Below are 144179 nucleotides of genomic sequence, written 5' to 3' on the forward strand. Positions count from 1 at the left end.
CTCAGATCTGGTGATGGCAGGACTCTGTCCTTTGGCACAGTTAGATGAAATTACTTCAAACCCAATATGATGGTTTATTGCAACTAAAAGGAGTGGTTTTGCTCTGTTCAGGTCTCCATTTCCTCACACTCACTCCCCACTACACGTTACCACTGACACCTTTAGAAGTGACACATCTTGTCCTCTGACTGCGGAGGGTGCTCATTCAGTTCGATGAGCCAGCAGCAAAGCAACCCCACAAAACAGTCAACAGTTTTTGTTGGCTTAACAAACTCCACTGACTCACTTAGGGGTCAAATGTGTGCCAGAACCGTGCAATGGAGAGAATGAGACCACACAACTTGAAGGGTTGGAGAAAAAGTGGGAAAACGGGGCTATAGAGAATGGGACTGCCCCTTTTGGCAGCAGCAAGTAGTTAGAGCAGTTGAAGTGTCTGTGTGACCTGCACCCTTGCCGAGCACAAAGGATGCCCATATGAGAAAGTGCAGCAGTGTGCTGTAAAGTCACACCCCTGCATACTTTGCAGTAACTTCACTTGATCCATAGGTCTTTTGTTCTGCATTTGTTCTCCAAATTCCCTCCCTGCAGGCAGGTAAGGGAAGTAGCTTCAGCTAATCTCCTTAGCATACCTATTGTCTGTCTAAAGTACAGTCATTATGTTCAACAAGCCTCCATTGTAACGAGTCTGGTAGAGAGGAGACACAATCAACGTGAGTTGTATACCCGTTTGCCAGGGCATTCTGAAATACAGTAAACCTGCAAGCTCACCACACCAAGCTGAAATCCTGAATCTCATCCATTCACCCCATCGTTGCATTATGTCAGAGTTCAAATTACTAGACATTGATTAGGTGGGAGAAAAGTTTGCCAGAAACTTTTCTGGCTGAATGCACATACACTGCGCAGCAGAACATGTCGGGGCCCTTATCTAATTAATTCTGTAATTAACAGACATTGCCCTGTTTTGGAGAGATCAGCCTTTTTGTGAGCACAAGTAATGCCAGTGACTGGAACAGAAAATGTGGGTTCGAATTAAATTTTCAGTGACCAGTTTTGACCTTATTCCCTCTAGTAATTAGCAAGAATATTCTACTAGAATCAATGGCTTAACAACAATAGAGGCAGCTCCAGGATATGACTACTGGGCTGTAAACAACCATTGCAGATGAAATAGAATTATTTTCTAAGTCTACTGCGACTTGTTTATCAGTGTACTCCCATGTCTCTTCCCAGCAGTCACTAAATATCACCTCTTTCAGTTAGAGCCTCCTCTAAATCACTCCTCCCTAACTGGGGTCAACTACTTAAACAGTGGGGAAAATAGTTTTGCTAATTTGTGTCATTTCGATTGGAATGATCTAGGGAGTGTTCAGGTTAAGCGGGAATATGACATACCAATCCTAGGCAGATGATGGACTGTATCTCTTCCACTGGGACAGCGATTGGCAGAGTAAATGTCTGTCTCCACTGTTCCAGTCTCCCAGGGAGACAATCAGTGATATTTTCAGAGTAAGAAACTTTTAAGGGGCAATTATATATATATTGGTTAAGCCATTAAAACATTATTTCATTTTAATGATTTGTATCTGCAAAAGGATGTAAATTAGGAATGGCTTATCAAACTTTACAGTTAAAGTTATTTAAAAACACCTCTGAATAGCAGGTGATAAAAAAATTATATATATGTATGCATATACATATAGTCGCACAAGCACACACATTACTGCAGGAAGAGTTCAAATCAGCTTGGGATTTTTTTGTCTCTCATAAAAGAAATGGTTCACACGTGCTGTCCAGCTTGAAAGTTTCCAAGAGAGCTGATTACCAGAAATTATTTTATAATTTATGGTGCACTCTTTCACTCTATATTTGGTTTTGTTCATATGGAGTGCTCACTGCAATACAAAGGTTTCTAGAGGTTTTTTTTTTAGGAATTCCTAAGTTCTTCATGAAAGCTTGCTATTAACAGAGACTGCTTAAAAAAACTTTTCCATAGCTGCTGGATGTTCCTGAAATGCATAACAACAAGATTTCAAGGAAAAAACCCAAAACCTGAACAACAACAAAAATAAACAAAAAAATCCCAAACCAAAACAAACTTAAAAAGGAAAGGACACTAATTTTCCTCATTCTGAGTAGGAGGTATAATGTCTTTATAAAGTAATAATTAAAAAAAAAAATACAAAACAAAGACTGGTGGCTTATCTGGGCCTTGCAGCTGTACTTCCCCCTTTTGCATTAGCAGTGTGTGTTCTAAGGTTATGAAAAACCATGAAAATTGCAGCTTAAGAGGAGTTTTATTCTTTTTCCTGGGATTTGATTGAAACAGACAGCTACATTTTGTGTATATATAATTAGGCAGTAAAATAGGCTTTGAAGGCAGATTTCTGTTTAGTATGCGAGTCACACGCACAACAGTCATTCAGCAATGAAAGACTGATCTTTTTAATGCCTCAACTCGCTCAACATGTTTTCTGAATGCTACATCTTGCAGGAGGGAAAATAAAAAAAAAGAAGAGAAGGGTAAAAAAATATGTACCAATAACCCAAGCAGCTTTAAAGCCGTATTTCTCCACTTCTTTCTGTTTTTTCCTTGTTTCCCCAAATGAAAAACAATCTGAAAAGCCAATCTAGCTAGTCTGTAGTGATTTAACCTTAAGACAAACTGATTTTTATCGTCTTTCTTTCCAGATTGTTGTCCAGGGTAGCACTGAATGCTGCACCAGCTCTAGGCGTATCTAATCCCTCTCATAAAAGGCCATTGTGGTAGTTAAAACTGAGACCAATGGCTTTTTCACTCTCCACATCTCAGCTCTCCAAAGTAATGGCAATGGGGTCTCCTCTTCATGTTTTTCTTTTCAGATGCATAATTTCTCTTTTTAATAAGGCTAAAACAGAAAGAAATAAAAGGAACACAATCACTTTTTCCTCAAAGCTCTTTCTATAAATACCTTCTGGAGAACTGAACTTAGGAACAATTATCTGTATTCTGAGTTGCTGTGACACTGTGTGAATATATAGCAAAGTACTCCTGGAAGTTTCTGATCATTATGAAGTATGTGAACATATTAAAATGTTGGGCAGATATTACTTAGGGCTACATATTTTTCTGCTTAAGGTCACACTGGCATTCTTCTTCATCCTAAACCCTATGGAACTATTAATATGAGGGGGGAGTGCTCAACACCCATACTTATTTCTTGTAAAATAATCACATAGAAGCCATTGTCCACTTATTTTGTGCACTTGCAATACATTCTTGTTAACAATATTTTCCCCCCAAAATGACATGTATTTTTAACAAATAACAACTAAGAAGCTTAGATAGCAAATATTCTCCAGAAAAAAAGTGCATTTTCCTGTTTTGGTTTGTTTTGTGGTTTTTTTTCCTTGACCTCAGTGCTAAATGTTTTCATTAATAATATGTTAACAGATTATATTTCAGAACTAGTTCACCATTTTGAACAGCAGTACAAGAGAGAGTTGGCCTGCATTTGATTACAAATTTTTATTTGACCTCAGGGGAATGCTTTTAACCAGCAAAATACAGAGTGCTAGATGAAAAGATTTACAACTAGAAACACTTCGCATGAACTTGTTTCTCCAAATAAAAACAACTTCATTTTAATACACCTGATTAAAATTGATGTACTTACAGATATCTTTTAATAACACCATTAAAATTAAACCCTAGCAACACTTTTTAAATGCTATAAAACTTTGCTTTGAGCAAAATATTAACACAAATGTTTTAATTCTGAGGGCATTACATTTATGCATCTATAGAAGTGCAAAATGAAAAAGCAAACGTTTATAATAAAAAATAATTTTTATCATAAGAATAATTTAATCATAATTTAATCCTAAATTTCAAATCTGGAGAGAAAGAGAAGGAGGACTATGTACTCTGCAAAATAATATTCCATGATCCAAAGCATGGAAAGATTCGTAAGCATCCTTGTCTTTTAAGTACAATATGGAAATCCTCTGGACATTCTTTATAAATATGAGCTACAATACACTCTGCAGATGCAGTGATCCTCACAGAATTTCTTCCAGATTCTTTTATAGTGTTTCAGTGGGAAGATGGTTGAAACATCATTTCTGGCTCCAGGACACCACAGAAAACCTTGGCTCCTGAAAAATTCCTAAACATCTCCTAGGGACTTAAGATTTCTTCCAGTAGAATCACAAAAAGTGCACCAAGTCTTTCTTATTTCCGCATCCCCAGGCAGTTCAGTGATCAAGACAAAAAGTCTGCTGCCATCTCTGCTTAAAGGGTTTGAAAGCAGAGAGCATCTTTACATAAGCCAGATAAAGCTGAGAGCCCTGTGTGACTCTTGGGACCTGTCATTCTTTTCTCTAGTCCCAAAGAAGAGAGCAGTTTCAGTCACTAGAAGGTCTGCTTTAGTAGTAGCTATTTGCAATACATGTCTAAATCTAATGCAGATGTTCTTAATCACATTACACTTGATCTCAATATGCTTAACAAACATAGTCCTCAGGGCACCCTGTAAGGTAAGTAATCACTGTTACACAAAATTACAAGTGAGGAAGCAGAAGCTTTGTAATGAGAAGGCCCCCAGGTTTCAAAGTCCAGATTGTCAGCAGCCAAACAGATCACCTCTGCCTTGTTGTCTGACACAAACAGTGAGAGCTTGAGCACATGTCACTGCTTTAAAACAGACGTAGGTGATGCATTCAGTTTAGCTACAATCAAAACTTTTTTCCCTAGTAAGAAGAATGATCAAGCAGGTATGATGATCTTTGTTACTTTCTTGTACCACAGATGTTGTGTGTAATACCGGCTAAGTTTCATGGCCCCTGCTGTTGTACAACTACTTCTTACTCTGTGTATTCTTTGGAGATTTTAAAAATTTTTTTCTTTATTTATCGGACTTATTTTCTCTTTAAATTAAACTTTTGCAACCGTGCCTCTGCAGAAAATATCTAAAGGCTGGATGAGTCATCTCAAACTTCAAGAATGCAGTTCTCCAAAGTTTCAGGTAGGTCCATAGAGAATGTAAACCTTGAAAGCAAGTAATGTATCATCTGATTGTGTCTCATCATCCACTAAAAAACATAGCTGCATATTTTTTGCTAAGGAATTCAGAACGTTTTGACATTTAGTTACCATTGCGAGGCAAGATGGCCAAGTCACGGAAGTACCATGGTCACATGCATGACACAGCTGAGAACAGACTGCCCCAATTCCCCATCCTCCACAGTAATGAGATCATTCTTCCCCTTTTGTATTTACACTGTCGTCTTTACTGTCTCCCTCTATTGGTCTCAACCCCCTCCCCCTTCCTCTTTTCCTACTGTCTTGGTCCCTATCTTCTCATGTTTCTTTTCCAGCAGGTCCTTTCTTGTACAGTTGACAGAAGGAAGCTCTCTTTGTGTTTCTCTCCTGCCCCAGTACAGCAAAGAAAACAACAAAAGACCATCAAGGATAGTCAGGAAAGTAAGAGGGCACAGTTGCCTGCTCTGGTAGACTATAGAAGTTCTTAGGGGTACTCTCTTCACTTGCAGCCCCAGTAGCCCACATACTTACTTTGTTAAAATGCTTCTCATCCTGATTTTCAAGATTTCTCTCAGGCATTTGTCGTATCCCAGAGCACATATATTTCTTCCTCCACACCGCTGCAGTTTTTAATTCTACCAGATGTCAACTCTCAAACATATTCTGATAACTTCTTTGGTGAGTTTTCAAGGCTCATTCCTCTTCAAGCTCCTTTATGTCAAAAATGTTGCAGGATGTTTTCTCATTCCTCCCCCGAGGATGATATACCTAACCTTGGCTTTGAAAACTTTCAGGGAGTCATTCCTCACTTTGCCAGACATTCCACACTCTGCCTCTTAGTCAACTTTATCTTATTCCTTGTATATGCTATCTGATCTTATCTCTGGTCTTTTCCTTCTGCTTATCCAACATCATGCTTCTTGTTCTCTTTTCACACTGGACAAATCCCTCTCAAACCCACTTCTCCTGCAGACTCCTTACACCTAACTGGCTATTTCTCTGCAAATTTCATTTCAAGATTCACCTTCCCTCTCCCTGGCCCAAGACTCCTAACCTTTTCTTTAATAAAACAATCCGATCCTATTCAGTAAGCCTCAGTTTCATTTCCCCACGCTCAGTAGTTCTCTCAGAAAACCTGGAGTATGGCACCCAGCCACTGGCCTTTTGTATATTATTCACCTTAGCACAACTATTATGTGGATGCTGCCCTACTAAAATAGTGAATATCTGCATCCATCATTTCTGTTACAAATTATAATTAGCTGTGAAACACCAAGCTACAGAGTACTAAGGCTATGACAAAAGACTTTAATAGATTTTAACATGTATTGCCCATTTCTCATAGCACACCCTCTGTCATGCAAGAAATACATGGTTTTATTATTACCTGAATGTTTACACACTGGACTACATAAATAAATATGCTGCCTAAATTATTTGAGGAGAAATTGACTACCTATACAGTGAACCAAAGGCTATACTCATGTCTGGGTCAAAGGTTTGTAGTTCAAATTTTACAACAGAACTTCACAGAACTGTTAAGTTACAAAATGAAAAAGACTTACTAGGTCATTCAGTCAATTCTAATGCCAAAATGGAGTAATTCCCCATAGTATTTATTTCTAGGTTTTTTCCAGCCTAATTTTCTAATCCTAAACCATGGGACTTAAGAACTTTGGGACATTATTTATTTCACTGATTAGCACAATTCACTGTTAGGACTTTTTATTCTTTTATCTTCTTTTCCTTTTTTCTTTTCTTTTCTTTTCTTTTCTTTTCTTTTCTTTTCTTTTCTTTTCTTTTCTTTTCTTTTCTTTTCTTTTCTTTTTTTTCTTTCCTTTTTTCTTTTCTTTTCCTTTTTCTTTTCCTTGTGCTCTCAAAAGGATAGTTTTTATACTGTTTACCTTTTACACTTTTCTCTCCCCCCAAATAAATACACATATACACACAGAGAGTCTTTCATAAATCATTCGCTCTAGTTGCCAGTTGCCAGGTCATTTTTGTTGCTCTTCAATAAACAACATAGCAGCACTTTGTTTCCATGTATAACCTATATCTGTGTGCTAAACATGAGAGACACTGACCTCTAGATTAAATATTAAACTGAGACTCCTTGTGAATATGCAGATAAATGTAAAAGAGTCTATGAACTGTTCTAAAGAAGAAGGAAACATTGTTACCATTACCAAAAAAAGAAAGTGGTATCTAACAGAAGTGTCTGCCAAGCGTATAATGACTCCTCTGTATGTTTGTATCACCAGTTCCCACACTCTGGTCTATGGATCACTGGCAGTCGGCAATGCTGTAATAAATTACCCACAATTAATCCACAGATCCACTAATTTGTGCACATCAATTAAAATTTTGTCCATAAAACCGTGGGTTAGGTGTGATACATTCTGAGGGTTCTAAGGATGTGCTTGTAATCCAAAATTTTCGGATCAGTACAATTTCTAGTGTTCTATTTTCAAATCTGCTGTGGAAAACCCTTTATTTGCAAAACGTCGTTTGAGAGAGAAATGCCATTCATTGTTTACCTAATCAGTCTAACAAGTAAGTCCTGGTGAGAAATGGATTTTTGTCCTCTATTTTATTGCAAAAATTGAAGAGAAAGAGAATGATGGTTTAATCTCTGCAGACACGGTGTTTGTAATGCTGAGATTGGAAGCACATACATGTAACCGTGCTCCTGCAGGAACAAAGGGGTGCAGTTCAAAGAGGTCGAATGCGGGAAAGTAATTAAGGCTGTGCTGCAAATGACAGTGGAACCGGGTGGCATTTCCAGACATCAGTAAATTTAGCAGCACTGATCTTAAAGTTCTTTCTCTTAGCAGTACAAGGGCCCCGGTGAGGACTGAAAACAGCCCTTCCCGAAATTGCCCGTGGAGCAGCACTCGCTGCATCCCGCGCTTTCCCCGGGAATCCCGCCTGTGGACACAGGTGCCCCGCGCCGCCGGGAGCGCGCACAGCGGGAGCGCGCGGCCACCGCCCGCGCCACGCCCCCGCCCCCGCCCAGCCAATGGCAGCCCGGGAAAGCGATTTCTGGCGCGGTGATTGGGCGCTGCCCGCCGCGCGCCCGGCGGTGCGAGCAGCGCGAGGGCCCCCGCGGCCGCCCCGGGAGAGCGGCGATCCCTCAGGGCGAACGCGGGCCCGAACGGCCCGGGACGGGGGGGGGGAGAGCTCCGCACCCCTTCAGCCAAAAAAAAAAAGGAACATTTGCCGGCGATTTTGCACGTGTCTGGCAAGATTAAAAACAAAGCAAAACGAAAACAAAAACGAAAGGGGGCAGGGGAGGGTGGGCATCTTTTCGGGATTATTAGCAGTGTGCAGCTGCACCAATTAGCGCCGGATTTCCTATTCTAGACAAACATCACTAATTTATTGGCCTTCTGTCTGTCTCGTAAAACGTACAGGAATACAAAGTTGTAATTTAATTTGGCGAGCAGGTAGAAACTAAGGCGGGAAAACTACTAAATAACGCAGCAGGCATTGGCCGCTTTTTGAAATACTGACGTTTCCAACCTGACAAGACAATGTGAGTTAAGAGGTCTTTTTGCAGCTGCTCCTGGGAATCGGCTGCTGTAGATGCACCCACGGGCCTGCAAGCAGTCTTCCTGTAATTTCTGCCACAGAAAAGGACAAATAAAACCCCGCTTCTGTAATCATACGGTATGCTGGGCAGGCTGCTTCCCCGTAGAGTTCAGACACAAAAGCCAGGAGAGAGAAGGGCAAGAGAGGAGGCTGCCCTCCGAATTTCGTGATCTAAGGAGGTTTGTAAGGATATTTTACCCATCAGTTGTCATCTGTGGTTGGAGAAGCAGCTCTTTCACTGACCATTGCTTTTGAAAATTAAAATGATGGTGTAAGGCAGATAAAGCAGAGGCATTTTTGCAGTCTCTCCCAGTGACTGTTCCTTGGCTAGTTAACAGACCATCTATTCAGAAACAATTTTCTTTGGGCTGAAATTATGTGCTGACCGTAGCAGATCACTTCCCATAATACCCCTTCCCCCACCCGACTCTAAATACAAACTGTCTCCTACTCACTGTATAATAATGTGAAAATGACTGTAATTTCGCAGACCAGAAGCAGCCCAAAGTGAAACATGTCTAAACAGAGGTCGATACTGAAAAATCAGGGCCATTACTTACATCTGAAAAATACATATGGTAAAGAAACAGCAATAGTGATGCACGGCTAAGTAGACATAAAAGAAGTAGGCTTGGTGTTGCTGATCTTAAAATTTTGCTAACCACTGAGTGACATCACCCAAGCGTTACCCCGGGGAAACAGTGATTTTCGATATCTTGTAATATTATGCATGCTCATTCCCCCACGAATTGTAAATACTGTGGCCCCTCCCTGGCCCTCCAGTATCTCCAACCATCTCTGCTGCCTCACCGGGTGGGAAGTGGCCCCTCGCAGGCCTTCCTTGCGAGTATCCCTAGGTTGTCTGAACGCCCGGGTGGGAGGGCAAGGATGTGTTCACTGCTCACACCTCCGCATTTTTTGTTTGCGCTACATACATGCTATGTCCTCGTTGTTTTTTTGTGGGTTTTTTTGTCCTTCTACCACCCCCCCCCCGCTGTTTGTAATGGCTTAAAAATTTAATGCGATCGAGGGCCTCCTTGACAATGAACTTATCCCTGCTAATAAACCCTTCATTATCAGACCCTGAAGGGGAAGTGTTTTTTACACCAGGAGAACTGGAGCGGTTTTAGTTCGAGCAGCTCCAAGGCCTCCCAAGGGAGCATGTGCTGGTGACCCCAGTGCCGGCAGTGTGAGGCTGGAGGGGCAATCGGGAGCCGGGGCTCTCAGGACCGGGAGGGCAGGTTTTCCTCCCGAGGCCCCTGGTCGTGGTGACCTAGTATGTAAGGCATGGTCAGGTGCCACAGCACGGGCGGATTTTACCCCCACACGTCTTGTTTCACCTTCCGCAAAGCTCCCTCTGCAAAGCAGATTCAGGGAGTTTTGCTCCTCCGATACCTCTCCGCTAATCGCCCCTTAGATGGGAAGCGTGTAACGCGGGGACACGAACGCGCGTGGATTGCTCAGCTGGATGAGGTCCAAAGGAGGTATTTTGTCACCCTGTCATGGGTGTGCAGGACATCGTAAATGCCACGCTTTGACTTTTCGCCGGAAACCTTGACTTGGGCAACGCGTGCGTTTGGCAAGAAAAACATCCCGTATCGATTTTCACAGGGAGATCAGTCCCAGCGAGATCAAGGGAAAAGGCAAGGGCGGGGGGGGAGGGGGGCGAAGAAAGAAAAAAATGGACCGTGCTTAAGTGTATGAAAAGGGACAGGGTGCCTGCGGGGCCAGGGGCAGCGTCCCGTCCCGCCCCACCCCCAACCCCCCTCGGCGCCCGCGGGCGGCCACCGCCTCCCCCACCCCAACCCCACCGTCCGCGAAGGGTTAAACGCAATTTAACGCAGTGGCGTAGCATAATGGCTCCCAACGTAAACAAAAGGAATGATTAAGGGGGATATTTTCGAGCTACACAAAGCCCGATAGGGAAGATTTGTGTTACTAATTCCTGTGAAAGGATGTTCACGTGGTAGTTATAGGGTCGCTGGCATTCACACTTCAGTGCGTGCGGCAGTAAATCAGCAGTCTGGAAACAAAAGGGTTATTTTCTGCTCCCCCTCCTTCCGAAAAAGAGGGGGGGGGAAGGAAGAAAGAAAGAAAGAATAAAACCCGACCTGCCTAACTTAAGCCATATTGTAAAAACTAACATGTAATAAAATACGTGAGGAGCTGTAGAAAGTTAATGCAAGAAAAAGGGCTGATTTGAGAGCGGAGCAGCGGCTCGGTGCCCCCCCCCCCCAGCAGAGGTGGGGGTGCTGCCCTGAACCTCCCTTCAGCCCCTTCCTCCAGACACTGTTTGCTTTTCTCCTCCACTAAGCATGAAAATAATCGCACATGTGTATCAGCAGCCCTCTCTCGCTGGCTTCAAGCTGTTTTAATCTTGAATGAGGGGGCATTTAAAAATTATGACCGAGATTCTAAATTGCCTCTTTGAAACCGGCACAGAAAAATCATTCATCATCGCTTCGAAAACTGCCCTGAAATTAAATTAAAATGAAATGAGGGAGTCTTCCTCCCGACATGTGAGTCTTGGCAGAGCTACTCTCCACCTTGGTTTTCTATTTTTTTCCTCCTTCCTCCCGCTCTCTTTCCTCTTTTTTTTTTTTTTTTTTTTTTTCCCCCTTTTTTTTTTTTTTTTTTTTCCCTCCTCTCCCTAAGCCCTAAATGTTTTATATAGGATAATTGAAATGGGTAACACGATTTGCAGCTGGCTTGCAGCGAGGAGGAGGCTGCCGCCTCGGTGTAGGGCGAGGGCTGCGGAGCTGAGGGCTGCGTGTGTGTGTGTGTGTTTGTAGGATATGTGTGTGTGTGTACCGTGTGTCCGTGAGCGAGCGAGTGAGTGAGTGCCCGACGTGCGAGCGAGCGAGCGAGTGCGTGTCTCTGTCTCTCGCCCTCGCCGGCAGGCAGGAGGAGCGGCGGGCCAATCAGAGGGCCCGGTTTCATAAAAGCTGGGTTCTGATTGGGCGGCAGGGAAAGGGCATCGCGAACAAAGAAAAGTCCCTCTCAGGTACCGCGCGGAGCGGAGCTCCCACTCCCCCTTCCCGGCCGCTGCCGTGGGGGCAGCGCCCCTGTCCCCTGTGAGCGTGTCAGCCTGTGAGGGGACAGACACACATGCCGTTTTTGCCTTCTCTGCCCCGTTTTTTTTTATTTCGTTTTGTTGTATTTTATTTTTGTTGTTTTAATTTTGTTTCTAGAAAGAAAGGAAGGTTCATGGTTATTTGGTGCTCTTCTTCCAAACACAATAAATCTGTTGAAGACATTAGATTTTTTTTCCTAAAATAAAAAGCGGCTGCAACAAAAACACACTCAATGCAGTTAGAAGGAAAAGGTCAACTCGATCCAATACAGACCGTAAGTACGGTTGCGTGGTGTGTCTATAGCACTTAGAGGGGATTTTTTTTTTCTCTGCAAAGGGGAGTGTTAAAGAGTTTTGGGAGTTGAGATAACTAGGGTTCTTTGGGATTTTTAAAAGAGAAAGAAATCCCACAAACAGGGTGAGTTATTTGAGGGAACTAAGAGGGCGAAAGCACTGTAGCCACACAAATCATACTTGACGGTGCACTTGGGGGGGCGTTAAAGGGTAGTGCCTTTTTGGGGTTTTAACTAAACAAGGTGGTGGTGGTTGGGAAATATAAAAGTGACACCATTACAGACAAACCCTGTATAGCTCCCCCGCCCCCCTCGGTCCCGAGAGCACGGCGCTCGCTCGCAGGAGCGATGGGGCACCGACAGACCGGGGGGCACCTCGCCAATGACACGGAGACACCAGGAACGCGAGGCTGGAGCTGGGGGGTGCGTGCGTGGGGTCGCCCGTCGGTGGCTGATGCCTTGGCCGTTTCCAGCGCCGTCTCGGTCTCCCCAGCCCCGAGGCGCGGGGAGGGGAAAGCCCCGAGGTGGCGGCGCCCTCCGGGGAGACGGCGGGGGGCTCCGCGGGGTGTTCCTGGGGAGCAACCCTGGGGCTCCAGGAGCTGCCGCGGGGGCGGCAGTGAGCGCCGGGGAGGGCTGGGTGTGCTGCTCGGCGGTCCCAGCGCGGCCGGGCCCGGCTGGGTGTGCTGCTCGGGGGCCACAGCCCGGCCAGGCCCGCCGGCCGCGCTCGGCTCCCATCTTGGCGGCGGCCAATGGAGCCCGCCGGCGTCACGTGACGCGGGCGGCGCGAGCGGGCGGCGGGACCCGCCGCGCCTCCCCCCTCCCCCCGCTCCCGCCCTCCAGCCACCGGCAATTCATTACGGCTTTTAGCTTCCCATCGCCGGCTAATTAAAAATACTAAGCTAAAGCTCCGAGACCGTCTGACTTGGGGAAGGGAGGGTGGGGAGGGGGCGGGGGAGAGAGAGGATAGCGGCAGACTGCGAGGTTTGCCGAGACAATAAGGTGGGAGCGATCTGTCCTGACAGAAAGGTCGTCTGCTTTATCTCCTCGGACTCTAATTACTGAATTACTTACCGCATGACTGATTAGCCCAAGCTCACGGGTTTTTCGTTGTTATTATTTTTTTTTTTCCCCGAGACAGCAACTCGAAATTCTGATGCGTGCCTGTGCTCTTTTTTTGTGTTCCTATTTTTAAAAAGCGCTGATCTAAGGCTGGAAGGGGGAGGGAGGGACGGACGGGGACAGACACCCCCCTCCCCGAAATCTTTCCCCTGGGAAAATTTACTTCGTTCGAGAGCACGCAGTCCTTCCTCCCCTCCCACAAAATGTTTTGATAACCGGTTTATCAGATCAGTGATTCCCCCCTCCCGCTCCTCCTCCTCTTCCTCGCCCCCCTCCCTCCCCACCTCCCCCGCCCGTTTCCCCTCAAGTTACTTCAAGAAATCAGATCTGTCAGGACGGGCGAAAAAAATGCCACTTCCCAACTAACAGGCGGAATCCAGCCCAGATTTTCAGTCCTTTCTTCTTCTTTTTTTCCTTCCTCCCTTTCACTAATTTATCCCGATGTTAGCACATTCTGTCTTGTAACACCCGGGCGCCTGTAGGTTTGTTTCATGGGATCATTACTTACTGATCAGGATGGCTCCCGGGTCCGGGGCTGAAGACGGAGTGTGAAGTTGGGGAAACATTTTTTTTTTTTTTTTTTTTAATTACTGTGATGATTATTACCTCTCGGTGCTTATTCAGGAAAACCAAACAAACAAAAATCTGGTCTTTGATGCTTCACTTCTGACTGTGAAATACTACCTACCAGCTGGTAAAGTTGTGAGGCACAGCATTTTTTTCTTCTTTTTTCTTTTTTTTTTTTTTTTAAACAAGGAGGAAAAAACCCTAAACAAACAAACAAAATCAAAAAAAGGACTTCTGATCCGTGTGCCAAACTAGGGGGAGATATGTTATTGACCGATTTATACTGGCTGAGATGATACTTGCTTTTTACTTCTTGATCACTTGCTCTTTAAGTAAAATGAGGCACAGAGTTGTTGCTGAGACGAGTGGGAACAGCATTTTGATTTGCTGGTTTAATTAAAAAATTATGAAGGATTAAAGGTAAGCATTATGCATATATATATATGTATAAATATTTCGGCAGTCGACTGTAAAAGGGAGAGATCCCTTTAAAAATCGTTTTAACTAAGCTTTGTCAAACACACACTCATTTGCGGTCACTGAGGCCACCTTGGTGCAGATCACTTAAAGTGTATGTCTTAATCAGTTTCCTGTACAGTCAGTAATACTATAGTTAACAGACCTAACAATTTTGTGACCTAGGAGTACCTTAGAAATGCTTTTAGAACTGTTATCTTAAGAATATTTTTTAAACAGAATTTTTATTTCTTCTCTTTTTTTTTAACCTTTGGAGTTTAATATTTTGAAGTAAACATTTGTGTTTATAGGTTGTTGTTTTTAACAGAAGCTGTATTGTGGCAAGGAAAATGAGGTTTCCCACTTCCCTTAGCACTCTCTCCTCCCCCTCCCAAGAGATTAAGTGGAAGGGGGGTAAAAGATAATATAGGAGAGTCACAAAACTTCAAGGGTCTGGTTTAAAGCCACAAAATCCATGGAATGCAGTGAAGAGTGAATCCATGTCCTTCCTTTTTTCTCTTTCGTGCTTAGGTGGTGGTCCAAGGGGTTAGATTACAACATGTGCTCCAACAGCTAGGCACCACTTCTAAGTCTGTATTTCCTGAGCTTTGTGGATTTGCATCATGTAGATAATTTTTTCTTTCCTTTTTTTTTCCTTTTTTTTTTTTTTTTCTTTTGTGGACATAGGTTTTTAAGAGAGACTGTGAATGTTGGTATACAACTAGATTAAAGAAGCTCGGTATTAAAAGCATCACAGCCACTGTCTCAGGTTTAGCAAACTTAAGGAAAGAGTGTGGCAGTGGTGAAAGATTTCACTTCCTCCTACCTTGCCCTCTTTTTATTAAGTCATGTTATATTCTGGTAACACCTAGACAAGAACTATTTGACTTTTTCCCTCCTCACAGGACAAGGTGGACGTGGACTGCACATTGTGAGCCTAGACACACGTGGGGGAGGAAGACAAGAGTTGAACTTAAGAGAGAGCCCAACGGAGATAAACGAATGTCCCCACATCTCCAAAGGAAAGTTCATCAGATTTTTACTCTAGAGATCTCATATTCAGGATGTCATTGAACACTTCCACTGCAGGAAAAGGTGTGGATCCAAACGCAGTTGACACTTACGACAGTGGCGATGATTGGGAAATCGGTGTTGGGAATTTAATAATTGATTTGGACGCCGATTTGGAGAAGGACAGACAGAAATTTGAGATGAATAATTCTACTAATACCACCAGCAGCAGCAACACCAGCTCCAAGGATTGCGGGGGTCTGGCTTCCAGTGGGGCTAATGCTACCTCAGCCTTAGCTGATGGCCTAAAATTTGCTTCTGTTCAGCCCTCTACTCCCCAGGGGAATTCCTCTCACAAAGAGACTAGCAAATCAAAAGTGAAAAGGAGTAAAACTTCTAAGGATGCTAATAAATCTCTGCCTTCTGCTGCCTTGTATGGGATTCCTGAGATCAGCAGTGCTGGCAAGAGGCAGGAAGTCCAAGGGCGCCCTGGAGAGGCAATTGGCATGAATTCAGCACTGGGTCAAAGCGTGAGCAGTAACCCAAACGGCAATAATAACAACACCAGCAACACCACCACCATTGCCTCTAGTGGGAAAAACAAAGAGGAGAAACCAGGTAAAGCCCTGGGCAGCAGAGGCTCCAAGCGGGATAAGGATGCAGGAAAATCCAGGAAGGACAAGCAGCATGACCTGCAGCAGGGCCACCCCAATGGCAGTGGGGGTGGCAGCAGCCAAGTTTCCTCTGGGCACCTCTATGGCTTTGGGGCCAAGGGAGGCAGTGGTGGAAGCAGCAGCCCCTTCCATTGTAGTTCCTCTTCTGTGGGGGAGGTGAGCAAAAGTACCCCGGATTCAGGGTTAATGGGGAACTCTATTTTGGTAAAGAAGGAAGAGGAGGAGGAGGAGAGCCACAGGCGAATCAAGAAATTGAAAACAGAAAAGGTAGGACAAAGCTCCTCTCCACCTCCTCTGTGTTTCCTTGTGTCTATAATAAGTGTCCCATGACCGTGCATCTGGCACCTGTGTCCTTCTCTCTGTTGTGTGTTTGTGACATCCATCTGTTCTTCCTCTTTTCTTTAAAAAATCCAAACCAAAACCAACCCAGACAGAAGCCATCATGTTTTTGGTGTGCTGCTCTTCCTTATGATTTCCTCTCCCTGTCCTCAGACCTGGTGAATATTTGTGTTTTGTCTGTTCCTTTTGATTGCACTCACCCAGAAGGAGAAACCCTGAGATGACCCCAACTGAGCCGTCCCCAGTTTTAGCAGAGAGCAGCGGTATCAGTGGGATGGCATGTGTTCTCAGGCTGGGAGTGCCATAGCTCAGGCTCCAGGAGCAGCAGGTCTTTTATGTGCTGACTCTTCCACAACAGCGGCTGGCATTTGTGGCCGTTCCTCTCCCAAAGTCTAAAGGAACCCTTCTCCCTTCTCTGACCCACTGTCTGGAGCTAAGATTGTGCTTGGGGGAGGAAACAGGAGGTATCAGCAGGTTTCAGCAGAGACTCGGGCTCCACCGTTGCCCTTTGTGGAAATGCAGGATGCTTATCATGTTGGGGGCTCCTGTGTTGCAGGAGCCCCAGAGGCCCCAGAAGCTGGTGTAGCGGACCGGGAGGAAGGAGCCAGCAGACAGGCGGTGCCTCTCGTCTTCCTGGAAGGAGGATGCTGGGAGGAGGGAAATGCACTTTGTGCTGAGATGTGTGTGTGCAAAACGGCTTTTGGAACAGAGGGTAGCAGTTTGTCTCGTTTGGGGGAGTTTTCCTCTCTGAGCTACGCTGGCTCTTGGATTTGAACTACTCGTTGAGTGGTCGAAATGTATGAAAGAAATAAGACAGGGGTGTGTGTTTTTATTCCTTTCTATTACATTAAGAAGGATGCTTTCTGTAAGAATAGATGGCCACGACTCTATTCTCCGGGAAGGGTGGAGAGAGAGCTTGTTGTCTTTTGTTAAGTGCTGGTTCGAGGAGGTTCTGGTGTTGGTGGGAATTATTCTGTCCCTGAGGCAGAAGGCATCTTTTGGGGGACCTGAGGGTGACTGGTTGCCCAGGATTACAAGTACAATGAATTCTAAAGGTTGTTAAACAAAGATAACCTGGTCTGTCTGAAACGTAAAGCAAACTAACACCTTCCAAATGAACAATCTCAGGGTGTTAGAGTGTAACTGTATTGTCAGCTGTTGGTCTTAAATTACCTGCTTTTACAACTTCCCTGCCTGAATGTTCAGTGATGGGAAAACTTTCGGGTCGGTGTTAACTGTATGGCCTGCAAGTGTCTGGGAGGGCTGAAGGTCTCGGGGGAAAAGTTATGTCTTTTTACGACTGGGTTACTGGCTTTTTGTATTTCAGTCATGTTGGAGTTTTTGTAATACTAAGTAGACTAGAAGATTAGATTTGGGTGTACGTGACATGAGATATTTGTTAGTACTGGAAGATAATTTCAAGGGCTTTTGTTCAAGGCAAGGAACAAATTAAATTTTATATTGTATGCATATTATTGCTTTTAAGATAGCATATCTGTGGTTGAATTTGAATGAGCCTTGTGACCTTTTCTAAATGCAGATGAGAAAACCAGATTGCTGTGTAATTCATGTGTACATGTTTGTGCTTTGATTTATGAAAAGTGCTGTTTGCAGTGGAAAGGTGTCCTAAAATCTCATGGTCTCTTTATTAACTTAGTACAGTAGGCATTTACTTCTGTTGCCAATAGTCTTCAAATTGCAGTTCTCTAATCTGTTTTAACTATCTAGATAAATTGCCCTAATCCGGTCTTCACAATGGCTGTGGTTAAAGAGTCAGAGCCATTTGATTGGATTCAGTGGCTGCCTGGAATGTGGGAGGTACTGCCCTTTTGCAACCTCCTTAGCCTTTTAATCTCTCAGCCAAATGTTCACATTCAACAATTTTGTTTAGCTGGCAATCTGAACATTTCAGTATCTCAAAGGCTGCTGCCATGGCAACAGAGATTAGAGGGTGGTGTGGTTTCTCCCGTTTTTGTGTTCTTTCAACTCTAGAGTCACACAGGAAATTGTATGAAGAATCCATAAACGTACGAGTAATCTTATGTGCAATGTAAATGGGATGGCATGCAAATTCAGAGCAAACATGTATGGAGGGGTTCAGCTCAGCATACACTCTGTGTGTTGAAGATGTCGCTCCAGGAGGAGCTTGCATTTCCAGCGACAGCCACTGCTGTTGGCACACAGCGGCTTTAACATAGGCTTTGCACATCAGAGTCGTGCAGCCTTGGCCATTGTCTGGCACAATGGTGTGCTTGCTTTCTGTCTTGAGTAACATCCCTTAGCGTTTTTCTTACCCAGGAATGTTCCCTTTTAAGCGAACAGTAATGTTAATAATATAGCTTGTTGCTGACAATGACTGATACCTGAAGTCCAGCCAGTGGCAATCTGAGCGACACTCGAGTGTTTTAATGTTTGTTGTTATGGCTTTTTTTCCCCCGAATGATTAGTAATCATTAGGAAGATATTTTTCAGGGTTTTATATTCCCGAAATGTTATTGCTTTGACTGTTTATGAACTAAACATATATGATGTACTTGCACAAAGCACCTTGTGTCTTTAGGTAAATATATGATTTTCAAGCCTGCATGTTAAAATCAATTGGCAGATATCTTACTGTTGTGCAAGACATGCGTCGTGAATTTGGAAGTTTCCTCTTAGAATCAAATGAGTTCATGCCTGCTGATTCAAAATCTACAGGTCTTTATATGTGGTGTGGAATATAATATTGCATTTGTTTACTATTTGTGAAAAGCTTGGAGCAGATTCCCAGGAGTTGTAGTCACTGTTTAGCTTTCACAGCATGCTTCAGTGTCTATTTTTAGTCTATTTATTCTCTTTCCTTGCTGCGGAAAGTCATGTAAAACATGATAAATTGGATCTTATGAAGCCTAATTAAATCAATGACTGTGTTCTGCTGGCTCTTTTATGCAGAAACCGCAAGTATGTTGTAAAAGTCGCCACTCCCCTAATATGTGGATAAAGTCAAAGTATGCTAAGATGTCTGAGCTAAATTCGTGCAGTCCATTTTGTGGTTAAGCCACCAGTGACATGTCTGAATAAGTAGCTTTGACAGGTAGGCTAACCACTCCTAAGATTTTTGGTGTTAAAACCTGTCTCCATTTTCCATTTCTCATCCACACCATTTTTAGCACAGTTAGTGACTGTTTGTCAGCATGAACTCTTCATCTGTTTCAGCTAAGTTTTTCTGTATTTTTAACAGCTGTTACATTGAAAAGTGTTCAGGATAGCAAAAACTGCTTTGTGTGTGTTGTGAGGAGATTTTAGGATTCAGTCACAGTTTACTCTGAGATATGGGAAAACTGTATTTGGTATGGGAAAATCAGAATGTTTACATTAAAATAGTACAGAAGACACAAAGCTGTAATTGGAGGGGTCTAGTTACAATTCTAAATGTATCAGTGTAGTCATACTCCAGGATTGAATTTTTCTCTTTCATAAACTCAGTGCTTCTCATTAAGATTGCATTTCACATTTGAAAGTTGTCTTCAACAAATTAACGTGTTGGCTAGTATTCTTTTATCTTTATTTTATTTTCACTTTTTTTTTTTTTTCCCCTAGTTGCAGGATTTGAGGGTGTTTTCCACTTCATCAGTGAATCTCTGGATGCATTTTCCTGTTGATGTAAATCATTTAAGTACATGCTTTGATTAATGATGTTATGGAGATATGCTTTTCATGTACTTTTCTTGCCGGCCTTGTGTGTAGTTTATTCACTGTGAAATAAAAGGGCAGGGAGGTCACTTGCTGTAATTAAAGAACAAAGTCTATTGTTGTTTGACCGCAAACTGTTTTGAAAGCTACATAAGGGATTTAGCTGTTAAAAACATTGATAACTATGGGTGTCTAACAATAAGCAAAGCTCAAGGTTCTTAAAGTTCTGTAGTGCTGTCTAGTAGTGTGACGGTGCTTTTTGAGCTGGGTGAAGAGGTGTTGCCCTTTGGCTGAGGAAAGCTTTCCGTGTGAACCTGCTGACCTCTGCCAATATGTATGACCAGATCTGCCATTGAATTCCTGTGCAAAGCAAGAGTTAGCGTAGCACAATGGAGGCTGGTCTAGAACATCTATCAAATCAAGTACGGAAGCCATCTGATAACCATACTCGGAACTACTGGAAAAATATTTCATTTTGGGCATTGGTAATTTTACAATTTTAATAACTCCATAAATACCCAGTAAAAAGGAAAAGATTGATTGTCCAGATGTCATGAGGTTAACCATGTTCTCCATGTTAAAGGGCTTTCCTGCAAGACTGTTTTAATTATGGCTGTATAAAGACTTGTTTTTCCAAAGTAGCATTTTATAGTCCAATAAATGAAATGTATGTTAAAAGTGCTAAGCAAAATCTCCCGTAACCATAGAGGTGTTCAATAACCAGATTCAAGTAACATGGAAAGTACCATCTGTTCCTAGTTTTCAGCATAAGCCCAGGAACTGAATAGCTGAGATTTGCTAGTATTTTTTTCAACTTTCTTTTTTTAATTGTTATTATCATTATTTTAAAAAGTTCACCTGGCACTTTATAGAGGCTTTCTGAAATGCAGTAATACCGGAGAGACTGTGAAAACATATGTTCATACATACAGTTAGGCAGTACCACTTTCATTTAAAGAGATTTCCAGAAACTCAGTCATTGAAAAATTTATGATAGTGAATCAACTCCTGCAGGCAAACACAATAAGGGTCAGTTCTTCAAAGGTCTTACTGTTCAGGTAGAATCTGATTTACTGTGTCTTTCCTTACGAAGTAAAAGGAGGGGGGAAGGGAGGAACATCACCCCTCTCCCCCCCCACCAAAACCCCCCAAAAAACAAACTCTCAAAGGATAACTTTAGCAAGCTCTTATCAGTCACCTAATTGCATATGATAAAACCATTGACTAAAATTTTCCATGTAGATTTTTCTGCTCTTCAGAGAAGTGTTCTAGAATTGCTGATAGAGAGAAAACTACTCTTTTAAAGATAACTTATTCTAAACTGTTAGGCAATGAGATTCTTGACTGCAGCCTATGAGCCCTGGATAAAATGCCATCCGGCCTTTGTTTGAGGTCTCTTACTGAAGCTAATGACTGGTCTTGTGCCGCCCTGAGATAAATGACATTATCTCTGAGTGGTCTGACAGGAAACAGACATGTTAATGGTGAAGCTGCAGGGAGGATCTGCTGTAGCTCTGACAAAAGAGTAAAGCTTGGACCCCCGGTTGTGATCATTAACACAGAATGCATTCCAGCTTCTTCTACCAGGGCCTTCATAATTGGAAAGCTGTTTTATCGACAACAATGTAAATCATAAATGTGAAATGTGCAGATTTTTTGCGTGCTAAAACTCGTGCCATATTTGTTTCTCCCCCCCCCCCCATAAGAAATGAATGATCTGCGTAGTACTGACATTTCTGGAAGACCCTGGAGTCTGCTTTCTGTTAACTGGACACATCCTTTGCACGTTGAATGCAGGTTACCCTTTATGTGCTCTGTGTTAGCCATGTGATTTGCATTTCTGAAAGTAGGTTAAAAGAATAAAAAACACCAATAAAATCTGTGTTTCTCCACATCTCACATGGTTATTGGTGCATGTGGTATTGAGCAAGTATTTTACAATCATCATCAGAAATATCATCTTGGAGGTACACACATTTTAGCTATCCATCACCTGTGGTTCCATTTTGGATAAGGACATATACATTTGGATTTCTGTTACCCACTCTTGAAAAAGGTTAGCTTGCTTCTGGAGGAATTTAGGCAGCTTTGTGTCATTGCCACATGGTCTGTGTTTCTCAAATGTGGTACTCGCTTTTTGAATGGCATGTCAGCTACATGTCACAGATTAGTTTCATGGTTTACAATTGGAATTGCTGATTATAACCAAGTTTTAGAGTCTACGCTGCTCCGAGATAAGATGGTTTGTACAGATGATCCAACAGCCAGGTTACTATTTACATAATAATGTTTAGCACTGTACTGGCTTTGTATTGTACTTTTATGATGTTCTAATGTACCTGGTGACATATTGCTGCGTTCCCTGAAAGGGTGGAAAGATTTTCTGACTTCTTACCTGTGCTTTATTTCTTACAACAGCAATACATCCTCCCATGACTCCTCAGATAGCATCACACCTGTGGATCTCTGTATTCAGTGACTTCAGTTGTAGGGTTGGCCATATTTTTTGCTAAAAAGTAGTGTTTGGTTTAGTGTGTTTACATGACAAAGATATTTTTATTTCCTAACAATCACAGAAAATGTATGGATTTTTTTTAAAAAATGAGATCTGTACATAACACTCCCTGTTTGGTGAAAGATAGCAAAATGGTCTTGCGTGGAAATGTCTGATCATGCATAATTGCAAAAAGTAAATACCTTTTTTACAATCAACAATGGTCATTTAAACCTTTTTCTCCTTTTGCACCAGAATGTTTCTGCGTAGTGCAGGTGTTTTTCAGTACAGCTTTTCAGCAAAATGAACAATAATGCAAGCTATCCTTTAATTTACTTAAAAATATGTTTGAAACATGGTAATTTTAATAAAGATAATTACCAGTTTTCATAGCAAGACTTGAGAGGCTTTCTTAAATGAGATTTTAAATCACAAGATTTTAAAAATTATTATATTCTTGAATTAAAGCCACAATTTACTGAAGGCCTTTTGGGCAAATAGGAAGGTCAGACAATGACTTTTGGTTGTGCTGTAGGATTTCACTAAGCACTCTCTACTGCACTTTCAATTCTTACAAAGTGGTCTTGGCGATTGGAACAAAGCCTTTACATTTGAATGAAAGGTTGTAAAAACTATTCAGAGCCACTTGACTGACAAGCAAATTCTTTGTAATTTTTGTTTTCTTTTTTAAAAAAGCTAAAAGAAATATCAAGGGGGTAGGAGTAGGTAGTTTCCTCTGATGCCCCTGTTTGCGTGTACATGTACACATCCATAATATGTATGCGTACATATATTAAGACTACTTGATTAAACAACTTACGTGAGCACACAGGACAAGTTGCATAGATCAAATTAGGATTGAAAACTGTATAGATAGGTTTTCCAGGTCCAGGGACAGTCTGGCGTTGATTAATTTTTTAAAATCTAATCAAAATAAAAGAATAGAAAAGTTGTCTTTCGTGACAGAGATTTGTAATATGTCTGCTTTTACTCTAATTGGGCAAATACTGCTAAATCTCAAGATAAAAGGATCAACTTCTCTAGCATCCACCTGTATGTAATATCTTCTGGGAATTAAATGTGAAGCTCTTCGTTTCACTAATTTTGATGTGAAAATGTGCTATGTTGAATTGTATGTCTTTCATGATAAATCTTCCTCAGCTGATATTCAGAAAAAGAATACTAACTATTTGGTTCCCTTATCTCCTCCTGGTTTCTGAGTCTTCCTAACATAAATCTTATCTGTGCACAAACCCAGCTTGGATGAGGTGTTTGTCTCCTGAGAAACTCCACCAAATAATAATGTAAGGAAAATGAGCTAATGATGATGTTTGAAGCATATGCCAATAGTGGCATGTGAATGCAGTTTTTGCAGTCAAAAGAGCAAACTGAAATCTATTGATTGTGGTTACTTGGTGTTTTCAAAACACTAGTATTCTAGTTGTTGAATTATCATGTTAACCAAGAAGCAGATGGCATAACACCACAGAAGTGTATTTTTACTTAAAGAAACTTTAGAGGTTTTGATGTATTTTCTTTTCCTCATATTTCCCTGATGGCTTCTTTTTATTGAAGAGTAACATGAGGAGACCTGGTAGCAATTTTATTGCTTTCCCATAACAGTTTGAAATAATAGCTTGGTCTTTGGTTGCCAGTCAAATTTCTACCAGTCAGCTTGATTCTGTTTTTTATCATGTGGCAGTGGAATATAAAAAGTATATGTTTGTAGTTTGCCCTCAGAAACTGGCCCTTCTTTTCATGCTTCAATTAGCAACAGAAGACTAAGCTCCAATTGGTCACACTTTTGTAAACTCCAAGGGCTTGCTTTCTTCATTCTGATAAAAGAAGGCGCCAAGTTTAGGCTCTGTTTCCCAGGAAATTTCGAGGCACATCTGGCCTCTTTAACTGTGTTCACTAGACAGTTTGATTTTGCACACATTTAGTCATTTGCATTATCCATTGAATTAATTCAGGGGTTTTGTTAAGCCCATCCCCCCTCAAATACAAGTTCATGCTATTCAAATGCCACCTTTATTGATGAATTTCAGTGATGCTGAATTGTGGTAGAAATAGGACTGTAGATACCACAGTTGCTTGTTACGTAAGCACAGCTTTTACAGTTTTCACCACTTCCCTCAAGCAGAGTAAGAAGAGTGAAAAGCAACTTGTAATCTCCTTTCTCATAGTGTGTAGGGCCAGACCAAATTATTTTTGGATTTCCTGTCACCTCCTTGGCTGATTTCTGTGGACGGCTTATGTTAAAAGCAACAATAATGTTTGAATTGGAGGGGTTTGGCCTTTGGGTTTTCATTCTTCATGGAGAACTGTTTATTTGAGTGTGGTTTGCCACACTACACGGATAGTACTATCAAATCTGTGCTTTATTATAGGCTTTTAGCAGCAAACTAATGGCAGTAGTTGCATGTTTCGGGGGTTTAATGTTCTTGCCAACTTTTCCTTTTTGAAGGAAAGAAATGAAACTAGATCTGTATCTCTTCAACAAAAGGTAATAGTTAGAAGAAAATACAATTAGAAATGGATCTCATTACTCCATTGAACTTTGTTTTGCTGGCAGGATTTTTAAATCCGATTTAGTAAATGTTGAGGGATTTGTTCAGTTAGTTTGCGCTGACGACAAGGATCTAATAATCCAGGAGTATTTATGGATATAATGGACATATTTGACATAAAGTTTTACTAGTTAATTTTTGCCCTGGGTTTAATGCTAGGCATTATATGTTGAACTGCACGAGTTCTGGAATTTGAAGGAAAAATACTACTGCATTTTGAGAACAGTGAAGGTGATTGCTCCATACCCTGTGTTACTGGGTATATATATATATATATATATGTACATACATACACATGAAAAAAAAGCTGCTACTGTTTTGTAAATACAGCAACTGAGTATTGGCTGATAGTTTTATTTACATTTCATGTCCAGATCTTTTAACAGTCTTTCCTGTGACGCTGCAACGGATGCCAAACACTGAAGGAGAAAGCTAGCAGCTGTTTCCATTACAGCATTGGTACATTAGCCTCTGCACTTTTCATTTTATAATCTCCTCCAACCTTTTCTAATGACCCTCTTAAAAGGCTTTTGCCCTCCTGCCTTCGATTTATCTGTCTGCAGGGTTCTGTGTTATTCTTAGCTTTAAAAATGTAAAAATCTGTTTGATTTTTTTTTTCTCTTACGAGCTTAATGCTTTGACTCTTACTTACACTGAGCAAGGGCTCCTTTCTCAGCTCAAGGAATTTATGCTATGCCACTGTAAGTCCTAACTTGAGATGAATCTGGGTTAAAAACAGGGCCCAGTATGACCAATTTGATTATTCTTCTAACAACGTGAGCCCTGTATGAATGATATTTCTTTTGCACACCACCTGAGTAGTGTTTTGTTCATTCTTGCTCTTTCCTTCACCATCTCTCTGAAAATAATTGTTTCATGGCTGTATGCTCTTATTGCTGAGATATGACTGAAAACTGCATGCAGTACAGTGAGGCACATTCATTTTCATCTAGTACCCGTTTATTGCCTTGAGCACTGTAAATCTGTCAGCTCTTCACGATGCTTTCACCTCTTTCTTCATTTGCTCCAGCTTCTAGTTTGACAATGTTCCCCTGAGGCAGAGTTCTAATCTGCTTTCAATTAGTTGCAAAATGTGACTCAAATTTCCACATTATGGCTGCTGTTTTACTTGCACGCACACATCTAGAAACAAATTAATGCTCTTGAATATGTATTTTTGAGCCTCCAGATTTACTCTGTGTGGAAAAGTTGCCAACTATTTTCAAACTACTTCCAAGATTTCTATTTTTCCTCAAACTGAAATTTATTTGAGATTTAAAATGCCTCTTACTGCTTAATTTTTACAAAACCTTTCCAACTGGGCAGTAATTAGTGAAGATACATTGTATCATGATAAGTTAAAGTTAATAATACATATAGTTAATGCTTTAATTTGGATGTGATTGCTGTGCCAGTTTAGGATAAGAGACACTTCTTCTCTGTAGTGTTAGGCATTGTGTATGCATATATGTATGTATGTATGTATGTGTGTATTTATTTACTTACTTACTTACTTATACCTTTAACTAGTTTTTCAGGACGAACATACTTACGTGACACCTGTTTCCAACTCCAGAAATTGCATTTGGTTGGGAGGGCTGTGAGGGGGAACAGACTGAGTAGGTATAGCTAATTTAAAAGTTTTTGTATGTTCTTTTGTATATGTCTGTGCTTGTTTGTGCATCTGTATACATGGGTGTACTTTTAAAATCTTATATAAAAATTGAGTTCTGAGGAGTGGCATTTATATTCCTCTGAGTAGCTGCAGTAGGAATATGGCCTCTGATGTTGTGTTCATTGGGGAAAGACTGAAATTTTGAGTGGAAAGTGTGGAAATCAGGACTAAAACATTGAGGAGAAGATTGGAAACTAAGTGGGAGTCCGAACTTCTTTATATTCAGGCAAAACTAGCATTACAGGCTCCGTGACAATTCTGCTCCGTTGTCTATCCACCTCTAATTTCTTACATCTGTAGTTGTCTATGTAGACAAACACACAGTATTTAATTAAAATATAACAGTAGCTAAACTTGTAGGTGAAAATCTTAGTGGAGATTAGCACACTGAAGCTTGGCAGATTGATGTCAGCATCCATAATAGACTTTGAATAGATTTGCAGAATTTCATTGGAAGTATATTTCTTAAGTTGAAATTGCTAAGTATCTGTCATTTCTAAATGAGATTTACACTTGTAAATTTGGCTTTTCAATAGTTCACTTATTTATAGACATGCTTAAAAAAATATTTAATTGTCTTTATCGTCCCCCATTGAGGTGGTAGCTGATAGCCCCATGTTGTATGTATAAGCATCTGCATGAAGTCAAACACACACATGCTGTGTTTTGGTTTGTATTCCCTGAGAATTTGTTTTCTACCAAGAACAAAAACATAAAAATAGAGATAAAGGAGAATTATCTTGATGTTATTTTATTTTCTCTTCAGTCATGAAGTCTTTCACTGCAGAGATGAAAAAGCTAACATGTTATTTATTTCTCTAAAGGTTTTACTTACTCTAATAGACTCCTGTGATTCACAACATCATTCTGTAAAGAAACAGTATTTGCAAACATTGTGAAACACTGCAGCAGCGTGACATTTTTTTCTCATACAACATCAAAGTGTTTAAGGTTCAGCTTTGTAGCCACGGTGAATTGCAGTTCCTGTGATTGTCAATTTTTGAGAAAAAAGTACACACACAATTAAGATTCAAGTGAAATGCATGTATTTGTAGCTTACAATAGCTGACTTAAAGACATCCAGAGTGAGTAACCAGGCCAACACATAAAAAACCATCCCCCCACATCCACACATATATGTACACACATATACACATATACAATAATGCAGCCACACATTATTAATTTTTCAGGCAAAAGCCACAGTGCTTCAGAGAAGCATTAAATGCTTTTGTTGATAGCTTATAGTTTTATAAACTCTAAATGAGCTTATTGCCTTTTAACCAGCACTAAATAATAGGAGAACCTATGAGCCTCCACGTTGGCCAGCAGCCAAGAAGCCAAAGAAAGAGAGGGGAAAAAAAAAGACAGAAGTGAATGGTTTAATTGTAGAGCAAATCATTTGTTTACAGATTAAGACCTATTTGGTAGCTAAATCCTATGGACAAGGAGGTGAAAGAATGAGGCACTAAGGTACAGGAAATGAGCTTTATATTTTGTGACTAAGTCCTGCTATTTTTGCTTCCTCCTAAAGCAGAGGAGGCAAGGAAAAAATGAATTGTTTAACAGCAAAGACTGCTGAACAAACTGCACATATTAAGTAGGAACAAAAGGGTGGGAGAAGGGAAGTGTTGCTGCACTTTCGTGCTGACAGGAACCTGACAAGTGGAGCTGCTTCCAGCTAAGGGGCACTGGTTGTGGCAAGAAGAGCTGCCCTATTTTGTTTTCCGTCTGAATGGGGTGGGGGAGAAATGCTTCTGTTAATCTGAGCAAACATAATACATTTGCTTGAACCTCTTTCCCCAGTATGCAGTTTGGCTTGCTCACTAGAACTGCCCCACCCTTTTTTTCCCCCTTCTCTCTTCTTCTCCTCTGTCCTTTTTAACAGTAAGTTTTTTGAATAGGCCTTTGTTTAAGTATCATAATTAATTAGTTGACAGTTCAAATGGTTAGGAAGTGCTTGTGGTTTCTGCTTTATTGTTGTGCAACATTTTTTTAAAGAGTCTCTTACTGGTGGCCTGTAAATTTGAAGATACCGTTTTCATGAGTCGTTGGTTTAAAGATCAAAGCCAAGAAAGCATTATAGCAGAAGTGGAGTAACCTCTGCAATAAACATTGTTTAAGCTTTTTCAGTCGAAACTCCTTTTTTCAGTAATTTATAACCTTTTAAAAATTTTACCTTTTCAGTTGGATTTTCTGTGACTTATTCACTGTAATTTTTTTCATGATCACTGATGTGGAAATGATACAAAATCTGAATAAGAAAATAAGTCCATAAGTCATGGAAAATAAAGCCTTTTATTTATATAGAACATCTCTGAAGCCAATAGCTTGGTAGACAAAAGCCTTCTGAAAAAATGCATCATGATTATTTGTTTGAAAATTAGCTCTGATTTGATCAGATTATAAAACTTCTCTAGAATATGTTTGACCTATGTAAAACAACTATTCCATCCTCTGTCTTCAATAGCCATAGTCAATCAGTAGCATGAGAAAAAGAGTAAGCACAGCTGAGTTTGGCAAATTGTGTCTGGTCATCTGTAGTAATAATACACATTTTTAGTTTGATCCCTTTTAGCATTTAATAAAATGGACATTAAGTTTTTTGCCCCTTTGGCTAGTGGCAAGTTTGTGTAAAGAAAAATTAAAAGATGCATGAAAAAAAGAACTTGTCAGTTGTTTGTATCTGGAATCCAGTATAGGAACAGGGAAGTTTTTAGTGTACATTATAATGTGTAGTTTTCATAAGGGTACAAGAAAAAAAGTTAATGAGCTTCAGGTGTGACCTTTTAAGTGCTTGGCAATGTTATGCATTGTTTCTTTTTGTATTGCTTGATTGAAATTCACTGACAGTATATAAAACATTGCTCTCTGTGTAAGTGTAAATGAATACAGAGAGGGTTGCCAGTAGATTATGCTATTAAAAATATTTTTCCTTCAAATTGTAGTCTACTAAGTAGTAACCCAAGAACAGTACTCTTCTTAATACCATGTTTCTTTCTCAAATTTAGTTTCTGCTGCATTTCTAGATCAAAAGAATGAGAGACGAGTGCATGGTGAAGTGCATGTAGCTGTATTCCCAAACAACAGGCCACCTCCCCATTACATTTAGGCACAAAATCTGGTTGCTTCAAAATGAGTAGCAACATGAGCACTAACATCTCTGCGAGGAGAATGCTGCCTTGAAAGTTATGTAAGAATTGTGTGTTTTATATGCAGTCTAATTACAAACATATTTGTGTATATTTACGTCCCTTTGTATTCTCCCTAGGCTGTGAAATGATTATTTCTGTTGGAACATTAAACCAGGCTATTATATGATATCTATTTGGTAAAATGAGCATTGACATATTTGAAGTGATTGAAAGCAGTGTTCTCAGTGATGACCATTAAAGAACTTTACGTTATGTGCTGGTATTGAGATTTTGTTCACATCATACTTTAAAACCTGTATAATGTGACTAGCAAAATTATAAAACCAGTCTTTAATAAGCAATTTGCAATAGGAAATTTTAAGGCATAATGATTATATTTTTTGCATCTACTTACAAGTATATAATTTTGTTGCTACTGTTCTAACAGATACATTGGTGGTCTTCATTCTGCAAGTTAAAAATTGTAACATTGAAATAACAGGTGAAGTTTCATAAATTCTCAACACAAAATTGTTGTTTCTTTTTGTGTGTGTGTGTGGGGGGGAGGTTTATGCAAGCTTTAACTACCAATAGGCAAAGTCACTCCGAGCTAAGTCTTCCATTTTTGATCAGTGTAGTGAAGTATGTAATAGAAAGTTAAGGGATTACTTCAGCAGTAGCACCATAACCAAAGGTTTTATAGACTTAATGAGCTTGTCTGTATCCTTGGTAGAATATAACCAATGATTAAGCGAAGTTGTCATGAATGTCTGTCTCAGTAAATTCCAAAGGAAATTTGCAGTCCAAATTAACAATTTAGGACAAAGAAATTATTTAATCTCAGAATTTGAGGCAATTTGATACAGGTTTAGTTTAATTTTTGTTATTGTTGTTCTTGTACTGGAAGCCAAGAAGCTGATAAAAGGCTGAGAAAAAGGAAGTTGCTGACAATTTAACTCAGTAAGATAACAATAGTTCTGGATAATACGGTGACATAAGAGCTCTTTTTTCTTATAATTTTGTTTAGCATCTTTTAATCCTTTCAGGAGGACCCATACAAATACAATATTACAGTCAGAATTGAATGTGGAGCGAGTGGTGCAACTTACACTAACAAATTTCAATATTTTACAGGGGACAAACCTTTCTTAAGTTTAAATATAGAAGTGAGAGTACAGTTTCCTCTGTCCTATTTGGCCTGCGTTTTTATTGTCCATAGGTGATTTTGATTTGATCTTGACACTGTCGCACAAAAGAGTCACTGCTTTTGCTTTCTGTGAAGCAAAATAAGCCCAGTGGATGAGAAGTGCAATGCCTTTGTGGTTCATTCTTGTACTTCTAGTATTTTCGGTGTTTTGCCTTAGAGACAGTCATCTGATCTTGCAGTTGAAAGTCTACCAGTTGAAAGTCTACCAGGTTTTTTCCAGGTAATTAAGCTAATTTGTTTTCATCATTACTAAATTTGTGAAGCATTCACTAACAGACCAGGCTATGAACAGAGAGGAAATACTAGTTACTTTCGGATTAAGTGAATCTTTGTTTAAATTGCAGCTTTATTTAAAGTTAAACTTGTAGCCCAGTTTAGAGTTGAATTTCTGCATTCATTGGTTTGGGGTGCAGTAGAAAAGCATCATTACAAGTCTATAAAGTAGGGAAACATAATTTCTTAGGACAGTTTAAGTCAGGCTGCGCTTAGAGGAACTAGTACCTCAAGACTAACTCCTCTTACAGCACTACGGAAATTCTTTGATATAGCTTCCCCAGTATGGAAGTGGGCTGTGGAACATCTTGTTTTCTTCAGTTCTGGACACAAAAAGTAATGTATTTGCTCAATTCTGCCACAAAAGGTTTTGCATAGTGGTCTTGGAAAAGGGTGCCTGCAAATGTCTTGGCTGTACCTTACTCGTTGCATCTGGATAAGTAGTGAAGCTGTATCTGTGAAATGTGTAGGAGTGGAGCAGTGCCAGGACAAACTGGAAGCTGATTACCAAAGCATGCCTCAGCCTGCAGGTATTGGTGGAACAGTTTTGTTAGGTTTCTGAAAATGAAACTTGAGCTGTAATCTCACTCAGGGTGCCAGTAGCATCTACCCAGAATACTATCAATACTCATCACTGATGAGTGTTTCTACAGGGTGGGCCTTTCCTTAGCCTGCCTCAAAAAAAAGGTCCTGGTGATGACAATAGTGTGCGTTTTCTAACCCAGTGTCCAAGCTGATTGGGGTGAAAGGTGAGGCTACATAGGCGATGCAAAGGGAAAGGCAGTGATCACCAGAATAGGTGTGATGGGGCTGGTGATGGGTAGCTAGGTTTGATATCTTCATTTCAGCTTACCTCAGCTGCAGTTATAAAAGGCTGTGTGACTACAACCTAAATGTACTGAGTTTATTTAAACATTTAGACTGACATTTGCAATCTCCTGGAAAAACAGAGCAATTTAGTAAAAAAGAATAAACATCACATTTGCCTGCTTTCTTCATGAAGGCCATCACATCACATTACACATTACGTGTAATTCTTTCTCCTCCTTTCAACAAGATGAGTGATAATTCTTGCTTCTCCTTGCATTTGTGAGGTATCAATTCCTTGCATTTTAATCTCCCATTGTAGTACCTTTTTAATATATTTCCCATCTTTTTTTCTGTATTCAGTGTTAGTAGAATAGGGGGGATATAAGGAGAAAAGTTTCCTTAAGACCTTCCTGTTCATTTGATAAATTGTATAAGTAGTCAAGTCTCTCGTACTTTGTCAGTTTCCCCTGTCGTTTCTGTGGAGTTATTAACTGGTTACCAAGGAGAAAAAAGTATTTCCAAATTAATAGGAAAATGTGTTGTGAAACCACAAAAATGTACAGAAGTCTCCAGAGTAAGCTGTGTATCTGGAATGCTCTCTCAGGGCTTTCTTTTTGAAAAAGCTTTCATTAACCTGAAGGGACAGTGCTTATAGAAACCTCATTGCTGAAATCCTTGTCTCGTTTGCTGTCCTGCTTTGGATGTCTCCATCTCTTTGGCAACATTTCTTTAGCAACATTTGAAATTTCTTATCTGGCTGTCTGGTGGCTCTGGACATAAATAAGAATATCACACCACGAAGGACAGAGTTTTCAGGCATAATGGTACAAGTTGGAACTGAGTCACTTTGTATAAGTGAAGCTTACTTACATGAAAATTCACCCTTCAGTTCTTTAGGGGAAGCTTAATTTTTTCTTTTGGAGTAAGGTTGGGGTAGGAGGAGCTGTCATCTGGTCATAAGGAGGAGGTTTTTGTTTGTTTTGGTTCAGTGTGGTTTGGTTTTGGTTTTTTTTGGCCACTGTTTCCACTTGCCACTAGACTTTGGAAAATCTTTTTTGTAGTTGGCACAAGGCAGGAACAACCTTGTCTTTACAGCATTCTTGAGTGCTAAAGAGTTTTTTGGTCCTTCATTGGTCTGTTGATTGCCCTGTATACCCAATGAAATAGTTAATGAAACTGGAATTAGGTTAGCATTGGATTCCTCGTGCAAGTATTGCAATTTGACAAATTCTGTGCTTATGTGCAAATCTATGCTATTTAGGGATCCAGGTGTGACTGTGGAAATGGCATTTTGTTCTTCTGCATTTAATGCAGATTAGCTAGCTTTCTATAAGCTATTCCATGATGAGAAATAAAAAAGCACCTCTTTGTAAAGGAAGAGGAAGCAACTGTAAGCCTTTGGCAAGGGATGGACAGTTTCTCCACGGACTGTGTTACCCCTTAAAGTTGTGGCACAGAGTGACTCTTGGCTTCCTTGTCCTTCTGTGGCCCCAGCCAGATATTGATGGTGCTGTGTTTAATGCTGAAATGCAGCTTCCCAGTAACCATTATAAATCAACAAACATTTTGTGTGTTCGTTCCTCTTAGGTGTGTTTTCACAGTGCAGAACAGGCTATGGCACTAATTACTGAAGTTATTTTTTTCTTCAGTATGGCACCATTTTTGTATAGATGCTTATGTTTGTAGTAACGTGGATTTCAAGCTACTTTCATCTCAGCAAGAGAAGGAAAACAAGAGATAGATATATATTGACTGTATATGTACTGAGGGCTGAAAGTAAAACACTATCCTGGTTACAATTAACCTCTGGTTGAACTCTTGACAGCCTAAACTGGCATCATCCACATTTCTTCCAGAGCTTCCTCTTCCAAATTTGTACATACAGATATGGTGGGAGTTATTATGCTGATGACAGATGCCATTTACAGTGCAGTGGAGGGCTAGCTTGTTTGCCCTGTCCTGAGAAATGTGCTTTATGTAGTTGTAGAGACAAAGATATTTAATATGTGAGGCAAACAAGGACAGTAATGGCAGCAGTTTCCAGACTGTTGTACTTTGTCTAGCCTAATTAATGATTCCAGAGAGTGGTTTCAGTACTAAGCCACAGATATGTATTGTGTAGAAAGCCATAGTTGCTTCCATAGAACTAAGCTTGAAATAGTGTGCATAATTGTAGTCCATATTGTGGTGTGATGGATATGGCTATAAATCTTGTGCTTATAGAAAGGGGAGGCTATCTTTGCTTTACCTACAAAATCTGTGATTAATCTACTGCAGAATAACGTTACCTTTGATTACCAAACAGTTTCAAAGTATGGTGACATAATGTTTGTTCACGAGCTGTTAACTTTCTGAAAAGTCACTGTATCTCAGTTAATTAATTATGTTTATAGGATCAGTATGTTGTTCAATAAGCAAATTCTTCACGTTAATTAAAACGTGTTATAATCTTAAAATAAAATTATCTGACCTTTTAAAAGAACTGTTCGTGTGCTGCTCTGTGCCACTGTTATAATGAATTAGAAATCAAAATCTAATGATGAGTACGTTTTTTCTCTGATGGAACTAAATGTGGAGATCTTTTCACCGTGTGTCACTGCTGTTACAGTCAAGGGTGTTGTCAGTTTTAAATTTTGAATACCTCCTCCTCAGTGTGACGACTCACCCTTAAGGGGAAGGTGGGTCGTCACACTTAGTCATCACCGCTGAATAAAGTTATTTTTGATTGTAACTTTACAGATTAACAGTTCCTTACTTCCCATATTGCTCTCCAAAGCATGGGGTAGCCTAAAATGGCTGCAGATTATGATGTATGGCTGCTCTTGTGAAGCTGCAGCTGTGAATCTCAAAGAGGATGTAACCATGCAGAATCGCTCTTTTAGATGGTCATTAGCGCTGCATAAGTACAAGCCTCTTTTTCAGATAGCATTTATTCTTCACGGTTCTTCTGCTAGTATGTGATGGCAATGTCATTTGCCAAGCATTGAATAACAATGAATGTTTTATTGAAGTACAGTATTCTGAACCAGTGCTTTTTTTAAGCTGTTTAAGTGCTTAATTTTCGTTCGACTGCTCCTTTTCATGCAAATGCGAGTGTAGCAGAAAAAGCCAATACATCCTCCTCCCTTGTGCTTGCATGATGTATTGGACTGAGCTGAAGGCTTGTGTGTGGCAGAAGGAAACACAGCATAATTTTTCAGAGTTATCCAGTGGCATTTTATCCTATTCCAGTTTTAGTTGTCTTTTCTTCATTTTTCTTAGAACAAACACATCACCCTCCCCCCCAAAAAAACCAAAAAACAAAACACCAACCAAAGCAGAAATCTTTCTGTATCATGCTAAGGAAAAAAAGTGAGTCAAGAAACAGTCTCTTCCTTGCTCCTAAAAACCCCCAAACAGTGGGAAGACTAAATACACTACTCCTTTTTTGGGAATGAAAAGACTGGGTCTAAATATTTCACTGCATGGTTATTTCACTCTTCTTCCAAGAATCAAAAAGCACTTGGTGGCATTACAAATTCATTTATGAAGGATAGGTTTTTAATCTGGTTAACACCTACAACCATGGTAAGATTTTTTTGAACAGGCTATCACCTACTTTTGCCATTGTGAGAATCTGAGGGGAAACTCATATATGCTCAGTGTGCTTTGTCCTTTTGAACACCTGGCCCCTTGTTTTGATTTGTGAGCTGTATTGAAAATCTGGCATCAGTTCTGGGGTTTAAGTTCTAATTAAATAAAGTACACAATCTGGCCATAAGCTTCATAATACACTGAAGGAAGGAGAGGGGGAAAAAAAGCTTCCTAATTTTATAGTCAGTGAAATTAAGATGGCAAGAGTTATCGAAAATGAACAATGTATTTCCGTGCTGAATAGTTCCTTCAAAAGTGGCTTCTAGAGCCTAAATACAGACCAAACCAAATGAGTTTGTGATCTCAGAATTCCTAGCTTTTAGAACCACAAAGCAGCAATGACATTATGGTATGAAAATTAGCAATGCCATGCCATAGCAATTGACTGTATCCATTCCTGTTTTATAATGAGACTCTTTAACGTGGTTTGGGAACATGAAATGACATTCACTTCTTTGTGAGCAAAACTACTGATATTGTGTTCTTTCTATGGAACAGTAAACAAATACAATTTAAGAGCCACAACACTAATTTAAAAAAAGTGCATCATGATTCCCTTCCAATTATAAACAATATTGAAAGCAAGTGGTCAGTCTTCAGAAGATATTCAAGTTAATCCAGTGTAGGGTAGCTTAAATACATATTTCTTGGCTATGTAAGAGTGAAGAGTTTTCTATTTCATGCCTATTGAGATCGAAGAAGCTTTTGTTTATCTGATTCATTTTGCCCTTTTTTCTCTACAGAAAAGCTAAGTTGAAACATAAAAATAGATATGAGGTTCTTTGCTTACATTCAAAGATCCACTAATTCTGTCTCTGTATCTTGGATGTCTGTGTATGCTTTTTCCAATGTATCTCTGTGTGTGTGTGTGTGTGTGTGTGTGTGTGTGCCTTCTTTCTCTGTCCTCACACAAGCAATGCATCATCAGGTATCTTTGATCCAGTCTCTTCTGGTTGGCCATTAGTCGTATTGATTTCTCAGTAATAAAGAAAGCTTTGTTCTCAATGCAGTTTTAACAGTACAGTATCAAGGTCTGTCGCATACACATTGTTGATATCAAAGAGACCTTGTGAAAATGTGTAATTTTGCAAAAATACAAACTGAGTTGTGTTTCACCTTTTGTATTTGAGATAGAGAAAGGAAGACCGACTAGGTTCGTTTTCATGTCCAAGAGGAGTGAAATTCCAGGAGCAAATTAAAACAATGGCAAGAAAATTTAACTTTTTGATTTTCAGTTGCCAAAAATATTAGTAATAATACAAGCAAGGTCACTTAATTTTTAACTTGTTAGTATTCCTTTAATATAATTTATTATTGATACAATTTGCTACATTTTCGGATGGAGTAGTTCCCTCAAATTGAAAAATAAGCATGCCATTAATTTCACTGTCTGAAAGTAGTGTTTTGAACTACTTTGTTTGCAGGTAGGCTTTGAACTAAAATATTGCTTACATACATACTGAGAACTGTTGTCAACTTAGTGCACTTTTTATGTTTTATTGTAGTACAGTACTTGCTTTAATCCATATATTCCATCCAAGAGTCAGTCCAATAAGAAGGCAAGGAAAAGTAGCAGAGGTGTAATAAACACTGATTTAATTTTTACAGCACAGTATATTATAGAACTATAAAATTGTGTGATTAGCCAACTCATTAACACTGTCTTAAAGTAAGTAAGTGTTTAGAGCTTGACACACTTAGTGCTGAAAACCTTTCTAATAGTAAATTTAAAAAGTAACAGTGTTGCTTGGGATAAAGATCGTGCTGCTATGCATCATCACGAGCTCTGTATTAGGGCTGTCATCCAAATAATCCATTCTAAGGGATTCCCCATTTTACAGCACTCCTGTCTATACTGTTTTGACACTTCCTTGAGAGTGGTGCCACGTAGAACCTGCAGAGCACTTGTACAGGATTGCCACAAAAAATAACTTAAGTTCTGCCCTCCACTTTATGAAAGGGTTTCTTTTCACTTGTTGTTTTATCCTGCGTTTGTTGGTAGTGACTTAGGAGGCATAGTAAGAGCCAATCTAAGAGTCATTGCGGTTGCCTAAAATCTCTGCTTTTCTAGTGGGATCCCATTGATTCAGGGACTATGTTGTTTATGTTCTTAAATTTTTCAGTGATGATTTATGAGAGATCTAATTGCCTAGAATAAGACATCTGAAAATTCCTGAATTTTTATGCATAGATTGTTCAGCACTTTCTGAAAACGTTGTCTTTAAGTTGGAAACTTAAAAAATTGATCCTGTTTTGAGTAGTCTAAAAATAGCTAAACAAATTTGCTAGGTACTGCGAGGTCACTCCTGTCAAACTTATCTCATGTCACTTGGTGCATTAAGTCCAGCTGGTATTAGTTTGTAATAGTTCATTCAAATTTGAAAACAAGGTTAGGGAATGCTGGAAAGGCAAATTTCATGTCTCAGCCAACTTAACAAAAGCATGGCCCCCAAATTTTTCCGTCCCCCCCCATTAGCAGCTGTTCAATGGTTGAATCACTTTCTTGTTTCATGATGAGCTTAGGAAGTTACTGCTTTGGAAGAGATCTGTCTGATAAATGTTTTCCCAGGTTAGCTTTTAAACAATTAAATTGCAAAATCACGAGTTCACAGAGAGTGGCAGAAAGAAAGAACACACTGAAATTAAAAACTTGAGATGTTTTTTGGGTGAGGCTCATAGCATGGTGTTCCTTTTTTGAAAGAGTCTTTTAGAACAGTAGATATACTCCCAAAACATGTCTTAGGGTAAGAAAAAATATATTTCTAAAATTCTGTCAACTCTTGAGCTGCAAGTGATAGATCGTTAAGAACCTGGTGTGTTCCAGGCATTGCTTTTGCTATGGAAAAATAAGTGCAAACCTGAGTTAGCAAAGGACTCTCATACACAGTATTAAGCTATGAAACATCAGTTGTGCTTAATCAAGTGATTTTAAGATGTTGCATTTCTGTAGCAGTTGCCATCTCCGTGGCTGTGCTGTCAGAATGATTGTGTGAGTCTTCTGTCCCCTTCTGTGCAAAGCACCCACATAGCTTGTGATTCTACCCCCGTAGAAACCAATTTCAGACTGAGCTATCTCTGTCACACTTTCCCATGGACCTTTTCTAACTAACTGGCACGTCAAAATGAATACCACCAAAAGTGTGAGACAAGTTGTGGGATTTCATTCTGTCCAGATACAAGTTGTCCACAGATGCAGTAACACAAGGACTGATACAAGACTGTTCCCTTAGTTAAAATTGTCATTAAAAGTGTCCCTGAAGCAGTAAAGCTGTGGAAGCTAACATAGCCGTGGTTGCTTGAGCAAACAGTCTGGGACTGATCTCTCTTTACTCCCGCTGTTTATTAAAGGGGAAATTCCACAATGTGAATCTGGTGCTTCAAACACTTCCTGCCTGTGTGTGCTTCCTTGAGTAGTTAAGACTCTCTTAGCTGTGTCAATTTGCGAACAGTGTGCCATCCTGCAGTAGGATATTTATGTGTTATACTCCACGGAAGAACAAGTGTGTCTGGAAGACGAAGTGGGAACTTCTAAAACTGGTTCATCTGGAAACAGAATAGGTATTTTGGAGCTGTGCCTAAAGCTACTGGCTCTGGAACAGCAAAGACAGTTGAAAAGGTTCATGCGTCTTGCTTCCTCTTTGGTTAGAGGTTAATTACTGGTAATAACTGAGGCAACTCGTATAAAGGTAGCTCTGGAAAATCCCCAAAACCGAAATTCTCTCTTCCCTTAAATACACAGTATTGGTAGAATTGAATGTAGGTAGTTTGCAACCATATTCTAAGACCTCTATTTTTAGATCCTGGAGTAGAGAACAGAGAAAGTGGACTCTCACCGGACAGTGATGGGATTAAACTCCCCAGTTACAATTGCTGCATTTAAAGTGCCAGCAACAAGTTGTTTGAGGTCCAGCGTTATAGGCATGTTTACTTTTGTGCAGAGGAATAATTGTTCCCATTGGAGTTATATTCTTGTCTCATTTCCTTCATTTATGTGTAAGAAGAGTAAACCTCTAGTCAACCATCCTGCATAGAAGTCAGTAAGAAAGGCATAACTACGGGATTTTTTTTCAAACATTTGAAGACCAAAATGAACCTGAAGATGAGTTGGTAGTATTTATACTTTAGTTTGTCAAAGTCATTAGCAAAACAGTAAATAGAGTAAATGGATGCCTCGAAGGCTGTCTAATTTGTAAATAGTAAATAGCTCTGCTTTTGAGAGAGAGAAAAGTCATCAAGCACTTCTGTGCATGCACGTTAATTTCCAAATATCTGAGTAATAGTTGCGGGATTGATACATTCAGGAAAGGAGCAGATAGAAGTTGTCGCCTTTGTCCACCAAATAGAGCTTTTCCAGCCTTTCACAACTTCCCATATGTTAATAAAAAACATTTTCTGAGAAATTGGCAGCTTCATGCTTTGTAGCTGATGCCAGCTTTTTTCATGGACCAGAGCAGAGCAAAGGGAAAAATGCCTTGTTTTAGTGCATGAATTACTCTGACAAGCTTTCACATTGCCCCTCCTCTTATTAATATTCTTTTTGATGTGAGCTTGTAAAACAGAGGATTGGCTGTTAATCTCTGGGATCTCAAGGGCTTTTGGCAGTGGCCCATAATTGATGTGTTCACATGGCTGTTGTCTGACTACTAATGATTAGACAGCAGTGTTATCTCCCAGCTAAATCAGTGTTGCTTATAAATCACATTTGATAAACTGCAGTTTCATTTCTTCAAAGGATCTGTACATGTCTGTATAGTTTGATACAAATGCCAGAGCCATTTCATGATTTCATGACAGCTTAGATTAGGTTTATTTTTTTGAGCAAGACATTTGAATTTCTATCCAGCATAAAAAGTGGTGGTTTTTTTTTTTGTGGTTTTTTTTTTTTTTTTGTTCTTCTTTGTTATGAGCTCATTATGCAGTGGATAGAATAGAAAGGATATGCACAGTTAGGGCAGAACACAGACTAGAAGGTACAAGTAACTGGAGAATATAACACATGAAAAGTGGAATACTTAAGCTGCTGATTTCTTTTGCTTTATTTGAACAAAAAGGGAGCTTCTTTTGCAGCAAGTGTTGATCATGCTGTTACACTATAAAAATAAGCTATGAGAGTGTAAGAAAGGACATATGGAAACACAAGGTGTTTTCAAAAATGGTGTGGGGGATTTTCTGGGTGAAGTCAGGTCCTTTGTTTGCCTCCATTGTTTTCTCAGCAAGACAGGAATGATAAGCCCCTACTCTTCAAATATAAACTTTTGTCTGTATTTGAGTTCCTAGAGAGCATGCTAGTGAGGATCTCAAGGTACTAAATCTAAATCGCTAGTGAAAAATGTTGTTGAGATAGGGACGTGAAAGCAGAGATCTCAAGGTGACCTGATGCTAAGCCACTGAAAGAACAAGATTTGTCTGGCTGTGAGGTAACCTGTAATCAGATAGTTTCGTGTTGATAGTGTAGACACTCTCATGAAAAAGAACTAAGAGAACACTAAGTCTGGGTTTCCTCTCTCTACGAAATGGCAAGTGGGTAAGCAAATTTCAGAAGGTCTTCCCTGCTGACTCTGGTTCTTGTATTTGCCTTCATACTATAAGATTAATCCTTCAGTCTCATTGTTAAGGGTTATTGAGCACTTTACATCAGTACTGTGTTCAGTTTAGGAAAAGAAAAAAGCTAACACCAACCTAGCAATTTGGAGGAAATAGCAGTTTTCTCCTTATAAAGATTCTTTTCCTTTTAAAAATCTTCACTGTATATGTATTATTTTCAAAAAAATTTTTAGAGCTCTTATTTGAAATGCTAAGTGGTAAAACAACCACTACAGTCCAAATGCTGCTTATAGTTAGGCTTGAGTGGAACTATTCTAGATTTACACCAGTGAAGGTGTACACCAGCTGAGAGGGAGAGAAAAAGACTTATAAATTGGCTTTCCTAGAGACAATGTTAATACATCAAACTGCACTTGAGAATTAAGATTTTATTTTTAACTATAGATATCCAGCAGTAGGCCATTTCAGAGAGAGCTAAACACTAATGCTTCAGCTCTTTTTTCAGTTGAACTATCACAGTGAAAAGGAAAGCTGAAAGGTCATTTTAGAGGTGTTTCCTTTAGTGACTTGCTAAATAGTAGCGTGAATGTCCCACTCTTAAGAGTAATAATACTGTCTTGTCTCTTAAATAAAATTAGGATGCAATATCCTACAGTTTGTACTCTTTGTAGCTAATATTGTAAAGTTGAACTAAGAAATATAAACAAAAACTAACTGATATGGGATTTGTACCCTATCAAAAGGCACAAACTGGAGACTTAGGGCAATAATACAGGAATATATTAGCCAAAGACCCACCTGTCTTGCCTAAAAAGCCTAAGGGCTAGATAAATTAAAAATTTTAGTGTTTGCAGACACCGATAAAAATGGGGCCATCAAGTCAAATGCTCAATTTTCAGAAAATGCTAAAAATGTCATCCATAAGAGTCTAGTCAGGCAAGTAAAAGCTTATGATATACATAGAACATAACGAAAGTTCAGTTCTGTTTCTGGGGATAATAGAGATTCTTTGACAAACATTTGGAAGAAAAATTAATAGTTCAGTTGATTTTTCCCAATAAAATATTATTGAATTGTGGAAAAACAGCCTGAGTCATAATGTGTGCAACTTTGCACTGACAAAGTGAATGGTAGGCAAATGGCTAAAAGGCCACTGACATGGAGAAATTCAAAAAGGTGCAAGGAAACCATTTCTCTTCTGAGTTTTGTTTGCCAGTCTATTATACATTGTGCATTCCTGGAAAAACAAAGTTATATTGATGAAAATTTGTAATGAAACTGTTAAATAGTGCAATCAAATTAACCATTATCTTCCTATATACAATTAAGAGTGAGAAATTTTTCCCTGCTCATGTGGTGTCTTGATATGTCATAGAGCAACCATGCCTTCTTTCTTAGGTCGACACACTTGTTAGCAATAAACATTGGAAAATGCAGGATAACATTTATTTATAATGCTGTTAAATTTCCATAAGCAAATACCTTATCTGTTTTCAGGCTCAGAACCCTGAAAGGTTGAGTGTAGCAGAAACTTTGGAAGAAAAAGAGGTGGTTGGCATCTTTAAGATGAGGGGATTTTTTTCTTTAAAATAAAAAACTCCTAAAGGGTCACATAACTCAAAAAAGCAGTACCCAACCCTTACCAGAAAATGAACATGCCTTGATTTTTGCCATATTCAGTTGCAAGACACTGACAGATACTGGACAACATCTTATGCGCATTCTGTCTAATCCCAGACAATTCCGAGAAGTTCCTTTTTTGACTGTCCAGAAAAATTCCTTTCTTGACTGTGGAATACAGTTTACCTCTCTACACAGGATAGATATCTCAGGAGAATTTTAGTACTTGTTTATTTTATATTAAAGCTTAAAAAAGCATGCCAGCTGACTGCAGAAAAGTTTGGAAGTGCAGATTGACCAGGAGAAATCAAGTTTCAGTGCAGAAAGGTGTTATAGAGACAATTTCTCAATGAACATGATTTTCTTGGGCTGAATGAGAAGAAATGTCTTTACTAGAAATGTGCAGGTGGTGATCTGGGCATCCTCCCAGGACTCTGCCAAACATTAGAGTTGACATACAGTTTTTCACAGGCACAGTCTTGGCAGAAGGATATCACTGGCAGCTGTCAAATGCTAATCTTTCTCACAGTAAAATGGGTGAATGGCTTTGGGAAATCCCAAGCATCTGAGCTAGAAGAGGAGATATAAGAGAGGACAAAGAAGTTTCCATGTCTTTTGTTTAGCACCATTGTGCTGCATTAAATCCTACTCAAAGCTTTGACTTTTCATCATGGTCTTCACTGTATATTAATGCTGACTTAAAAGTAAAATATTAACATTGTCATGTCTGTGAAGGTGCTGCAGATACAGTCACTTAATATCTGAGGAGGTCTGAAGGTCAGTATGTAGGAAGAACATGTAACTGTGGAAAGATTAGGCATTTGTAGAACTCTGTGTATTGGTTAATGCAGCTGATGCAGGTGGTATAGAATATCTTGAGTACAAGGGGGATTTTTTTTCCTTGTTCCACATACTAAAAATTTATTAGCAAATAAGAGTTTTAAGTGGAATTTTTTTTTCTTAGTAACAAATGTTCAGAATATTGAAATCATTCCAGATGTGATGATGTGATGATTTGCTGCTTTTCTAGGAAGAAAAGTGTCAGTTTCTGTTAGTGTGTCTTCTTGCTCTCTCCTACTACTCAGTTGATTGAAGTGAAGGAGTTATTTTTAAGAGTAGAACATCCTTGGAAACTCCAATTAGATGCTACTTGTGTTGATCACTTTAACACAATTATGCATCAGGTGTCTTGTCCATAATATAATATTTGTAAAGCATAAGCTATTATTATTATTAAACATATTTTTTTAAGTCTGAAATGTGTATGAAGTTTAGGCAGTGTAAATCTTCTTTGTCTTTCTTTTGTATTTAAGTTCTTGTGATTCTCAACTAAGTTGACCAAATTAAATAACATTCTTAGTACCTCTGACCTGCCTGTATTTTGAATGCAAGGCTTGTAATGGATATGTCTGTCCTATGACAGATATTCTTTTCTACATCTATGCACTGTAGTATTTCTTTCTTATTTTCCATGCATAACCTTCATGTCACTGACCTTTTTTTCCCCCCAACAATTTGATGTAGAACGTTTGAAGAAAACAAAGTATAATTTCCATTAGGCATGGTGTCAAAATGCTTCTGAAGTGGCGTCTTACATGAATTTATATGCAAGAAATACTGAATTGAGATTAAATTGAGATAATTCAGATGAAATGGAGATTCTTCATAGGATTAATTTCTGTTAAATGGTAGAGTGTGAAAGAATAGCTTTAGTTTTTATAGGTGCAAAGTCTTTGTGTGGCAAGGTTTGTAGCAAGAAGAGATTTAAAGATCAATGAGATGTCTAGAAATGCAGACACGCTGCTGAGCACACAGGCATTTTTTTCATGTCACATTCTCCCACATTTGTTTTCTCCTGAAGTAGTTTCATTGATTTCATTAGAATTACTTCTGATTTATGATGCTGTGCATGAGATTACAATGAGGTCTTCTGGGGTCACTGTTGCTTTAGAAAATTGAAGTAGAGGCAAGCATACTTTATGTAAAAACAAGCTAGTCTTCCGTTCACCTTAAAATCTAGAGAAAGCAATTTGTAGGAGATAAACCATATATGGCTGAATTCCTTTATTTCCTGTTTTCCTTTTCAGACATAGTGATTCTTTGAAGTATTAATTCATAATTCTAAAGAACTTGTCAATGTAAATTTCAAGGTTGGAAGTTTCTTACTCCTTTCATTCTTTATGTTGGTGCCTTTTTTAAATGAAGGATTTAGTTTTGCGAAGGGTCTGGCTTTGTTTTTTGGGTAGATCCTATAATAGGATTCTTTTCACATCCTGTCTGCTAATGCAGATGTTCCCACTGGGAATGCTTACAGCAGATTTTTTTTTTTCTCAATTTAAAATACAGTACTTTCTGGGAAGGGCTTATGCTTAGCCTTAAACCTGCTCCTCTGCCTTTCTCCAGGCTTTGTATTGGTAGATGGATTAAATGGTTCATAGCATGTACAAAAGCACCTGGTGGGTGACACTGGAGTAGTGTATGACCCCATTTGGTCTTAGATTGGTAGACTATGTCATGGCTGAGATACATCTTCAAAGACATATCTTGATTAAATCAGGAAGGTGAATTTTGATAACCAGAAATTGATTTCAGCGCATAGAGTGCATGAGCAGCTGAAGGAGAACCTTGTTTATTAGAAAGTCTTGCCTATTTTTAGTTAGGATGATATTTCCTTTCCCTTCCATGTGCTGTTCCTCATACTGGCTGATGTTATGCAGCCACCAAGACAGCTCTCTGATACAGTCAAACATTTGGCAGTGGAAAACTGCCATGAATAACGCTCCAGCCTTGTAGCCTTTGTCAGCAATCAGTTCTCAAAAGCTCTTGGAATTAGGTGAAGTAAATATTGCTTGAATACTTCTGTCTTTTTGTACTCCTTTGATTGTGTGTGTATAAGGAGAGCATCTGTGTAAATAACCTTCCTCAGATTCAGATTTTAAATCTCATATTGGAATACCTTGTGTGATAAACAGCAAGGCTACTGCTCAGTATGCATCAACACCTGGGAATAATAATGAAAAAATAACAGTGAGAAACTGCAGCGCATCTGTTCTTGACATTAACTTTCCTCAGTGTGACAGACCGCCACCACCAGATGTTAGTCTTATGTGCCTTTTTTCCACTGGATGTTGGGGGCCTTCCTGCTTCTCTTTGCCTCTGATGCCCTACATCAGTGCCCTTTAGAGAGTTTGTGAAAATAATTGTGTCACCACAATGATCGCTAGGAACCACCACTTTTCTGTGCTGATGTTGTGATTATCAAACAAGATGGGATAATATTAAAACATGGTAAAAATTGGAGCAATATTTAAGCTTAATATTTTTTCTCTTGTGACTAAGGTCATATTTGTGTAATGAACATGCACCTCCGGGACAGTAAATGTCCACTTAATTCTTGACCAAAGGTTTAGTGTTCTAATTCACAGAGAGACAGACCTTTTTAGTTCAAGAGCCACTACTGGGCCTTGTCCTGGGTGAATGTTTCTAGTGGAAAACATGAACATTTATTAGTAGGTCTAAATAACCCAGAACTGAGCACAAATATTTATAACAAAGAACTTAATAGGATACAGTGTCAGATCCATGCTTTCTTTAGCTCCCTCTCACAGTTTATAATACTCAGAAAATGGAAAACACATCTGCCAATTTAGTCTACATTCATTTAAAACATTGGCTAGTTTAGAATGACAATAGCAAACATTTTGGGGTTATTTTCTACCGTTTGGGATAAGTAAGTCTTGTGGAAGAAAAATGTTGCATGTATAGTAGGAGGTTTTGCCCAACTTAACAAAACACCACGTGAACTATCAAACAGGCCATTCATCAGCAGTTCTTGGGTTTATAAATGGCTATGGCTTAGCTTTTCTTAAGTGCTATGGTCCGTTTACCTGCCAGTTACTGATCCTGGTTCTCTTCTGGTTTCAAGTAGGGTATATTAAGAACTCCTCTAAATTCTGCCGGGGGTACACATTGACCCCATTTCGTTGACAGAGCACCATTACACAATCTGTGCCAGGGAGTAGGGCTCTGTGCCATCCAACCATGTGCTTCCACTTGGCATCAGACAGCTAGAATTTGTGTAGCATAGAATCAGTGTCTCCCTATGCTAGGCATACACAGTTATGGTTTTGTGTGATGCGCACCATTAGATATTGCAAGTAACAGCTGCTCCTGGGGCCAGTTCATATTTGACTTGCCTGAGTGCATTCAAGACTGCTTTGCAGAGCATTCTGCCTGTGCTTTAACTCCTCAACTCTGTTGGCATAAAGAGAAGAATAAAGATACCATTGCTTGACTGCATTGTTCTTATGCTGTAGGAACTCTGCTTTAATCAGTAGAGTTTTGATGGTGTACTTTTAGTATTCATATTTTGCTTTGGTTTCGATGTAGTCTTTTTTTTAATTTTTTTTTATTTTTCTTTTTTTTCTTTGCTGTACCTGAAGATTTAGTTCTCAATAAAAACAAAACCCTCTAAATGAGGACTATTTTAGAGATTATTGTGATTATAGGTCTCTCCTCTCTCCTCTCTAGTTCTAGTGTGATTGGTATCAAAATCCAGGGTGGTCATACAAAGATAATGCAAAACATTTTTGCTATGTTCTTGGTAAGTATTTAGCATGCTTAAGGCTTGTGTGCACAATTAAAAGCCTTGGCTCTCAGTTTGTATGTATGAATAATGCTCAAAGCAAAGAACTGTCACAAAGGGCAATGGTAAAAATTGTTACACTTTTTAAAAAAAGTTCTTCTAATTTGATTTCCATTTTATTTTCTCATTATGATGAAGTGAGCTGATCTGTGATACGAAAACTGTATAATACAAGGATGATATGCTTTAGTCCATCCTTCTCTTTGTATCCAAATTTTGCTTTACAAGAAAGCAAAATTACAAAGCAAATTTTGCTTTACAAGAAAGCAAAATTACCTTTGATCTACATTAAGATATATTAGAATGAAATCTAGATGATGTATAGTGATGTCTTTCTGTTGAGTCTTCTTGTGATGTCCAGTCTTAAAAATTGCAAACTTGAAGATGTGATCATCTGTTTGAATGCAGGTAGAAAGCAGACATTTAAAAAAATCATTAGATTGAAGGGTGATTTCTTTGTGTGATGTCTATGATCCAGTGGGCCAAATAAACATGAGTATTACGTGGTTTAAGTGTTTGAATGGGCACACTCATATCCTCATCTAGCTATCTCTTATGTGGCAAAGGACCTTATGCCATAGTAAAAGATTGAAAACCCTTGGGCCAAATCTTTATGCAGAAAATCTACTGCTAAGTATATTGTAAGTCATACAGGAAAAATAACTTCTTTAGTTCGTATATAGATATTGTCTCTATGCATTGTCTGTGTACAGACTGGTTGTCTGGCAAGTCGCATTCTAAATATACATTTTGGAAACTCTGAGAAATTAGATGATTTGGGTAGATTCATATAAAAGTCCTCATCTGTTATTTCAAGCAGAAGGATGTAAATGTTGTCTGTAAGCTGTTAGGTGGGTGATCCTAATGTATTTTAAATGATTGGAAGATAAGAGATTTGCTGCCATATGGATATTAGAACTGTTCCAACTGCTAATTTCCCTATGATGCACACAAAAGAATGGCATTTATGTCTTTGTACTGTCTTTATAAATGTTTTTTCTTTAAATAGAAAATGAAGTTTCCAGTTTGCAAAATTAATTTCCATCCACAAATCAGTCTGTCAGCACCAAGAGAAAAGTGACCTTAATCTTTGTTTTAAAAATTTATTATTATTATGTACTAGCAGTCTATGACAACAGGGAGTAGTCTAGGAAAAACTTAGCAAGTTGTCTTGTTTAGCATGATAGATATTTTTGTATTAAATTTTTCATGTGCAGCATTTGGTCTGATGTCAAAAAAATTGAACTCATAAGACTGAAATTACTTGCGATAGACTAAATCCCTGCATACAGATATGCAGTCTCAGCAAACTGGGCTTTCTATTACTTTTTTTTTTTTTAAACTCTCACAGCACCATTATAGTAAGTTTGTCTGTTGTTTTCAGGTTGATCCCCTGTTTACAGTGCCTGCACCTCCACCTCCGATTTCCAGCAGTATCACACCTCAGATTCTGCCTTCCTACTTTTCCCCATCTTCATCCAATATTGCAGCACCAGTCGAGCAGCTTTTGGTACGGACTCGTTCAGTGGGTGTAAATACTTGCGAGGTTGGAGTAGTAACAGAACCCGAATGCCTTGGACCCTGTGAGCCTGGGACCAGCGTGAACTTGGAAGGAATTGTGTGGCATGAAACTGAAGAAGGTAAATTGTTTTTTCCACTAGGTTTGTCTGTGAGATGTGTTAAGAAGGAGGAGACTCTGCTGTATGTGCCTTGGTGCTAACTAAAGGCTTGCTAGTCTGTTGGGATGCCATTATGTACAATGGCAGTCACAGCTTTATGGCTCACCTCGTGAGTTTTTCTTTTAAAAACAAGTGGCAGGTTTTTTATTATTTAAAGCAACTGTGTTTTCCAAATGACCTACCATGTAACCCAAGCTAACAATAGAATTGTTTCCTCTTGATGTAGTAAGAAAAGCGTATGAAGAAATTGCTAATAGAGTAGCATAAATGTGCTCTTTCAATATACATCATGAGGGTGTGTATATGTGATGTATATGTCATAAATATATTAATATTTTAGATGAAAACTTAGAAAGTTGAATATTTTGAAATTCAGACACTATGATAGGAAATGCCAGCATTGCATAAAAATAGAAGCCTCAGAGACCCCACGGAAGTTCAACTTGGTGTGGTTATTTTTTGCATTTTGGTTATTGGAAATATAACAATTTAAGATGAAAGCATTCTTACTTGAAGAAAAGTGTTCCATCTGGTGAAGAAGTGCTGTTTAAACCAGAGTGATTTCTTTAATATCCTTTGAAGGCATTTGTCCAAGTAGGAGTGCTGGAGAGCTTTGGGGAACACTAAGCATTGATTTGCTATGATTTAGAACAAAGTAGGAAGAGGATTATGCTGTGATATGCAGATTTTTCCATTTTGGTTTTGAAAAACTCATCATTAAAATACCAACTTTCTCCTGCTAAAAATACTGCATGTGTACACTAAATTTCTGCAGTTTTTGGTTTAATAATAGCGTATGTCTCCATTTATACCTGTCTGAAAGTCTTCCTGTGAATTTTCTTATGTTTCTTTTGAGGATTCTTTAATTTTTAGTGATCTGCCTTCCTCAACAGTGAAAACAAGATTATTTACAAAATTATATAATGACAGAATACAGAAGTGTAATGCTTCATGATAAATCCTGACATGCTTCAGACCATATGCAAAATGGTATTTGGTCCTTTACAGTGATATATAAGACCTCACCAAAGTGCTCTACACTGTCCTTTCAAAAATCAATAGAGTCAGATTTACTTGCTTTTATATGCTTTCATCCATCCATCTTTCTCTCTGTGTATGTCCACAGCAGATTCATAAGGCAGATTGATCCTTTTAGATTGTTTTTAAAGCACAGTATAAATTCTGTTTTAAAATATCCCTGCAGAGATGACTGCCGTTAGCAACTGCAATCTTCCTTGACTGGCCTGCATTAACCAGAGTTGGAATGTGTGGGCGTTAACTGTGTTGACATGAAAGAGCAGTAGCTGTTAATAGTGTTATTCTTGCTGAATAAACTAAACTTCTGACCCCCACTGAATTTAAGAAGCCTTCCTTGCGAGAGGTTTGGCACCAGAAATGAAGTATTGAAAAAAGAGTGCATTCTGGTCAGGATGACATTCCATTTACCAGTATCTCAGCAATCTACTGGTTTAAAAACTCTTGTTAGTTAATGGAAATTAACCCCCTTAGCCTTTTCCTAGTTTGTCTAAAACAATTTTCTGAAACAACTCAGTTCAATGATGGCATGTTTGAGCGAAACAGTTTTGAATGTGCCTGTTTTCACAGCTTTACAAATACTGTTTGGCAACACTGCAGCTATGAGTGACTACAAATATAGATAAAATGGGATTTTAAAATACTCTTGAAGTATAGCTAGAATAAAAGACTGAAGATAATTGATGTGATTTCATATTGTGTAGTTGGTACTGTGCTCTTTGTGTTTGACTGTTTCAGACCCTGCTGACTGAAGAAAATAACACAAATTTGACTGTTTATTCCCAGTGTTCACAATCAAAACTGTATTATGAAAAATGAATTCTTAATGATAATTTTTGCATTTTAATTAAGTTTTGATGTTTAGGGCACACATATATGTATATATTTAGCTGTTTTCAAATTTTCTGACATGTTCACGAAAGCACTATATAGCAGCTTGCATGAAGCCATTTCTGCCAAATTCTAGGAAACAGGGTGCAGATGGGTCTTCTATTTATCTTTAAGAGAAAAAAGATTATCTAATACACATTTTTCTTTAGTTGTGATACTGATTTTAGGGCAGAATATGACCTTTTCTAAACTGGTGTAAATCCAGATTACTTTAACTGAAGTCTTTGTAACTTTGTAACACATCTGAAACTATCTTCATGTTCATAATGACCAAGTAACATACAAATTTCTTTTGTGATGTTAATGTTTCTATAGTATTCACTCCCTTTACTGCTTTCCAAAACTTAATAAAAACATGTATAATCTGACATTTCTCTAGCTGTCTATTCAGCCAATAGCTTTTTAATATAAAACAATTCTAAGAAGCTAGGGTATGAAAATTTCTACTTTAGCTACTCAGTGTAAAATGAGTTGTGAGGTGGTAGGAATAGGCTTGTAGGATGTCTGCATGTGTGGCATATAAAAACTGAGAACCTAATGCACTGCTGAGCAGCCTTCGTGTGCTGCAGCAACTAGTCGTGGAAATGCAAATACAGAAAGGATATGGTGAATCACAGTTATTACAACAAGAATAGTAGAGTGAATGGGAAAAAAATCATAGAGTCATAGAATCAACTTGGTTGGAATAGACCTCTGAGATCATCAAGTCCAATCCTTGATCCAACACTGCCCTGGTTACCAGACCATGGCACTAAGTGTCACAGCCAGTCTCATCTTAAAATCCTTCAGGGACAGTGAATCCACCACCTTCCTGGGCAGCCCATTCCAATGCCTGATTACTCTCTCTGTAGAAATTTTTTTCCTAATATTCGACCTAAACCTCCCCTGACACAACTTAAGACTGTGCCCTCTTATCCTAAAATCAAATAGTTTATGTAGAACTCATATTAGCGTAAATGTAATATATACTTTATAAAAGTCAAGGCACATACTGAGAATTTATGTTATGAAGGTATGTGAAATAACCAGTTTTCTTTTAGGTATGTTAGACAAGTAGTCACATTCTGTTGCATTTGTTCTTTGAGGTCAGAAAAAGGAATATGTTTGGGTTTACTAGCATATTTTTAAGATAATCACTCCAGGGCAGGGGCAGGGGAAGAAAGTAACATTGGATTTCAGACAAAACTGTGGAAGATTAGAAAGAGCATTGTTACTACAGCTCTTTACATTTATTCCACACCAATCAGTTGACTTGATTTAATAAATCAGACCTTTTTTCCAGAATGTTTTAATCCTAAGATGCATAGAGGAAAGCTGGCATCTGAAGTCTATGGCATTTAATTACAAGGGTTGGTAACCATAGCTGATTACTCACATAATTGACTGAGACTGCTGGTTATCATGTGGATATTTCTCAGTTACTCTACTAAAGTTGTGTAGTGTTTAATTTCTACATATGTATGCTGTAGGCATTGTCATCTGCATAGCAATCTATCTGGTTTGGATATGACTTGATATTGTGTCCAAAGTAGAGTTAATGGCGTTAGAAAAGAGTATTGAAGGAACTTAGCTGAGGTCTCCCTATAGCAGAGGAATAAAAAATTATTATGGGCAAGTCAACTTGAAACTGGCAGCTGATGCAGATATTTGACACCAGAAACCGTGATGCCGTAAAAGTCCTTCACAAGAAGCAGCTTGGTAGTGTTAACTGGAGTGTATATTTTTGTTTGGCTGGTTATGCTGATTCTCTGGGAAACAGCTGCTAAAAGTCTGTAGGAGAAAAATGGTTTATCTAGAATCAGGTACTTACTAATTATCTCCTGGGAAAACAGATTGAAGAGAACATGAATTGTTTCTTACTGCCTGGGGGGAAAAAAAATGACCCAGAAAAAAAGGGAAACCGCCAACCAACTTTTTAAATTGCTTAGAGCCCACTTTTTTGTTTAGCTTCTCACACACACTTGCCCTAGGTCATGTCCTGGTTTTGGTTCTACATCTAGTAGTAAAGTCTGCCTTTAGAAATGAGAAGCACTAGTTCTGATGATGTCTTATGTTCTTGAAATCTGTGTAGGAGGCAGCCATCCATCACCTTGCTGCCTTTGTGTACAGAACAAGCTGCCTACATGCAGCGTCAGAGTTCTCTCGTTGCTGCACTGGCATTCTTCCTCTTTTTGCAGTTTTGGGCACAACTTGCTGTTGTTCAGTAATAAATAATGTGGAAATTAGTTGTATATTTTAAAGGGTCGTCTTATCAGGGTTAGCTTGTTGCCAAAATACAAAAAACCAGGAATCCTCTGGATCTCAGAAATCTCAGATGAGATCATCTCCAGGGTATCCAAATTTATCATAGTGTCAGTTCTGACACCATTTTGCAGAAATTTTCAGTAGAAAAGAGAAGGCTTAGATGACAAAGAGTTATGCTGATACTTGTGTCTGTGGTTTCCCAGCCTGCCACTTTTGCAACTAATATGTATAGATGTTTTGAAAACATATCTGTTGCACAGAGCTGATGTGGATTCCTCCCTGTCTTACTATGTGGCCTTAGTTTTGCAAAAACTACTTTAAAGGTACAGTCTATTTTAAATGTCTTTGGTTAGATATGCATTTGTGCATGTGTGTATAAGTAAGGCTGTGTGCATGTCAATAGAAACAGAATTAGAAGAATGAGAAGTAGTCTGACTGCCTGTTACTCCCGTTAACCATTTTTGTGGTTTAACAACCATGTTTTCTTACTTTCATAAATACAAAGGCATGATGATAAAATGAAACTTGTAATGTTGAAAGCCGTGTCAAATATGTAAGGAAACAAATGTAGATTTTAAAAAATCTGTCTTGTCAAAGAACATTAAAACAATTCATAGACATTCAGAGAAACATGACTAAATCACACTGTTGTCTTGAGCTCAGGCAAGGTTTATTGAAAGATACCAAGTAATACAGCTGTAAAAAACAGATACTCTTTTAGACTGGGTGCATTTGTATTCTGTCCTTTCTGTGTGATCTAGACCATTGCTTTGTACAGGAAATGGTGGTTTGGTCTTGTTAACCACCATATTTAGTTCAGAATTGAAAGACAGTGGGTATATTTATATGACAGAAGAATAAAGTTAGACATTGCTCAAAAATGAGGCTTTGTTATGTCCATGTTACAGAGAAGAGGTCTGTGGAGAAAGCAGAGTTTTTTACATTAACAGAACACCTAAAGCCCATCTATTTTCTACTGTTGTGTGAGTCATCTGCTGACTCTGTATGTAGGTTGCCCAGTATCAAAATGTCATCTATTCAGAGAAAGCCTTTACCAGTATTTATATTTTGAGATATTGTGTTTAATTTTTCCTCTTTCTACTGTCTGTGATACCAGACCCAGTAAATCAATGGATTTAAGGAGCCTTAGATACAAGATTCTTTATAGACTTAAAGGCATTAGTCTGACACCTAGTATGTGTTACATAGAAACTAGTAACAGAAGAGAATTGGACTGAATCTCACAATGGGAAGGCACAGTCTGGCATAAAAATGTTTGTGGTTTATGGAAGCTCTATGTGGTTTACAAAAGGAGTCTGGAAATTGCACTTGGGGACGTACACAGACTATCTGAGAAAAGTTTCAAGAGTTTAATATTACAGGATTCAGGCTGTGAGACTGATTTAGCTGTAGTTAAAAATCTCAGCAGTGTGCTTGACCTTATCAGAGTATGCGCATGTTTAGGGACATGAATTCTAACATTGTCCTGTAATTGGCTTCTGCGCTGGTTCTCATGAACTTCCTTGAAACTTAACAGTGCTGGTCGGTGTTTGAGGTAAGGAGTGCCTACTAGTTATAGTCTGTTTTATACTGTTCCCATCTAAAATAAATGAAGCAAATGGTAATTTCAGAGTATCCAGAGAAGCCCCTCAAATGGTTTTAAACCACTGGGACTGACTATGAACCAGGTGCACATGGTTGTGATGTGGCTCTAATGAGTTACCATGAATCAGCTGGGCTGCGATAACCAAAGCTTTTGCAGGCTCTTTGTTCATAGCAAACAGTAGATAAATCATGTCAGTATAAACCTTCTCAGTGAAGCAGAAATGCAGAATAGGTTATGGATGGTCTCTGCTGGGAGAGATAGGAAATATTTTTACTTCCTTGAGTTTAATTTGATTCTTTTACAAAGCACTCCTTTTTCCAAAAATGTTCAATTAGTTATTCATTTAAACATAAATTTAAGTTTAAAGCTGTTTGTCTAGGTGATGGAAAGCATCACAGATTAGTGAATATCTGTAAAATAAAAATAAAATAAAATAAAATAAAAAAGGAGTTGAAAGCAGAACCACTGCTATTTTCCAGACTTTCTAAATGCAGGAGAGAAATTGTACTAGCTCATCACTCCTTCCATTTCTTCCCAGCACCATTGCTTCAACTTTCTGAAGACTGCAGACCAACACTGGAAGAAAAGCACTTAGGAAATTTGTGATGTTAAATCTTAAATTTGGTATTTAATGTTAGTGTTCCTTCTTGAACATAAACGCACCACAGGGTCTAACTATGCTAGTCCTACAGCTTTGTTTAGGGAGGCTGGATGTCTCTATTGCATGGAGGGATGTGAAATTTGTTTACTCCCTAGTGCTTCTCTTGTTGCTTCACTCTTATGAGCACTGATTTAATGCTAAGCAGAGCGTAACCACAGTACAGTCATGACAACTGACCAAAAATACCAGAAGTGTCGTATTTACCCTGTGTAGTAATGGCTAGCTTATCTAAAGGGACCTTGCAAATGCTATATTTTACAACTCAGTGAGAAACTGGGTGCAATTCTCTTGGTACAACCCAAGCAGAGAATGAAAAAACTTCACAAATTCCAGACAGTGCTTACATAAAACTGTGGATATTACCAGACTGCTACAGAGGAAGACTCCCCGTGCTGCTTGTACATACATAGAAAATTGTTCCTTTAACAAACAAGCATATGGGGGCAGGGAGGGTGCCTAGAAAAACGAAGGAGGATAATTAAGATTGGAAACATTTGCTTGGGGCTATTTGAATGTGAAACTGAGCCTGCTCAAGCACCGAGTTATGAACACTGAAGGAGTTGCTTTAAGAAAAGCAACAGTTTTGAGCATTTACTGCTCAAAAGGGGAACCTCAACAGCAGTAGATTGCTTCAAAGTGAGTCTGTTCCTGTACATACTTGGAACATGTTTGGATTTGCAGATACAGGGGGAGAGATGACTGCTGATGAAGTACGTGTGCAAGTGTTTTCTTACTAAATAAATACTGCTAGAGTAAGGGATGAAAGCACAACTGAAATGGCATCTTTAGTTGCTGTGGTTCAGGGATTAAGTCATTTATTTAAAGTTGTTCTCACAGTCATTCTTAATTTTGTGCATAGTTTAACTAGTTAGGACAAGCTTTTGTCTTCCAGTTTTGTTATATTCCTCATCAGTGCCAATCTTGTGCAGTGGTGACTGAGAGGTTCTCTCAGATGCTGGACTGCATGTTTTTACTAATACAGAATAATATAAATTTGAAAAATAATACTTTATTTGTTTCAGGCTACAAAGTGAAAAGTTCCCTTTGGCATCGTGACTAGCTTTCCTGTGTAAGATCAGTGGCTGATCTAACATTCAGCTCTTCATTTTTTTACAAACAGGGGAAACTTATATTTTGTCATCCTGAGGCATATTTGTAATTTTTTCCAGTTATTACTACTACTGATGTAGTAGTAACTTTTGGTAATTTTTGGTGGCAAATGGCAATCCAAAAAGCAGAAGGAAAAACTCAGTTTCAAATTTTTGAACGGTGAAGAGCTCTTTGACCTTCAGGGTTAATAAAAGATTACAGCTTATGTTTTTTTTCTAAAGGAAGGAGACAGGAAATGTAGTGGTTGAAAATGTAGAGGTTGAGGGTGAAGAAAATGAATATATATATATATATATATATAAAAAGAAAAGCTCAAGGGAAATACTTTCTTGATTTAGTCTGAAAAACTAGATCTAGATTTACTAAAGCTAGTGTTGCAATGAAAAACACAATTGAAGTTCATTAATATTATACCCTCAAGGGCCATGAAATTTAGGATTAAAAGAACCCCAGAAGTATGTGGAATAGAAAACAAAAGGCCAGTATTACAGCACTTTGCTTTAATTTGGGTTTTATTTACTTTTTCTAAGGAGAATCAAGTAAAGCAAAAACACTTACATGTCCATCAAAATTAACACTGGTTTGTATTTACTGGCTTCACATTTAAATCTCAAAAGAATTCAAAGGGGATATAGCTATGGAAATAAAAGGCTGTAGAATTAATGTCTAAGGACAGATTTTACCACACTTATTAAAGATTTAATCAGAATAAAAAAGATTATTTAAGAAAAACCTTAATTTCCTATTCTTTTTCTTCCCTTTGTTGTGAGATGTCAGTTACTTCTTAAGCTTAGTTGGTATGTTTACTAGGGCTTTGCTTGGGGCAGTATTTTAGAGTATTTAAGTGATTTTGTTTTGTTTGAGTTTTGTTGTTGTTTCTATTTGAGTGTTAGAGGCGGATCAGGCCCTCTGCTGTTTCTCTAGTGATCGAGCTAATAGTGTAGAGATCTCCTTTAATAAAATGGAATTGACATTAGTTGTCAGGAGATGGCAGTTCTGTAGCCAGACCCTAACACTTAGGATAAATGTTGTGGAGAATCACTTTCAAGCAGGGGTAGTTCCAGATCAATCTTCAATTAATCTAGAGGTGGGGTTTTTTTCCCCCCAGTCACTTAAAACTTCTGCAGTTAAGTAGGTTGAAACAAGTAATTACGTTTTACTGCCTGTTTACTTTCCCCTGCAGTGACTGAACCTGTACTTCTTAACCTTGCATTCATATAGAGCTGGCTTTTGTGGATCTTTGAAAGCCCGAGGCTATGAGACCTGCTCTAACTGGGATTTAGAAACAGTAAGAGTCTCAGGTTTCACTAAAGGAGCTGTTTTCCTTAGGGAAGAGACAAGCTGATGTCAGCTTTTAGCAGAGTATGACTTCTAATGTGTTACGGATTTTAAAATGAAGCTTACTTAATAGGTTATTCTCTCAGTTTTATGGAAGTCCTGAAAGTCAGGACTGTAGGTTCTGTGGAGAAAGTTTTGCAATGAGTTAATATTTCTTCTTGAGAAATTTTGTTCCAATGCCACCTGTGACAGAGAAGCCAGTACAAGTTTGTTTCCATCCAAGCCAGTTTCATCCAGAATAACCACTAGCTATTGGTAGACTTCATGTAGGTTTGGAGTAAAAAGAATCACTGGTTACAAGACTGAGCAATTAAAAAGAAAAGTAAAACATAAAATTGTTCCTGTGTTGGAGCAATTCCCAGATAGAGACCTATGTTTAGAGGTGGTACAATCTGAAGGAAAAACAGTGCTACTTGTGTTCATCACTTAATGAAAATCAGATTATTTTTGTGGAATTCTGAAAGACAGTGGCATTTCCACACAGGCTGCACACACTTGAGAAAACCTTTCACTTTTCCGCTATTGTGTGAAAGAAAGAAAAGGTTTTCCTTGATAGTCTTATAAAAATTGAGAATTCAGCATTTTTAAGCACAACAGATGTGTGTGACTTTTAAGTGGTAAAATAATTTAGTTCTTTGACAGTAGCCAATTTCTGAGCTTTCTCAGCTTCATCAATTTTTTGCAAACCCCATCTGGGCCATGCTTCTTCCAGGGTGCATGGGAGTGAAAGATCTTGGGTTTGAAATATAGTGACATAGTAGTTTGTTCATTAAACTGGCTAGTCAAGGTTGGTTAGAAACAGAATTATCTGGGCAAGTATTCAAACATACTTCAGGGGAGAGAGAAAACATGGCAGCAGTAGTGTCTTCCCATCCTCCCAAATATTAGTGGAAGGCTGAGATATCTTCTCAGTGTTTGGGCTTCCACTGGCCACTGCACAAGAGTGGAGGCATTTACTGGACCACAGGCATTTTCGTCCAGTCCAGCTCTTTTGGAATCTCCCTAACTTTTTGGGATTTTTTCTTTTTTTATTTTCCCCTTTTATTTTTTTTCTTTCCTTTTTGTTATGTGTGTATTCCAAAATTGGACAGAACTGATTTCCTTGAATTTTCCTTATTCCAGCACTTAAAATTCTGGTGGGTCTCAGCCACTGCACCCTTATGCCAAGGTATTGCTTCTTGCTGAACAGGGAAACTGTAGGTGCCAGGAGACTCAAGATGGATTTTAAATGATTGCATCTCCCCTGCGAACACGTTCCTATTGACAGTGGAAATGAAGTTGTATAGCATTTTAGTAATTTATGTCATGATACCCTCTGAAGGGTTTTCTACCAGAACTGGCAGTCAGTTTCTCCCTTAGATAAAGATTAAAGGTAGCACAGAGATTCGAATTTATCAACTGGTGCATCTTTATGAAACATAAACGAGTAGGCTAACACGATTTCTTTTTACTTTGATTCTACCCACACAAGTGGCACATGAAATTAGTAAAAATAAGGGGGAAGAGGGACTCTTGAGGGGCAGGAGCGAATCTGTGCTTGGTTTTGCTTCGAGGCAGTGGGTGGTGATTGCATTACAAATGGTTCTGTTGCTCTAGACAAGGAAGTGACAGGAAATAACAGAGAAAATGTTTTTGTATCCCCAAAGCGTTATCTTTGAGAAGCACAGTTAGTAATGCTGTTGTGAAAAGAAACCTCCATTTGGACAGACAGCTTGATGCAGGCAAAGCTGCTAATTTGTTTTCAGCTTCAAGGAGATTTAGAGTCTTTGCATCTTTGGCAGTAACACACAATGTAATTGTTTCCCTTCCCCTTAATCTTCAGTCTAGATGTATTGGCTTAAAGTAGCTAGCAAAGGCTGGAATGTTGACTGTCTTCCTTGCACAGATAGCTTACCCTAACAGGCGAGAAGTTATTCCAGCACTCTTGACTCTCTAGTATGTGAGAAGAACACTCGCAATTCTTTTCATCGTTACATCTAGTGGCAGAAACGCTTTTGCGCAGAATGAAAAATAAATTGTTGGGTATGAAAGGAGATGACAGAATTAATGTTCTTGCACTGGCAACGTTACTCAGTTATTAGGGGCTCTCTGTAAATAACAGCTTTGCTTTCATCTATTTTCTGCCTTTTTCTTTCACAGAAGTAATTTTGTAGCACTACAATTTTTAAGTGCTTTAAAAAAACCTAACTGTGCACAGGGAGATTTGTTTGCATTCCTGTTACTCAGTTTGGCATTGTTTGTGGGCAGCAGCTGCTTACACTTTTGGAATACGTGCCATTAACATACCATTGGTTTAAACCTAGCTCAATTCACCCAAACTACAATCTTCAGAGAAGGGATATAGCACATCATTGAGCAATTAAATTATTTAGTCAATCCAGTGGTTAAGCTTGGGTCAGCTTTGAAGGGTGAATTTCATTGCTGGGATACATTCTTGGCTATGAATGAATGCATGAATAATCTGTCTTTGAACCTTAAGATGCACAATAGACACAATAACTCTTGAGTTGAACTCTTGAGAGTGGTTGATTTATGGGCAGCCGTTGAAAGTGCTCCCAGTCAAATTATTTTTTAATCTGTGAAGTAGAAACCTGTAGTGTATTAATTACTGTATACCATTGCAATGTGGACAGAAAAAAAAGCTGTGCAAGTCTTTACGACACATTTTTAATTTATAGATTAAGAGGAAAAAGTAATGATTTTGACATGGTACATTGCCATAAACCAAAAATCACTTGTCAGGGCTCCAGCAGACAAATAGCTGAAGGCATTGTTGACCTCAGCTGCTCAGCCAGTTGATCTGTGTAAGTTACCTCCCATTTAGCAGAGGCAACAGCAGGGATTGTGTGTTCTCCCCAGTACCAGGAAGTTCACAAACCTCATAAGCCAGGGCTAGTTTCATTTACATTAATGGTGTGACGAAGGATGTGACACACATTGCTCCTTTCGCTGCTCCAAGGTCTGTAGTCTCAAGCAAAGGGCTGTGGCTGATGCAGAGGAAGGTGTAACATTCACTACACCAAGATTTGGCCAAGTTGATCTGCTGGAGGGCACCGTTTGCTGAAAGGATGAGGATGTCTCTTTTGTGATCAGCAACAGTGGCCTGGCACAGAGTCTTTTTAGTGCTGGGAAGGAGGGAGCTGTTCACTCAATACCTCTTTCTGAGCTATTGTGTCTACATTGCACAATGCTAGCAATGTTTACTGATTGTTTTAAGGCATTCTGCATTATTAAAATTGTGTACGGAAATTCATTTTTTTAGAGAGTTCTGAGAATTAGTTACAGAAGGAGCAATTTGATTTTATTTCCTTTCAGCTAACAGGCCAGGCAGATGGGAAAGCAGACCTGGAGTAGTTTTGCTGGCTGGCTGCCACGAATCTGTAAATTTTGAGTTGTATGGATATGTAACAGTTTTATTTTTCCCTTTTTGGAAATGTATGCCTGCAAGTCTCCGAGAAATTAATCACTGGTTTCCTGCGAAATGTGCACTTGCAAAACAAATGTTGTAGCAGTGTGCCACGAAGACCCTGTGTTGTGTCAATTAGGAAATGTGACATCATAGACTGTCAAAGGCTAAAGCACTTTTCAAAGCATCATTCCTTCACAATTCTCCAGAGAAAGGACTAAAAAATGACAGAAATTTGAACTGCAGTTCAGTACAGAGTTATTGTTTGCCTTTGCCACTCAAAAAGCACAGGGCTTGTAATTCTACCCAAATGAGATTTTAATACCATTTGACTTACACTATTTTGTCTTTGAAATTAATAAGACATTCAAATTTTCAAACCTGTATTAATAACTGTGGGTTGATCAAAGCTTGAAAATCCTAAATTTAACATTCCACAGGATGAAAGAAGAAAAATACAACCCATGTTTCACCTTTGCTCTATCTCCCATCACTTCTTACTAACTCTCTGCACCTCCCCACCAGAATGACCAGCAAGAAAAGAGTTTCTTAAGCATTTATTAACTGTGGTATTGATGATGACATAGCCACTAATTGCACACCGAGAGAGCTACATTTGATAGTAAAAAATGCTAGGGATTTAAGCACATGACTGACAGCCTGGGTCATAGTTCTTTTTTTGTAGCTTTTTCCCTGGAAATTTAAAGAACTCAGATTCTTGCTGCTCAGCATTTGGATCTTCGAGATCAAAAGGCCTTTCCTTCAAAGAGTTTCATGTTGTTATTTAAATGGTAATTGGATCTATCCTCCGTTTGACTTGTGAGCATTTTAACTTTAGTAGACTTGGGATTTTCATTATTTTCAGTTCCGTGCTTCTAATGGATTTGGGGAATGACAAAGATTAGTTGCAAATTTGGAAGCTAGTTACTAGAGACAAGAGTTGATAATTTTTGGGAAGGGATATAAGCTATTTCAGCAACATGGGTTCCATAATGAATGATTTTGATGCTGTAATAATCTGCCTCTCTTTTACTTGTGACTTTTGCATCTAGAGTAGTTCCTTACTGGCAGGTGAATGTTTCTGTATGGTGTGAATTATGAAGTAGACATAAATTATGGGGTTTGTTGAACTATTTGCAAAATTTTGATTCGATATAGTATTGCCTGGAGAGAAGGTCATGAAACTGATCTCCAGGGACGCAGTGCTTGAAGACAAGTAATCTTTGGTGTATGCTTCTACTGTAATCTTTCATACATTCCGGTGTAGAAAAGGTTTTATGGTCTCGACATGTGTTTGGGAGACAGAACCAACATTTTGCTTTAGTTCATACTCACTCTTTAATGAATTGGACTTCAGTTCCTCTGTTGTTAAGTCTATTACCTTCAGCTGTCTGTGTGATGAAGAAACATGAAAACTGCTATCCTTGTTATCCAGGAAAGACTTAAATACTTTCCCCAACAAATGTATTGCTATCTGATATCACTGTTGTCAGAGTACAAAGAACTACTACTGAAGAACATGATGAGAAACCACTGTATTTCCTGTGCTTGATGGCTTGGTTTACATTTTACTTGGGGGTAATCCCAAAACACCCTCAGGTATAATTACTGTTTAAGTGGCTAAACTGTATTCAGGATTAAAAGGTCTTTACATTTAACAAGAACCTGCAGACCTGCTTCAGAGGAACAAATAGTTGAACATAACAGTTTTCAAAATACAACAATACAATCTATATATGTAAAGGAAAGAGGCATCTGTGGAGTCTACAAAGAGGTCTTTGTGTTGGTGGTATAGCACTAAGGGGCGCATTAAGATCCTCTGGTGTTTTCTAATAATGTTAGCTATATCTTCCTATTGACAAGTTCATTTTCTATTGGCTTTAGACCACCCAACATCACATCTAACCTGCAGCCGTTTTTCCCCTGCAGTCTCTTTCCTACCCTCCCCCAAATGTATGGTGCATGTGTATTCATGTTTTTGCTTTCTGTTCACGAAGGTATCCAGCTGGGAAAATATAGTGTATACAATACTTTCTGCCTTCAACTGACATTTCTCATAAATTGCAACAGAAACACTGCTATCAGCAGCTAAATAGCAGGTAGAATACAGCTCTACATAGCAAGTCTCAGCAGGACACAGAAACTATGGTTACCAAATTTCCAAAGAGAAAAGGTGGGGAGGGAGGGTTTTTATATAAGAATAAAATAACTGGGAAATGGGGATGAGAAACACTTAAAATGGCTTCATTGAAAGCTGCCTTTTTTTTTTAAAAAAAAGGCTTATAGGGCCTGACTCAGTGGCTTCAGTATTCGCTTTTTGCTGAATTGTTGTTTTAGAAGACCTCACAAGAGGTTTCTATAATAAGCAGTGCAAAACAGTCTTTCCTAGTTGGTCCTTAAAAAAACCCCTACCCTCCACACCTATTCCTTGAAATACTTTTTGGAAAAGGCGTAATCCTTAACTGCTGCTGTAGTATAAGGTGTTTATGACAGAAAGCCTGGACCAACCACAATGCATTTATGCAGGAATTTATGCAGCTTTGGTGGAAATAGGCTAGTAAATAGCATTATGTTCCTAATCACAGGGTTTAATAAGTTTCCTTTTTGCCCTCAACTCTATTTAAACCCAAATCTTGACTGAAAAAGGTTAGAATGCAACCTCACAGAATAGCTTAGAAAATAAATAACAGTACTGATTTAGGGTTTTTCTTGTCTGGGTTTTAGTTATTTGTTCAGTTGGTTTTGTTGTTGTTGTGGGGGTTTCTTTTAGTTGATTTAGTCAGATGAGATCTTGTTTATCGCAGATAGGTCTATTCTTTGTGACCGTGGCAGAAAGGACAGGAAATAATGATCTTAAATTGTGGCAAGAGAGATTAAAGACATTATAAAAGCATTTCTAACAGCTAGGATAATGGGGTTGTGGAGTAGGTTGTCTAGCAGCTTGTGGAGTCTTCCAGTAGAGGAAAACTTATATGAACATTTTTTAGGATAAATGCTGATATTGCTTCAGAAGTAGGAGGGTTGTACTGATCCTCTTAGCTAAGTCCTCTTAGTTCAGTAGTCCAGTTCTGAGATCAGGGTATGGTTTTATTTTGTTGGGTGTGTTTTTTTTTTTTTTTTTTTTTTTTTTTTTTTTGTGTGTTTTTTTTTTTTTTGGGGGGGGGTGTTGTTTGGTTTTTTGTTTGTTTGTTTGTTTGTTTTTACTTCTCACATGGGGGTGTGTCACTTTCTCACTTTCTTTTAGATTTAAAATTAGTTGAACAGAATTAGAGAAATATTTTAAAATGACAGTATTCTACTGCTTAAACCAGGCCTATATATAAATTATAGCAGACAGTTATTAATCAAAGGCTCCTGGGAACCAAATATGGAACAGAGAACAACTCTCTTATAGCCTAGTAATGAAGAGACCAACTGTTGAATCAACACAGCTGAAAGAAGAAGAAGGAGAGAGTGCAGGTGCACTTTGCTGGACAGTTACCCCTATGCTTGGCTTAATCTTTAATTTTTCCATTCAATACCTAGCTAGTAAATATCTCATAATAATTTTGAAGGATGTTTCTCCAGTAACCTTTAGGTTTCTGTAACATAATCTTTTAAAGCTGTCTTATGAGGAATGAGGGAAGACAGTGTTACAAACATAGTACAGCACATTGAGATCCAAGAATACCACTGAGTCTGAGTAAGGCACATAAATAACACTAATCTTCCTTCTGAGAGGACAACCATTTGATTTCCGTTTGGAGGGTAATAAGGATGTACAGCTCTTCTCCTTCAGTTTATCAAACTATTTTCAATGAAATGTTTTCCCAGCAGTAAATATTTATTAACATTTTTGTTTGTTTATTTCTTTGAGGGGTATTGATTGTATACTGAGTTTTGCTTGGAGAGAAGAAAAAAGACAACTCTTTGAGGTCTCAAAGATATGGCCAGGTCTGTTTTATTTATGCCATCTCTAAGACAGTTGGCAGACAACCCTCAAGAGGCAGAATCTCACTTTTAGTCTTTCTGCTTTGCTTATTCTTTCCTATCACCTATTGGTAATAGTATTTAATGTTTTTCTAGTTCTGTGTAGTTTTCCCTATAGCTGACTTCCCTGTGACAGAGAAAGAGTAATAATGATCTTTACCAATAACGTCCTCTTTGATTTGTCATTCATTTCGGTTCTTTCTACAGTTTTCCCTTGCACTCCTGAAGTTTTATGCAGTCTAAATATCTCATATGAATTTCTCAGTTGGTCTGCTATATACTTTTTTCAAAGAGCAGTTGTTATCCGTTTGGTTATCTAACCGTGAATTTTCCTGACAATGAGCAACTGGCTTAGAAATACATTACATTTTTCTCTGTCTAGAATCTTGAAGAAAAAGTGGATGTCTTCTCATGGACAATAAGAGAAAAGCCCATGCTTCTCTAATAGTACTGATAGGTAGTCTACTAGTCTCCCATTGAGAAGATCTTGAAGAAAAGAGATCTTTAACCAAGAACACACAACTTTTGATTGTGCCTGCTACATTCTCTAGGCAGGACAGGTGAGATATAGAATCAGAAAAGAAGTTTAAAGCAGTTTTATCTAGACACAATTTCATCCTTTATGTCTGCATTGGCTATCATATATGAAATCCAGATAAATTTAGACAGTTCTTTGTACAGTGTCTTTACTTTTAAAAACAAAGACCAAAGTTGGCTTAGATCTTTTTAGAAGCATTGTCCTTGACAGTCATGGGACTGTTAAATGTGTAGATGGGAAATCCTTTGGAGAGAATAAAATATCTATTTATTTTATGAATATTTCTGATAGTCTTCTACAGAGTCTCCTACAGCCTCCTATCCATGGATGTCTATGGCCACGTTTTCAGCAATTCTCAAATATATTAGAAGTGGATATACTTAACCCCTAATGAAAGACATAACAGAGACAAAAATAGATCTTAATTTATCTAAACCCCTTGCTGTTGATTTGGGAAATTTAAAACTATGAAATAAACCTAGCAGTAATTTTGCATGAAATTACTTCTACCTTAAAGTCTAGCTACTGAAAAAATCACGTGCATTTACTTGGTTTAAGGATGTTTTACTTCCACTTGCCAGTTTTTCACATTTACTAGATTTGCATTTTGTCATTTTTCATCTGAAATACTGAGTGAAGTCTTTGCACTAGTCTATAGATGATTAAAGATAATTTAAAAAAATGTATTTTCAGGAAAAACCCACAAAACTTCTTGAAAGGAATGGTTGTTAAATTCATGTTTAGGAAATACAGATTATTTCATGTGAGTGCCTGTACCTTCAGGCACTATACCTATACCTCCCTTAAACAAAATATTAACAGTCTTTATTATCTCTTTGGTCAAGTTTGCATTTCTGATCGACCAAATGCAGATTTTAGTGTTCTCAGAAATAGTTCTCATTCATGAAGCTAATTTAGGTGGTTTCAGATCGTTTTTAAGAATATATCAGTTCCTGTTATTAAATATGCAGTCCTCAAATCTCCCCTGATGTTCCTTGTTTCAAAGACAAGTCTCTTCCTTCTGTGGCATTTTTATAGATAATTTCCTTTCTCAAAATTACATTTGCATAAGGTCTTCAACCAGAACAGTAAAGGTCTTCCAGAAGAAAACACCCCCTTACCAACGGACACCAGACCTGCATTTGTTCAGTTCTCAAGAGGCGGAAAGACCTCATATTCTTGTGTCCCTTCACAGTTAAAACAAATGTATGTTCTTACCTTGATCCCTAGTACTCTTTTCTGTCTCTGTTACAGAGGGAGGGTCCATGAGAAAGAAACCCTGCCTCTGTAATTTAGGTAACTAAAATACTCAAAGATCATTTGCAGAACCTCTGAACACAGCAAAACTGTGAGGAAAAGGTGCCACAGCCTTGGCTGCGTTCTGGGTGAGGAGAGAGGTGTCTGCCAAAGATTTGAGATAGGCAGCCAACTGTCATTCCTTTCACACCTTCCCAAAGTGTTACAAACTTCTTGTTGTGGCATCTGTTGTTACTGCATTTGGTTGTCTACTGCTCAGAGATGCAATCCATCAACAGGAACCTATGGGTGGAGACATATGGAAGTCTGACCTTTTTCCCACTGCCAACCTTTCTCTCTCGGTGCTGCCTTCTTTTCCTGATGAAATGTCCTGAATCTGAGAGATTCTACTCCATCCTTCCCTCTAAGTGGCCTAAATCTACTGATGAATATTGCACAGAAAGTACAAGGGAGCAAAAGATACAGTCCTGTTTTTGCTGATTAATTTTGTGGTTTCACATGGTCATCTTCACATAATCACAGAATACACTGAGTTGGAAAGGACGCGTAAGGATCATTAAATTCCAGCTCCTGTACCTGCACAGGACTTCCCAAGAATCACACCTGTGCCTAAGATCATTCTCCAAATGCTTCTTGAACTCAGACAGGCTTGATGCTGTGACCACTTCCCTGGGGAGCCTGTTCCAGTTCTCAACCACCCTCTGGATGAAAAACTTTTTCCTGATGCCCAACCTAAACCTCTTGTGACTCAGCTTCATGCCATTTCCTTGAGTCCTGTCACTGGTCACAAGAGTGAAGAGATCAGTACCTGTTCCTCCACTTTTCCTCCCAAGGAATTTGAAGACTGCAATGAGGTCTCCCCTCAGTCTCCTCCAGGCTGAACAGACCAAGTGACCTCAGCTGCTCCTAGTGTGGCTTCCCCACCAGACTCCTCACCATCCTCATGGCCCTCCCTTGGAAACTTTCTAATAGCTTAATGTCTATTTTTATACTGTGATGCCCAGAACTGCCCAAAGGACTTGGGATGAGGCGGCCCAGTGCAGAGCAGAGCGGGACATCACCTCCCTCAATCAGCTGGCGATGCTTTCCCTGATAACCCCCGGGACATGGTTGACCCTCCTGGCTGCCAGGGCACTGCTGACTCATGTTCAACCTGCCATCGACCACGACTCCCAGGTCCTTTTCCTCAGTTCTGCTTTCCAGGCTGTCATTCCTCAGTCTAAACACACAACCAGGGCTTCCCTGTCCAAAGCGCAGAATCCAACACTTCCCTTGTTAAGCTTCATACAGTTGGTGATTGCCCATCTCCTCGTCTTCAGATTACCTTGTGTCCTGGAACACAATGACTCCTCTATAAGCCAGACAGGTGAGTTAAAAGATTCTAACTATACAAATAGTGTGGAGAGCAAGGAAGCAGTCTGTCCATGCAGTTGTGTCCCAGCCCTACAAAAGGATGTATATCCACCTCAGTGAACCTCCACAGTCTCCAGGAGTATAAGGAAAAATACATTGACTAAATGTATTTTTGAAACCACATTCACAGATTAGAACTGAGGTGGCTAGATTTTGTAAGGGTTAGATACATCATACTGGCATTTCATGAAAGAGGAGGTCTATTTAAGGTATGCAGATTATTCCATTTAGTAAATGATGGCATCATTTCCCTTGCTTCCATCCTGACAGAAACCATTAGCTGTAGTGGATTAGCTGCTGTCTGAGTGGAAGTTGTTCTGACAAAGATGATCATGTAAGGAGTGAGCTGTAGTTTTATATTAGGAGAGAGATCAGAAAATTAATGCATCAGAGGATTTGAAGAAAAAGAACAAAACACTCCCAGAAGCCTTGCTTTTGTGGCCTGTCAGAAGCAGCTTTCTTTGTATGGTCAGAGAGAACATAAATGACAATAAAACATGCAGTGAAGAGTTGTATTTAATCTGACTAAATACTATGCATAAAGTCTTTATCAGTCTTCTCTGCTCCTGCTGTTACAGGCATATATTTTCAGACATTCAGTTCACTTGCCCATCTCTCCTTCTTACTCCTAGTCAGGGGTTGCAAGAATTCAAATTTGTTGACATTTTCAGTATCATAAATAGAGAACGAAGGGTAATACTAGTATGATCTGGTGAGTTACCCTGATTCAGATATGACATTTCTTTCCTTTCGCCCCCCCATCAGTTACACTATGTTACTAAGCACAGTTCACAGTGTAGTGCTGATCTGAGTTCACAAGCACTGTCATCACAAAGATGGGAAATTAAAATGTTCCTTGCCAAACTTTATAAAGGAGTAGTGGGTGAGGAGTGAAAATCAGAATTAGGCTCTCAGGGCTTTTGGTCAGAGTACAGTGCTCTCCCCAGCACCATTCTGCATAACAGAATGAAGGAAGAATTTTCCTCATTAATTCACGTGACAAGGAAGTGAAACAAACCACAGAGCTTGTAATACAAAGTTTTTATTGCTTCATAAATTTTATTGAGATAGAAATTAACCAGTTTCCTCTGTGTTTTAAACAGAGTCAGTTTGTGTTTATTGACACAGGGGAGGCTCATCTGCGACCAAGAGTAGATCTGTTTTCTGTTAGAAAAGGCTGCACTTCAGAGATATTTCAAATACTGTAGTGTATTGACTTGACACACCACGCTTAAGAATCTGTGGTTTGGGATTTTTAATGTAACAACAACAGTTTTTCTACCTGATTGGTTTTATGATAAGCAGTGAAATGTCATGAAAGAGGTATCAAATTATAAGAAAACCACTGTGAGCTTCAATGGGTATGCCAAAGTCAAGAAATATTTATATGTGTTTCCAAAAACTTTTCAGCACTGCATCCACATCAGATCTGCTGCCATGTTTACTGAAGCGTTTGAACAATGTGTTCTTGCTTTTTTAGGGAGGAATGTATAAGCATGGGCATCTTGCGTTGTTGGAAACATATTCAGGAATGTCTTCCATTTAAGCTGTATTATTCATTAAGAGTTTTAAGCTGCCCTAATACATACAGAACTTACACAGTTTTATTTGGGTGCTTCAATACAGACATGTCTGTATTTGAAATGGAAGCTTAATGATCTGTGACTATCTGAAAAACGAAAACGTATAGGCAGAGCCGTTGAAACGTCACCCAATTTTTTTTCCTCTATTTATACAATAATGATTGTACAAGGTGGGATTTGCATCTCTGAGCAATGAGTTAAATACTTCCAAATCTCCTTGAAATCAATCTTGTGTTCATGCATGCAGATTGAAAACCATGACTTTGAGATTTACGTTCTGTGAATAAAATTTACGTTCCCTGAAAAGCAGAGAAGGCTGTCATTTCATGCTTCCTAACCTTCATTGTCTATTTTGCTTCAGCATGCAGAAGCCCAGCACGCCTGCGCACAGTCTAGAGGAACAGCTTTCTGCTCTGTCAATTTTTGTTTTACAAAAGCCCTGTTTTCTTTATTGTCTTTATCTGTTACATCTGTAAAATTTATTTAAGCAGTGACAGATTTGCCTTTGGGCCTGGAGTCCAAAGGAATAAGTATTATCAGGCTATTGGTAAAAGATTTGTTGGATATGACTGTTCATTAAGTTGCAAGAAGCTGTGGGTAAGGCTAGCTGTCTAAAGCTGCTGGGAGTAGGTGGGTTATGGGCTGTACTTAGTGAATATGCATCATCAGAGAGATAAATGTGCTTCAGCAGCCTTTTGTTTTGTTCAGCTAAAATGGGTGTTGATTTTGGAAAGCTCAGCAAAATCACTGTCATTTTTCTAAATTAGATATCATTCATCCTACAGAGCATCCATGAAAAACATCATTTAGGTTAAATATAGCAGCATTACTTTTCAGCTTTATAAGTTGACAAGAATAGCATTCCATTTATTTGCCTTAAAAAAAATGCTAAAGCTGAATGCAGTGCCTGTGAGTGAGAGCTAATTGACAGCACTGTAAACAGGAATCCTTGCACACTGCAAGTGTACAATCACGGGTGCTGCAGTGCTTACCTTTTCACATTGCTTAGCCATTTTTTTTCAACCATGTTTTATGTCCCTGTGGGGAAAAGAACTTTAATGTTGGTACTGTTTAAAGAAAGGGAATAAGAGAATATTCATAAGAATGAAAACCTAAATTATTAATGCAGTGACTGATCCACAGTAAGTACATAAATAAATTGAAAGGCCTGCTGTATTTTTAATTTTTATTATGCTATTCCAGCACCACAAGTGCTTACTGCTTTGTTTATTCAGGTGTCCACCAAAATAAATGAAACTTTATCTTCAGCACAATTTGGAAACAAGCCATTTGATGGCCTATGAATCATGAGTTCTTCTCATTTTTCTGGGCATAAATATGCTTTCAGCTGAAAGCCTGGGAGGGAAGGGAATCCTTCATTTGAAACAAGCTTTTAGTCTGCACTTGATCTCCTCTGGTTTTGTATGAAAAGCCACATTGGACTGAATGACAGCTGAAAAGGCAAGCTGCTGTGTCAGAGGATTTAGCAGAAGGAAACGGCTGTTATTTCAGCCAGCACCTTCCCAGAAAGCTCTCTGAATCTTATACCACTGGTTTCAGTACACTTCATGAGCACTGAAAATATGTGGATGAAACAGTTTAATTGAAAATATCTCTCACTGTCTTAGTACTGATATGCAGGTTTAAGAAGGTAAATAAATCTTCGCTTATGGCTATCAATTTCTCCTCTGTAATTTAAAGTGAGATTATCCTTTCTTAAAAGCTCAGTTAATTAAAAGAAATACAAGCAAACAAACAGAACCCACAAAAATCAAGCCCCTAAAAGCTCAATTAATTAAAAGAAATACAAACAAACAAACAGAACCCACAAAAACCAAACAGCACTCTCTTCCATCTCTCTCTTCAATATCAAGGAAAACTGATCTCTTGTTACTGCAGTTGTTTTCTTCTGTTTGCTTAAAAATTCCTTTCCTATCAAAACAAGTCCATAAAAAGCAGCCTTTATTTTATTATGTTTCAGTTTTAGCTATGATAAATGGATAAAAAGGCAAGGAAGATTTGCCGACTGTAAGATCTAGTCATGTTACACAATATTGAAATTCCCACACAAAAACAGTTTTCTGTGTATGTGGTGACAGCACCTGTTGATGTTAGTAAGATTTATGCATGCATCTGAAATGACACACAGTTGTTTAAACTTAATAGTAATAACGAAAGGTGAATGTTTTAAAGACAAGTCAATATTCGCCATGTCAGACATAGAGGAGTCCCGCTTAAATGATCTTCAGACTGCAGAAGAGTGCTGGGAAAAAATAATGACGTCATGATTAGTTCTGAAAGCGTTTTTCCATTTTGAGCACAATGTGATATTGATTTTGAAATAATATAGAGTGACTAAAGAAGAACATATCCATTTGTTCACAGTTAGCATAGCACGATTCCACAAGGGATATTTTTAATCAAATCGGTTATGGTCACTGATTTTCTAATACACAAGCTATGTTACGGTACATGACAACATTTGTATGACAGTTCAGTTTGACTGAAAGGTTGTCCTTCTTGTTGTGCATAAAATTATCTTAGGAAGTCTTTCTTAGTATGCAAAAATGATCAGTCTAGCTGTTTCAGTGCTACACCTTTTTTCACACAAGTCTGAGTTTTAAGGACTGATCTTTGTTACTGATGATTATTAGCAATTAGGAATGTGTTACTTTTGGGAAAAAGACTTTTGGGCCATTGTTGTAAGGCTCAGAGTCAATAAACTCTGAGCTGCTCATAATAGCCTTTCTTTCTCACTGAAGCCTTGGACTTGCTCTAACTTCATCAGAGCACAGGAAAAAAAGAATAATGTGAACAATAGGAGCCATGGAGTTTGATTTAGGCCTAATGTGAGGAGGCTGTAAAAGCTGTCAGGGAGCTTGATTGATTGGCTCTTGGGCTGCAGTCCTCGGTGCAAAGCAATAATGTTCCTGCCTCTTGTGAGAGGGCTGGCTGTGTCACCTGGGGTCAGAGCTTATCAGCCTCAGGGGCCAACATTTCAGATGAGGCCAAAGTGCAGTCAATAATTTATACGGAAATTTGTGTGTAGATTCTGGAGTAGAACAAGCTTTATTTTGAAACTGTTTGTCTGACCAAGGAAATAATTAAATCATGTCTGAAAGTCCAGTCCTCTTTTTTTTTTTTTTTTTTCCTTTTAGTGGCATGGGAAAATAGTCTCCCAATGTTGAAATATTGGTTTCTGTCATCATATTGGTTGTAGTTTTGATGAGGGAGGGCATGCCTATGATAATCCTTTGAGGGATGTTACATTGCCAAAATAAAAGTAGAGATTTTTAACTGATTCCTAGAATCCTAAGATTTTGCTTACATTTTATGCAACACTGGGCTTTGTCCGGTGTCTAAATAGTTTTGTTTCTAAACCTATGAGGGTCAAAGGTTGACCAGCTCTAGTGCATGGAAAAGCCAAAAGAAGCTGTAGTAGAGTCATAGATCACAGCAAGTCTGGGTAAACTAGCCAGGCTGTTATTAATAAGTGGAGAAATTGGGACAGCATGCACAAGGGGCACTTCAGAGGAAAATTGTTCAACCAGTTGCTGGTGAAATAAGGGAAGCCTCACAGAAACTATACTGATCACTAGTGGGAAATTGTTTTACTGGGAGCTTACCTTTGCATTGCATCAGTATAGAAAAACAGCTGGAATAAGCCAACTGGTTAACTAGATGTTTTACTAGTTTATCCACTTGGGAGGTAATTTAAAACACAGGAGGAAAATCACAGTGAACTTTTCTGCAGAACTTTGACTCCTATCGAAGCAGGTTAGTTGTTTTGTTCTATCCCAGCAAAATGACTACTTTGCTTCAGTAGATGCTAACAAAAGCCCTTTTACCTTTCTTCTGCTCAGGGAGAACACTATTAGTCACAGTTCATTAGGCTTGTTTACAAAACTGGTATCTTAAGTGTGTAACTGAAATACTCATAACTGTTTGGGGCATCTTTTCTGCCCTGTAAATACAAGAGTTTTATAATAGGAAAGACAGCACTGCCTATTTTTTTTTCAAACTAAAACAACTAGTTTGTGGGACAAGAGCTGTAGAAATTATATAGCGTTTAGCTTTGGCAATGTATAATATTTGTTTCGTGGTTTTCAAATCTAAGAGGTGGAGTTTCAAGCATAGTTTTGTTTTTGTTAATTATAGCAACAAAAGATCTTAAAATGAGGTTACACCAAATCCTAAACTTAAGCAATTGCGTAGGGAGGAGAGCCCCAAATGTGTAAGGTTCTTGATCTGCTCTTCCTAGAGAGAGGAAATAGTGGAATGGTGGGTCTTACCATACTAAATTGATTAATTTTCCATGTGTGGGTGGAAAAGAGGTAGAAGAAACAGAATTCCTCATTTACAGTTGCAGTTTTCATAGGACTCTTATATACACCCAATTCTTCTCTGTAATTTAAAGTGAGATTATCCTTTACACCTATACACCACTTTCACCTTTATGTATTTTGCTGTGAAGTTTCATGGTGGCATATTATTGTATTAAGATTTTAATACAGCTTATATCTACAGACATAAAAGATGTGTCCCTGTAAGTCCCACAAACTGAAAAAAAAAAGAAGAGGTACTTGTCTCCTGTTAGTTGTAGTAAGAAAATCCAAGGGAGTTTTTCAAAAGAAATCCCAAATGTTTTTATTTCCCTCTCCTTTGTCTTGGATGTTTACTTATGCTTTTCCAAGGCTGAGAAACTAAGTCTTCATGAAATAAGCGAAGCTTAATGCAGAGAGAGAGGGATGTGAAATGAAGTTCAGTAGATTTCAGTGGTTCAGCCACTGCTTTAAATTGCTATTTTAAATTACAGTGAGTGGAATAATACAGAAGTTATCATGTCTAGTAACTGCAGTTGGCCTTTGTAAAGAATGGCTTGTTAGGAAGCTTTATGATTTACTGAGGCCACAGCTGGCTGCCAGCAGAGCTACAGGAGTGTGTTCTCTCTTGGGCCTGGTAGCAAGAGATGAAAAGGATCCAAAGCTGGCACGAAAGCAAATAAATGCTTTGTCTTTAAATAAAGCATCATAATTTATAAGGGGCTCTGCTTCTCAATCCCAATGAGGTACATGGATCAGCAGCAGCTCTTTGAGGTTGAGCAGAATTGTCCGCCTGGCTCAACTGCAATTCTGGTATCTGCAGTCTACAGATTTGGAAGCATTTTCATGGTTTGGGATGGAAATTGTTTCTTTATTCATGCTGGGTTTTTTCAATAAATTCTCTCTCTCTTTCATTCCTTTATGTTTCATTAACTACTGCATTGTTTGATAAATAATTGTACCAATGTTTGCACCTGGCAGCTCTTTATCATGATGTAGAACACTGAGGAACTAATCACCAAAGACACCTGAAGGTTTATAGATGCATTTAGTCATCTGTTATTTGCTTGGGTTTTACTCATCAAGTAAATTGTTCCTAGAGTAATAGAGTTCAGAGCTGGGACACAAACTTCTATTGAGATTTTCTAATACTCACATTAGGAATAGAAACAAGAATGTATGAGTTCCTTAAGAGGTTTTGGGTTTTTGGTTTTCTTTTTTTTTATGTGTAGATACACACACTCATAAATTTTTACCAGCTTCCCTATTTCTGCAGCTGTTTCTCAACAGTCTGCTGATGAAAACAGTATTTCTGTGGTCTGGTGTCTGAGACGAAGAATAGAAATGAGGCAGATAATTCTTAAAAGGAACTCGTGAATGTCTGTCTGGGTGAGAAAAAATTGTTTTGGTTTTCCCTTTTTTTGGTCTTACTTCTCATATTAAAACAATAACGCTTTTCCCCACAATCCAGGCTTGTTTTGCTTTGTTATTTTCTTTCTTTTAAAGGAGAAAAAGTTTGAGAGAGAAGTAAGAAGCTGAAGAGATCCTGTAACTAATATAAAGTGCAGGAAGCAAGTGTGACAGATTAGTTGAAAAGCCCTATGTTCTGTTGCTTATCTCAAGTGACATATGGTCCTAAATTAAAAGAAAAGGCAGTGGATTGTGGGACTTCTTTTCTTTTGCTCCACAAGAAGTCAGAAGAGTGTCCATGTGTTCAACAGGCCAGTAATGTAGGATCTGAAATAATACTCCTTGAGAAGTGAGTGGAAAATTCAGAGGATTACAGAACAGCATTTCCTTTTTTTAAATTTGAGACTATATGACACTTTTCAGTGTCAGGCTATGTGAATCACAGTTACGATTACTGAAGTAAAAGAGAAAAAAATCTGCTAGAAACAAAATACTTTATTTCTGAAGCAGATTTGGTTTTCTTCAGAACACACAGGTTTAAGTGATTTTCAACTTCCATTTTTAGTATCAGCTGAAATAAAGTAAGATTGTAGTTTCATTCTCAAGTTGCAGTAAAACTGAAGTAGTTCAGTTACTCTGGCCAAAGAAAAGGTAAGTTTTGCACAAAAGTAAAATCATTAGTTGTACTCCAGAGGTCAGAAACCTATGGTTAGTTTATAATAATAATAATTGCACATTATCCTGTAAACACTGCAAGCATGTGGTCTGTCATTCAAGAGGTATAACAGCCATTTATCCAGAAGTTTTCCTAGTCCTGCCAAAATCTAATCACTTTGATATAAATCTGGCAGGAGAAAATTATGTGGGTCACTGTGGCTTCATAGTTTTCAAAATCACCACTCTAAGTAGCTCATATTTTAGTAGAACTATTTAGTTGTGGATTAATCAACAAGCTATTCGGGAACCAATCTGATGTACTTTCTGGGGTATTACTCTGTTTTCATTGAGTCTTTTATTGGTCTTTTAATGAGTGTGAAATTTAGCCTTTTATTTGATTAGCTCTCCATTTGCATTTAGATCTTGTTCATTGGTTGTTCGTTAAGTAGACAGTCTTTAGGAGAAATGTACACTGAAAAAAAATTATAATGTCATTGTTATTGTAAATAGTAAGGGACATAGCTCTTTGATTAGATGCTGCCTTGTTTTCCAGAGCCAACCTTTTCTCCGGCATTTCAGTCCTAGCTTTGTCCAGAGTAACTACAATTTCAGCTTACCCTCAGCAATATGTCTTTCTAACATGCTGGGGTTTTTTATACTAAAGCTGGAAAAGGGTAATGTTGCTAGGAAGGCAAGAAAAAGAAATGAAACCAGAGCTTCTTTTAGCTGACCATTCAACTGAATATTGACCAGCTGTCTTCATGAGAAAGAAATAGATGGTGGTGAATAAGCTAGAGTCTAGTTTTCCAAGAAGTTCAATGATTTTCCCAAATCAATACAGCCCATCAGGCTTCAGAACAAAGGCTGCAGGAGACATGACAGTGATGAAAGTGGCTTGTGTTTTTTTGTGTTTTAAGCACATGGGATCACGAGGAAACAGGATTTCTTCAGTTACTTCAGTGTTTATTCTTTTATCTGCACTGGGGTAAAGCATAGCTTGCTATGCTTTCATAAAATACAAAATTAACACCACAGCTAAGATGGTGTTAATACCAGCAGTGTTTGATTATGCTTCTTTTCCTTAATGCTATCCAATCTCCTCATCTTTTTTGCTGTACAGTATTTGTTCAGATAAAGTCCAGTGCTCAGGATGACTAATTGTAGATCTGTGCTCCAGATGGTTTGATTACAGGATGTGGTTAGAGTGACTTTTCAAACATTCACCACAGCAGTAAGGATTTAAAAAAAAAAAAAAAAAGCCCCCAAAACCTCATTAACAAAACAAACTAAAAAAACCCCCACTAGTCTTGCATTTCCAGGCCACCTGACAATCATTACATTCTCAGGCTTGCTGATGTTGATGCCTGTTACATGTGCACCTGCTGTAGCTGTAGTTAAGTTCTTGTGCCATGGTAGACCAAGAGTGTGATTAAAGTAGTAAATAAACTGTATGTCTACTAGATCAGCATTCAGTGTAGAAGACTTGGTTTCATACGTAGAATGTTTACTGTTATTTTTAGAGTACTTTCTTGATGGAAGTAATCAGTGAGAAATAAGCCATTTGCACTGCAAGTCTAATATAAACATTGTTCTGTGTTTTTTATGCCTGGATGAATCGCAGGGGTATATGTGGATCTGGGATTGATGATGATGTGGTGGATATGATGGTTGTGAGGCAAATGAGTCATAAGGCTCTTACTAAACTGATGGCAACGAAAAAGGTTAAGATAGTCCTAAGAATGTAGATTTTCATCTTGCTGATTTTTGCACTTCATATACTTTAGTTATTATTAGAAAGTAATGTCAAATGTAGGACTAGGAAAATTGCAGTGTCAGGTGTAGAATAAAACATGTTTAATCCACAGTGGTGGTGTACTCGCTGATGACAGACATGCCATGGTTTGGCTATCCCAGGCATGTCTGTACTGTTTGTACTTGGCAAGGTTGGGACAAAAGGCAAATGGAATTTGACTTGCAAATTTGTGGATTCACTAATCACAAAGATTCAAGGAATTGATTTTGCTGTAATCATCAAGTGATTATGTCATGCCTTCTCAATACCGAGAATTGCATCTCAGCCTTAAAGAACTATTATACCGAAGAGATTTTTACTACAAGAATGTATCATGTGAACTTTTAAAGAAGTAATCTTAAAAAAAAAAATAAATTTCAAAGCAGAGTATACTTTGGAGATCTTCTCTGGCATGAGCAAAAGTTGTCTTAAAATGATACTCAGAATAGTAAAGACAGTATGCAGAATGGTTAATTTTGGAATTTTGAGCACATAGGATTCCACTTATGTTTAAACATAAGCGACAAATGTGACTTTTTAAATATATATGACTTTTTAAACACACATGACTTTTTAAACATACATGAATTTGATGGCTGAAAAGCAGACATGATTTCTAGTTTTGAAAGATCATTTAAATATTCTTCAACAAATCAATTACAGAAGTATTCAGAAAAATTTTGTGCAGATCTGCTTTCTCTAAAATTTTGCACATACTTTTAGCTAGATTCTCTGGCTAAGAGTGAACAGCTTCTTTTACAAAAATGAAGGTGTACCCATTCACCCATTCAGATAACTGGTCTTCTGAGTTCTCTGGGAAAACAATCAACTTGAACTAAAATAGGATTTTGTAACATTTGCTCTGATCTGGAAAAAAAAAAAAAGAAAGCAGCCTATGCTATGAACATTGTCAGGCTTTCCAGTCTTATTAATTGAGTAATGTCTACCTATATTGGAATTTCAACACGTTTCTTTTCTAAAGCCAGGATTTTCAAAACTGGGGCCTGCATTTAAGATAGTAATGTGATAATTTGATTCCTGACCATGTGATCTCATTTTCAGTGTTATTGAATATTCAGTTTCATTGAATACAAAGCCTAAAAATTATTGGCTTATGTTCATTGCAGAAAACAGAATCAAGAAAGCAAAGAGATTAGAATCTGGTTTATACTAGATACTTCAGTCTTTATTTGTTCTTTAGATGAAGGAACATCTGCAAGAGTAGATCCTTACAAGCTTAAGGAGGCTGCTAGAAGTGCAGTGCCAGAGTAGTCAATGTGAATGGTAGCCTTGCTTGGGTACTGCAGATGCCTTGTGATTTTGATGTCTTTATGTCAAAATAGCACATATGCAATTTGTTAGCAAAAGGTTTAGTTCATTTCCTATTTGTGATGACGTATTTCACTCCATGAATACAGTTAACAGTAAATAGCAAATTTTATGTCTGATCTTTGTCATGCAATTTCTGAGAAGGAGGAAGAGGGGACAGGAAGGCGAACAGATACATCACATCCACAGAACTCATAAAAAGTACTTCTTTCTTTGGGTTTCTGAAATTATTTTATTACAGATTGCTTTTGTGACATGTGACCTTTCATACCATAATAAAATCCATACACATTGTCTCAGTTGTTTTGTACATTTTATCTATCAGAAATGCTTATGTAAAATGGTTTTGTTCTCCCCTAGGCATGTGCTGGTTTTTTCCTGTCTGGTAAATTTTTTGCCATAAACATTGTGGTTAATAAATAGGATGAATTAAGAAAAAAATCTTATAATGGTACATGCACTGGGAAGGAAAACAGCAAAATACAGAATCTTTTCTTGCTCCTAATAGGCTAATGAAATTATCTTTGATATAAAGGAGGGGCTTCTATTGACAGTGGTGGGCACTGTGTGTACCACAAATGTGTGTACCGTTGTCATACATTAATACTCTTGGGTATGTTCCTCCCTTGGCTAATAATGGATTTTGGCAGAAAAGGTACAGTAGGAGAACATTACTCCATTTTCTTGTGTTATCCCACATGTGAAACAATCACTGCTTACTGTGTCTACTCCTTAATGATAACAAGTAGCATGGGTAGTAACTTTGGAACTTTTAATTTTCTTATTCTTGATTACTTTAATTTAGGACATATGACTAGATACTGCAGAAGATATTGCTAATTTCAGATACACTGTAACTGCAAAGAGATACATAATTTGCAAATGAAATTATAAACCAAGTTAATCAAGAAGTTCACACCCTCATTTGGGGAGATAAGTTTGTCACGTCCAACTCTTGTGAACTGTCCTGTAGTATTTGGCCAAAGCCTTTGAGTTGACACCCTGAATTGGTCAAAGAAGCTTTTACATGTAGTCTAAATATATTCACTGTTGTTTCATCCAACTTCACAGAACAGGATTTGATACTTATCTAGGTTTCCTCCTGAACTGGAATCTTAAAATGTACCCTCAGGGTACACTGCATTAGAGGTGTCTGATTTTTTTTTTTTTTTTTTTCATCCTTCAGTAACAGGTATTTTTAAAAGTTTAGCCTTCAGGTCTTTTTTAAGGGGAAAATACATATCTGTATTCAGACAATATGAAACTTCTGGGTTCCTCAGACTCATTGAATTTTCTCTCTTGCTCAGGCAATAGTAAATAGATTATTGTTACATGATGTGTAGTCTAATGTATAGTGTAATATGAGAGGAAGTCTCATTACAGGGCCTTATGACTTGACACAGCCCCAGTGAGGTTTGATCTTGTATGTGATATATTAATTCACAAGATGGAGGAGATATGTGGGCAGCTATGCCCCAGGACACACATGCACAAAGAGAGGAGCTGGCACAACCTAGAGAAGGGTTAGTGCCTCTGTGACTGCATGTGCAGTGCACTCAGAGGCGATACTCGGAGATGACGTGAAGACTGCTCTAGTGATATTGGTGTACTGTCTCTGAGACAGAGCAGTCTCAGCAGAGGTTCTTGTTTGGAGTTTGAACTCTGTACCAGGACAAATAGTACACCCTGACTTGGTGCAGCAAGAATAATCCTTCTTCTCAGGACTACATAGTGTGGATTACCTCCTCAGTTATCTCCATTTTCATTTTCCAGTGCTTTGGTCCAATAAGCCTCCAGCAGTTGTATGCTTTGTTAGATCAGTCTTACCTCCCATGTTACTTATATTCTCTTAACCCATTTCTATGATAATCTTAGAAGAGTAAATGAGCTACCTTGACTGCCACTTCTGTGGAACCTTACTTATGCCTGAACAACATGCTGTCCAATAGGGAAAGGAAATTTATTCCTTCCCACTCTAACACAGCACAGAGATTAATATTCTCTCCTACTTACATGGGACCTTTTCTAAGACTGACAAACTTAATGAGATGCTAAATGTAACTGACTTTAAGTGAGGAACTTGCTTGTGTTTGCTTTGAAATACTGACTTTCTTACACTGGAAGGTCGTTTGAATGTCTGCGAAGAATTACTGAAATATGTATTGATTTCAGAGGCTTTTATTGTTATCCCTATTCTATGCCTTCTACTTTGTCCTCTTTTCTATCAATAGGTAAATTACTATCCCTAGGTCTGGTATATAAATTAATAAATGAATAAAATGCACATAGAGATTGACAAGACTACAAATATCAGGGAAGATGGATGCTTAGGTCAAAATAAACCTTTATTAAAAAAAAAATCCCACATCCAAAAAATCCCCAAACTCAACAACCCCCCTTCCCCCAAAGTAACAAAAGGATAAAGGTGAACTACAGGAGAAAAATAAATGGCACAGATAATTCTCTATTAATATGCCGTGGGATGTCATAAAGCCCTCCTTGCTTTGTCCATTTAGGAGAGTGGACAAACACTGGTACGTGGGCAGGAGGGAGCAACGATGCTGCTGCAGGGAGATGGGCTGCATGACATGATAGAATTAACAGTGGAAAATACCTGTGGTTTTCTCTTGGAGCCTTACAGAGTCACAGATGACAAGCTGTTACAGGGGAGGGAGGTCACTGAGGTTACTAGAGAAACACCTTTTTAGTCTCCTCTCTCTAGTGTGCGAGTGGCAGGTGGGAACATAGCTTGGAGCTTCGTGTTGAGAGAAACACCATTTCCACCAACAGGTATTTCCTCTGTGGATATATTGAGGTGTTCTCCTCCTCATCCTCTCAAGCCCCCAGCACCCCAGGCTGCCTCCACGCCTGTGGAGGGGGTGAGGCTAAAGCACCATGGGTGTCTCTCCAGGCTGCCTAGTTTGTGTGGGTTGTCAAAATACAGCGTGGCTTTTAAACCCTGATAACAGAATCATGGGATCAGTTTGATTAGGAAAGACCTCTGAGATCATCGAGCCCAGCCTATGACCGAACAGCACCATGTCAGCTAGATTAGGGTACCAAGTGCTGTGTCCTGTCTTTCCTTAAACTACTCTGGGGATGGTGATCCCACCATGATCCTCCTTTGGGGCAGGTATTCAAGTTCTGGCTCTGACTCTGGCTGGAAGCGCTCTTTATCTTTCTTGCTTCAGACCAGGTTGCCCCAGCATAGAAAAGTCCAGTCACATAATCTTAATGGCAGTGAAAAACCATATGGGGGATAAATTTCAAATCTGTTACAGAGGCTTTTCAAGGAAATCCCTTCTTCCCTGGTACCTCTGCTAACAACACTTAAAATACTTCCCTGCTGCTAAAAGACCCCCAAGGATATAAGCGGCTGGTTGCGTGTTAACTTCACCTCGGTGCAGCAGAGAGGGATGCTTTTACTGCAAAATTAAAAACTGCTCTGGTAAGACAAAGCAAAAAGACAGGCTGGAAACATTCTGGCATAGTGCCATCATCATATCTGTTACAGAAACACTGCAGATAGAATAAGGGAAGTGTGGAGGAAAAACAAGTCACAAGGCTGGCAGCTGCGAGCTGGTGTCTTCACGCCTCTCATAAATTGGGAACATTTTGTATTGCGCCTTTCTTTGTTAGGTAAAATGTATTTTTTATTTCAGTGTGCATTCTAATGAGAAGACATGTCTGGTTCAATAGTATTATCTTGTATTTATCTGTGGCAGTTAGTGAATTAAAGGGGTCATTATGCTGACTAGTCCATAAACATGATGGTAAATTATGTGAAGAAGCATTTGAGGACAACCTGAAAACATTTGAATGACATCCCCCACATTTATTTTCTTGTTACTTATTATATCCTTACCATTCACACGTTTTATAGGTATAATTCAAATAAACCAAAATTAGAATTCTGCTTTGGGTGAGCAGACAAATTTGCATTTAGTAAGAGTCAAAAGTGGAAAAGCAATTAAATTACAGTATGTTTTTAAAGGATCCCCCTTTCTACTTATATGTGTTGCAATTACTCTTAGCTTTATTGTATGGTTGAAGTTTCATGTCTAGTCCCTTGCTTTCCACGGAAGAAAAAGCAAGGCAAAGAATACATGTTTTCAACTGTGTCTGCTGAACAAAACCTGCAGTGCATATGTGTGTGTGTTTGTGTGTTTGGATATGTGCGATTTCAAATAAATAGAAGCATCATTATCATATTGTTCAAAGCAAAGCAGATTCTTCTCAGTCACCTACTGATTCAAACACTGTAACTGGTGCTTAGTTTATGCTGGCAGGCTGCCAAGAGAAAGCAATTATGTGCAATAATAGCAAAATTAAGAGGTGAGTGTTGCTGTTTTACAGCAGGACATGGCAAAACCCATTTCCTTCTGTCAGCTGTATCTTGATTACACACACAGGCACACAGGCACACTCTCTTACACACATACATGTGTGTGCACACTCTTGTTCTTTTTGTTTGCTGTCTTTCCTGTGGGTTTTAACTTGAGGTCACTGAAACCAGAAAAGAGGAAGAGTATATACCACAGTGTTTGAAAGCAAATGAGTACAGGTCTCACTTTGTGAGGAAGGGAAAAAAACCAAACCAAACCAACAAAAAACCAAACAAACAAAAAATCCGAAAAAAAAGGCAAAACAAAAAGCCTATACCCCGATTATTGTTCTAATTGTGATAATACTTTCTTTTGCTCCCACTGGCAGGTGTTCTAGTGGTAAATGTTACATGGAGGAACAAGACTTACGTGGGAACACTGCTGGACTGCACAAAGCATGACTGGGCCCCTCCTAGGTAGGCAAACACTGTGATTCTGTTTTTTCTCTGCTGTATTTTAACCCCCAGTCTCGGTCAAGAGACTGTACAGAGATTAATAAAACACAACTGGTTATAATTGAAAACATGTACCAGTGAAACGAGTAGTTCTTTGTTCCCCATTGAAATGTGGGGTGGGAACTCTTTGTTATTTTTCTTTTATATTTTTGAGAGGGAAGGGAAAATACAGGGGACTCAAGTCAGATGGCAGTTACTTTAAAAATGCATTTCTGTAAGTTTTGAAAATTTTTCGCTCCTTTGTTGTAATTAGTTGGATGTGTCCTTACCATTTTTTTCCTTTATTAATGACTTTCCCTTTGAGACTCCAGTATTCTCATTTATCAGAATGACATTGTTCCTTTAACATGTATGAAGGTTCTGTTATGGGAAGCGGTGATGTTTTTTATTTTTTTAGTTTATGACTCCTGCTGATGAAATCTCGTGTTTGTACAGGTTTTGTGAATCACCAACAAGTGACCTGGAAATGCGTGGAGGACGGGGCAGGGGAAAGCGGGCAAGGTCCGCTGCAGCTGCCACTGTACCTGGTAATGATGCGAGTTTTACAGAGTCAAGAGGGCTTCAGAATAAGAATCGAGGTGGTGCCAATGGGAAGGGGAGGAGGGGCAGCCTTAACTCAAGCGGGCGCAGAACACCCCCCAACTGCGCCATGGATGAAGTAAAAGCCAGCCCTTCTTCAACGAACAAGAGGAAAACTAAGCCTCCTATGGAGCTAGATTTAAACTCCAGCTCGGAGGACAATAAATCCGGAAAACGTGTTCGTACTAACTCTAGAAGCACTCCCACCACCCCGCAGGGGAAAACTGAGGCTAATTTTTTGGACCAAGGCTGCTCTTCTCCAGTGCTGATTGACTGTCCTCACCCCAACTGCAACAAAAAGTACAAGCACATTAATGGATTACGTTATCATCAGGCTCATGCACATTTAGACCCAGAAAACAAACTGGAGTTTGAGCCTGACAGTGAAGACAAAATTTCAGACTGTGAGGAAGCACTGAGTAATGTGGCACTTGAATGCAGTGAGCAAAGCACAAATTTGCCAGGCTTTGATCCGCTAAAAGCACCAACATCTCCTTCCTCCATTGCTACCCCAGGGACCCCAAAGGGAAAGAGGGAACTGACCAGCAATGGCCCTGGTTCAGTTATCAGTTCCAAAGCTGGAAAGAATTCTGGCAAAAAGAAGGGTCTGAACAGTGATCTGAACAGCCTTCCAGTAATTTCTAATATGGCAGCCACACTGGATAATTGCTCAGTAGCAGATGGCAATTTGCAAACTGAAATGCCGAAATTGGAGGCTGAAGGCTTAATTGACAAGAAGAGTTTGAGTGATAAAGGCAAGAAATCGAACAATTGCAAAGTGGATAAAAACCTTTCCAAACTGAAAACAGCCAGGCCCATTGCCCCAGCGCCAGCACCAACTCCTCCCCAATTAATAGCTATACCTACTACAGCCTTTACAACCACCACTACAGGGACAATACCAGGACTGCCCTCTCTAACAACTACTATTGTTCAGGCTACACCAAAGAGCCCTCCACTGAAACCTATTCAACCAAAGCCCACAATTATGGGAGAGCCAAGCACTGTAAACCCAGCTCTCACATCACTCAAAGACAAAAAGAAAAAGGAGAAGCGAAAGCTGAAGGACAAAGAAAGCAAGGAGACGGGCAGCCCCAAGATGGATTCTAAGCTGGGAAAGCTGGAGGATTCAAAAGGGTCTGGGAAAGACTTATCTGGACATTTTTTAAAGGACCATCTCAACAAGAATGAAGTGCTAGCTAATGGACTGTCAGAGTCTCAAGAGAGCAGGATGGCAAGTATTAAGGCTGAAGCTGATAAAGTTTACACGTTCACAGACAATGCGCCCAGCCCTTCCATAGGGAGTGCCTCCAGGATGGAATGCAGCACTTTGGTGAATGGACAATCTGCCATGGCGCCACTGCACGTGTTGACACAAAATGGCGCAGATAGCACGGCTGCCAAAACCAACAGCCCTGCTTACTCAGATATTTCTGATGCAGCTGATGATGGTGGCTCTGACAGCAGGTCAGAGGGCATGAGGTCAAAGGCCAGCTCTCCGTCGGATATTATTTCTAATAAAGATGGTGTTGTAAAAGGACATTCTTCAACCACAGCACAATCGGCTCAAGCAAAAGAGTCTCATTCTCCCTATTACCATGGCTATGATCCTTATTATTCCCCAAGTTACTTGCACTCTGGACAGGTCAGTGCCCCAGCAGCTGGGAACAGCAGTACCCCACAGACACTGAAGATCAAAAAAGAGGCTGAGGAAGAGGCTGAAAAGAAAGAGAAGGCAGAAGCATCAGATGCCAAGAAAAGCGAAAGCACTTCCTCTAATTTGCAGCCGCCGCAACATCAGTCAGTAATAACGCAAAGGCACCCTGCACTTGCTCAGTCACTTTATTATGGACAGTATGCCTATGGGCTCTATATGGACCAAAAGTCCTTAATGGCCTCTAACCCTGCTTACAGGCAGCAGTATGAAAAATACTATGAGGACCAGAGACTAGCAGAACAGAAAATGGCACAAACTGGGAGGGACTGTGAAAGGAAGAATGACCCCCCCTTGAAGGAGATTGGGAAGGACGACAACAAGCAGAAGAATATTCCATCTGCCACTATTTCAAAGGCCCCTTCAACTCCGGAGTCCAGCAAAAATAACACAAAAATAGGGTCATCAATTCCTAACAAAGGTGAGGAGACAAGCAAATCACAGATCCTTTCCAATCACCAGCAGCAGCTTCAGTCGGAGAGTTTCAAAGCAAAACAAATGGAAAACCACCAGCTTATAAAGGAAGCGGTGGAGATGAAATCTGTTATGGACTCCATGAAGCAAACAGGAGTAGATCCAACCACAAGATTTAAACAGGTGAGATCACAGGAAGTGGAACAAGAGAGTCTTGATTTATGTTTAAGTCATGTGAGATTTTCCCCATGGTTCTGATATGTTCTTCTACCTCTGCAGCCAAACAAGCTCCACCATCCTTTTTTTCATGCTGGATAGTATTGTAGTCTGTGAATAGACCAATAGACCTTCCAGTTGAGCTGCTTGAAAAGAGTAAAAATATAAATTAAAAATTCTAGTAAGGTGGTGACAGAACCCAGGCTTAAGACCTGAACAGCCTATTTTAAATTATATTCATGAATAAAATTGAATTAGACTTCTCTTTTAGATGTAAATTCTAAGCATTTTGCTTAGTTGAGAAATTTCAAACAAAATAAGCAGCTTTCATTGTGAGAGGACTTAAAGTAGATTTGAAACTGGGTTTGAAGTGTTTCTTTTTTTTGTTAAAAGACAGTTGGCATTTACTAAAGATGGGTGAGCTGGTTCTTTGAAGAGCTGGCTTGAAGCATAGCTCTTTATCTTAACCCAAGGTGACCTTTTTGAAGCAGTTAAGTTCCCCTTCTCTCCTCAACCAACCTCAAGCCCCTACAGACCTACACAATGGATGAAATCCTCTCTCCATTGAAGGCAGTGATAGTTTTGTCATTGACTTCAGTGGAACCAGAATTTTATCCAGTGGCTTCATGCTGACCTTCCTAGATGTCTTCATTTGAGGCAATGTGACTGTCTGTGTGCATTGAACTGGAGCCTCAGTGCTTGATGCTTTCATGTTCTGGTGTATGGTACATTCCAAACTTCACCCTTACAGACTGTTTTCAGGATACAGTGGGGTCAGGGGAGTGGGAGTTAGCCCCAGGCAGGAGAAGATTTCTGCTGATTCAAATGAATGTTTGAACCAGACTGTCCAAGCCTCTAGTTGTGTGCTTATATTTCTGTGGCATGTGCCATAAATATCTGTCCATTGAAGGAAATGTCTACAGTTAGCTATTGCATATTCTGAGTTAGAAGTTTTCCTGTTACTTCTCAGTACTGATTTGGTGTGGTGTTTCAAAGAAATCACATACCTATGATATGTTTGTAAATTCATCTGTGTAACATAATGTGTAAAAAGGTATTTACAGTGCCCAGTACATGCACTTTAAACCATGTGGTCCTAATCCTATAGATACTTACCCATGTGTGCTTTTACAAACTTGAAATAAGTCTGTCAGCTGAAGAAGTCTTCCTTAATGTCTGACTTCCACTGATTCCCGACTGGGAGGCAGCATCTTTTCAGATAGATCAGTTTTTCATTTGCAGGTATTCTAAGTGCTCTAGCATATCATTAGCCAGTTTTAATTTTAATTTTGTGGTTCACAGATATTTTTTGCTCTCTAGTGGGAAAATCTCTCTGTGGGCTTTAATTAAAATGTTTTATGAATAGCATGGTCTCAGAACTTTGTTACAATGCATATGTATTTCATGATTAAACTAGTTAAAGGCATGAAGAAGGATATAAGATGAAGCAATTGAATTAAATTTTGATAATAGTCTCTTGCTCCTTCATGGGAATATTGGTTTGACTTTGAGCTCAAGGCACTCTGTAGCAAGCAAACCTCTCTTCTATGTAATATAGATATGGTATTAAAACAGCTATTAAAAATACATTAACTGAAGTATGGGAAATACCAATAATGAACTTATTTCATCATCTAAGTTCAGAACAATTTTTTGCTTCTCTGTATTAGGATCCAGATTCACGAACATGGCATCATTATGTCTATCAGCCCAAATACCTTGATCAGCAAAAATCAGAAGAACTTGATCGTGAGAAAAAGTTAAAAGAAGACAGTCCTAGAAAAACACCTAACAAGGAAAGTTCCCTGCCTAACCTTCCTGTCTCATTAACAAGCATTAAAGAGGAGCCTAAAGAGGTCAAGCGTTCTGATTCTCAATCAGTGGATGAGAGCAAGATAAAAAACGATGATCAAAAGACTCCTGTAAATTGGAAGGACTCTCGGGGTGCTAGAGTAGCAGTTTCCTCACCAATGAGTCAGCATCAGTCATATATCCAGTACTTGCATGCTTATCCGTATCCACAGATGTACGATCCCAACCATCCAGCCTATCGCGCAGTCTCTCCTGTCCTAATGCACAGCTATCCTGGTATGTATTCTGAAATTTGCCTTGCACCAATAGTTACAATTTGCACCTTCAGGTTGCAGTAAAGTCTACATTTTAATATTTCTTTTAGTAGCTAGGGTAAATTAGAAGCTTCATGGGTGGTGTTGTGTTGTTTGTGCTTCTACGAGGGAAAGTTCTGTAAATGAAACTGATTTAATACAAGATGGTCCTTTTATGAACTCTCACAGTTCCCAGCTACAGGTTTCTCAACCCTTGACAGTCTGCTATTGCTGTTAGACTGACAGATAGTTTATTGCCTATAAAAATATTCCAAGCCCTTACTGTCAGAAACGTTATAGTTACTATTCCTTTCACTTAAAGAGGACCCATAAATGTCTGAAATGGCTATCAACTGAACCCTCTTTATAACCTCCATTCATCAGGGTAAATTAGGTGATAAAACTGAAGAGCAAAGATGCCATTTGATGGTCATGTGATCTACTTTTGCTGTTATGCTCTGTTCTGACATTCCCTCCTCCTACCTTGATATAACCAAAATATAAAAACAGTAGCTTGATGTGGTATTTATTGTTTACCTGCAGGAGCCTATCTCTCTCCAGGATTTCATTATCCAGTTTATGGGAAGATGTCAGGGAGAGAAGAGACAGAGAAGGTCAATACCAGCCCAAGCATCAATGCAAAAGCAACCACTGAGTCCAAAGCACTGGATTTGCTCCAGCAGCATGCCAACCAGTATCGCAGCAAGTCACCTGTTGTAAGCTTCCTCTGTTGTTACTGAAAAGGGTTACATATGGGCAGAAGTAGAGAAAGAACATCACTTTAAGAAGCACACAATCTGGCATCAAGCTATGAATGCATGATTCTTCTTTATAGCACTGCTTAAAATAAACACAATTTGTGGTCAGGATGCTGCTGTGGCACAAACTGGAAGTGACACATAACACAGTTCTGTGCTCAGGATCTTCCTATCTTGAATGTATTCAGATTCAGAGGTGCCTCCTGGAGCATAGTTTGTTGTAGTTAAACAGGAATCTCCTGTTTGGAAACAGATAGTGAAATGAGCAGTTGGGCTATGGGATTTGGTAATATCCCCTCCTTGTATTGGCCAAGAATCTACATCTTCCAAAGAGTAGATTACCAGCCCCCATTTCAGAAGATTTGCATGTTGGAGCAAATACTGGTATTTCACTTTCAGATAAGTTGGTGCTAGTTTTAATTGTGAGCAAGTCACTGACTGTAATTCTAATTTTTAAAAGGTTTTCTGACTATTCAGTCAGGCTTGATCCCTAGAGTGCTTTAGAGGCTTGAGGATTCATTTACATGAGCTTTCAGCAGCTCAGCTAGGTTGTCCAGGCATTGGCAAGCCAGCCAACCTTCAGGGAAAAACTAGAAGTCGTAGTGGCTTCAAGGTGGTGTATGTTACCTCAAAATCTCTGTGCCTTGGAAAATCTTCCATTAGCTAGAAAGACTAGCTTTATATTAGAATCAAGTGCAAATAATCAGTAGAGAGAATTCTTCAGAAAAAAATAGCTTTATCATTTGTTTTCAAAAAGTTGTTGATAGGTAGTGGCAAGTGTGGTTTTCTTGTGATTTCATGCCTTCTAAAATTCCCACATCAGTTTTCTTTCAATTTCTGTTATTAGCCTGTGGAAAAATCAGCAGCTGAGCGTGAAAGGGAATCGGAAAGGGAGCGAGACCGCCATTCTCCTTTTAGCCAGCGGCATCTCCATACGCACCACCATACACATGTTGGAATGGGTTACCCCCTCATACCTGGACAATATGACCCATTTCAAGGTGAGCAGAAAATTTCCAGTGGTGGGATTAGCTTGTTTGTAGGATTGTTGCCTTGGCATTGGAAATCATTCCTACATGAAGCGTTTTGAAAAGAGATCCCACTGTTAAATCAGAAGTGCTTCACATTTAGGAAGAAGGCTTGAAAATTCACAGCGTGTACTAAGCTAAATTAATAGCTTCATACCTGAGAAATACCAACTTCTGTTTCCAAAACTGGGTGTCAGAACATTATTAAAGGTGTACCAGTTAGTCTGTCATTGACGTGAATGTTTTGATTCCTCCCAAAAACTGACATTAACTGGCTGAAAGGCAGTAAAAAATCCAAACCAAACAACCTCCTTTTTGTATAATTAGGGTTGTGTAAGCAATGGAGAAAGTGTAGCAAAGACAAAAGCTTTTTATACTGAACATATTTTATGTACAAGGCATTGCAGTCACAAGGGTTTGCGCTTGTTATAATTTGACTGTCTGAAAGAGGACTCTTTGTATTTTGGCAAATGCCGTGCACAAAGTTGCAGTCAGGGAAAAAGCACAGTAAGATGCAATTTATTCTCCCTAGGTTTTATACCAGTCTTTGAATGTTTTTTCTCTAACTGTGGACTCTGGCTGAATGAAAAAGAGATTTCCTCCCATGCAGCAAAATATATGCTACCACAGTCAGTGGCTAAATGACATTATTTCTCTACGTTCACTTGGTGCCTCAGCACTTATTTTTCCTGTGGAAAAGTCTTGACATTTCTCAGTTTGATTCAGTGATTCCATATGCCTTTTGGGATGCATTATGCTTGTTCACTAGCAAAACTGTAAAAATTGTTACTTATTATGAAAGTATTGTATTCGGAGCAGCTGGCATGTCGTTTCTGTAATTCACTGTGTCTTTTGATTCTTGTTGTTTCCTGGTACCTATAATTTCTACTGAGCTTCCTATTCAGGAACTCATACAAACCGCTTAGCATCATGCAGTGCAGTATTTGGAAAGGAATGCAGTATAAGTAGAAATGCTGTAATTTCTTGTAAAATATCTGTCAAGGACAATTCAGTTTATTATATAAAGGTATATTAATCACAATGGACAGACAATGTTGCCTGGAATATTTGCCATTTATATAGTGTTAAGCCCCACTATTTTCTGGCTGTTTGTCTTAGGAATGCTTCCTACCATTTGTCTGAGCACAAAAATCCATTAAAAGCAGACGTACATCAACATTCCTTTGTTTCTTTCCCTCAGGATTGACCTCTGCTGCCCTTGTTGCCACTCAGCAGGTGGCTGCACAGGCATCTGCATCTGGTATGTTTCCTGCACAAAGAAGGTAAATAGCCAGTAAATAATATATCATAACATTGAAAGGAGAAAGCAAATCATAGATTTTTTTGCCTGATGGTCTGCAGTTCATTATATGACACAGTTTTGAAGGTTGAGGAAAAACTTGGTATTTTGGGTTAATTGCAGTTTTGTTCTCTTTAAGGTGACATTTTGTCCTTACTTGTGTCCTTTAACTGTAACATAGATCACTAGGAAAGAATTAGTAGTCTGTCTACTGAAATTTTCCATAGAGAATCCTTTAAGGGTTTGTATTAAGATAAAACAAGTGATTATTAAATATAATTTAAGATAATAATAAGATTTAAGATAATAATAAGATCCAAATTTTTATAACATAATCTTAAACTTAATATTCAGTTAGTTCTGTTTATGACCAGGAAGACTTAGGATTTTATCTATTCTGCAGGTTTGCCTCGCTTGCTGATTTTGCTTTCAGAGAGGTTTGCTTGGGAGCCCATTAGAGATGACTCTTATTTAAGTTATTTCCACACATTGCTGCTAAGTTATTTTCTAGGTTTTCAGTAGAATTTAGTCTTCAATTATCATCCTTACTCTTCAAGAGAAAAGAGACTGTCCTGTATTATAATGATCCCATCTCAAGTGAAAAACCCAAAGCATCTTTAAAATTAGGGTTTTGTTCATCGCTGCCATGTTAAGCCTCAGATTTCAATGTATTAAATAGTGCTGAAAATTCCATGGTTATGGATTTCTTTCTGAAAGCTAACTCTGAAAACAAGCAATGGTGAAAGGCTCTTAGCTGGAATTATTTGAGTAAGAAAGGTCTGTAGCCCTTAAAGAGCTGATGGATAATAGTGCATCAGAATCCACAAGATAAATCCCAGCACAGGTTACTTCTCAGTATGTTGTTCCTGGCAGGGGAGGGATTAGGACATGGCTTGCCATCTTTTCTGCTTGAGTTTGAGAATACTAGTACAGATTTCATTTCATGGTGTATCCAAAGTGCAGAAAAAAAGTATGAAGAAGGACTGCTGCTTACTAAAACATTCTTCTTTCTCTTTTCAGAGAATGATGAATTTGGGGATGAACATTGTCATGTGACTGGATCACATGAGGAAGCGCTTTATTACAGACATCAGTTCCATGGTGTTAATTTGAAATGCCTTAATGGCAGGCAAAAACCAGTCATTTCATTTTTGTAAATTGCAGATTTTATCACAGAGTAACAAATGTTGCTGTAATTAGACTTCTGTTTTTATATATATATATATATGCGTATATATATATATACATATATATATAAAAATATATATATATTCTTTACTTTTTTTGTATCAGTACCAAGGCTCGCACACAGGGTCTGCTGCTAAGTTGCGAACCACACAGTAAATGGAGATATGTACTTGTCACGTTTAGAAAGCGTTAACCGCAAAAGGCTGTTTGTTTCTTTCCTTCTTCCTTTTCTTTTTATTTTTTCTTTTTTTTCTTTCCAATTGTAAATAAATAATGTTATGTATCAGTGTGCCTGAACCTTGCATACCCTTCTGATATTTCCCACAAGCTCTCAGAGAGGCTAACTGTGATGACACTTTGGTACAATGTAGATGTCTATTTGGTGGTTCCTATTAAGATGCATCAGTGTAAAATGTTACTGTATTCACTGTTTCATTGTAATTGTGTATTGTGAAAAATATACCTTTGGAAGGCATGGGGATTCTAGTACCACAAAAACTGTGTTGTATATAATGTATAGATTTTAAATGGAGATAATGAGCATCTGTGAATAATGAAATGTCTTTTTTGATAATCTTGAATGGCAGATAACCTAATAGCCTGCATACAAGAAGACATCTGTGATTGTTCTATTACTTGAATAGTCCTGCAGTCTTTTTTTTAATGTTTACAATTACCCAGATTTAGAGGAGAGACTTTAATGCCATTACCTGTTTACTTGTTTTATGCTGTAATCTAGTTTATTTTATGTAAAACGTATATCGAATGCTTTCATTTTTTTACTTGCCTTAAATAATTCGGCAATCAGAATAAAGAAAAAAGGTGGTTTTTTTTTTTTTTTTATTTCTGGGTGTCTATGGGCCACTTTAAAATATGTGTCATAGCTGTAGATTGCAGAGGCTGCAGCAATGACAAAGCTACAGGTTGTGCTTCTGCCGGGCTTGTGCCGTTGTCCTCTCCCAGCAGGAGATGCAGAGCCCAGGTCAGATGGCCATGGACCTCTTTCAGTTGACCCTGATATGTTCAAAAAAAGGCCCATAGTAACACTTTTGATGGTATTAGTGGAACTGAAGGCTCTAATACCTGTTTTAAATCAGCTCTGTATGCTATAAATTATAGGCAAATTTTTCCTGTTACGTCTGTATTGTCCCCCTTCCCCCCCCAATTTGAATAGATGCCTAAAAGCAGAGGAGCTGTCAATTAAAAAAAAAAATTCTTTGCTGTGCTTAATCTGCATTACCACAAAATAGTTATATTGTTTTGTTACAATGTGGTTAACACAGCACATAGTAATATGAAATCACTAATCATGACATGGAAAAAAATGAGATTTACTGGTCAAGATTTGAGGCTTTAACTTTGGTCCTTTTCTGCATATCCCAGTTACATTGATTGTCAAAACTGTTTTTTTTTTTAAAGTTTTACTGGTTTTTTTTGTTTGTGTTTGTTGGTGGTTTTTTTTGACAGGGTGAATTACTGCAACTTAAAGGTTTTTCTTGAAGTCAGTTCCGTTTCTTCTACCTTGTGAATACTTAATACAGAAGGATGAATTAAAGATTCCCAACAGACAAGCACACTTGGACTTTTTATATTACTATGATGAATCTGCCATTAATATTGCTATAATTGTTTTATTTTTATAGGCATAAAATCAGTTCCCTTAGTGAATAGTTATAAGGTTTATTGATTTTTACTACACATCATTCATCTGTGGCTTACTATTATTGTCTTGTTCCAAACACATTCAGAAGTCTCACAGTGGTGACATACTACAAGTTAGCCTCATAAAAAATGGGAAGGAAGGGGTGTTTTCTTTGAAAAAGGGGATATTGTGAATGCAGGGCTCTTGAAATAATAAATGCCTTATTACTTCTATAGTAAAGGCTCAGATGGCTTTTGTGTTGAAATGTACCATTGATTTATTTTTTTCCCCGCCTAGACCAGTAAATGCTTCCAGAGCAAAACACATCTTATAAATTCACACTATGGGTGATTTTGATTTAGTGTGGTTTCAGCGTCCTAAGTAACTGGAATGAATTACTCTGATTGATACAGGGTAAGCAACAGTTAAAATTGCAATTATTGTTATAGCTTTTTTGTATCCTTGAGGTCTGTAAGAGTGGCTAACATCAATTGCCATTTATTGTCTTCCTCCACTTAAGATTATTGTCTTCCATCTGGCTTTACTGTCTTCCTTTTGGTTTAACACTTGCCATACTGACCTCCTTAAAGGCTGTGCCACAGTGAGCATGACTCTGTGATTCAGCACTCCCCAAAGCCAAAAGGTATCCATATCCGAGCATGGATGTGCAGCTACTTGGTCATCTCACCACTGTGTGAGCATCGAGAGGATGAGCAAACTGAAGCAGTTACACAAGGAAGACAATTTACACATATGGGAACCAAGAGCTACAGAGGCTGGTCACAGAAAAGGGGCAGCAGAAGCATCATGATACAGATATATTTGAACTCTGTTTTCTGCAGGAGAGGCTTATACTTTTTGTTACCTCTAGCTGACACATCTACCACTCTGATAGCAGCAGCTATCAGTGACCTTGTTCTTGTGCTTTATCCAGATGTTTCTGGATGTCTTGAAAAGATGAACTTGGGCTTATGCATTACACTTATTTCAGTTTCTAGCCTGACCATGCAAATGCAGCTAGAGAAATTAAGGGTCTGTCAGTGTGAGCCCATCACACAGATCAAAAAAAGCCAGCCAGGGAGCTACTGCCTGTGATGCTTACACTGGGAAAAAGTGGATGTGAACAGAGAAGGGGTGGGGAGTTTTTTTAGCAATTACGTATCTCTAGGGGCTGAAAGAGGACAGGGTCTAACTGGGTGAGCTGGCTGGCTACTAGGGCTAGACTAGATCTGGTAAAAATGGGGGCTAGGAGTAACATTTCTCCAGTTTTGTAATTTTAGATCCCCTGGTGGCCTTGGGGAGCACCAGAGAAGTCACAGAGCTAATTCTGTGCTGTACCATCTTCTCCTTGTTTCTGAAAGTTGTACTGGTTAAGCTTAACCATTGGGTCAGTAGTCCCACTTGTCACTCTGATAAGCGCTGTCAGAACAAGGGCCTCCAGAGGACATGAAATTAGAGAATCCCCAAATCAATCCTAAACACACACAAGGGATTGTTGATAGCACAAAAGCTGTCATAAGCACAGGATACCATAATGGCCTTTTGTATCTCACCATCGTGGCTCTTCTCATGGCACCAGTGGAGTCAAGCAGGAAATCTAGTTCATATTTCCCTCTGGCATCAGGTGTCTTGTCACTATCACAACTAGCAAATATACTGTCCGCAGTTTTCTATCTCAGTAGCAACTCTGAAATTTCTTGTCTGGACTGATAAATTAGCAAACTTAAGGATTTAGCAAAGGTAATTATTATTTGCAGCCTAACAATATTTGTCATGCAGAAAACTTCATCTCCACAATAATATGACAGAGCAGTTCTCTGGGGAGTTTGAAAGCAGATTTTTCTATTGGCAGATGAACTTCAGCAGACCAAGCTGATACCTGTAGTTCAGTTCCAGAAGCCTCACAGATGTTTCAGCAACATTCTGTGGTCATTTTCAATGGTATAAGGATGTATGTTAATTAATTACATAATTTCCATCGTTTGAGTTTACTTATGGTAGAATACTGCTTACTTACTGCTATGAGCATAATGCTGTAGGATTTATTCATGAAACAGTGCAGCAATGCCTGATAAAAAAAATAGAACTAAATCAGTAGGCAAAGACTCTCTGAAAGCCTGTTTAAACCCTTAATAGAGGAGACTAATTTTAAAGCATCCATCTTGACAAGTAGAGTAAATTACTGCAGTTCTCTTAATTGTTTCTAGTGCCCTGAGGGCATTAACATGTCTTACTCACCCTGCCCAGCCTTCCATGGGGCTTCCTCTCCCTACCCTTCCTCTGCCCAGGTTTCCCATTTCAGTCCAGGCTGTCTCTGTTCACCCCTAATCCAGGGATAAAGATGCCTTTGGCTAGAGCTGCACTGTAGTTGTCTTGTCCCCTGGCTGGCATTGTTGGAATGGGACTTACCAGCTTCCAGGAACCCCCAGCCCCGGCTGAACCTTCAGAATGAACAAAGATGTGCCATTTCTGCTCTTGTGGGTCATGGGTTTAGGCTGTTTCTTTTAGAACAGTATTCAGGGAAAGAGCTTCAGTAATATTTTCTTAAATAGAAAAATATAAGGTTGAAGAGGAATTTTGTCTTTATATGTTTCAAATCAAACTCTTACAGAACGCTGGAAATGAGGTGTAGAATAAAAAGCCCCAGATTGAAGAACGCCCTGCATAGTTAATGTCATGAAAAAAACCAGGGTTTTTTTTCCTTAATTTTTAACCCTTTTTTCCTCAATCGTATAAACTTCTGCTTGAGAGTCTGAGTGAACTAGAAAGAACTTAAGGCTGGAACGGCATTTTTTTTCCTCTCCCCTTCCAGACTGAAAGGGACAAGCTTTGCAATTAGCTGTAAAAGCAGCTGGCTCTTAATACATGTACTCAGACTAGGCCCCTTCCTTACACAGACCATATTTCTCATTGACAAGCTCCCTATTCACCGGCAGTCAGCAGTCAACTCTGTGTGGCTCTCTGTTCCCCAGAAGAGAATGGGAGAAACCAGATCCAGGGCTATATGGACTGTAAGGACAGTTGAAGTTTGTGCTTTTCCTTTGCTTATGCATGCCAGAGCAAGGTTTTTTGTAATCTTTTGTCCACACCTTTTCCCACTCTGTCACTAAGTTAGTGTAAGTATTTTCAGTGATAAGCCTCATCAAGCCACTGATTTTTAAGTAGAGCTCCAGACAAAAGATCATTAAAATGTCAATGACACAATATGTCTCCCCATGCCATGCACTGGAACATAACAACTTAATACTAAGCTTTACCGCAAGTATCTGTGTCCTAATTCATTATCTCCCTGGTTGAAAAGAAGCTAGTTTCTTTTAACAGAGAAATTGCCAAATACTCAGACTCTAAGTGACTTGTGTCTTTGTTGAAACTACTTGACCACTTTCACTTTGATCTGCCAAAGTCTGTCCCCTTTTTTGGAGTTACTTCCCTAAAGAAACAAGGTATAGAAGAAAGTGCTATGGAAAGAAAACACTAAAAATAGCAAGAGAGAGTTCAGTTCTTTATGGTAGAACACTTCTCAGTAGGCTTAGGCACCTCTGCTTCTGCAGCTCAGATAAGGACTTGATCCCTTAATAAATAATTGCTATTCAGTGTAGCTCCTTACTTTTTCCTTGAGTACATGCACATGTAAGTCTTTCTCAGATATTCATGAACTCACTCCCCTCTTCGTTAAGGGGTCACATATAAATGCTATATGCAAGATTTGATACCAGTTTGCTTACGGGTTTTCTTTTGTAGCCCACTGGCAATAAAATAGGTCTCTATGATACAAGTGACTGCTCAGCTTTAGAGTTTTATATCTGCACTTCACACTAGTCACAAGCTTTTAAAACCTGTCCTATTTGTAAAAGGGTTAGTGCACATAGACTAAAAATCTCCTTTATTAAAGAAGAGCAGTAGATATATACGTCAGTGTATTGGCCTCGCAAATCATTCAAGCTACTTGCATACAGAAAGGGGAGGGACCAGTTAAAGCTGGCCCAGATGGGTAGGGAGGATGGGAAGCACTGACAGTCACTGAGCAAGTGCAGGTGAGTCCCCGGACATTCATACTACAAACTGCAATGAGTCTCAGTAAAGCAAGCTCTGGCACTGGACAGGCAGACCTTCCTTATGAAGCTAACATGGAGCAAACGCTGTTGGGGCAGATCTGACTGTTCTGAAGCACTGGGAGCTTGCTACAGGCTCACATCACTGGCTTGTGAACTGCCATCTCAGTATGCTCTGCTTTCCTCAGTGGCACAGGCTTGCAACATCAAGAGACAGGATGTTTGCAATCCAAAGAGTGGTGAGAGTTATCTTAATACATCTGAGCAACTTAAGATAAAGCATGAGGTAGTCTTAAAGTTCAAGCATGGCCTGGCAACTTTGTCTTTAGAAGGCACACTTGTCCCATTACTTACAGGTAACTCTCCTGCCCCAAAGGAACATGATTTCTCTTGCTTCAGGCTGCCATTCACCAAAAATATACCTTCTCTGTCTGCCATCTGAAGGCAGGAGTAAATTATAGAGAAAGAACTTTATTGCAGAGTAGAAAATTGTCAGCCAGGAAACCTTACACAGCAAACCAGAAGTGTGTGTCTCCAGTTACACTTCCTCTCGTGGCAGTAAGTTGAAACCTTTGGTACTGTTCTCTTTCATTGTTTGTAATCATTATTAATTCTTACATTCTTTTGGGGCCCATGAAATGCCAATATTATATTGCTAGTTAGCAGTGTAAAGGGCCCATATCTCCCCATTAATTGGCTAATACATGTTTTAGAAGCCATGTTGAGTATTTTTCTCTGAAAAAAGCATATTTCTGTCATGAGATAAAATAGGTTTGTACTTGCTTTTGTTTTGGCTGCTCTGTTTTTAAGCATTAGCACTTCAGTGTGCAGCTTAGATGAGCTCTCAGCTGAATCTTCGGGATGCAGTATTTTTTATGTTCCTATGTTCAAAATTGGTACTATAGTTTCAAATTAAGTGCCACATATATTTAGTAAAGTTTTGCAGTCTTGACTTTTGGGTTTTTTTGGGGAGGAGGGTTGATTTTTTGGGCTTTGGTTTTGTTTTGTTTTGTTTTTTTCCCCCCCCAAACCTTGCTCATTTGAAAGGGAAAAATAAGCTTCCATAACTTTGACAGTTGGTGATGGTTTTTTGTTTCCCCCCACCTCGTTTCTTTTAAAGGACAGAATTAATTCACAGATCATTCAGATTCTTGGCAGCATCTGGTAGCTAGTAGGGAAAACAAATTTTAAAAAAAGTCACTGATTTCACGGAGACAGCATTTATCAATAATACAATTATCCCTCTGACTCAGGCTAAAGCTCATTGGACTAGTATGAAATGATCAGCAAGATAAGAATTGAAAACCTTCTCTATGTTGAAGCTTTCAGGCAAACACAGGACACTTTTAAGGACAAGGTTTTATAGGGTAGCTGAGGGCAGTTAGGGATGCAGACCACATCCCATCTCCCTTGCACAACCTACACCCCTTTCAGATTATGCTTTGCCCCGAGGTTGCTGCTTATGTTTACTATCCATTTAGTCCCTTGTGATAGCATCAAGGTCGTGTGCTCTACTTGGAACAACAGTTGAATTACACAGCAAAAGCAAATTGCTAGTTAATCACCAAGGAAAGGAGACCTGAAGAACTACAAATAGTTTTGTGACCAGTGTAGTTATTTAGTAAAGACCAGTTTTCAGTGGCTTTCTTTCCTGTTTGGACTCTCAGATGTTCAGTAAAATGTGAACTTCTTAAATTTTTCCTAAATGAAGGCACTAACAGGCCATCTCTTCTTTGTCTTTTTACCAATACTGGTGAAATTAAAGAGTGTCGTTGGGGTATCTAGTTTAATTGCAACTGGTCAACAGGCTAAAATGTTTTGTGCAAGGGAAAGGCTAGAGGCATGGTATGGTCACACAATCTGTAAATGACAACTTTGCAAGGGTCTCCTCTGCCCTGTTGTGTGTGTCTCCTGAGCAGTCAAAAACCTTAAGAATGGCAGAGAGCATAACAGCATTTTTTCCCCTTGCAAAGCTGGGACGTGTTCAGGGCCAAGCATGGCCCCTTTCTGTGGAACCATTCCAGTGTCTTGCACCATGCTCTGCATTACAAGTAAGATGTAAAACATATCCAGTGTCATACCTGTTGTATAGAAAAGTAACTGGTTCACAATTTATTTAGGTTTAGGTTAAAGTTATGAACAAGGGAAACTGAAATAAATCTAGGGCATGGCTCTTGAATCCTAAGTCTATCAATAATCCCAAGAATATGTTACTTGGAAGTAGTCCATTATATTTATATATTTACCTATAGGCTTTATGTGTCACTATTATAAACACATAGGCAAAAAAGGACCCTGGATTTAAGAAAAACTATGGCTGTAATATTTTTAAAATGCTTTTAGATGCCAACAAACAACAATTATTTTTTTCTAATTTAATAATAAGCTAATTAAGATACAAAAACCAACAAAGTTATTTTTAAAAGCTCTGGGTAGTAACAGCATAATGGTTTCATTATCTAAAGTTCAGTCACAAAGAGGACAAAATATCCCTCTTATGTATGCTGAAGAGCTTTTCAGTTTCAAAAAAAATCAATACTATATTCACACTAATGTTGGCTTGCATAAAATATTGACTAGAGTCACACTGGTGGTTTTACATAAAGACTTAAAAAGCAGTCTTGGTCGTCTGAAAGGTTCTAATTGTTTTTTCTCTTTCCTGAAAGAGTAATGAAAGGACAACTAAAAAGCAGAACTATATAGTTATTTTATAACTGGCACTAACAAATTTCACCAATTACAGAGTCCATTCTGTAAGCAATGAATGTGTGGCTCCCAATTAATCTAGTGTACCTCCAGGCAAGGTCTAAATCAGCTGGATACAGCTAAAGCAATTTGCACACAGCTAAAAGCAAATTGGAAAATAAGTGTTTCACGCTACTGCCTATCTTTTCAAGCCAAATACACAATCAGTATTCTGGCAGCAGCACTCTGTCATGTTATTTGCAACTATCAATTTTAATTATAACAATTATTGATTAGTTGGGAAAGTGAATAATCTAATGTTCAAATGAGGTTGGCGTGGCTGCTGGGGATCATTTTCCCTTTCATGCACATGTACATTCAGTGTTAGGAAATATTAAGCAATGAATATACCTGCACCACAATGATGATGAGCTCAAATAACTGTCATTGAACTTGCAGCCATGATTCTTGTTGTTGTTGTTGTTGTTGTTTTGTTTAAAACAAAGCATCCAGTTTTAAAATTCACTACTCTGCTGTACAGAAAGGTTGATATGAATTGAATTAGGGCAGGAGAGGACTCACTGAAGAACACAGGCAAATACTTTCAAACTTGGACACCTAAAGCCAAACTCCTATTTTCTTACTTAACCACCCAGAGTGCTCCTGTTGCCCATTGACACCAGCTATTTTGTTAACCTCTTTACTTTTAGACTCAAGCTGTTTCTTGTAGAACAATGCTTCTTTTGGAACAGAGAGAAAGGAAATATCCAGCCCTAGCTGCACTAACAAGAGTTTTATGTGTTTCAGCTAAATAAATAGCTGGGGGAAGAGGACAACCTGACTTGACCAGGGTTACAACCACAAAGACTGAACATAAATTTTCTGTATCTGAGTTTGTGGTACAGGTTCATCTCCACTACTAATCAATTGCCCTGTGTAGTGTTGCTGAGACCTGCTGTTTCCATTTGAAGTGACCCACTAAACAATCAGCCAATAATTACTGTACCCCAAAGAAGCCCTTCAAGTGCGCTGCACACTGCCTCTGTTGAGGCTGGGAGAGTAACAGAAGAGTTTTCTCGTCACATGTGCTCTACACCCTCATGGCTGAATGTGTCCCCTTTGCTGAGGACACTTCCCGTGGCACAGAGCTGCCCATGCCTGCCCCAGGCTGGGGAGGGCTGGGGCACAGCCTCACCACCTGGTTGGCTGCTCCTCACCTGGGCATGACTCTCGTTTTTTGAAGAGGTAAGGACAGTAACTGGTGTTTAGCAATGTCCTCACCTCTGGGCTGCCACTGAGGTCAGATGAGGAGGATCAGACGTAAGATCACAACAGTGCCCATTTACCTGCTTTTGAGTTTAAAGCAGTGTACTGCGTATGGAGGGTAAAAAACGTTCTTGGGGAGTTTTGCAAATAATGGCCACTGGATAACTGGAATAGTAGGTGCTGCACTGCAGCATTGTTGGGAAACTGGATAGATATGAAAGTGGGAAGGTCAGCTGCTACAATTAGGTATCAAGAGAGAATAATTTCAAGGATCTGCACAAGGATTTAGCTATGCAACTCCCACTGTCTTGACAAAGCCTACAGCTAATCATCTGCTTTGAAAATGTGAGGGAATGCATCCTTGAGTTAGACAAGAGGATCTCTCTGCCTAATCACCAGCCAAAAAAATGTGTTTACACTGCCTTATACTGAAATGGAAAAAAAAAAAAAGAAAGGAAAAAAGTTGTAAAGACATGGGAATGAATCTTGAGTGCCATACAGTGACTGATACCAAAAGTGCTCTCTCAGAGAAAAAAAATAGTGGAGCACTTAGATAAATATGCATATATGTGAGATCATCTGAGGATCAGATACAGCTTCAGCACATGTGCACACACAGTAATACTGTTGTCTGACATACCTCCTGCTCCGTCTTTTGTCTTTCTGAACTCTTTTGTTTGGAGTTTAAATTATTTTACCCTGCCCACCAAAGCTTCCAACCTGCTTAACTTAGTGCAGCACAAACACACTTGCAGAAAGAATCCTGTCCCTAACGTTTTCATTCTTCCATTCTTTCTCTTTTGTTGTGTTGAGGAAAAAAAGCCCCGAATACAGCAATTTCCTGTCTAGTAATACTTATCACTATACTATCTTGTAATAGAGAATCATGAAAAGTTATAGACTGCAGTCCTTTAATCTGGTGTGATTTGTATTTTGTTAAACCATAAATTGATAATCTCACAGCTTCTCCATTATTTAAAATATAGTATTAATATTAAAAGTACTGTGCCTGTCCATAACTTTGGGATCAGAAACGTACCTCAAGGGATTCCACTCCATCTGCAAAAAGTGCTTTTCACTTCAGATTAATATATTTTCATTTGCCCTGTCAGCCTATGCAGATGGAACAGGCCTCAAACCACACAGGGTCAAGTAGGAGCCCAATTAGGCAGAGTTATTTTTAAGTTCTGGAGGGCACAGGGTCAGCACACCAGAGAGATTTAAGCACCTAAAGATGTAGATAGGTGCCTCATGTATTTTCAGAAGTGCTATCACACTGTAGTCAAGGGGAGCTGGGCATCTGGCAACTATCTTGTGAAACACACTTTGAGATGCCTGCAAAGAGCCTAAATGCTTTTGGAAATCTAGCTTCTCTTGCCATAGGAAGGTTCAGGCCACACAGCTGAGGCCACCAGTGATTTCACTTTCCCACTTCCACAGCCTCAGGTCTGCTGTTTAGCTTTGTAGCCAAGATTTACATGACAGCCCCTGGACATGCTTGCATTGTTCAGGAGATCCCATGTGCATTGGCCATCCTGGGAGTCCAAAGTGCTGAGGACCAGGAGGCAGGAAAGCCAATGGCCCTGGGTAAGTCAGCTGCACTCAGGCATGGCATGGGGATCTCTACTCTGCTCTGTACCCTGGATAAGGGAAGGTCAAAGAACATAAACCCAACCACACTCCCTCTAGCTCAATCATCAGTAGTGACCACGAGTAAATGCCTAGGGAAGAGCAAGAGTAGGGAATGTATCTCAGCTAATACTTTTCCATCTTCTGACAGTTTTTAGTCAGGGGGTTTTCTAGTGCGGTTTCTCTGTGCAATAATTTACAAACCTTTTTTTTCCTCCCCAAAGTGCTTTTTCTATATTCTCTTGAATTCAGTATCAGCTTTTCATGTCCCTGTTTGTAAAGGAGTTTCCCACATGCTTTGCCCACCACATAGAGACCCTCCCTCTGTCCTGGATTCAGTCCTTCTTACCTTTATTTGATGACCCTGAATTCTTATACTGGAATTAACAGAAAAAACAATTTATCTCCTAGTCATCTTCCCTCCATAACTCTCATGATTTTGTAGACTCTAACATATTCCACCTTAAGTTATCTTTGTTCCACACTAAAGACTCCCGGACTAGTTTAGTTTTTTTTTATTTTTTTCCTATATGGAACCTACTAATCACCCTGCCTTTAACTTCCTAATTCTAGCAAGCTGTCTTTCCAACTTGTGTTTTTATAATTTTGAGTCTCTTTAAAAGGCAGAGTGGAGGTCCCTGTCAAAAGTTTTTTGGAAAGCCAAGTAGACAATATCACAGGGAATCTGGCTGAATCACCCTCTTCCTTACGCTCTTCGATCCACTGACTGTTGAAAGGTTTGTAAGGCAGGACTGCCCTTACCAGAAACAGCATACAGGAACCATGTTTGAAAATGCAACCAGCATGAAAGGGAAGTAAAGTCACGTAGAGCTGGGGGTGCTTTGATGTTTTAATCTTATTGCCTTGAGATTTTAGACACACTTGGAATAGGGCAAATGAGACATAGTCCTTAGGAGACTTTTTAGAAAACAACTTAGGAACATGAGAAATGTATACTCTCAGCCATGTTTTGTTAAATCTACCTACTTGTTTTGCTCTTAGAATCACAGAACAATTTCTGCTGGTGGAGACCTGTGATGGTGGCTAGTCTATCATCCAACTCAAAGAAGTTTTGATTAGAAGAGGTTGCTCAGGGCTGAAGAAATCTATCTTTGAGGATGCAATTCCCACACCTTTCTAGGCTCCTGTTCCATTATTTCACCACCTTCATGGGGAAAATTACCTGTATCATACCTACTTGAATTTTCCAATGTTCCAGCTTTTATCTTTTGTCTTTTCTTCTACCTCTGTCTAGCTTTGGTAAGGGTCTGGCTCTAATTTCTCTGCACCCTTCCATTAGATAGCTGTAGACAGCAGGCAGATCTCCCTTCCTCTTTCCTTTCTCAAGGCTGAACAAACCCAGTTCTTTCTAGCCACAAAGAGGTAATGTGGCACAAAGAGATTTGACTGCACCAACGGCAGCAGGATGTGTCAGCTTTTGTTCTTAATAACAAATGGGACAGGACCAGGATGCGAGTGTTATCCACATGGAGTTGAAATAAATCCTTAACAAGTTTTTTAATTAGGTTACTCAAAAATAGGCAGTTAGATCTAAAGAATTGCATGAGAAATGAGCAACTAATTAATTCCTGGAGCATCAGTTGAATAAAGTAATATCTACAGTACGTACCAGGGCAGAGAGCATGTGCACTACAAAGTTCAATCCTAATAGAATAATGACCCCAGAGGGGGTCATCAAAAGCTGGTAGAAATTTAAACAATGCATGATCCAACTTAGACTAAAGTGATTTCCATATGAGTGGATCTGCGAAGACCAGATGAGGTTTTAACTGCTAGTTTGCATACTTGAGGTCTCACAACCTCCAGTAGCTGTGTCTTGCTCTTGATATTCCTGTGGTTCCCAGGAGAAGGGATGGAGCTTCAGTGGGGAGGCAGAGAGAGCCTTCACCGGGGTGCTGGGTGTTAGATACCACATTGCACAGTTCTCTTCTGCCATCTCATTATTTCATATCTCTAAGCCTACCAGCAAGTAAATGGGGAGGGTGAGTCTTTTCATTTGGCTAGTGATACACAGATCCATCTCTCAGTTGCTCCACAGAGCACATGGAACCATTTTTTCCAGAGTCTGAGTACAGTACAGGGTAGGTAAAGACAAATCAGCTGAAATCAGTCTGGAGAACAGCTGCTTTCATAAAATTTCTTCCATTTTTATAGGAAATACAATTGACAGCTCACATCAGAGCAAAAAATTTTAATCCAGCTGTGTGTCCCCATATCTACAGTTCTGAAATTTATTGCAAATCTTTACTGTTTCCAGAAAGTGCATTTAGTGAGTGTCAGAAGAGGAACAATACTATAGATTCCCACCTAAGCTCTAGTTTTGGGTTTGTTTTGGAGTTACATATGTGACAGTGACTCAGGCCCCAATGCTTGCTCCAGACAAGAAGGTCTGCCTAAACATATATTGACAGCTATTGCAGGAAAAGTGGGCAAGTCTTCATGCATTTGGCACACAGTTCTGTGACCTGTACACCTGTAGGTGCTATCATCCTGTTTTGGCTTCTTCATAAATTCATTTTAGCCTCTATAGGAATTTTGTGATGCTCTTGGTCAGACAAGTGCAGAAAACTCCCAAAAATCTCCTTTAATGAGTTGCATGTGTGTGTGCAGAAGAAATGGTTTTGCCTAAAGGGACCAACTAGAATCTGATCCATTAAATATTTCCAGTGTTGAATATGTCATTGTTGCCAAACTGCTTACACTTCACATTTGTCTTTGTTCATATTTATTTCAGAGATAATAAGATGAATGTGGTGTAATGTTTCACCTTGGCTGTCAGAGATTATGGTGCTAAAAATGCAAAACAATATGAAGGAAATCTGGACAATGTGAAAAATAAATAGTAAAAAAAGAGCAACCTTTCCTTGACAACATGACTGATGACTGTGACCCAAACAAGGTGTCAGGATGCATCCATTTCACAAGAATTTAAGTCTCTTACAAGTGGGTTAGTAATATGAGAGCGTAGAGTTAAGATCTTTTAAAAAAGAGGACAAAATGGGCTCTGATGCAAATTTTAAATAACTAAAAGCTCATTGAAAAGCTTATAGGTAGACCAAATTTCACGGTCAAATGTATTTCTATCTCTTTCTGCTTTTCTTATTTCTAGTATTATTATGTATGTGTATACATTATAAGTATGTCTACTTTTAAACCTTTTAATGTATAGATATGTATGTAGGCAGGTATAAGTGCACATGTATATCTAAAACTACAACTGATTTTCAGACATTTAATTACACGTTGTATTTTTAAAGGCATAAGTAGAATAACTTGTTAACTTCCCCATAAATGCAGAAGCCTTAAAGTCAATTTTTGAAATAAACCAGCAAGAATTAAAGAGCCTCACCAGCGTATGTAGAGAAAAACATGAATGTAGAAGTGGTTGGTCAGCTGCTGCTGACCACTAGTCCAGAGTGCACTCCAGCACTGACTGATGTGTGTGGCAGGTTCCCCTTCCTGCTCTAGAAGCAGTAAATATCACCAGCTCTCATCACTGCACTGAGAGTGACCCTCTCCCTGCACCCTTCCTGGCAGGGCAGGCACAGTGATCCACTGGGAAGGAGATCAGATAGCATGCTTGTGGAGGGCTGTGAGGTGACTCTTTATTTGCTTGAAGGACATATTTTAGGTTTTGGGCTCTGTATTGGGTTTAGAGGATTTTAATATATGTAAGAGAACATACTGCCTCTCAGCACAGGCTTAGCCCATACCCCAGACTGGTCGCGCCACTTTTCTTCCCCCAGCAACATCACTCAGTCCGGGGGGGCAGTGCCAGTCAAGGGCTGAATTTGGGGCTGCAGGGATGGCATTTTCTTTGTATGCACAGCAGCCTCCTTTTGGGTACTTTATCTCCTACCTCCCAGCCATCTGCTCATCAAGTCCATTGTGTGTATGGGGCTGTTAATGCAGTGCAGATTTTGAGGAGGTACCACCTCCAGTGAGGTTCAAAGGGATGATGAAAATGTTATGGTGGCCAAGTTTATTTTCTTATACTGTCTCTTTTTTTTGCTACTTCAGCTCCATTCCCCTCTCAGCAGGTGAAGTGTACAGATTTATATTCAGCATGCCAGAGATGCTGACCTCCCTAATTAATTCAAAATTCACAGCAGTGTCAAAGGTATGGGGGCAACTTGGCCCAGTGGATCAAATGAAGAGTAAAAAGTATGCTATTCCCACAGAAATTAATGGAATTTGTTTTCACTTAAAGCAGAGCTGACTGTGGTTCAATGACACTGAATTTCACAGATTTGCATTGATTTGCTAATGAGAAATTTACACCGCCGTTTTCTTGCCTTTAAATTTGACCCTTTCACTTCAGCTTGAATTGGTGATTACTGTGGGAACAGAAGGAACTGGATGCACTTCTCTGGAGTGAACATAATTCAGTGAGCAAACTATAAAAGAGTTAAAGAGCAAAGTAATCCAAGGATTAAAAAAAAGTCACCAAAGAAACAGCAGCAGAAAGAGTGTCTGTCTGGTAGATTGTCACTGTGACTAGTACGTGATCCCTGGCAGTCCAGAATGTTGGGGAGCTGCCCCCTTGTTGAACATGAATGCTATTGAGGAGGGCTGGGTGTACACAAGCTGATTTTAATCAGCTCCTGAGAGGGGGTCTAAAATCCAGCCTGGTCTCCCAGCCTCCTTGGGCTGCTGAGGGTCTTGCTGCAGGGATCTTGCTGGGAGAAGGGTGGCAGGATGCACGGCTGCAGGACCCTTGCACGCTGGTTGCAGGGCAGGAGAAGCCGTGGCGAGCCACGTCCTTCAGGACCCGAGCTGCAGGAGAGGCACTGGGGCTTCAGAAGCCCGTCACAGAATGTAGCGTCGCTGAACCTTCCCGCACGGCTGACCTGCTTTAGCTAAAAGGAAGAAAGCCTACATTAGCATGTGAGCAAAGGAAATCAAAATGATCTCATTCATAGAGCTTTCTCCCATCTATGTAAGGGGAGTTTGTCTCCACAGAATAGCATGTCTTTCTCTGGGCCACACAGGGCTGTCTGCCTAATTTTCCTCATTCTTAACCTTTGCCTCTCCATGGGACTGAAGTGCAGGATAATGCCAGGATACTGAATTCTTCCCTTATATCTTAGCTACAATAGTGAGGAGGTGGCAGGGTTAAAAATGTTTGCACACCCATGGGACAGCTTGAATTCAGGGAGCTGTTCTGGCACTGCTTTCTCTGAGCTGCGAGGACTGACCAGCTGAAGTATATGCATCTCCAGCAGAGAGTACGTATGGAGCAGCATAAGCTTAAGTGTAAGCTATCGAGTTTACAAATTAAGATAAAAAATAGCATCTATATAATAAAAGTCCCCACAGCAAAACTTTCATCTAATCCTACTAATTGCCTTTGAATTAGTTCTCTATAATGCCACATTAGCACAGCAGCGCATTAATTATTGCGCAATATTCAAATCATTCTGAACTAAGTAATGCATTTGTTCACCACCTCCTTTAGATGGGAAATATCTCTTGTAGTATGTTATGTTTTCAAAGAATTTGTTTTTTAAAATAATATCTTTTGTTTGTCTTTCCATCCTACATAGTTGTGAATTTTTGTGAAGACAATGCTGCAATTGAACTGCAGGTTCAGAAGAAAAGTATCTATCATATTTTTTATCTAATAACTAATATTTTTGAAAACTTATGCCACTTCACAAAGTTTTTTTTTGCTATATTGTTGGACAGCTTAGCAAATTGCTTTTTAAAAGAGTCTACCTGTGTTGAATTAATTATATATGACACTAATAAACCAAGCATTCATAAAACTATCGATTGTGCCAACATGGGTCTTGAATCCATCTCACTACTGAATAGTTAATATTTACATTCCTCTGGATAAGAATGTGGCCTTTATGTGACTTTATGAACTAACTGTACAGTGTAAAAGGTGAAATTACCTTGCCTAAAAGTAAAGACAGAGATATACCATACTAGAAGTATACTAGCAACAACTTCATTCCTTTAGTATTATACATATCTTTTTTGTTGTCTTATAAGAAATACACTTAGATATGTATTCTACTGAGTTTATCAAACAAATGCGTTTCCAGGGTTTTAAAAGGTAGTTAAAGAAGAGATTCAGTTCCTAAACAGAGACATGTGAAGCTGCTGGTCAAAATATCATGGCATGAATACATAAAAACTCCCAGACAGCCTAACCCTCCAACAGACAAGCATATGTTCTCATAGAGGGCAGACTGGTGAAGGTACTGGCATTACAGGCCCACCACACCTCACCAGGAAGTCGCTGGGGAAAGGGGGGAGGTACCACCACTGTTGCTTATTCTGACATATGTACTGAAGATATTCCTCAGAGTTCAGACAGTATTTTTCATTTATTTTTCCTCTACAGCTCTCCCATTGTTCCATGAGCTAATCTATAGGATGCTCTAAAACCTAAGAACCTCCAAAGAACTTTTTAGGGACAGAATGAGTTAAAGGAGCATCTACCTTTCTTGTGCCAATTTGCACCCTCCATCCTCAAGTGCTATACACAGACTCTGAAAGGACCTCCTTTGTGTCCTTTCTCTGCGTATGGTGTTAAACTGAAAACAATTAGAAGAAATCACACTTACATCAAAGCAATGCAGATCCAGAATGTTATGAGCTTTCCTACTGTCCCTGGCAAAACTGTGGCGCAGGTCCTCTAACAAGTCATTGTTTCCAGGCATATGAAGGACAACAGTGTGACCGGGAAAAGGCAACACATATTTACCAAGAATAAATGGTGCACAACCTATCTTGTCACCATCTATGGTGAAACAACTTAGTGGTGGGCAGAGAGCTGAGGATATCACTTTGATTTTAGCAGGATGTTTGGTGCAACCTGCCATAGTGTCCTTGCTGATAACCCCTTATGTTAAGGGCTGATTACATGGACCACAGAGTGCATGGAAAACTGTCTGACCTGGCTGTTGGAGGTCAACGGATCAAAGTCAAACTGCTACTCATAAGCAGTGCTCAACAGGGTGAATACTGGAACCAGCAGTGCTCAATATCCTTATAACTGACCCAGAAACTAGTAATAATGCACCTGTTGCTCCAGGTTTGTGTGTGACATAACAGGAGAAGCTGTGAATACACAGGAGGGAATAGCCACTCTATAGAGACACAAGATTGGGTTGTAAAGGCCTGTGCAAGGTTCAACAAAGGCAAATGTGAATTCCTGCTCCTGGGACACAGTAGTCAAAAGCAAAAGCAAGGGCTGAGGTCTACCTGAAGGCACCCTGGAATTTCTGGTGGGCAACAAGGTGAGCATGAGGCGGTTGTGTCCTTTAGGAGCAAGGTAGGCTAGTTCTGGGCCACATCAGCAAAAATTTTGTTCTTGCCATGACACCAGTTTGACATCTGGATAGTCAGACTCATATACCATATTTGACAGGGCCTATTTCTTCATTCTCAGATTTCTCTTTTCTAATCACTTGTTCCATTCTGTTGCTTCTGATATTTTATATTGCAATTCTGAACACTTGCAGTGATGATATTGTCTTCCTCTGCATTCCTTACTTCATGCTATTTGAATCTAGATCTATGAAAACCTCTTTCCCCCACCCCCCCCCTTACCTGAGATGGTATTTTTCCACATAAACTTCTGACATTTAAATCTTCAGGACAATATTCCCTTTGTGAGAAAATCCTTTAACTTCATAACCTCAACCCTCAGTAATATTTGCATTCATGTTGGAACTATGCCCTTTTCCCCAAGCTGTAAATTTACCCAGGTGACTAATAACTGCAGAATGTTGAAGTGTTTGATGGATTATGAAATTGTTTAGTTGACCCCCTTGTAGGGCAGGATTGGAAGGAACATATGGAAGAAAATCTGAATGTTGTGTCTCTAATTAGAGATCCTTCCATGAATTTGTTAGTCTTATCAGAACTAATGGAACACATCACAATATTACATAAACATAAAAGCCCTCAGCAGAACTTTTGAACACTAAGTGGGAGACTCCATGCATCAATGATATGTTGTTTTGATAGATGACCTCAAGAAAGTAGGCAGAAGAAATCTTCCAAAACAGACCTTATAATTCTGAAGCATGAAACATATTTTTCACAATACTGAGATGATCTAATGTAAAGAAGACCTGTCTTTGTAAGCACAGAGGAGTACAGTACAACTTTAGAAGTGTCTAAAATCTATCTTTAAATAAATCATGAATGGTTTTCGAAGTATGCTCACACTCTTCAGCAACAAAAAAGGTATCTGTGTAAGTACTGCTAGAAAGCTTTGCAAAGCTTTAAATCACCATCTTGAGATGAGGAGTATGGACAACCAGCTGTTCTGCAATTGGCACTCTGAGGAACCCCTACAGAAATCTGCAGTTTGGGCTTGATGAGATTAGTATGAGGGGAACTCAGTTCTGAAAACAATCAGAACCTGGGTCCCAGGCCTTAGGCAGGTTTTGCTTCTTTTTTTGTGTGTTGGTTTTTTGGGGGTTTTTTTTGGTTGCTTGTGTATTTTGTTTTGGGTTTTGTTGGTTTGGTTTGGTTTGATTTGGTTTTTGTTTTGGTTTGTTTTTTGTTTGCTTTTTGTTTGTTTTTGTTTTTGTTTCCTTGGTTGGTTGGTTGGTTTTTTGTTTGGGTTTTTTTGTTGGTTTCCCTCTCCCCCCCTCCCCCCACCTCTCATCCCAAGGTAGTCAGTTCAGTCCTGGTTTTTTCCTTCTGCCTCATGTGGCTGTGACTAGCACTTCCTGTGGGGATGCATTCTAGGTGAATTTTCAAACATTTTATTTTGCAGGGTTTTTTCTGAGGATTTATGCCTGCAAGGACTTTGATGCACACCTTCCAGCTCTTTCCATATCTGAACTGCCCATGATCCTCAGCTGCTACTACTTTCTGAAAGCTAGTTTGGGAGTTGGCACTATTCAGCACTAAGCAAAAAGAGTAGCTGTATCACTGGAGTACTTAGAAGTAACTGTTTTGTTCAACTGGAAGTATTGATCCAAGAAGAACCCCTTTTGGGTAGAAGAAATATTTTTCAGATACGTGACATGCTATTTCCAGTCCCTATATGTCATTCATGATGTAATATCTATACATTACTGTGCAAGAAAATGTGATGTTTTGTCTGCATCTCTTTTCAGATTGTGTTGCAGATTCACTGTCCATGACATTTTCCTTCTGGATTGTTTCATCCCGCTAAAACCAGGGCATCTAATTATTTTTAGCCTGAATGTAAGAGGTGAAAGAAGATGTTTTGTTTGCTGTCTTTGCCAATAGACTGGCTAATGAAAGCCAGTTGTCTCAGTCTTTCTCTGAGAACTGGGTATGAATCTTTTGAGCAGGGTAAAAAGGTGGTGAGTAACTTCACATGTGAGTAAAGTTTTATCAGAAGATAGGCATCTTCTCTGGACCTACCTGCTCTCTGTCCCTACTTCACTGATGAGCTGATCTTGGAAAACAAGAGAGAGTAATGAAGAAGAGGAAAGGAGTCCAGCTGCCTCGATCAGAAATTCAGCCTGCAGAATCACTGAGGGGAGGAAGATAAACTCTAATAGAGAGACATACACAAGTATTCTTGTTTATGGTGTGGTTCCTTTATTGTCTGAGGATAAAGTGTTCTGAAAATTCCTTCCTTGTGTGTTCTTTTCTTTAATGATGGTTTCAAAGGAGAAATGCTTTTGACCAGAGTGCCATGAAAGAGAAGCCCTTGGAAATCTATGTGAACTACCAAGGAAACTTTGTGATGGAGAGTTTCTTCACTGATGTGTCCAAGACCCTCTTCCCAAGGGAGAATGAGGCTCTCAGTGAAGCACTGTACCCACATTATACAGAGGTAGCTCATAAGTAGAAAATATTTGGGATCATTTGTCTGGGGAATCATAACATCCAAACCCTGGATAGACTGATTGCCAAGCATGTGGTAAGACTCAGACGGTGCTATGGTGTAAATAAAGCAAGAGGTGAAAAAGCAAGATGAGAGAATAGCATTTCTGTCAGTGTAAAACTATCCTCTGAAGCATGACAGGGAGAAGGACCTCACCAGGAATGAGAGGGTGGGAGACACCATATGTTGGATAGGAAAAGATGTCGGATTAGGATGTAGGGAAATCCCCTAATGAGAAAGAGATAAAGGAAGGGATTCAATGGCAAGAAAAAGGAGACTTTGGGGATAAAGGACACAGAAAAATCAATGTGGAAGGAAAAAAAAAAAAAAAAACCAACCAAAAAAGAAAGAGTAGAATGCAATGAAAAGAATCAAACAAAAGAAAATAAGAGAAAGATCACAGGAAAGGGAGAAAAACTGTGTGAGTCAGTAAAGGGTGATAAGCATAAAAGCAGTAAAGAATGAATGGTAAAGAAGTGCTTCTTTCAGAGAGAAAATGAACAAATAGTTATTGAAGAGAAAGGCAAGAGAACAACATGCAGAAGAATAAAAAAACCTCAAATAAATAATAGAGATGAATGAAATTAATCATAACAAAAACAAAAAAAAGAAGAGAAAAGAAGGGGAAAAGACTGAAGAAAATAAAAATATAAGTCAATATTCAGAAAAAATAGATGATGGGTTTTAAGGGATTTATTTGTTTCTCTATATTCAAGTGTTTCTATAAAAGGCATATCTTCTGAGATTTTTAATATTAAAAGCAATGACCACCTATAGACTAATACATAGTATTTATCACATTTTGTGATTATAATGCACATGGAATAGCATTACTAGTGTTACATTAATATAATCTGAGTAATAAAGGAAATCTGTTGGAAAGGACACCCTATAGGAAAAGTGACACCCCCCAGATTAATTATTCTAATTATTCTTACAGAGTGGAATTGAATTTAACTTGGCAGCTTTTAATTAAGGGGCCAAAAAGGAGCTCATCTCTTTTTGAGTCACTTTTTTTTTTTTTCTTACAAGACCACTGTTTACAGTTCATCTGAAATCTGAGGGTCACATGCCTTGCTCTTTTGCACACAGCAAAATCAGCAGCTTACGTTTAAGATGTTTTGCTTCTTTTCTGAGCCTTTTGCTCATGTACTTAGAAGAGAATGATTAAAACCTGTGCTCTGTTAGAACTGCTGCAGTGTTTAAACAAGGAAGTCTGTGTTTGTTTAAGAGAATGGGGAAATGGTTATCTTGACAGATTAGACTGAAAAAACAGGACAGCCGCAGTCTAGCACAGATGTCCAAATTTGCCACTTGGCTGGTTTTTTGAGGTCCTCTAAACAAAACTTGCTTGTGTGTTTGTGCTTTTGCTCTGTTTGACACCTAACTGAGGAATGTGATTAAGCACTACTGCCAGGGATTACATGTCTCTCGTGAGCAAGTGTTCACAGGGCTGAAGTTTCCTCATGTCTGTATAACTGTGTCATAGCTTGCTAAGGGAATACAAGAGAAACATCTCCAAAAGGATTAAAGCCCTTGCAAAAAGGTTGGATTGTAATGAAAATGCTATTTTGAACAGAAATCCAGTGAACATTTTTTAGAGATGAGTTTCCTAGCATCTCCATTCACTTATTGACAGAACACATGGAAGTGAGAAACATATAATTTGTCTGGGAAGTACTGGAGCCATTTGCAAGACACATTACGGTATCCCAGATGTAAAGCACTTCTTGGTGGAGAGAAATGTTACATCTTTAGTCAGTGTGAGATGATAATTTTCTAATACATTTAATATGATTGCTTCACTTGATAAATCCATACAACTCTCTACTCAAACACTTTATCAACTTCCATTAATATTATCATCTTGAATTAGTTGTTCTAACATTATTTCCATGATAGAAAAGGCACTTTTAAAGCCACTGTCATTTAATTTCTTTAAAACCTGCTTATCTGTAAATAAAATTTTGCTTGATTTCACTGATGTTAAGCTGAAAACCAGTAACAAGTATTTGATAGATAAAGGCTATTTGCCTACAAGAAGAGATCATTGCACTGCTCAGGCTCATGTGTGTGTTAGGGCTTGTGTTTTCACAGTGCTGCATGTGTAAAATGCTTTGCTCAGCGTGCAAGATTCTGTGTGTACCATACAACCTGGCCATGTACACAAATTTAGTGTACACTATAGGGCCCCAGAAATATACCAGAACTCTGGGCTAGATCCCAGAAGAACAGCCTTGTGTGGTACCTGACAATGGAGATGTATAAATGTCTTTATAGTAATTGCCTAAGATTCTAATCTTCAGAAGCACTCTGAGGAAATTCAGTTTTATATGTCTGTGTGATTACAGCAGTTGGTTGGAACTATTCACGGTGGAAAAAAAACAGTAAGAATGAGAAGGCCATGTTTTTGGGGAGAAATTACTGAAAAACTGTTGATCAGTCATTTGGACTCCTATTAGCGCACTGGTGTTGGACAGGTATTTTATAAAGCACCCGTGGCAGAGGTATTGATGTGTGTCCTTTTTTCAGGTTATCCTACATCTAGAGTTCAAGTGTTTTACTGAGGTTAAAGAAATATATCTACCACAAATATGAGGTACCTGATGAACACATAATATATGATGAATGTGAAATGTATGATAAATGTGAAAATGAGACTACATTGGGACTCAAATTTCCACACAGTCAAAAGGACACTGTAAACAATTGAATTTTATAACCTATAGAGTTCTTCCAGAACTTTATTGAAAGATTTTGATCCCTGCTTGGATAATAGTTTAACTTAATTATCTGCTGAAGTATTGTGGCACTATTTGAAGCAGTAATGAAACTGAAGGCATAGTCTAGCTTCACCTTGAAACTTAGCAGGTGTTTTAACTTTCTGCTGGGGAGCTGTGGGAACTGTCAGTCTGACATTAGAAGAAACTTGAGAAGGCAAAGACCTTATGGGAGAAAGTGTTTGTGCCAGGAGACTTTGATTTAGTTGCTGATAGGCTTTTATCTGTTTCTTTTACCACCAGTTTCTGATTTTTGTTTTCTTTCCAAACCTTGCTTGAAAGTTTCGATGTTTCTGAGGTTATAAGCAAAACATCCTATGAGAGTAGAGATGAGTAAACTGCACAGGGTTGGAATTGTTAACTTGAAACAGCTGACGACACAGGATGCTTAAAAAGTCTCTGAGTTTTTATACTCTGTCTGTGCAAGTGTGTAAAAAGAGATTCTTTGCCAGAGCAAAACTTGAAACTGGACCAGTTGGTTTTCTTTTGCGTGTCATTATGAAGAAATAATTACACCACCTTTGCAAGGGTGGGGAGAAACTGGGAATCCAGGGTTAGTGCTGCTTGCTAGCTGAGGCTAGGAGGTGAATTCATACGCAAATTCACAGAACAGTACTACAACAAATGGTAAAACAAACTCTTTGTAATTACTTAGAACAAGGAGTTGTGTAACTGTCAATAAAACAAGAACAAATCAAGATAAAATAACCAAATTTCCTTCTCTGATAGGATCTTAGGAGAAAAACAGATGTTACCTATCTCAGCTGTAGTCAAGATACAAAGTGTGTCAATACACACTTTGACTGTATTACACAATGTGCCCAAACACAGGTGAAGGAATAGTGGTGTTGATTAAGCTACTATGAAGTGGGAACAAACGTGACTGATAGACTCTGTTTGGAAAATAGCTATCAACACTTCTTGGTCAAACTAGTGTGTGCACTGACTGCGACCTCAGAGCAGCTAACTCCCATTCGGCTGCTCTGAGGCCACTCTTCAGTGTGTTAATCAATAACTTAGATAACGAAATAGAATATATACCCTTTAAAAATATATGACTCCTACCAAACTGGAATGGGTTGAAAGTGCATTAAAGCATGCAACTGGAGCACTAAATAATCTTCACAAACTGGAAAAGTGCAGGGCAAAAGATATGTACACCATGATTCACAGGTGAGAAAAACCAAATAGTGCAAGTAGTAGTTAGGTAGTGACTCTGTAGGGGTTTATCATGCATCAAAGTGAACAATGTCAACAATGTCATGGTATTGTGAAAACACCAACACATCATGCTGGGATATGAAACAGCATGAAACACATTAACTAACAATCCGTCTCTACTGAGCACTGGGAAGAAGTCAGCTCCATGCCCTCTATGTCTTTTGGCCATTACACTTCAAGCTGTGGTCTGAGTAGAGTGAGTCTGAAGGAGAATGAAAATGTTAAGAAGTCAGGGATTTCAGTTTTGAGAATAATCTGATCAGAGGTCAAAGCCTTAAAGAAAAAACAAAACAAAATAAGAAAAGGAACTTTACTTGTTTACAGCTGTTGTGGATAGGCTGAGATGTTAAGGAATGTGGTTCTTGCAAGAGACGCTTCCCTTACTCTTTAGAAAGGCAGAATGCTAAGGACTGTCTTATAAGGTCCTACCAAAAATTCTTGTAGGCAAAAATACTGGCCATCTAAGCCATTATTTTTGAAACAGTATTAAAATATAAGTTCTGGAGGCTATTTCATTCTGAGATCTAGACAGATGATGATCTTCTGTCAAACACTGGAGGAGTGTTTATGAGAATGTCACAGATATACTTCCTGTTTCCACTGCATCTCGTTTTATGTCTGAATGTTTCTGATATCTCATTGAATGATGTTCCCCCTTTTAGCTTTCTATGCATCTATTGAAAAAACATTCCTGTTATTTTGGGTTCCCCCCCTCTGCCAGTTATTTTAATTTATTTGTTTAATTATTTTAATTGCAATTATTTGTCACAAATATTTTCTCATGATGAGTTCCATGGCTTTTTGCTTGCTGTGCATAATCACAGATTGCTGGGTTTTTCAGCTCTTGCAAAGTTGGATGATGTCTTAGGAAAAATATTTTACTGTTGAATTACCCAATGGTATCTTGTGAGACTAATTAATTAAGCTTTGCTAACTTTCTGTAGCATTTAGTGCTCACTGACTTACCATAGATACAATCCTTTTGTCATCCCTCTCTGGACACAAACAGCTCTCCACACAATCAGGTCAGCTAGGAATATCTGAACTGATTGATTTTTTTCTCATCTTTTTTTTAAAACTTGATAACTGAATACAAGTTGCAGGAAAGGATGAGGCTGTGAAAGGAATATGGTAGATGAGCTGGAAAAATTTATAAAATATGATTTAACCAACTCAGATGCTTCTGTGGTGACTATTGACCTTCCTTGTATTTCCTGGAAGTTTTCTAAATAAAATGAACACAGGAGTAGATTTACTCCACAGAAAAATTCAGAACCATCAGAAGAAGCTTCCTGCTAATTCTATACTGCTAGATTAAGGAGATCTGGGGGACCATGATGGGCGCTAGGCTTACCCATTCATACTGACACAGTGCCGGGGCTGCTTCATTCCAGTTTTGGCCCATCCCATCTGCTGGGCAAGGGATGTGGGCACAGCATATACCCAAGTTGTAGGTCTGGATTTGGTTGCCTCATTTTGAATGACAGGATAATTTAGAGGAAAAGACATGTGCTTTTTTGTGTAGGTTGGCTAGAGGATGGCCTTGGGCACATTGAATTTACTACCATATCTTAGGCCATCTGTCTTGGAAAGACAGGAAGGCATTCATGCTTTACCTCTAGGAAAAAACTTTATACCTTAAGGTGAAGATCAGTGCAAGGTCATGGTGAAGTCTTGGCCTCTAATTGTTTACACAGTGACTACCTTTCCAGTTTATACAAAATCTACCATCTCCCAGTGTAACAAGTACTTTTGCTCTTGAGAGCACAAATACTCACGAGTGACAATGACAGGAAAAACATGGAGCTCCTTATTCAGTTTGCCTTTTTAAAAACCAGTTTGGTCTACAGTGTTTGACATGTTTGAATGGCACTAAAGACAACAGCTGGGAAAGCATAGTTGACCTTACTTCTCAGTAATCACTAGTACACTAAGACATGGGAAGAATAGCCTAGCTAATGCTTTATGGTCCAGACATGTGCTATGGCTAAAAGTGTTTTTTTCCTGATTAGAACATTACTAGAAACATGGAAATCTTACAGAGAGAATAATACATTCCCCTGGAAAACCAGGATTTAACCTTGAAAGAACATACTGTGACTGAGCAGAAATCTGTCTGTACATCTCTCCAGGTAAATACGGAGGAGAAAAAAACAAATGTTCTGAAAATAAAAATTTTACTTTTTTTCCCTACAAAAACGTCAATATAAGTATTCACATACTGGGTGCAAGAAAAGTTTGGTATGTTTGCTACAGTACATTGACCTTAAGATTTAATTTATGGCATCAGCTATTTTAACTGCTAGTAAAGGTTCAAGGAATAAAGTTAGCAAAATTCAAATGAACTTTTGGGGTAACATCAGTCAGTCAGACAATTGCTTTGTCTAGTGCTCCTAGACTGATAACAATGAATACAATACAATGTTATCTATTTTATTTAGAAGCCTTCAAAATGTACATGATGAAAAATGAGAAAAGTATGACTGCCAGGCAGCCTTTAGTTTCTTCTCGCAGCCTCTCTGCAGATTCACTGTTACTATAGCTGTGGTCTTGTTCCTCTCTTGACCCTAACTCTAAAGCAGCATTATGCTGAGACCCATACAGGGTTGCCAGCCCTTAAAGACCATCAGAATAACTCTGGATTGTTTTCTTGCAAGGAAAGTAGATCTTGGTTTTCTGACTATTAGGGAGCACTTGTAGGTTGGCTGAGCACTGGGTTTGGAATGGCAAGCTGCTGTTGCTGGGTGTGTCAGTACAAGATGCTGGGCCCCAGGAATGGTGTTACAGACTTGTTGGGACACTGAGGTGTGGAACACTAATGGTGACCATCTGCAGCTCCTGGTCCTTGGAGGACTTTGCCTCACTGCCCTGTGACCCTGAGCCGGGGCAGCTCCAGGCTGAGCTGTGGGGCTGAGCTGCTGGACTATCCCAAGGGAATGGTGTGCTCTGGGTGAAAGAGCTTGGGGAGAAGGTTGCAGTCTTTAGGGTAGGTGGGCAGAATCTTCATGGGGTCCCCACACATGGTGTACTTGCATGTCCCAAGGAGGGGAAAGCTGGAAGTTTGTGATTGCTGGCAACAGAAGGAAAAATTCCCCATCAGCAGATGTGTATTTGCAGAGTATGAGCAGTGCCCTGGTATCAAAGAGCTCTTCTGGGGGATGAGGCATCAGGGGTGGCTGAACCAAAGCTGTCAGCACCTAATAGCCAGATCTGTTCCCTATCTCTGCACCCCAGGGGCACGCAAATAGTGGTGACTGTGGATGGAAGAAGGCAAAAGGGTCAGGGAAAAGAGAGGGGGAGAGCTGGGTGGAACTATTGAGGAATGCATATGCATCCCACCCAGAAGGTTTCCACCTTAAGAGCTGCATAATTTGTAAAGTGCAAATCATTTTGCTTGCATACCAATCTGCTCAAGTCTATCAGGCTCCAAAGTGCAGCTCAAAATCCATGTTGTGTGTTTATCTCTGAGTTGATAGCTCTAACAAAAGAAGGAGAGAGACAGCAACGGAGATGACTACTGAATGAGAAGAGGGGAAAGCAAGAGTAGAAATGTAGAAGGACTTGGTAAAAATAATAGGAAGATAAAATTTTTCTTTATAAAATTAATGCCCCATTAATTCATCAATGCTCCATTAATTCTAAATTCTTAAGCAAATGCAATTCACGTTGTTCGTGTCTGTTGGGGTCCCATTTCACATTGTTTCAGCACACAGGCTGCTCACATTCCAGTAAAGAAAACCGAAACCATATGAAAATACTTAAATGACTGTACATTTTGGTATGTTATTGCCTTTTTTTGATTGACGATGTGAGATTGCACACCTCAGTGCAAAGTAATGCTTTTAACTTAAATCAATTCTAAGTGAACATGTTTTATGTTTTTATGCTTGTGGTTTGAAAAAAAAAAAAAAAAAGTGTTTCCTAAAAGAGAGTACCGGCTTTTAATTATCCAGTGAACAAGTCACTGGAGACGCTTGCACGTCTCAGCCAGTGAGCATTTACCTGTATTGTCATGAAACTGCTACAAGTTTAGGGCTCACAGATCTACTGTAGTCTTAATGAAGCAGTTAATGATGTGTGAATTATAAATCCTGACAGCCTCTTTTTAATAAAATCAACAGGACTGCATCCATAGTCTATCATAGCTGCTAAATAATTACGATGCTGTCTGCTTAAGGTAACACAGTATCTTTAAATAAAGAACCATTCGTGCATTCCTGTACTGAAAAATTCTCATCAACACAAAGAGGAATGTGAGCAATGAAGAACAAGCTGATACACATGACACTTCATTTCTTTCAGTTTGGGAAAGAAATGCACTAGCCACGGGGAATTTGCACATGAAGCATCATGTAAAGCAATGTGTTTTTCATTGTTATGGTAACAGTATTTCTATGAGATCCTTTGATGATAATGGACTTTTATAATCAAAAGTTTGCAGCGTTTTTTTGGTTTGTTTTGTTTCAGGATTTTTTTGAAAGCATGTGAACTTTGTCTTCCCAACAGCTTTCAATGGACAATTGTCCTCACAGTGTAGCTAAAAGGAATATGATAGTTCCACACTTAATTGTATGAAAGTAGGTAGTATATGTACGTATATCAAGGGATTTTTCCTTACATTTGGATAAAAGAAAAAGAAGGCTTGCTGTAAGAATGAAAGGGCTTTTTTTTGGTGTTGCTTATGGTGATCAGTCTCATAGCTAGCTAAAAATTCAGGGAAAATTTTATGCGTTCATATTATACATATTCCCTAAACAATCTTCTTTATTGCCTGGTAGATTGAAACTAAACACCTAGGGTTCTGACAAAATCCAAGACTACATTACTGTATGTGGTTGCTTTTGTTTATGTTTTTTTTTTTTCCCCAAATAGTTCAGGCAGCTGTCTTTCTCTTGCTTGTTTAGCAGATACTGAAGCAAAGTAAAGGGAAAAGATCCAAGTCGTATTCACTAGCTCGTGTAATCACTTCATTTGCTATCTCGGTTCAGGCAATATCAGAGCAACAAAATTAAAAGAAAAAAAAGCTAGAAAGTAATTGATATGTAAAAAAAAACAGTCCAAAAATACCCAGCTACAAAAGAAGAAATTAGCCTGTTATGGACTTGTGAATATATTCAGGATACAATAAACCTGGCCTGCCAGACTGAATTTATCTGACTGAAATGTTCCTTACCAGCAAAGAGACTACAATCTGTAAAGCCTGTTGCAATTATTGTGTGCAAACAAAGCAGGTTGATTGCTTAGGGAAGTACAGCCAAACGGTTAGTCCCCAGAAGTTCAAAGTCTGTCTTCCAGCACTACTGCAGCAGTGTTTGTACAACAAACATTGGCCACTGCTGTTCTCTTTAGCAAAAAAAACTTGGAAGTGTTCCTTGCATATGCACCTTTCCACTTCGCTTTCTTTTTTTTTTTTTGTCTGCTGCCTCGATCCTGAGAGTAGATAGATGTGCACAGGCATTCATTCAAGAAGAGGTGTTTGTATCTCCTTTCTGATTTGTATTTCTTAATTTCCAGCACTTCACACCCCATGACTCTTCCATAATCTTTGTTCCACCCCTCTCAGTTAGCACCTTGTTTAGCCCAACACCAAATAACGTATCGTCAGGTTCACTCAGCAACTACAGGGAAAAACGTGATTGAATTTTCCCGTCTTTCACATCCCTTACGAATCCAGACACCCACTCCCAATCCTGCCAAGGGATCCGTTTTTCCTCCCTGACCCACTCTGAATATAAGGGGCTGAATTTTCTGGATAGGGCAGATGTTGGAGTGAAGATAGTGAAAAGAAAGGTAGAAGAGCTGGTAAGAACATTAATCTTTCAACAAGTGTAAACTTTTGGGATGAGGACCGGCCTTTCAATGTTTTCTCTCTTTCAAAGCATTTTGTGTGGAAGAAAACCAGGGTGGAGCAGGTGTATGTACCTTTGAGGAAAAAAAAAAAAAGTATATCCAGTGCTCTGGATAAAGTAGAGATAGCAAAGTAGTACAGTGCTCAAGAAATTTTAAAGTCGTTTGCATAGAAGGCTTAAGTGTCCTAATGCCACTCACTAATTTTGCTATCACTACAGTAAGAAAAAAACCAATAGTTAGGACTCCAAGCATAAGTTAAAATCTCAGCCTACTAGGTACTGTACAGCTTCTTTCACTTGTCTCATCATTAGCATCAGCGGCAGCAAATCCTGGAGAAGCAGTGGCAGTAAAACTGCCATCTGAGAGAGGCTGTGAATGTGTGCTGCTCAGAACACAGGCAACAAGAACTAAAACAGAGTAAATCTCTCTCTGGTACAACATGCCATCCACTTCAGACATCCTGAGTGGTGCCATATGCCGCCAATATTCCTATTCACGTCAGTCACTTCCTTGGAGAATAAAGCACTGCAGCTCCTGGGAAATATGGGAAGGGCACAGGTCTTGAACTGATAGTCTCCAACAGTGCAAAATCGTAACAAAAGTGAAAAATCTTAATCTGTGGACATGATTGAAGCTAGCTTTGTCTTTTTGGTGAGAAAGCAAGAAGTACACTAACATCTTACTTATTTTTTTGTATTTAATGTTAAGATAAATATCGCAAGCAATATTGGTTTTCTTTCATTTTAGACCACCTACCTATAAGAGAATAAGAGATCCAATCATACAATGATCCTTTGCTTCATTACCACACAAAAGAGGTTTAGAAAAGCTTAGGATAAGCGGTGGGATTTGTGAACATGTTTCTGAGTCAAACCTTAGAGATTTCTGAAGTTTGCTTACAATCCCTTGCCTTTTTCAGCAATCAGACCCTAGAGGACCTTGGAGAAAGTTAGGTCATTAGATGATTCAGTTCTAATCTATAGTGGCTTCTACTGATATCAGCAAAACCATATCACTAAGCAATATTCCCTAACTAGAAAAATACTGGGTTAACCTGATTTTTCAGGGTGATTTTTTCACACTGGTACTTTTCCTTTTTTTGTTGGTGTTTTTTGTTTGTTTGTTTGTTTGTGTTTTTTTTTGTTTGTTTCTCCACAGTGTGCATATTCTCCTGTTGCAACACTGAAGAGAAAGTCATTGTGGAAGTCTGTCTTGCACTGCAAATTATATTAACTGCTTCGGAGCTGGCAGTGTGGTGTATCTGATTACAAAGGTAGCAGTATCCCATGATCGCAACAGAAAGAGCTAAGTAGTGAAAATCAGTAGTACTCAAAAAACTCTTAAAATGAGGTAGGTATTGCCACTGATGTTAATGTTTTTCAGGGGTCTGAGGGAGCCAAGCATGCTTCATATGATTCAGGGACTTTTAAAGTGGTATCTCAGTGGACTGCACTGTTGTTTTTGTTTAAGCACAGACCTCATCGAGCCTGGTGCTGTAGGGAGCGTAAACTGGCATGACACCACCAAAATGAACACAAATCTGCTGCTTTTTCTGTTGAGGAGCTTGCCCTCAGATAAAGCAAACTTAGTTCATGTCTTATAATGCCAAGGTCATGCACCAAATAGAGCCACTTTTACATTTGCTTTAGGCAAGCTCAGATGAAGAAAAGTGTGTATCAAAATATACATAAAAAAAAGGAGGCATTGAAGGGTTTGGATGAGTCATTTGGTCTCACCTGAGAATACATGTAGATAAAAGACTGTAGCTTTGATGGAGGCACTAGTGAATTGGTTATGTTTTCATAATGACTTCTTTACATTATTGAATACAATGGGAACTTTAAGGCCAACTGCAATAACAGTTTCTCATGAAAAATTAACAAAGAATTTATGGAAATGTAGCAAAAGTCCCAAAGCAATTAGCTTAGATTCCTCTAGAGTCTGAGAAAAGCCTGGATAATTGCAGATAGAAACTGCTTAAAGTGGTTATTTTCATTATCACAGGATACAGAAAGTCCATTTTCATCACAATGGGACATAATGATGTTAGAGCTAACATGGAGATGTGTTTAAAGAGGTTGAAGCCAGTTTACAGAATGGCTTGATTTACATGGCATGTGAGTCCATATTAAAGATCCTTCTTTAAGCAATGAGGTGTTTTTTTACCTGAGGTCTTCAAAACCTCCTGCAAGGTAGGAAGGTAAAACAGATTGCAGTCTCAGGAAGCTAATCGTACATTACCAGTAGAACACACAGGAATTAGTTTAATTTTATTTGAATGGAGAAAGGCAAAATTACAACACAAATTGGCACACTAATACACATATGAAATATGTATGTTTATAAGAGCACTTGTAATGCTAGTGCTGCGTAGTTTGTAAACAGACCATTTGTGCAGGTTAAGGTCAAGTGAAAATCACCCTTAAAATCATAACAACATTGCTGAGAGCACCTGTAAAACCTCCTCAGCCCTATTTTCCCTTTTGTCTATAATATCCTTTGATGCATTTTATTTTATTTCACTACTTTTCACATGTTACGCTCTCTCCTATCTAATTACTGCTCACATGAACTGGAAAGCCATATTCTGGTTGGATGCCCACGCTCAAATGATTTATATTACATAACACAAGCAGCCTCTTGTAATCACAGATGTCCTTTGCAATGTCACACGCTTTGATCTGCAGAGTATTTCTGCAAAAGACTTCCATAAACAGCTGTAGGTAAAAGTTTTCTATTACAGCACGGAATAATTTCTACACTATTGCAGTACAGCCCTGTGGTCATTATGCGGGTGAAGCTTGCATTGGTCTCCAAGGGGTTTTGACTGCACATTCAGCCTTGTATGTTCTCACAGCTGAGTAGCACAAATAAAGTCTAGCTGTTAAGCCTGATTATAAATTTGTTCACATCAGTGTAAATCAAAGAAGCTTTGCTAATATTTTGCATCAGTGAAAGTCTGAAGTACAGGTGAGCTAGCCATTTTTTCCACTAGTTTGCCAGTTTTCCTCTCTCTGACATATATTGGTATCATAACAGTGGCTAAATTAGATCCATTTTACAACAGACTAAACATGATTAATGTGCTAAGGCGCAATCTTTTTTTTCCTTGCATGAATTTTGTTATAAGCTTTGTTTCATATTCAAACAGTAAGGCTAAATGGTTTCAGTGTTTTAATTGGCAGTAAGTTAACACCGTAAATTAGAACTCATGGGTAGCTGCTTATCACCTGTGCAAGCACAAACAACTACGTCCATATGACCAATTTTATCTGTTTTTCTGTTTTCACTGTTTTAAAAATAGATAGGATTCTAAAAGTTATATATGTTACCCGATGTGATTCTGATTCTATCATATGGTTGTACTGTTAAATAACACTGATAAGCAATACTAAGAGGTAATGCTTATATATTGCTTCTGATTTCTTTTTTCTGAAAAGACTGCTTCATAAAAGGGAAAAAAAAAAGAAAAAGGGAACCCTCCCTCCCCCTTCAAATAAAAACAATCCACAAAAATATTCCTATAAGTCTGCAATGACAAAAAACCAATTTGGATTCACTGAACCAAAGGTTTACATGAAACTGTGCTGAACATGAAACTGACATTAAACACCCTTGGATCTGAAACTTCTGAATAGTTTAGATACCAGTAGGTCAAATGAAGTCATTGCTCAAGGGCTAGTTTAAAACTACTTGTAACATGTTTTGATTTACAGATTATCAATTCAGCTGAGCAGCAGAGGAACATATTCGGGGAATTGCGTAAACAAATACATTCAACTGTACTGCAGATTAACCTAAAGTGACACATTTATTTAAAAATCTGCCTACTACTTGTCCTCATTGATTAAATGCCCTTAAGAAAGTGAGTCTGATGAAATAGAAGCCATTAAGATTCAGCACACCTCCTCCACTCCTTTTGATGGTTGACACATTCCCTGGAGCAGGAGATTGGACGGCTGATAAGCTAACACTGAATTATAAGCACTTTGTGCAATGTCACCAGCAAATGAAAGATCTACTGTTTTGCTTGCAGAGCAACAATGCACCTTAACAGCACAAAAATGTACACGGTGCAGAATTATTTCATCTGCTGTGCTAAGAATGTAAATGAATGTATGTATATGTATTTATAAACAACATGTGTGCATTTTTGTGGAAGAGATCGGCTCATAGTGCAATACAGCTTGTTTGGAGGCACAGTGCCATTGATCAGGAAAACAGAAGTGTCTGACAAAGCTGTTTCAGTGTTGTCAGAAAGCCAAACAAGCATTGTGTGATATCTCCATTGTGTGTGCCATGGGAAGATTTTTCTGAAGCCAGGTCAGGGAACAGAGAAATTACAAGACAAAAGTGTCCTTCACTCTAAGCTTTACTGGATTCAAGAGATTGTGGTTGAGTTTTAGGACTGGGTGAAACCAGTTTGGAACTTACTTAGAAAATGAGTTTTGGCGTTTGGTACAAATCTGTGTAACCCTCTTAGGCTGTTGGGAGCCATTTCTGCTAATTACAAAACCTTCCACAAAGCTGATGGATGGTCTCTGGGTTACTAAAGCTACAATCTCACAACAATATGTTCAGTAGCAATGAAGGCACAGAAAGATAGGTCTTCATCTTCACTCATTTTGTTGCCAGCGCAGGAAGCCACAGGCATGCAAAGTGATCCTGGACTGAGGAGCCAATGCTGCAGGAAAAAAGTAAAATCACATGGGCCCTACCACCAAAGAAGAAACTACAGTCTTCATTTTCTCCAGAGCTTGTTGTGAGCCCTGTCCTTTCTGCCACAAAATTCCAAAACCAGACAACTCGAATGATCTCTAAATGGTCTTAGTTTTTGTAGCTCTAAGTATTGTTTGCATTTTAATTGTAGATAACTAATTATGGGGTCCAACATCTGCTGTCAGTGTTAATACCTTATCAATTTCTCTTGACATTGGTTATTCAGTTTGATGTTCAGCATATCTGTGGTGCTGAGACAGTTTTGATACCTCCAGATCAGTTACCCAGTCCAGCTCACCTAGTCATCTGGGTTTGTTTTGGGCTCCAAATCTAAAGCTACACTGTACTAAACAGTAGACACAATTTTTGAATCATGCTGTGGGACCTTTTCAATTATTAAGAACCGTTGACAAGGGAAATGTTCTTAATAACTGTGAAGGTCCTGCAGTATAACAAACTCTGCCCCTAAAAACATCAGTCTAAAATGGCTGGAAAAGGAAGGGCTAGAGGTGAAGGCATGTAGACAAATAGAGTAATCAAGTCCCACATTATTGTTAGTACCATAAGCTTGCTGGTGGGTTGCTACTGCTGTGTATAAAAAATGGTTTTCACTGAATAGGAGAATTAATGAAACCCGTTTTTCTACAGAGCAGCATGCTTTATCCTGCACAGTGTCATCCATCTCGTGAGTGCTGCTGCTCCACACTTCTGCCAGCTCTGTTGCAGGCAGGACAAGGCTACACTGGAATTCCTTGTGCAGCCGCTGGCTAGCTGGTTGCTGCCAGGCAGCACTGGTTATTGCTGAGTACCGACACTCTTCCCCTTTGCAGGGGCACAGGGAATATTTCTGCCCTCTACCCAGCCGCCAATTTTCACACAAGTTCTGGGGACTTTATTATCCTAGATTGCTACTCTGCTTTTAAATTCAATTGAATTGGCAGAATTACAGCATGTCTTTTCCTCCTTATTACTCTAACTGCAAATTTCCCTTCGCAGTTCCCTGGCAGTTTTATGTCTCAGAAATAAATGAAGAAAAACTCAACAACCCCCCCACCCCCCTCCACATACCCTAGGCTAAATACAGCTATTTGGCATAGCTGTAAACCAGGACTCTACATCACCACATTTTGGTGTTCATGACAGCGAGAAATGGAGTAGTTGCCACACAAATAAAGAACAGACTAACACAAGTTCATGGAGGTGAGGAGCATTCCAGAAGGAGTGACTGACAAAAAACACAACTAAAGGCACCTGATAAATTCAATGGGTGGCCAAGTATTTGACACAGGATGACTTTTTTGAGACCATCACCTTTGCCTTGAAAGAGACAGAGAAAGTTGTTAGAGTACCTCCTGACATCCAGCATCTGAGCATCTCTTAAGGTGTCTCTCTACAATCAGGCAATGATGGAGGGACTCAGCTTCCCACACATGGATGTTAGTGTCATTTGAGTGGGTATCTCAGACACATGAAGGTCTTAGGACAGCCATCTTTTAACAGCATCTATATGTAGGCAACAGAACTCATCCCCATATTCATGAGTTATTGCATCTGTGCGGGAGGAGAAAGTGAGACTGGAGATGATGGGTAAGTGTTCAGCTGTGGGGTTTCACTTGTGAGACCACAGCTGGACTGCAGTCTCCCGTTTTAGTTCCCCAGTGAATGACAGATGTGGGAGCACACAAGAGCAAGTCCAAAGGAGAGCCACCAAGGAGGTCAGTGAGCTGGATCACTTGGCTGTGAGATGAGGAGGGAACTGAGTCAAAATTAACTGGTCTCAGCTCTGAGCAGCCTGACCTAATAGGAACACATCTGACCTTCCTGCATCCCTTTCCTCCTATGGAAGCTCATGAGTTCCTATCCAAGAACCCATGGCACCTCCAGGCTGGGCTCACTCCCTTTCACGTGGGCCAGCAGAAGAAACTGAAAGTTTTGGGCCATAAGCAGAGATACTGAGAGACAGGTGTATGTGCTGCTGAGTCCTTCTCATCATAGCCATGCAGCCTGTGGATTCCTAGCTGAGGCTGCCACTTGGCCTCTGCTATGAAAAGTATTTGGCTAACCAGAGACAACAGATCTGTGGTGACCTGGGACACAGAATTTGACCATCTGGAGAGCAGTTGTTTCTTCGCATTTTGATACTATAAGTTCTTGGTTTTGAATGTAATAGCACAGAAAAGCTTTTAAGCAGCATCACCCTAATTCCTTAGCAGTTAAGTCATTAAACATTCACAGAGGGGAGTTCTGGCACGTGGACTGCTTCTTATTCAACAGCTGTCATGTGTATGGCTAAAATACCTTATAATAATTTTTGTTCAGCTGCTATTTCTATTGCTGCTTTGAAAAGTCCAGATTTACTCTGTCTACTTCTTAAGGTGTCTGAGAGGTGCTAGGAAACCATGACAACTCTGCAATTATTTCTTTGCCATAAAGAAAGTCAGGCACAGTATTAAAAAAAAAGAGCAAGCAACAGGCTGTACAACTCAAGCACAGTAAGCTTATACCATGTACTTGACTGATCTCAGAAAACCGAAGTCATATTTGTAAAAAAAATTGAGACCCAATCAAAAAAATCCTTTACCATCTAATGACATGTCATGGTTTAATCCAGCCAGCAGCCAAACCCCACACAGCCACTTGCTCACTCCCCGACCAGTGGTATCAGGGTAAAGGAAGGGTAAAAGCCAGACAACTCACGAGTTGTGATAAAGATAGTTTAATAACAAAAGCAAAAGCAAACTCCATTCATGCAAGAAGAGCAAAACAAGGAATTAATTCACTGCTTCCTGTGAGCAGGCAGGTGTTCAGCTATCTCCAGGAGACCAGGACCCCATCATATGTAACAATGACTTGGGAAGACAAATACCATCCCTCCAAACATCCCCCTCTTCCCCCTTCTTCTCCCCACTTTATATCCTGAGTATGATGCCATACGGTGTGGAATATCCCTTTGGTCAGTTGAGGTCAGCTATCCTGCCTGTGTCTCCTCTGAGCATCCCACGCACCACCAGCCTGCTCACCAGCATGGAAATATGGAAAGCAGAAAAGGCCTTGGTTCTGTGCAAACCCTGCTCAGCAATAACAGAAGCATCTCTATATTATCAGCCCTGTGTTCCACACAAATCCAAAACACATCCCTGTTCTAGTCACGGTGAAGAAAATTAACTTGCCCCAGCCAAAACCAGCACATGACAAAATGTGAAAGATTTCAAAATCAGTAAACATACATCTCAAAAGACCCCTTTGCACATTGCACATTGCTTTGTTTATGATATTGATTCAAGGGGCCTTTTAGCATAATAAGTTTTAATCTGTTGAAGCTTTTGCAGATAGTGCAACAGAGAGAAAAGATGACCAGATATGATTTAATTTCTTCCCTTTTCACTACATCCTTGGTATATATTCTATACATGCTGCAGAAAGTGTGTATTTTCAGAGAATACGTGTGTGTAAGAACATATTTATTTGTTCTAGAAATACAGTGAAAAATTCTGCTTATTAATTTTTAATGAACCAATATAGTTTTTAATATTTATCAGTATTAATTTCTGATTAATTAATTAAATTCTGACATTAATTAATGTCAGAATGTTTTACATTCACAAAATATGATTATACACTGCACTTTGTAGCTTTGATAACTGAATCCAAGGATAAAATGCAAAAAATAATAAAAAAAAAAAAGTACCCATTTAAACAGGTTTATCATACAAGTGGAAAGTCCTTTACCATAAAGCAAAACTCACAGGGAAAGAAAAAATTTGACCCACTTGTTTTTTTACCTTTAGATGAGTAAAATCTTCCAGAATGTTCATTAAATTTTGGGAAAAATACACAGGATTATTCATCCGCAGAAATATTTAATCTTACTATTACATGTTCCTCCCTACCTGTGTTAGTTCCCTTTAAAAATCAATTAAGCCTTGCAACAAAACATGGAGGCTTTGTGGTTATTATACAAACAAAAGTGATGGTCCCACACTTCTGCAGAATTTATTACTAGGCATTACTTGACCCTTACTGATAATTTTAGTGACCATAACCCAAATCATCTGGAACTTAAGCCAAGAAAATAAAGTCTCAGATGTGTGATACCTCTTCCCTTTGCCTTAGACTGCCTTGATTAGATGGAGGCTAGATAAAAATTATAAATATTTCAAAATATTAAATACTTCAATATGAGACTGTCAAATGCTTTCTTTGCACCTAAAGATGTAGAGGTGGCAAGCCTGCTCAGTCCCCCAGTAGACAGTCCTAAATAGGTCAATGCTTCTGCTCTCTAAATCTTCACCAGTATTTAGTACTGCTTGGGGAAAATGTTTGTCATTTCATTTATTTCAGGTACATGTGCTCACAGAGGACTTTATAAAGTAGTCCTACTCCTAGGCCTACTTATGGCCATTTTTTTTGCAGTTTTGACGTAATAAATCATGAAAGTAAAGCCTACATTGTGAGCTTTCAAAATACAGTTGACTTTGCATTACTCATATTACAGCATACTCTACACAGCTGGTTATATTGTGTTACTTACAGCAAAAACCGAAAATTCTAGAAGAGCTATTAGAAAAATTTGAGGAAAGACATAACTCCTCCATATTTATGAGTTCAAGAGAAAGGCATTTAAGGCATATTTCTTAAGAAAATAAATAGAGGAGTGGTCTTTAGGAACTGAATATGAAGTTCAAATTGATTCAAACATGACAATTAAGAACATTTAAATGAACAAGATATTCACTAGCTGCGTGTATTTGACTGTACTATTACTATCCAAGAAGAATTGTTTAGTATAAATTCAAAAGCACATGAAGACCTGACCTAAAGCTGAAGAGTTTCATGTATCTTCTCAGCTGGACTATGTACATGTAGGAGGAAAATGCCGGCAAGATTTACAGAAAGTGTGCATGCTGTTATTAACCAGCTCAGAAAATAGGGTCTCAAAATAACCTTGACAAAGATTGTCCTAATATTAATGAGATGCCTTCCACCAGCATGTATTCCCAGGAATGCATATTAATATTTAAAAATACCAGCTATGATTGAAAAATTATTTTATGTTTGCTTAAACTTCAGCTTCTTTCATCTGAAAAATGCATACTTAAAACACAGTACTGAAGAACGGATGCTACATAAGAGTGCAAAAGAAAGACAAAGGGTTTCCGCTAAAAAATCCAAACAGAAAAAACAAACAAAATGAGCTTAAAAATAGTATTTGAAAGAAGGATCTTTCAAGAAGAAAAGAGCTAGCCATAAAAAGAGAATGCATTTGAGTTGTGACATGTTATAGCTCTTTGGCATTGCACTTCTTTACTAAACAGAGATTGTGAAGAAAAGACCCACCTGTGGGAAAACACAAAATATTTCATATGTATTTTACTGAAGCCTTTACTGTCTCTTAAATCAATGGCAGCCTCTGTAAATGCAACACTTTTTGAACATCACACAGCCTGATTTGGTAGCCTACCTTCATAGAAAATCTATGACATCACATGTTTATTTTCACTATCATTTAATAGACCATGGTAAAGAGATACTCTTATTTAGTTTAAAGGGCTAAATATCCTAATGTATTCACTGCAAGTGATATGCAGCTGGGTAAGTGTGGTAATTTTTTCTCCCTTTCATCTCCTTTTATCTACCCTTTAGCTTTAACCTTCTTCTCTGTCATCAGCTTTTATTATATTTATCCCTTAGAGGATCTGATTCAAAAGATACTGATGTCATTGGCAAGCTCTCATTGACTTCAAAGGACTTTGGATCAACTCCCAAAGGACTTATTTTAAGCAATTGCGTTGCATAGTACATTTTTGTTTGCTGTGCAAAATTTTCTAAGCAAAAAGATATCAGATATTTGCTGAAATGGTAAAATGAGTGATGAAGAAAAATAAATCATTCAAAGGTGTTTTCTCTAGGCCTTGTTCAAGTTTAACCACAGGCAGTCAGTTTCTATCAATCAATTTATATCAATATTGATGCAAAGACTTCTCCATGTATTAACACAATAAGTATTACTGACATCAATCCCATAGCAGCTTTCACCATGAAAATAAACCTGTACTTCTCCCCCATCCCCTGCCCCCTGAATTTATTTTTTTTGTGAGCTGTCATTCTGGTAGTAGTTTAATTACAGTTGTTGTTGAAGCAGCATTACCTAACATTTTATTTTTGTACACAATGGCAATCTTGAAAGCTCAGGAAACAGGGACCACACAGTATAATAGATTAACTGTGGGTTAAACTGTTTCATATAGATGTCACTGTCTTGAACGTAGTACATTTTGGCATAAATCAAGGAGCATCTGTTCTGAGAAATGGTGGATAATACAGTGATAAAAATGCAGTCTGTGAGACAACACTACTTCTGTCATTGCTTCTTGGTCAGCAGTAGGAGATCTCTCTAAAATTGGAGAGCCATTTTGCCTTAGCTCCACATATTTTGTTGAGTTATGCCAGAAGTTTAAAAGCATAACAAAGCTATTTTTCTCACAGTTTATTCAATGCAAAGTTTATTGCATGACAGGGATTTTCACAAAGCAAATCTGAAATCTGCTTAACGGTCTGGAATTTCTTAGGCATTTCTCTCTGGCCCAAAGCTCCTGGAAGAGAGGATGCATGAAGCCGTATTATATCTTCACATGCTGCAGCAGCCAACATTGCTCTACAGCTCATGGTATCTAGTTTAAAAACAGGTATAGTGTGAATCGGTTCAGCATGTGCTAACGAGAGATCATAAACAGATATTATGTCAATTTTCAAAAATTACAGTAGCTTCTCTCTTACAGCTATAAACACTGCCAAGAGGAAACAATATACTGCATTGCACGGTTCTTAGGGTAAACTCATACGCTGTAAATAATTCAAATTAGTAACATGAAAATCTGTGCAGCTGGGCAGGAGTTAAACAATGTGTCTTTCATGTTGGAAGTGATTGATAGGACTGGCAAATGTGTATGGCAAAAATCTGAGGATAGATTCCAAACAAAGCATGTCATGCAATCAGTTATAACCCAGTAGTCAGTGGATGCTAGTAAACTTTGCAAAAGAAAGACATACGAAATTTGCTTGAGGAAAACAGATCTAAATATGTCATGTTATGATATTAGTCTGCAATGACTAACTAATATCCTGTTAAATTTTTGCATATTATTTGAATTTTCTTTGCATGCTCTATTTTTGAAAGAAGTCATATTTTACCTGTAAAATTTCTTTCCATGTTAAAATCAAGAACAAAGTTACTGATAGTCTGCATATGAACTGCTATATTTATTTACTTTCTTATCCAGGCGAGATCTACCTAAATTCAACTTTATTTTCACTTGACTCTCTAGGTTTCTCTTTTTCCTTTGTAGACTGTGTATGGTAGTTAGTTAACTGTATGCTTTCAGGTAAAGCAACATGAGAGACTAAAAAAGTCCTAAAACTAAGTCAACCAATAGAGGTGTGAGCTAGAGAAAAAAAGGTTGCAGTGTTCCCATTTCCAGGCTTGTGGGAAAAATTGAAAATAGAAACATTACTACAAATACAAAAACCCACCCTCCTCTTCCCCCAGAGAAATAAAAGAATCCCAGAATTATAGAATGGAATGGGTTAGAAAGGGACCTTGAAGATCATGTAGTTCCAACCCCCCTGCCTTGGGCAGGGACACCTTCTAATAGATCAGGTTGCTCAGAGCCCTATCCAACCTGGCTTTGAACACCTCCAGAGATGGGGCATCCACAACTAGGCAACCTGTTCCAGTGCCTCACCACATAATTTTTAAAACTGTATTTTAAAAATATTCTGTCACAATTAAAAACCAAATTTATAGGGGAGGCAGTCAAAAAGACATCCTTCATAAAAAAGAATATAGAACCAACACATATTAAAAAAAAAGAATAGAAAACAATATTAGCCATGACAAGTTGAATTTGAAACTGGAATAAAAGCAGCTACAAAGATTTTGAAGAGCAAGTTATTAAAAGAAAAAAAGGCTTTTCCTGTCTTTTAAATGCCTCAGAACCAGGAACCTGTCTAGACAGCTAATGGAACTAGTACGTGAGTGATGTGGAAAAGAAAGATAAAAACCACAGCAGAAAACCAAACTAAATTATTTCCATTTTTTCACTCAGAAGAAAATCCTAAAGTTTATTGGCTGGGTACATTCTGCATGATGTGATTCTACGTAACTGCTTAGACTGAATCACCGATGAAACCTGCTTGTAGCAGACAAACATGGGAAAGAGGAGCAAATAAGTTAACTGCCTTGAAACACTCTGCACCCAGGTTGGTGCCTGGTTTCTGAGCCTGTTTCATTACTATTTCATTCGTGGCTTCTTCCACCTGCTTCCATGCATCACATATTGCAGACTTACAGCCCCTTTGTGGATTTCTAAAAGACTTTATTGACACTGTAATTTGGGGAGCACTCCCAGGAATTGATGGAACTCAGGTGCTCAGATGTTCCATTAGGCTTTTCTCAAATGTTGGGAAGGTGAGCACTTCACTCATGCAATCTTTTTCTGTTGCCAGAGCCTTCTTGCCTACATTAACTCAAGACTTCCAAAAGAAATCAAATATGAACATGATGAACAACCAACCTGGCAAAAGGAACAATAGCATGTGAAGGACCAAGAGCAAAACAAAGAATAGCATTATGCTACTGTGTAAATCATTGACTTAAAACACTAATCTTGATTCCTTAATATATATCTGGTCATATTATCTGAGGAGCTTTCACAGGAAAACACTGGAGGGGACACCAGGGATGCTCAGTCATATGGTTTTATTCTTAAAAAAAAGAAACCCAAATGGTTTGGAAAGTTCTGCGGGATAAGAGACAAGTCTGGAGAAATGTGATGAAAAGACATATGTAAGATCATAAGCAGTACTGAAAGCATGAAAAGGAAATTCTTCCCTATCTTTCTAGTAATCCTTTCCTGAAATAGGAAGTATTTAACAGAAATCCCAGGCAATAACTTTAAAGAAACAAAAATATACTACTCTCTATACCACTTATAATCAACATTGTCCTATTAATTGCTACAGAAGACTGTGAAGGCCTTGAGTATAAGTGAATTCAAGGAGAGATTCGACAAATTCACAGAATTAGGCTACTCACTGACTATTAAAAATGAGGCTCTTGATTCAACTTACAGTGAAAGTTTCTAGCCTTTGAGTGTCCTGCAACTAGAACCTACACTGTGCTGTAGGTCTATGGTGCTGAAGTATGCTGTATCTCACCCTGAAACACCTCACACTAACTCCTGCTTGTTACTGGTCTAGACAGATGCTTGATTTGACCAATTGCTGTCCTTATTCTTTCTTTATGTTAGTAAAGATAGAACATGGAGCTAATATTTTAGTTTTGGGGTTTTTTTTTGCTTGCTTTTTTTTAAACAAAATTATTTAAATAGGATAAAATGTGGCACCAACTCCAACTTTGCTACATACTGTTTCCTTAATGAAGAAATCGTCTTCATTCTAACCTAAAAAAAAAAAAAAAGCGCTGTGTACATAATAATTGTGCTATTTATAATGAATAACCTTTTTTCACATTTTAATTGGAACAAATTGGCAAGCAGCTACTCACAGATTCACAGATATTAATCACAGAATTCATGCGTTCTAAACATTTCTGACAACATGTTTATTATCTTTTCCCTCACCATTTTAATATTAAAGAAACTCCCTACAGTTAATTATGCTGTTAAGAACAATTCGATATTATACACAGAACTCATATATTGCTATGGACTATGTGGGGAAAAAAAGAAATATAGATTGAAATTCCTTTTGTATAAATGAAAGATAAACAACAGTAAATGCATATTTTCTTTGCTAATCTAAATTCTCCATAAAACATGTATTTAGGTGATGTAAATTTTTTTTACTTTTTTAATTTAAGTGTATGGGAAATCATATGACAAATTGCAGTTACTAGTTCTGTAGAAGAAAATGTGAAAAGGAAAAATCCCCTTTCAACCTGTGGATCAAGTGAGGCTATAAGAAAAACCAACACAGATGATGAAACTTGGTATATATTCCCAGTGCCTAAAGGATGAATATCCTGGTTTTAGGTAAACTACTGAGCAGTAGTTGAGTCTGTGAATCCTGATTGAGTCTGTGAATAACAGCAACAATCCAGTTTCTAGTGCTGCAAAACAGCTTAAAGCCTATTAAAAGGAAATAGGTCAAAAGTGATAGACGCAGTGATAGGCGACAATTAAAATTAATATAGACCCTACCAAAGTCATGTTTCCTAAGCAGACCAAAAGCATTCAGACATCAACGTGAAAGTGGATTTGGGGGGAGGGGGAAAAGGGAGGGGGGAAGGGAGGGGAGGAGCTTGTTAAGTACACAGTTGAGTCTTGCCGCAGTCCTCAGAGGCATGCACTCTTTCCGGCTCTCCGCATGTGAGTTAGTGATGGAGAGAGAGAGCAAGAGGTGAAAATGTCTCTGTAGCAACAGAGTACTCCGGGCAGCATTTTTCAGTGCAGTGAATGAGCTGAGAAGCAGGAACTTTGAAGTGAATCATGGCTGCACTGCAGAAAGCAGGTATGGAGATAGCTCACTTTGGGGCTGAAATTCCCTTCCACTCCTCTTTGTTGCACATGGCACATGAACAGCAGGTCAGCCAGGTCCTGTAGGTGTCTGGGTGTTTTCAGTTTCACATTTGAAAAAGTTGTATAATAGTGCACAGATAAAGGTTGTGAGGAGGCAGTGTTCATGATCACCACAGCTTTGTGAAGCTTTTACCAGTAAGTAGTCCCCTTCCATAAGTCCTTCCTGAGCATGAGCTGTTTTGTTCATCTGGCTTAGAGAACTGGAAAGCGAACAGAAAACCTACTTCTCCCCCCACTCTGCAACAGTTTCCACAAACCATCTGTCTGAAATACCACAGGATTTGTAATTTATCAACTTTAATAACCACACTGGGAGGTCAATGCAGGTAAATTCTTTCTTATACTGGTCCACATTTATTTCTGAGGAACAAGTGTGACAGAGGCCTAGCAAAATGAGGACTGTTGGTTAATACATTCATTAATTCTGTCAAACTGGAGATTCATGTTTTCCAAACTAATTATAAAATACGTTATTCCACTCTATAAGGAGGCATATTAGCTACATGTATGTTATGTGATTTGAAATTAGGAGGAACTGCCACCAGTCCACATTTTTCTGCATTTTAGAAAACATATACTTTTTAAAAGCAGTGTGAAAAATCACTTCCTGATAACGTGTAGCCTTCACATTTGTGGGGGTCACAGGCATACCCATCTCCTGGCAGAAAAAGGAATAATACAGTAACAAACAATGAAAAGTTGATAGAGAAAAAGCATAAACCCATGGAAGAGTAGTAGCCCTTCCCATCCTCAAATGAAAATCCATAGGCATTGCCAAGGGGTTGTTTTGTGAAAGAAAATTAGGGGATTTTTTTATTGCACTCAATTTTATAGTGATATGTAATTGAAGTTGTCCCTTTGCCAAGAATCCAGCTGAAGAGATCTTTTTATCAGGAATAAAAGGTAGCATAATTCTAAATGTGAACCTTTAAAGGTATATGCAGCTTGCTTGACATAATTTGTTTCCCCTGGATAACCTTTATTTTCACTATAAATTATTTGTCTCACTTCACGAATGGTGACTATCACTGAATGGTGGAGAACTGAAGAATTATGCACACCCAGCTGATAAGTTAATTGTGTGCTGTTTGTTTAACAGCAGCATCAGGAATATAAAATGGTTTTCACTAGTTCTCTGAAAGCCTTTACAAATAACAACACATGTAAAACTTAAGGTCTGAGTATTCGGTATTTATGAGTAACTGGATATTATCATATTAAAATCGTTACTAACCCAGTGCCTGGATATTTGTTCTGAATCCTGTCAATACTCTAATGGCAGTAGTCTTGGAAACTACACATCTGCCACAGGATTAATTACACACATAAAACATTATCATTGCCCTACATCTCCTATGAGGTAGAGAGGCTGCTAGAATGATTAATGGCCCTGTATGACATATGAGGGAATAAATGTATATGTTACCCAGTGGATAGAAAGATCTGTTCCTTGGTTATATTAGAACAAGTTGAAGTACCTTATTGTTGCAATACTACTTTTTAAGGTCTGCAGGCAATGTTAAAAAATCCTAATCCACAGATTCTGCAATGTTTACTGTACTGTTGAGAGAACTCCTATTTATCAGGGCATTTTGACATATTTTGAACATTTTTCTGCTCTCACAGAAAAAGCTATAAAGGTTCCATACTTGTGAGTCACCATTCTTGCTTGTTGTAAACAGTGGTGGTGCTTCTTGGGCCAGTGTCAGATCTAGGCCATTAGAATCTTCTGAAATTTGACTTAGAGTCAGTCTTCAAGTACAACAGAGAGAAAACATTTCCTTCTTATAATACATCAGAGCGGCATAGGTTCAGTTGTGACAGAATAAAAGGAACACTGGAAGAAATATTTCAAAGACAGTCCATTGTTTACAATTAAAATTAACAGATCAGAGTTCAAAGGTGACATACCAGTATGCAATTAAGGTCATGGGCAGTCCCAAGCAATCAATTAGGTGAGAATTATAACAAATGTAAACTGGAGCTAATATATTGATCATGTCACTTCTTCACGCTTCATTATTTCTTTAGACGTCCTTTAATAAAGCCCCCGAGTGGTCCTCCATACCTTTGTCACTGAAATCTGAAATACTAGATTACAAAGGCTAAGTCCTTTGTTCCTCCAAACCCATTTGTTTCTGTCTCTGCTATCTCACACTTCCTTCCTTTGGAAAATCTCATCCTACATGTGGGACTGAGAGCTGTGGTGAGTCAATGACACTGCAAAGCTGTTTGCCTTCAGCCACCTTAGAGCACAAACATATTTGTCAGCCAAATAAATCCCTAACAGATTTTTTAATTTACACTTGTATTGATATAAAATTGTACACCCTTACCCCAAGCAGGACACAACTTGCATGTAACTCAGCAAACTGCATTCTGCAGGAGACCCACTGCAAAGTAATTGCAGAGAAGATGGAGCCAGTTGAGACTGACTGATGACATGGCAGAACAAGAACCAAAGTGAGAGCTGAACGATGCCATAACTTGTGTCATTGCCAACTTTGTGAATTAAGACAGCAATAAGCTTGCCAGTGATCATTTATATTGGGTTACACAGGAAATATTGCCACGGATACCTGCCAGTGCAGATGGTAACTCCACTAGGGAAACAAAAGATGAAGAAGATAGTGTCCTACTTTGATACTGATGCAAAAGGAATAGGTGTGAACAGTAATTCGAGACTCTGTCCCTCAGATATACTGTAGAACCCTTTGTTACAGCACTGATGCTTCCATACTTTTTTGTTACAGCCACCTGTAAAGTTACCATGTACTCCTGAACTCATTTCTTTCCCCAGAGGTATGAAAATTAGCAATATGCATTGCTTTCTTACATCAAAATGTTCAAATTCTAATGGATGTGTTACTGGTTCTCGAGTGAGCAGTGTGGAAACCTGAGCCTGACCTAGGTCAGTGTGTAAAGCACTTGTACTCCCAGCATCTCAGTGCAAAGCCTTGTAGTGAAACAGGATGATGTATTAATTTTCCACCCTTTGTTAATTCATAAGCAAGTGCTTACAATTAATGTCAGAACTCATCTACTGATAACACCCTCATACTGGATATTGGAGTCCTGGATTTAATTTTCTGATTTATCTCAGAGGCTGTGTTACCACAGACATGTTACCACCATGCTCCAGGCTCTCACTATGGTGCACTGTCATTGAGATTTTGTGAATGAGTCACTGCTTTGCTTTTTCTCTTGTTGACCTCATACACATGATCATACTTCTATAAGAGAACACTACTTTATCAGAGGAAGGTAACTTAGTGTCTCACTAGTGTGACTCATGTTTCTCATTTGTCAGGCTGCTTTTGGTGTTCCAGAAAATCTGAAAGGTATGAAGATACCAAAGGCACAGGTCAGCATTACAGACTTCTGCTAACAGATCTCTGTTTAGTTTTTCCTACTGACTGCCTCTGGACTTTCAGCAACTTATCCACTTCATGGATAACTCATATGGCTGCCTAATTACTGGGAATCACAACGTACCAGATATGTTGTTGCACTACATCTCTGGGGGCTGTGCCATGTCTTTAAATGTCTAAATGTCTGTCAGCACAGGGCCCTCTGCTCCAATTACTTCTGCTAGCCTCAAAATTATTACAATGACATTTGCAGAAAGAGAGATCAATACAGACCCTGAAACCCACACACCTTATAAGACATCTAGTCAGTTTACTAAAAGAAAGTATACAAAACTTTTAGACAAAGTCCATGTCACTATTTTGGATGCTTAATTTAATCAAATCTAAAATCCAGTATGCTTTAGATCACCAAGCTCCTAGAACTTACATGAGAAAATTATCACATATATTACAGAAAGGTTGTTCTCATTCACAGAATTGTGCCTTTTTTGGTGAACATGATAAAGTGTAGAAAGTGTAAATGGATTTTGCAGTTAATAACAGCAGAGGTTACCAAATTAAGATAAATAAAAACTTTGAGATAAGCTTCATAAGTACTAGCAACCTACAATATAAACAAGGAGTCTTGTGATAGGGTATAATGACCACATTATTTTAATCAGCACAGTCTTACTCATCATTAAATTTTAATTAAGTTTTTCCCTT

The 144179-nt window shown here is 38.8% G+C and overlaps 1 protein-coding gene across 5 annotated transcripts; it reads left to right on the forward strand.

Annotated features, from left to right (window-relative positions):
* The first annotated feature begins 11830 nt into the window (after positions 1-11830).
* ZNF608 (zinc finger protein 608) lies at positions 11831-95662 on the forward strand. 5 transcript variants are annotated; one of them, XM_050330171.1, is made up of 10 exons: positions 11831-11962; positions 15028-16074; positions 48808-49063; positions 84377-84464; positions 84939-87393; positions 89097-89514; positions 90075-90247; positions 91137-91290; positions 92519-92600; positions 93638-95662. In XM_050330171.1, the coding sequence occupies exons 2-10, from the start codon at positions 15187-15189 to the stop codon at positions 93642-93644; spliced, it is 4521 nt and encodes a 1506-aa protein (XP_050186128.1). In that variant the 5' UTR covers positions 11831-11962; positions 15028-15186; the 3' UTR covers positions 93645-95662. The 5 variants fall into 5 exon arrangements, with proteins under 5 accessions (XP_050186128.1, XP_050186127.1, XP_050186130.1 ...); XM_050330170.1 differs by lacking the exon at positions 11831-11962 and adding an exon at positions 13475-14086; XM_050330173.1 differs by lacking the exon at positions 11831-11962 and adding an exon at positions 13475-14086 and having other exon boundaries at positions 90093-90247.
* The last annotated feature ends 48517 nt before the right edge of the window (positions 95663-144179 follow it).

This window comes from Myiozetetes cayanensis, unplaced genomic scaffold (genome assembly GCF_022539395.1).
Source record: "Myiozetetes cayanensis isolate MyiCay16 unplaced genomic scaffold, myiCay2020 scf4, whole genome shotgun sequence".
Taxonomy (NCBI): Eukaryota; Metazoa; Chordata; class Aves; order Passeriformes; family Tyrannidae; genus Myiozetetes; species Myiozetetes cayanensis.

Bases quoted from the DNA above. Each gene is read 5' to 3' on its own strand.
- ZNF608 (XM_050330171.1), top strand. From the start codon at position 15,187: ATGTCATTGAACACTTCCACTGCAGGAAAAGGTGTGGATCCAAACGCA. The intron at 49,064-84,376 runs GTAAATTGTTTT...TCCCACTGGCAG, and splicing joins GTGGCATGAAACTGAAGAAG to GTGTTCTAGTGGTAAATGTT. The intron at 90,248-91,136 runs GTAAGCTTCCTC...TTCTGTTATTAG, and splicing joins ATCGCAGCAAGTCACCTGTT to CCTGTGGAAAAATCAGCAGC.